Source organism: Pseudophryne corroboree, chromosome 2 (genome assembly GCF_028390025.1).
Source record: "Pseudophryne corroboree isolate aPseCor3 chromosome 2, aPseCor3.hap2, whole genome shotgun sequence".
Classification (NCBI taxonomy): Eukaryota; Metazoa; Chordata; class Amphibia; order Anura; family Myobatrachidae; genus Pseudophryne; species Pseudophryne corroboree.
The window spans coordinates 206,627,217-206,771,395 of NC_086445.1; the positions used below are offsets into that span (position 1 = coordinate 206,627,217).

The following is a 144,179-nucleotide window of genomic DNA, read 5'->3' on the forward strand; positions in this document are numbered from 1 at the left end:
CGCCTTTCTCCCGCATATGAAATATGCATCATCGGGGAGTACATATGGGACGGAGTATGACATTACCATGTTACAAATTTTCCATGTGAAATCTCCTAACCCTAATTCTCTCATCTGTTTAGTACACGTATCTGTTTGTACGATATGTGCACAGTATCCTGGTGATACTTCTCCAACTCGCATGGTTCTACTTCCTAAAGTGTACCTATACTGGAAATATTTTCCATTCTCGACTATCTGGCGTATAAGCTCTGTGTCTATGGGCATTCGGTCGGCTCTATGTGAAAATGTCATGGTTTGATTACTCCATGACACTTCCCAATTTCCCGGCTTTCGGGGATTGGAAATGTTAAAGCATACTAAGGACCTATCCACATGATATTGGTGGAGCTTCAAACTAGGAGGACTAGAGATATTAAACCTCTTGTCCACCGGCCTCCCACCACTTAGCTCAAGTACCTCTCCTACAGTTAAAGGGAATGGTACTAGCCCTGATTTGCTATGACCTTGAGGTACTTGAGAGCATGCCCAACAGTCTGTCTGGTTTAACACTTTACCCACTAAGGAGTGATAGTCACTCAATGGATGCCGGTCCATGTGGATATTAAAACTGGACTGACATTTCTTGATGCACCCATCCTCAACTATATTGTCACAATGCCTACAGATGCAGTTCTCCTCAGCTAACAATCCTTCACAATTCCTTCTATTGTCAATGCTACCAGATTGTTTTCTGATACTCGCCTTTACTCGGTGATTATGTTGCTCTTGGAAAACTACGCCTCCATCCTGGTCATCAGAACCCATTCCCGATCCTTTCTCGACCTCCATGGTACTCTCACCGAAACAGACTGCTCTGGTCAACATCATGGTCAACAGGAAAACACGGACTGCAGTCTCTTGGGGCGAGTCCATCTTACAGGAGGAGAAAGAGAAATTTGTAATGGGGGTACAAAAAAAAAAAAAAATACTTTGAGGGGAAAGAAAAATGTTACGATGTCTTATGTCCTCTAGTCTTGTTGTTCTTCCTGCTCTGCTGTTATCTCAAAGGTGCTGTCTCTCAGTCTTCCAAACGAGCATTCTGGTGATACAATATTCCTTCCAAATCTGCGATCTTTCTGTAAGGAGCAAAAATCTTGCATTACCATTTGTCTAACTGATGTGTGACATACCATCTTTAAAACATGAGAACATGGGAGAGAAGAGGAAAAAAAAAAAACACGAGAGAGAGAACAATTCATACATATGTTACATTAAACAACAAACAAACAAAAAACATTGTCAGATCTTCTGTTCACCATCAGGCTGTCACACCAACACATCCATTGGTATCTTTGCGCAGTCCCCTCCCCACCAGTATTTCCACACTCCACCCTTTTATGCCTGGCCAGGACACACCGATGTCGGTAGGTCACACTGGGGTTAGGTAGACTTCTGCAAAGACCAAGTAGCTATGTGATGTTTGAGTTCTGCCGATGAACGTCAGAGATGGGGAAAAGAAACATTTACAGATAAATTACAACGTTTACCCGGCCGTTCCTGTGTCTACAAGGAACTGACCTCCCAATATCCTTACCTGTAACCTCAGGTTTACTACCAGGCCTAATGATCAACTTTCCTGACTGCATATTACAGGTGTAGCTCAACTTCTTCCTATATGATCCCGGATTACAATTTTGTGTATCACAACTTTGCTCTTGTTCTTGTCTAGGGGGTTGATATACCTTCTGTGGTTCTTTAAACCTACAATCTCATGCATAATGACCTTCCTTCTGGCAATTATAACACCTTATCACCTTTGACTTACCCACAGGGATCTGAGGCTTCTTACCTCCCTGTGCTTCCCTGTGCTTGCTGTCACACCAACACATCCATTGGTATCTTTGCGCAGTCCCCTCCCCACCAGGGATTCCCACACACTGATGCTTCAGTGGAAAACTTACCTCTCCAGGTTGAACAGAGAGCCAGTCCCAATACAGCACAAGGGCAGGAAGAAATTGTTTGGGAGAAGTGTCTAGGTGTATTTTCCCCAGTATGTGTTAATGAGGAAATTTCTCCCCATTGTGGTACCACTAGACCCACCGAGTTACAGACACCTGGGAATGATGTGGGCACACTGTATAAAGATGTGCTTGATGTGAGGTGTGACCTAGCTATAGGTACCAAGCAGAGGGCAATGCAGAAGGGCTGCACATTAACCCTTGGAAAGGAATCAGAAAGTATTTATGCTGATAAGAGGCTGTCTACTTTACACTTAGCAATGAAAGTAGAAAACTTATCAGTGTCAGGAATGGCTGTGCCTGACATAGGCACTGATGTATGTAAAAAGTGTGAAATTGTGTTCAACCAGAATGAGAATCCCCATTTACAAGTGCCAGGGGGTAAGATGAACAAAAGGTTTGGACAGGAGTGTGATGCAAGTCCTGCCATGCAAACCCCCCTCTGTCCTGACAGCGAGCAGCCAGGGAGGGGTGGGCCACAGTCAGAAGCTGCAGAACCTCTGAGGGCTGATAGAGTCAGATATCTACCTTTTAACATTAGCTATATACTAATACCGTGTAGCCGTAATGGCTGCTAAACCACGTGCACATGCTACGCACTCCGTACGCTATTTGCGTATGAAGACCTCGCACGTGGTACGCAAATTAAGTACACACGCTGTGCTGGGTGTACGGAATACCCACAGCGAGCGTACACACAGACAGTAACCTTTATAAACTTTAAACACAGAATATGCTTACACTGTAAGCCTTAATACCGTGGTACTATAATGGTATAACACTGAACCTTTGTGAGTATGCAAGCTGTTTGAGCAATTGAGATACTCAGAAACCCTTTGTACTAGCTAGAGAGACACAGACACCCTGCTGAGGCTCCAAAACCTTTACTAACGAGCTTTTAGATATATCAAAAGGGGTACACAGTTACAGCTTATACTCTACATGCTAACATCAAATCTAACAGAATAACTACACATAAATACACAATAGCGGCACAATCACAAATAATAACATACAATGAGAGAGAGAGAGAGAGAGAGAGAGAGAGAGAGAGAGAGAACGTAGCATAAATACAGTCAGAGATTAAGAATGGTCACAGAGAGTACTTACACACATAGGAATGAATCGCTGCGCTAGTCCTGGTTACCAGCTCTGGGTTAGTCAATGATGAAAACCGTTGTGGAGAGAAGACTGAGCTGCTTCAGGCTGGCTTGTTCTTATATACACTACATACAGTACACTACAAAGGGACCTATAATCTCATTGTTCATTGGACACAGGAATGTCTCCTCGCATCATAACAAAAGGTCATAGGTTAGTTTGAACAGGTGGGCTGTGACTATATCAAACTGCTCAGGTGGGAGGGAATCTCAGAATTCCCGCCGCATGGATAATGAACTGCAAACATAGGAAATGTCCAGAAACTACTAATGGGCATAACTATATGCAGGAGCGATTAATCTTTACCTAACAAACACCGGATTGTTGCTATTAAAATACTCTTCGGTTAGGTACCAGACACCACTGTTCAACCTTAGTCAGACCCTTTGTATCACGTAAAGAGGGATTCCTCTGTCCAGGGATCAGTTACATTAAACAAACTTACAGTTATTATTAAGGGGAACATTATCTATAAAACACACTATTTGGATTTATTATGTAATGATTGAGTCGCCCGCTAGACGCACACAAACTCTACCGTAAGTGCGCATACCACGCGCCAATGCGCACGGCCGTGGAGGCGCCGTCACGCAGCTGCGAATATGCGCACGCACGGGAGAGAACGTGCACGTGCAGCGGGCAAGCGCATGGGGTGAATATATGGCAACGAGTAGCATGATATTTTTCCGACTTTGACAGTCCACCCTTTGGCAGTCATCAATAACTGCCACTTCCTAAAACAATTCAAAAAATAAAAATATATGTCATCATGCAAATACCATTTTATGATTGGGAAAAGGGAGGAGAGGAGAAGGTGGGAAAAAGGTATGACCTAGTGAAATAGTAGAAGCATGTGTGTATGGATCCATGTTTGAGGGGTCATGTATCATCGTGCCGTACGTGTTTTAAATCAAGCTTCGAGGTATTGCGAAGTATACATTTAAATTCCTTCTTATCCCGTATCAAGGGTCTGTGGATGGGCTGTCAAACTGTACCGAGCTCTTTTCGGCTTTTGGTTGCAACAAATGGGGAGCACATTTAGTTGATGATACATGAATGGGGGGGTATGTGAGTGCTGATATATGTGTCTATATTCCCTATCGACTATGTGTGCTATTACCTGAAGGTTGTAGTGGTGAAGGTAAGAAGTAATCGTTATAAATGCAGTCGTAAACTATGTGAGTTTAAATAAACAGTCGCCGATTGAGGTCTTGTCTGATGTCTTGTCTTGATGTACATGTTGTCTGATGTATCTCGGTGCTTTTGCTATAAATAGCGAGCAAAAGTTGTTCCATTGTCCATAAAGTTACAGTCTCTAAAGTATTGGGCTATCGTAAAAGTTAAAGTCACTAGGGATATTGGGGGTCTGTGGCATAGTCCATCAATGGTCTGTATAAAAGAGGTTGTCAATTCTTCTTCCAAGCGGATGTCTTTGTACCTTGGAGGAAAACAAAGGAGAAACGGGTGAAAGAAACGGACCGTGGAATCACATTTTTATCACAACATTGTCTCTATTGTTGGGTCATAAATCAAATTAGTTGTCATTATTACAGTGTCCTCGCTCCTCAGGCTCATCACTCTAGTACTACCTTTACACTTCGTTAAAGCCCGAACGCATCTAAATATCAGTCCGACCAATATGACGACTCCCAGAATACACAAAAGAAATTTTCCTACATTCATTATAATACCTTGGGCCCATTCTCCTAAGCCAGAGAACCAATTTCGTGGGTTCAACCATGACACCCAACCGGTCAGCTCATTACCCACAGCGGCGAGAGTGAGATTATGTCTCCTTCGGAACTCCCATTTTAATTGCAAAATGTCATCCATCTTTTGGTCTATGACCCCGGCTGGGTCCTCAGTGCTGTTTGTAATATACGTGCAGCATTTTATTCCATATTGAGTTGCTAGGGTAACACAATACCCGCCTGTCACAGCTGTGAGGTAATTGAGAATCATCCTATGCTGAACCAGTTCTGTTTTGTAGGCTTGTAACTCTTTCCCAGTGTACCTGAACGTGTCGTCGTACATTTCGGTGATATTGTCTAATAAATTTGCAAGCGCAGATATATATCTATAATTTATCACTCCTCTGGCGGTACGAGTGATATCTAACGCGAGTAGGAATTGAATCCCGGTGGATTCATGGATCAGATCAGAGGCCGAATGCTCTGTCCTCTCTATCAGGTGCCGTTTAACGATGTGCTTGTAATGAGTGTGAGTATAAGGAGCTTGGGCACCACGGTGAATATCTTTCATTTTACTATGGGATACAGTCATTACTTCAGGCAGTACTTTTCCAATGTAACACAATCCCTCTGAGTTTGGGGCAAGCCACTTATACGCCTTTCTCCCGCATATGAAATATGCATCATCGGGGAGTACATATGGGACGGAGTATGACATTACCATGTTACAAATTTTCCATGTGAAATCTCCTAACCCTAATTCTCTCATCTGTTTAGTACACGTATCTGTTTGTACGATATGTGCACAGTATCCTGGTGATACTTCTCCAACTCGCATGGTTCTACTTCCTAAAGTGTACCTATACTGGAAATATTTTCCATTCTCGACTATCTGGCGTATAAGCTCTGTGTCTATGGGCATTCGGTCGGCTCTATGTGAAAATGTCATGGTTTGATTACTCCATGACACTTCCCAATTTCCCGGCTTTCGGGGATTGGAAATGTTAAAGCATACTAAGGACCTATCCACATGATATTGGTGGAGCTTCAAACTAGGAGGACTAGAGATATTAAACCTCTTGTCCACCGGCCTCCCACCACTTAGCTCAAGTACCTCTCCTACAGTTAAAGGGAATGGTACTAGCCCTGATTTGCTATGACCTTGAGGTACTTGAGAGCATACCCAACAGTCTGTCTGGTTTAACACTTTACCCACTAAGGAGTGATAGTCACTCAATGGATGCCGGTCCATGTGGATATTAAAACTGGACTGACATTTCTTGATGCACCCATCCTCAACTATATTGTCACAATGCCTACAGATGCAGTTCTCCTCAGCTAACAATCCTTCACAATTCCTTCTATTGTCAATGCTACCAGATTGTTTTCTGATACTCGCCTTTACTCGGTGATTATGTTGCTCTTGGAAAACTACGCCTCCATCCTGGTCATCAGAACCCATTCCCGATCCTTTCTCGACCTCCATGGTACTCTCACCGAAACAGACTGCTCTGGTCAACATCATGGTCAACAGGAAAACACGGACTGCAGTCTCTTGGGGCGAGTCCATCTTACAGGAGGAGAAAGAGAAATTTGTAATGGGGGTACAAAAAAAAAAAATACTTTGAGGGGAAAGAAAAATGTTACGATGTCTTATGTCCTCTAGTCTTGTTGTTCTTCCTGCTCTGCTGTTATCTCAAAGGTGCTGTCTCTCAGTCTTCCAAACGAGCATTCTGGTGATACAATATTCCTTCCAAATCTGCGATCTTTCTGTAAGGAGCAAAAATCTTGCATTACCATTTGTCTAACTGATGTGTGACATACCATCTTTAAAACATGAGAACATGGGAGAGAAGAGGAAAAAAAAAAAAAACACGAGAGAGAGAACAATTCATACATATGTTACATTAAACAACAAACAAACAAAAAACATTGTCAGATCTTCTGTTCACCATCAGGCTGTCACACCAACACATCCATTGGTATCTTTGCGCAGTCCCCTCCCCACCAGTATTTCCACACTCCACCCTTTTATGCCTGGCCAGGACACACCGATGTCGGTAGGTCACACTGGGGTTAGGTAGACTTCTGCAAAGACCAAGTAGCTATGTGATGTTTGAGTTCTGCCGATGAACGTCAGAGATGGGGAAAAGAAACATTTACAGATAAATTACAACGTTTACCCGGCCGTTCCTGTGTCTACAAGGAACTGACCTCCCAATATCCTTACCTGTAACCTCAGGTTTACTACCAGGCCTAATGATCAACTTTCCTGACTGCATATTACAGGTGTAGCTCAACTTCTTCCTATATGATCCCGGATTACAATTTTGTGTATCACAACTTTGCTCTTGTTCTTGTCTAGGGGGTTGATATACCTTCTGTGGTTCTTTAAACCTACAATCTCATGCATAATGACCTTCCTTCTGGCAATTATAACACCTTATCACCTTTGACTTACCCACAGGGATCTGAGGCTTCTTACCTCCCTGTGCTTCCCTGTGCTTGCTGTCACACCAACACATCCATTGGTATCTTTGCGCAGTCCCCTCCCCACCAGGGATTCCCACACACTGATGCTTCAGTGGAAAACTTACCTCTCCAGGTTGAACAGAGAGCCAGTCCCAATACAGCACAAGGGCAGGAAGAAATTGTTTGGGAGAAGTGTCTAGGTGTATTTTCCCCAGTATGTGTTAATGAGGAAATTTCTCCCCATTGTGGTACCACTAGACCCACCGAGTTACAGACACCTGGGAATGATGTGGGCACACTGTATAAAGATGTGCTTGATGTGAGGTGTGACCTAGCTATAGGTACCAAGCAGAGGGCAATGCAGAAGGGCTGCACATTAACCCTTGGAAAGGAATCAGAAAGTATTTATGCTGATAAGAGGCTGTCTACTTTACACTTAGCAATGAAAGTAGAAAACTTATCAGTGTCAGGAATGGCTGTGCCTGACATAGGCACTGATGTATGTAAAAAGTGTGAAATTGTGTTCAACCAGAATGAGGATCCCCATTTACAAGTGCCAGGGGGTAAGATGAACAAAAGGTTTGGACAGGAGTGTGATGCATGTCCTGCCATGCAAACCCCCCTCTGTCCTGACAGCGAGCAGCCAGGGAGGGGTGGGCCACAGTCAGAAGCTGCAGAACCTCTGAGGGCTGATAGAGTCAGATATCTACCTTTTAACATTAGCTATATACTAATACCGTGTAGCTGTAATGGCTGCTAAACCACGTGCACATGCTACGCACTCCGTACGCTATTTGCGTATGAAGACCTCGCACGTGGTACGCAAATTAAGTACACACGCTGTGCTGGGTGTACGGAATACCCACAGCGAGCGTACACACAGACAGTAACCTTTATAAACTTTAAACACAGAATATGCTTACACTGTAAACCTTAATACCGTGGTACTATAATGGTATAACACTTAACCTTTGTGAGTATGCAAGCTGTTTGAGCAATTGAGATACTCAGAAACCCTTTGTACTAGCTAGAGAGACACAGACACCCTGCTGAGGCTCCAAAACCTTTACTAACGAGCTTTTAGATATATCAAAAGGGGTACACAGTTACAGCTTATACTCTACATGCTAACATCAAATCTAACAGAATAACTACACATAAATACACAATAGCGGCACAATCACAAATAATAACATACAATGAGAGAGAGAGAGAGAGAGAGAACGTAGCATAAATACAGTCAGAGATTAAGAATGGTCACAGAGAGTACTTACACACATAGGAATGAATCGCTGCGCTAGTCCTGGTTACCAGCTCTGGGTTAGTCAATGATGAAAACCGTTGTGGAGAGAAGACTGAGCTGCTTCAGGCTGGCTTGTTCTTATATACACTACATACAGTACAGTACAAAGGGACCTATAATCTCATTGTTCATTGGACACAGGAATGTCTCCTCGCATCATAACAAAAGGTCATAGGTTAGTTTGAACAGGTGGGCTGTGACTATATCAAACTGCTCAGGTGGGAGGGAATCTCAGAATTCCCGCCGCATGGATAATGAACTGCAAACATAGGAAATGTCCAGAAACTACTAATGGGCATAACTATATGCAGGAGCGATTAATCTTTACCTAACAAACACCGGATTGTTGCTATTAAAATACTCTTCGGTTAGGTACCAGACACCACTGTTCAACCTTAGTCAGACCCTTTGTATCACGTAAAGAGGGATTCCTCTGTCCAGGGATCAGTTACATTAAACAAACTTACAGTTATTATTAAGGGGAACATTATCTATAAAACACACTATTTGGATTTATTATGTAATGATTGAGTCGCCCGCTAGACGCACACAAACTCTACCGTAAGTGCGCATACCACGCGCCAATGCGCACGGCCGTGGAGGTGCCGTCACGCAGCTGCGAATATGCGCACGCACGGGAGAGAACGTGCACGTGCAGCGGGCAAGCGCATGGGGTGAATATATGGCAACGAGTAGCATGATATTTTTCCGACTGACAGTCCACCCTTTGGCAGTCATCAATAACTGCCACTTCCTAAAACAATTCAAAAAAGAAAAATATATGTCATCATGTAAATACCATTTTATGATTGGGAAAAGGGAGGAGAGGAGAAGGTGGGAAAAAGGTATGACCTAGTGAAATAGTAGAAGCATGTGTGTATGGATCCATGTTTGAGGGGTCATGTATCATCGTGCCGTACGTGTTTTAAATCAAGCTTCGAGGTATTGCGAAGTATACATTTAAATTCCTTCTTATCCCGTATCAAGGGTCTGTGGATGGGCTGTCAAACTTTACCGAGCTCTTTTCGGCTTTTGGTTGCAACAAATGGGGAGCACATTTAGTTGATGATACATGAATGGGGGGGTATGTGAGTGCTGATATATGTGTCTATATTCCCTATCGACTATGTGTGCTATTACCTGAAGGTTGTAGTGGTGAAGGTAAGAAGTAATCGTTATAAATGCAGTCGTAAACTATGTGAGTTTAAATAAACAGTCGCCGATTGAGGTCTTGTCTGATGTCTTGTCTTGATGTACATGTTGTCTAATGTATCTCGGTGCTTTTGCTATAAATAGCGAGCAAAAGTTGTTCCATTGTCCATAAAGTTACAGTCTCTAAAGTATTGGGCTGTATAAAAGAGGTTGTCAATTCTTCTTCCAAGCGGATGTCTTTGTACCTTGGAGGAAAACAAAGGAGAAACGGGTGAAAGAAACGGACCGTGGAATCACATTTTTATCACAACATTGTCTCTATCGTTGGGTCATAAATCAAATTAGTTGTCATTATTACAGTGTCCTCGCTCCTCAGGCTCATCACTCTAGTACTACCTTTACACTCCGTTAAAGCCCGAACGCATCTAAATATCAGTCCGACCAATATGACGACTCCCAGAATACACAAAAGAAATTTTCCTACATTCATTATAATACCTTGGGCCCATTCTCCTAAGCCAGAGAACCAATTTCGTGGGTTCAACCATGACACCCAACCGGTCAGCTCATTACCCACAGCGGCGAGAGTGAGATTATGTCTCCTTCGGAACTCCCATTTTTATTGCAAAATGTCATCCATCTTTTAGTCTATGACCCCGGCTGGGTCCTCAGTGCTGTTTGTAATATACGTGCAGCATTTTATTCCATATTGAGTTGCTAGGGTAACACAATACCCGCCTGTCACAGCTGTGAGGTAATTGAGAATCATCCTATGCTGAACCAGTTCTGTTTTGTAGGCTTATAACTCTTTCCCAGTGTACCTGAACGTGTCGTCGTACATTTCGGTGATATTGTCTAATAAATTTGCAAGCGCAGATATATATCTATAATTTATCACTCCTCTGGCGGTACGAGTGATATCTAACGCGAGTAGGAATTGAATCCCGGTGGATTCATGGATCAGATCAGAGGCCGAATGCTCTGTCCTCTCTATCAGGTGCCGTTTAACGATGTGCTCGTAATGAGTGTGAGTATAAGGAGCTTGGGCACCACGGTGAATATCTTTCATTTTACTATGGGATACAGTCATTACTTCAGGCAGTACTTTTCCAATGTAACACAATCCCTCTGAGTTTGGGGCAAGCCACTTATACGCCTTTCTCCCGCATATGAAATATGCATCATCGGGGAGTACATATGGGACGGAGTATGACATTACCATGTTACAAATTTTCCATGTGAAATCTCCTAACCCTAATTCTCTCATCTGTTTAGTACACGTATCTGTTTGTACGATATGTGCACAGTATCCTGGTGATACTTCTCCAACTCGCATGGTTCTACTTCCTAAAGTGTACCTATACTGGAAATATTTTCCATTCTCGACTATCTGGCGTATAAGCTCTGTGTCTATGGGCATTCGGTCGGCTCTATGTGAAAATGTCATGGTTTGATTACTCCATGACACTTCCCAATTTCCCGGCTTTCGGGGATTGGAAATGTTAAAGCATACTAAGGACCTATCCACATGATATTGGTGGAGCTTCAAACTAGGAGGACTAGAGATATTAAACCTTTTGTCCACCGGCCTCCCACCACTTAGCTCAAGTACCTCTCCTACAGTTAAAGGGAATGGTACTAGCCCTGATTTGCTATGACCTTGAGGTACTTGAGAGCATACCCAACAGTCTGTCTGGTTTAACACTTTACCCACTAAGGAGTGATAGTCACTCAATGGATGCCGGTCCATGTGGATATTAAAACTGGACTGACATTTCTTGATGCACCCATCCTCAACTATATTGTCACAATGCCTACAGATGCAGTTCTCCTCAGCTAACAATCCTTCACAATTCCTTCTATTGTCAATGCTACCAGATTGTTTTCTGATACTCGCCTTTACTCAGTGATTATGTTGCTCTTGGAAAACTACGCCTCCATCCTGGTCATCAGAACCCATTCCCGATCCTTTCTCGACCTCCATGGTACTCTCACCGAAACAGACTGCTCTGGTCAACATCATGGTCAACAGGAAAACACGGACTGCAGTCTCTTGGGGCGAGTCCATCTTACAGGAGGAGAAAGAGAAATTTGTAATGGGGGTACAAAAAAAAAAAAAATACTTTGAGGGGAAAGAAAAATGTTACGATGTCTTATGTCCTCTAGTCTTGTTGTTCTTCCTGCTCTGCTGTTATCTCAAAGGTGCTGTCTCTCAGTCTTCCAAACAAGCATTCTGGTGATACAATATTCCTTCCAAATCTGCGATCTTTCTGTAAGGAGCAAAAATCTTGCATTACCATTTGTCTAACTGATGTGTGACATACCATCTTTAAAACATGAGAACATGGGAGAGAAGAGGAAAAAAAAAAAAAACGAGAGAGAGAACAATTCATACATATGTTACATTAAACAACAAACAAACAAAAAACATTGTCAGATCTTCTGTTCACCATCAGGCTGTCACACCAACACATCCATTGGTATCTTTGCGCAGTCCCCTCCCCACCAGTATTTCCACACTCCACCCTTTTATGCCTGGCCAGGACACACCGATGTCGGTAGGTCACACTGGGGTTAGGTAGACTTCTGCAAAGACCAAGTAGCTATGTGATGTTTGAGTTCTGCCGATGTACGTCAGAGATGGGGAAAAGAAACATTTACAGATAAATTACAACGTTTACCCGGCCGTTCCTGTGTCTACAAGGAACTGACCTCCCAATATCCTTACCTGTAACCTCAGGTTTACTACCAGGCCTAATGATCAACTTTCCTGACTGCATATTACAGGTGTAGCTCAACTTCTTCCTATATGATCCCGGATTACAATTTTGTGTATCACAACTTTGCTCTTGTTCTTGTCTAGGGGGTTGATATACCTTCTGTGGTTCTTTAAACCTACAATCTCATGCATAATGACCTTCCTTCTGGCAATTATAATAAGAATTTACTTACCGATAATTCTATTTCTCGGAGTCCGTAGTGGATGCTGGGGTTCCTGAAAGGACCATGGGGGATAGCGGCTCCGCAGGAGACAGGGCACAAAAGTAAAGCTTTTACAGGTCAGGTGGTGTGTACTGGCTCCTCCCCCTATGACCCTCCTCCAGACTCCAGTTAGGTACTGTGCCCGGACGAGCGTACACAATAAGGGAGGATTTTGAATCCCGGGTAAGACTCATACCAGCCACACCAATCACACCGTACAACTTGTGATCTAAACCCAGTTAACAGTATGATAACAGAGGAGCCTCTGAAAGATGGCTTCCTAAACAATAACCCGAATTAGTTAACAATAACTATGTACAAGTATTGCAGATAATCCGCACTTGGGATGGGCGCCCAGCATCCACTACGGACTCCGAGAAATAGAATTATCGGTAAGTAAATTCTTATTTTCTCTATCGTCCTAAGTGGATGCTGGGGTTCCTGAAAGGACCATGGGGATTATACCAAAGCTCCCAAACGGGCGGGAGAGTGCGGATGACTCTGCAGCACCGAATGAGAGAACTCCAGGTCCTCCTTTGCCAGGGTATCAAATTTGTAAAAATTTACAAACGTGTTCTCCCCTGACCACGTAGCTGCTCGGCAGAGTTGTAATGCCGAGACCCCTCGGGCAGCCGCCCAAGATGAGCCCACCTTCCTTGCGGAATGGGCCTTAACAGATTTAGGCTGTGGCAGGCCTGCCACAGAATGTACAAGTTGAATTTTGTTACAAAACCAACGAGCAATCGACTGCTTAGAAGCAGGTGCACCCAACTTGTTGGGTGCATACAGTATAAACAGCGAGTCAGATTTTCTGACTCCAGCCGTCCTTTAAATGTATATTTTTAAGGCTCTGACAACGTCCAACAACTTGGAGTCCTTCAAGTCGTCTGTAGCCGCAGGCACTACAATAGGCTGGTTCAGGTGAAACGCTGATACCACCTTAGGGAGAAAATGCGGACGCGTCCGCAGCTCTGCCCTATGTCGAATGGAAAATTAAATAAGGGCTTTTATAAGACAAAGCCGCCAGTTCAGATACTCTCCCGGCCGAAGCCAGGGCCAGTAACATAGTCACTTTCCATGTGAGATATTTCAAATCCACATTCTTTAGTGGTTCAAACCAATTGGATTTGAGGAAATCTAAAACTACATTTAGATCCCACGGTGCCACCTTAGGCACCACAGGAGGCTGTATATGCAGTACTCCTTTGATAAAAATCTGGACCTCAGGGACTGAGGCCAATTCTTTGTGGAAGAATATTGATAGGGCCGAAATTTGAACCTTAATAGATCCCAATTTGAGACCCATAGACAATCCTGATTGCAGGAAATGTAGGAAAACGACCCAGTTGAAATTCCTCCATCGGAGCACTCCGCTGCTCGCACCACGCAACATATTTTCGCCAAATACGGCGATAATGCTTCGCGGTGACTTCCTTCCTTGCCTTTATCAAGGTAGGAATGACTTCTTCTGGAATGCCTTTTCCTTTTAGGATCTGGCATTCAACGCCATGCCGTCAAACGCAGCCGCGGTAAGTCTTGAAAAAGACAAGGACCCTGCTGAAACAGGTCCCTTCTCAGAAGTAGAGGCCACGGATCGTCCGTGACCATCTCTTGAAGTTCCGGGTACCAAGTCCTTCTTGGCCAATCCGGAGCCACTAGTCTTACTCCTCTTTGCCGTATAATCCTCAATACCTTTGGTATGAGAGGCAGAGGAGGAAACACATATACCGACTGGTACACCCAAGGTGTTACCAGCGCGTCCACAGCTATTGCCTGCGGATCTCTTGACCTGGCGCAATACCTGTCCAGTGTTTTGTTGAGGCGAGATGCCATCATGTCCACCATTGGTTTTACCCAACGGTTTAATAGCATGTGGAAAACTTCTGGATGAAGTCCCCACTCTCCCGGGTGAAGGTCGTGTCTGCTGAGGAAGTCTGCTTCCCAGTTGTCCACGCCCGGGATGAATACTGCTGACAGTGCTATCACGTGATTCTCCGCCCAGCGAAGGATCCTGGCAGCTTCTGCCATTGCCCTCCTGCTTCTTGTGCCGCCCTGTCTATTTACATGGGCGACTGCCGTGATGTTGTCCGACTGGATCAACACCGGTCTTCCTTGAAGCAGAGGTTCCGCCTGGCTTAGAGCATTGTAGATTGCTCTTAGTTCCAGAATGCTTATGTGAAGAGACTTTTTCAGGCTCGACCACACTCCCTGGAAATTTCTTCCCTGTGTGACTGCTCCCCAGCCTCTCAGGCTGGCATCCGTGGTCACCAGGATCCAATCCTGCCTGCCGAATCTGCGGCCCTCCAATAGATGAGCCTCCTGCAACCACCACAGAAGGGATACCCTTGTCCTCGGCGACAGGGTTATCCGCAGGTGCATCTGAAGATGCGACCCTGACCATTTGTCCAACAGATCCCTTTGCATGGAATCTGCCGAAAGGGATTGCTTCGTAAGAAGCTACCATTTTTTCCCAGGACTCTTGTGCATTGATGTACAGACACCTTTCCTGGTTTTAGGAGGTTCCTGACCAGGTCAGATAACTCCTTGGCTTTTTCTTCGGGAAGAAAAACCTTTTTCTGAACTGTGTCCAGAATCATCCCCAGGAACAGCAGACGAGTTGTCGGCATTAATTGGGATTTTGGAATATTCAGAATCCATCCGTGCTGCTTTAGCACCTCTTGAGATAGTGCTAAACCCATCTCCAGCTGTTCTCTGGACCTTGCCCTTATTAGGAGATCGTCCAAGTATGGGATAATTAATACGCCTTTTCTTCGAAGAAGAAATATTATCTCGGCCATTACCTTTGTAAAGACCCGAGGTGCCGTGGACAAACCAAACGGCAGCGTCTGAAACTGATAGTGACAGTTTTGTACAACGAACCTGAGGTACCCCTGGTGTGAGGGGTAATTGGAACGTGGAGATACGCATCCTTGATGTCCAAGGATACCATAAAGTCCCCTTCTTCCAGGTTCGCTATCACTGCTCTGAGTGACTCCATCTTGAACTTGAACTTCTTTATGTATAGGTTCAAGGACTTCAGATTTAGAATAGGCCTTACCGAGCCATCCGGCTTCGGTACCACAAATAGAGTGGAATAATACCCCTTCCCTTGTTGTAGAAGAGGTACCTTGACTATCACCTGCTGAGAATACAGCTTGTGAATGGCTTCCAAAACCGTCTCCCTTTCTGAGGGGGACGTTGGTAAAGCAGACTTCAGGAAACGGCGAGGTGGCTCTGTCTCTAATTTCAACCTGTACCCCTGAGATATTATCTGCAGGATCCAGGGATTTACCTGCGAGTGAGCCCACTGCGCGCTGTAATTTTTGAGACGACCGCCTACCGCCCCCGAGTCCGCTTGCGAAGCCCCAGCGTCATGCTGAGGCTTTTGTAGAAGCCGGGGAGGGCTTCTGTTCCTGGGAAGGAGCTGCCTGTTGCTGTCTCTTCCCTCGTCCTCTGCCTCGTGGCAGATATGAATAGCCCTTTGCTCTCTTATTTTTAAAGGAACGAAAGGGCTGCGGTTGAAAGGTCGGTGCCTTTTTCTGTTGGGGAGTGACTTGAGGTAGAAAGGTGGATTTCCCGGCCGTAGCCGTGGCCACCAAATCCGATAGACCGACCTCAAATAACTCCTCTACGCATCGCCTGTCCACTGTCGTGTCCATAAAGCTCTTCTGGCCGAAATGGACATAGCACTTACCCGTGATGCCAGTGTGCAGATATCTCTCTGTGCATCACGCATATAAAGAAATGCATCCTTTATTTGTTCTAACGACAGTAAAATATTGTCCCTGTCCAGGGTATCAATATTTTCGATCAGGGACTCTGACCAAACTACCCCAGCACTGCACATCCAGGCAGTCGCAATAGCTGGTCGTAGTATAACACCTGCATGTGTGTATATACCTTTTTGGATATTTTCCATCCTCCTATCTGATGGATCTTTAAGTGCGTCCGTCTCAGGAGAGGGTAACGCCACTTGTTTTGATAAGCGTGTTAGCGCTTTGTCCACCCTAGGAGGTGTTTCCCAGCGCTCCCTAACCTCTGGCGGGAAAGGGTATAAAGCCAATAACTTCTTTGAAATTAGCAGTTTTTTATCGGGGCACCCCACGCTTCATCACACACGTCATTTAATTCTTCTGATTCGGTAAAAACTACTGGTAGTTTTTTCACACCCCACATAATACCCTGTTTAGTGGTACCTGTAGTATCAGCTAAATGTAACATCTCCTTTATTGCCAAAATCATATAACGTGTGGCCCTACTGGAAAATACGGTTGATTCGTCACCTTCACCACCGGAATCAGTGCCTGTGTCTGGGTCTGTGTCGACCGACTGAGGCAAGGGACGTTTTACAGCCCCTGACGGTGTTTGAGGCGCCTGGACAGACACTAATTGAGTGTCCGGCCGCCTCATGTCGGCAAACGACTGCTTAAGCGAGTTGACGCTATCCCGTAATTCCACAAATAAAGGCATCCATTCTGGTGTCGACCCCCTAGGAGGTGACATCCTCATATTTGGCAATTGCTCCGCCTCCACACCAATAACGTCCTCATACATGTCGACACACACGTACCGACACACAGCAGACACACAGGGAATGCTCTATACGAAGACAGGACCCACCAGCCCTTTGGGGAGACAGAGGGAGAGTCTGCCAGCACACACCAAAAAACGCTATATATGACAGGGATAGCCTTATGATTAAGTGCTCCCTTATAGCTGCTTTTATATTAATATATTGCCATTTATTCTGCCCCCCCTCTCTGTTATACCCTGTTTCTGTAGTGCAGTGCAGGGGAGAGACCTGGGAGCCTTCCTGACCAGCGGAGCGGTGACAGAAAATGGCGCCGTGTGCTGAGGAGATAGGCCCCGCCCCTTTTTCGGCGGGCTCGTCTCCCGCTATTTAGTACATTTAGGCAGGGGTAAATATCTCCATATAGCCTCTGGGGCTATATGTGAGGTATTTTTAGCCTTTTTAAAGGTTTTCATTTGCCTCCCAGGGCGCCCCCCCCCAGCGCCCTGCACCCTCAGTGACTGCCGTGTGAAGTGTGCTGAGAGGAAAATGGCGCACAGCTGCAGTGCTGTGCGCTACCTTAAGAAGACTGCAGGAGTCTTCAGCCGCCGATTCTGGACCTCTTCTTGCTTCAGCATCTGTGAGGGGGCCGGCGGCGTGGCTCCGGTGACCATCCAGGCTGTACCTGTGATCGTCCCTCTGGAGCTTCATGTCCAGTAGCCAAGAAGCCAATCCATCCTGCACGCAGGTGAGTTCACTTCTTCTCCCCTCTGTCCCTCGTTGCAGTGATCCTGTTGCCAGCAGGAATCACTGTAAAATAAAAAACCTAAGCTAAACTCTCTAAGCAGCTCTTTATGAGAGCCACCTAGAATTGCACCCTTCTCGGCCGGGCACAAAAATCTAACTGGAGTCTGGAGGAGGGTCATAGGGGGAGGAGCCAGTACACACCACCTGACCTGTAAAAGCTTTACTTTTGTGCCCTGTCTCCTGCGGAGCCGCTATCCCCCATGGTCCTTTCAGGAACCCCAGCATCCACTTAGGACGATAGAGAAAACACCTTATCACCTTTGACTTACCCACAGGGATCTGAGGCTTCTTACCTCCCTGTGCTTCCCTGTGCTTGCTGTCACACCAACACATCCATTGGTATCTTTGCACAGTCCCCTCCCCACCAGGGATTCCCACACACTGATGCTTCAGTGGAAAACTTACCTCTCCAGGTTGAACAGAGAGCCAGTCCCAATACAGCACAAGGGCAGGAAGAAATTGTTTGGGAGAAGTGTCTAGGTGTATTTTCCCCAGTATGTGTTAATGAGGAAATTTCTCCCCATTGTGGTACCACTAGACCCACCGAGTTACAGACACCTGGGAATGATGTGGGCACACTGTATAAAGATGTGCTTGATGTGAGGTGTGACCTAGCTATAGGTACCAAGCAGAGGGCAATGCAGAAGGGCTGCACATTAACCCTTGGAAAGGAATCAGAAAGTATTTATGCTGATAAGAGGCTGTCTACTTTACACTTAGCAATGAAAGTAGAAAACTTATCAGTGTCAGGAATGGCTGTGCCTGACATAGGCACTGATGTATGTAAAAAGTGTGAAATTGTGTTCAACCAGAATGAGAATCCCCATTTACAAGTGCCAGGGGGTAAGATGAACAAAAGGTTTGGACAGGAGTGTGATGCAAGTCCTGCCATGCAAACCCCCCTCTGTCCTGACAGCGAGCAGCCAGGGAGGGGTGGGCCACAGTCAGAAGCTGCAGAACCTCTGAGGGCTGATAGAGTCAGATATCTACCTTTTAACATTAGCTATATACTAATACCGTGTAGCCGTAATGGCTGCTAAACCACGTGCACATGCTACGCACTCCGTACGCTATTTGCGTATGAAGACCTCGCACGTGGTACGCAAATTAAGTACACACGCTGTGCTGGGTGTACGGAATACCCACAGCGAGCGTACACACAGACAGTAACCTTTATAAACTTTAAACACAGAATATGCTTACACTGTAAACCTTAATACCGTGGTACTATAATGGTATAACACTGAACCTTTGTGAGTATGCAAGCTGTTTGAGCAATTGAGATACTCAGAAACCCTTTGTACTAGCTAGAGAGACACAGACACCCTGCTGAGGCTCCAAAACCTTTACTAACGAGCTTTTAGATATATCAAAAGGGGTACACAGTTACAGCTTATACTCTACATGCTAACATCAAATCTAACAGAATAACTACACATAAATACACAATAGCGGCACAATCACAAATAATAACATACAATGAGAGAGAGAGAGAGAGAGAGAACGTAGCATAAATACAGTCAGAGATTAAGAATGGTCACAGAGAGTACTTACACACATAGGAATGAATCGCTGCGCTAGTCCTGGTTACCAGCTCTGGGTTAGTCAATGATGAAAACCGTTGTGGAGAGAAGACTGAGCTGCTTCAGGCTGGCTTGTTCTTATATACACTACATACAGTACACTACAAAGTGACCTATAATCTCATTGTTCATTGGACACAGGAATGTCTCCTCGCATCATAACAAAAGGTCATAGGTTAGTTTGAACAGGTGGGCTGTGACTATATCAAACTGCTCAGGTGGGAGGGAATCTCAGAATTCCCGCCGCATGGATAATGAACTGCAAACATAGGAAATGTCCAGAAACTACTAATGGGCATAACTATATGCAGGAGCGATTAATCTTTACCTAACAAACACCGGATTGTTGCTATTAAAATACTCTTCGGTTAGGTACCAGACACCACTGTTCAACCTTAGTCAGACCCTTTGTATCACGTAAAGAGGGATTCCTCTGTCCAGGGATCAGTTACATTAAACAAACTTACAGTTATTATTAAGGGGAACATTATCTATAAAACACACTATTTGGATTTATTATGTAATGATTGAGTCGCCCGCTAGACGCACACAAACTCTACCGTAAGTGCGCATACCACGCGCCAATGCGCACGGCCGTGGAGGCGCCGTCACGCAGCTGCGAATATACGCACGCACGGGAGAGAACGTGCACGTGCAGCGGGCAAGCGCATGGGGTGAATATATGGCAACGAGTAGCATAATATTTTTCCGACTTTGACAGTCCACCCTTTGGCAGTCATCAATAACTGCCACTTCCTAAAACAATTCAAAAAAGAAAAATATATGTCATCATGTAAATACCATTTTATGATTGGGAAAAGGGAGGAGAGGAGAAGGTGGGAAAAAGGTATGACCTAGTGAAATAGTAGAAGCATGTGTGTATGGATCCATGTTTGAGGGGTCATGTATCATCGTGCCGTACGTGTTTTAAATCAAGCTTCGAGGTATTGCGAAGTATACATTTAAATTCCTTCTTATCCCGTATCAAGGGTCTGTGGATGGGCTGTCAAACTTTACCGAGCTCTTTTCGGCTTTTGGTTGCAACAAATGGGGAGCACATTTAGTTGATGATACATGAATGGGGGGGTATGTGAGTGCTGATATATGTGTCTATATTCCCTATCGACTATGTGTGCTATTACCTGAAGGTTGTAGTGGTGAAGGTAAGAAGTAATCGTTATAAATGCAGTCGTAAACTATGTGAGTTTAAATAAACAGTCGCCGATTGAGGTCTTGTCTGATGTCTTGTCTTGATGTACATGTTGTCTGATGTATCTCGGTGCTTTTGCTATAAATAGCGAGCAAAAGTTGTTCCATTGTCCATAAAGTTACAGTCTCTAAAGTATTGGGCTATCGTAAAAGTTAAAGTCACTAGGGATATTGGGGGTCTGTGGCATAGTCCATCAATGGTCTGTATAAAAGAGGTTGTCAATTCTTCTTCCAAGTGGATGTCTTTGTACCTTGGAGGAAAACAAAGGAGAAACGGGTGAAAGAAACGGACCGTGGAATCACATTTTTATCACAACATTGTCTCTATCGTTGGGTCATAAATCAAATTAGTTGTCATTATTACAGTGTCCTCGCTCCTCAGGCTCATCACTCTAGTACTACCTTTACACTTCGTTAAAGCCCGAACGCATCTAAATATCAGTCCGACCAATATGACGACTCCCAGAATACACAAAAGAAATTTTCCTACATTCATTATAACACCTTGGGCCCATTCTCCTAAGCCAGAGAACCAATTTCGTGGGTTCAACCATGACACCCAACCGGTCAGCTCATTACCCACAGCGGCGAGAGTGAGATTATGTCTCCTTCGGAACTCCCATTTTAATTGCAAAATGTCATCCATCTTTTGGTCTATGACCCCGGCTGGGTCCTCAGTGCTGTTTGTAATATACGTGCAGCATTTTATTCCATATTGAGTTGCTAGGGTAACACAATACCCGCCTGTCACAGCTGTGAGGTAATTGAGAATCATCCTATGCTGAACCAGTTCTGTTTTGTAGGCTTGTAACTCTTTCCCAGTGTACCTGAACGTGTCGTCGTACATTTCGGTGATATTGTCTAATAAATTTGCAAGCGCAGATATATATCTATAATTTATCACTCCTCTGGCGGTACGAGTGATATCTAACGCGAGTAGGAATTGAATCCCGGTGGATTCATGGATCAGATCAGAGGCCGAATGCTCTGTCCTCTCTATCAGGTGCCGTTTAACGATGTGCTCGTAATGAGTGTGAGTATAAGGAGCTTGGGCACCACGGTGAATATCTTTCATTTTACTATGGGATACAGTCATTACTTCAGGCAGTACTTTTCCAATGTAACACAATCCCTCTGAGTTTGGGGCAAGCCACTTATACGCCTTTCTCCCGCATATGAAATATGCATCATCGGGGAGTACATATGGGACGGAGTATGACATTACCATGTTACAAATTTTCCATGTGAAATCTCCTAACCCTAATTCTCTCATCTGTTTAGTACACGTATCTGTTTGTACGATATGTGCACAGTATCCTGGTGATACTTCTCCAACTCGCATGGTTCTACTTCCTAAAGTGTACCTATACTGGAAATATTTTCCATTCTCGACTATCTGGCGTATAAGCTCTGTGTCTATGGGCATTCGGTCGGCTCTATGTGAAAATGTCATGGTTTGATTACTCCATGACACTTCCCAATTTCCCGGCTTTCGGGGATTGGAAATGTTAAAGCATACTAAGGACCTATCCACATGATATTGGTGGAGCTTCAAACTAGGAGGACTAGAGATATTAAACCTCTTGTCCACCGGCCTCCCACCACTTAGCTCAAGTACCTCTCCTACAGTTAAAGGGAATGGTACTAGCCCTGATTTGCTATGACCTTGAGGTACTTGAGAGCATACCCAACAGTCTGTCTGGTTTAACACTTTACCCACTAAGGAGTGATAGTCACTCAATGGATGCCGGTCCATGTGGATATTAAAACTGGACTGACATTTCTTGATGCACCCATCCTCAACTATATTGTCACAATGCCTACAGATGCAGTTCTCCTCAGCTAACAATCCTTCACAATTCCTTCTATTGTCAAAGCTACCAGATTGTTTTCTGATACTCGCCTTTACTCTGTGATTATGTTGCTCTTGGAAAACTACGCCTCCATCCTGGTCATCAGAACCCATTCCCGATCCTTTCTCGACCTCCATGGGACTCTCACCGAAACAGACTGCTCTGGTCAACATCATGGTCAACAGGAAAACACGGACTGCAGTCTCTTGGGGCGAGTCCATCTTACAGGAGGAGAAAGAGAAATTTGTAATGGGGGTACAAAAAAAAAAAAAATACTTTGAGGGGAAAGAAAAATGTTACGATGTCTTATGTCCTCTAGTCTTGTTGTTCTTCCTGCTCTGCTGTTATCTCAAAGGTGCTGTCTCTCAGTCTTCCAAACGAGCATTCTGGTGATACAATATTCCTTCCAAATCTGCGATCTTTCTGTAAGGAGCAAAAATCTTGCATTACCATTTGTCTAACTGATGTGTGACATACCATCTTTAAAACATGAGAACATGGGAGAGAAGAGGAAAAAACAAAACAAACGAGAGAGAGAACAATTCATACATATGTTACATTAAACAACAAACAAACAAAAAACATTGTTAGATCTTCTGTTCACCATCAGGCTGTCACACCAACACATCCATTGGTATCTTTGCACAGTCCCCTCCCCACCAGTATTTCCACACTCCACCCTTTTATGCCTGGCCAGGACACACCGATGTCGGTAGGTCACACTGGGGTTAGGTAGACTTCTGCAAAGACCAAGTAGCTATGTGATGTTTGAGTTCTGCCGATGAACGTCAGAGATGGGGAAAAGAAACATTTACAGATAAATTACAACGTTTACCCGGCCGTTCCTGTGTCTACAAGGAACTGACCTCCCAATATCCTTACCTGTAACCTCAGGTTTACTACCAGGCCTAATGATCAACTTTCCTGACTGCATATTACAGGTGTAGCTCAACTTCTTCCTATATGATCCCGGATTACAATTTTGTGTATCACAACTTTGCTCTTGTTCTTGTCTAGGGGGTTGATATACCTTCTGTGGTTCTTTAAACCTACAATCTCATGCATAATGACCTTCCTTCTGGCAATTATAACACCTTATCACCTTTGACTTACCCACAGGGATCTGAGGCTTCTTACCTCCCTGTGCTTCCCTGTGCTTGCTGTTGTTTTGCTCATGCCCAACAGCGGACTTTCTTAAGGCTGCCACCGAGATATTTCTCCAGTTTGGGTTGGTGGTCTGTACCCTTGTTCTCAACACTTCCTTTAAACCATTCATTAATACCTTAACCGCTACTTCTCTATGCTTCACATTTGTTTTGATGTTTTCTATCCCTGTATACTTAGCCATGTCCTGCAATGCCCGATGGAAATAATTAGAAGTACTTTCCCCTTCGTTTTGTCTCATGGAGAAGATTTTGTTCCACTCGACAACGGCTGGGAAATATACTCCTAACTGTCGGTTGATCTGCTTAATACATTCCTGATTGTGTTCCTCCGTTTGAGGTACTTCTGTGTCTAATTTACAATCAGTAATGAATTTCACAGGGTCAACACTGGAGGGCAAACATGCCCTCAGCACTGTCCGCCAACCTTTGTTGGTGGGTTCTGTGGAGTTTCCTAGTTCTTTAATAAACCTCTGACATGCAACTAGATCTTTCCTAGGATCAGGGAAGTCAGACATAATTGCTCTCAATTCCATCCGGGACCAGGGACGGCGCATTGCACTGTCCCTGACGGGAATGATTCCCTGAGCGTCAGTCTTCCCATTGGGGACTGTGAACATCCTGACAGGATTAAATTCAACTACATCATCTTGTGTTGGTTCTACAATATGAGGTACATTTGTTTGTGCGTGATATATAACACCGTACGTACCTGTGGACACGACCTCACCTGACCCTCCGTTAGGGGGTTTGATTACTGCCTTTACCAATTTGGTCGCGTCCACCTGGATGTCTTGTATGATGACTGCTGGAGAAGGTGCCGACATCGTGCTGGGCTCGCTTTCTTGCTGGTAATCCTGAGGGAAGTTTAACATGGGGTGCGACTTGCACAGGTTAACAGTTGTACATTTAACAGTTTTACTTTTATCATTGTTACATTTACTACTATCATAATTATTAATACAGTTGCTAAGTGCATTTTTATCATACACCAGTGTGCCACTCTCTGTAACCACCTTCTCTCTTGTTGCCATATTTTTCTTACCACAGTGAGAGTCAGCTGTGTAAGCTAATTCTCCTTGTCTCTCACCTTCCCGTTGCCATAACTGTAAATAATCATAATGTTTGATCCGTCTCTTTGCAGATTTAATGAGACATATCCTTCTCCTTAGATTTTGTAACACCTCGGGACTAAAACTGCCTACCCGTGGGAACTTTTCCCCGTCATGCAAAGTCATACTTTCCTATTCATTGACCTTTGTGTGTGATCCATTTCGGACTTCCCGGTCTGTATCACACGTTATCCTTGCCGACTCTATTGGCCGGTTTACTAAGTCAACCCGAACCGAGGTTGATCGCCCCCTACCTGAACAACTGGCCCCCATCTTTGCAGGTGTTGCACTACCTCTGACCTTAATCAGGGTTTTCAGTGAACACTTACAAAAACCAAGATGTCCGGGGTAGGCCGGCGGCGGAAGTTTACCGAGTACTCCACTCACTCGCCCACGTCGACCAATACGCCCACACACTGCCCTAGCGCTGGCGTACTCAACCTAGGGCCCCTGCGACCTGAACCTCTATTTACTGGAACATGTAGGTGTGATCCGAAGAGCACTTAAACCTTTCCAGTAACTATTGGTTGTTGGATAGTTCCCAAGTGACCAGCGAACCTCCCTTAAAATAAAAAAAATTACACAAATCACGTTAGAATGTACAAATAGCGTTTATGACCCCTCTAGCGTACGCAAACGGTACTGGGTCAAGTTACAAACTAATGCACACAATTACGTGCGGTACAATCATTCTGCACATAAGCAACTAATCTTATGTGCGGAACAACCAGTGGAATCGAAAATTGTGGCTGCGAATTCCTTCAGCCAGAGCTTAATGGCCTATATGGGTACCGCACCAACCCTTCCTGGTGTTGTGCTTCTTGACTCTTATCTATAGCGGACTTCCTAGTCTGCTGTACCTGGACCTCCTGGTCCGTGACCTCCTGGTCTGTGCTACAGTAGACCTCCTGGTCTGCTATACTCTAATGCTCTTATTTTAATATGTTTAACAAGGGATGCCTCCCAAGCCACCGTGCCGTCACTGACACGTATGTTCCTCATGAGAACTCGATGATTTCCTGTGGTTCCACCCAAAAATTAGAAACTTATATATGTATACACATTCTTTCACCTCATATACTCTTTACTTTCGTTTCTGCGCAGAAATCCCTTTCATTCAGTATCGCAGGCTAATCCCGAGGAGTTGCAACTAGAGAAGGATCTATTAGCTTAAAATTTTGGACCCAGATTGATTTGCGCTATTATCGCGTTGCCTCCATATCGCCTACTTAAAACAATACTATCGTGTGATTTGTATTATGTGGGCGTACCCAGACGCTCCGTTGCGTAATTACGCTCCGTGCGTCGGCCCTTGCGTCGCGTACACTCGTTCTGCCCCTTGTTAGAGACACGTGTACATAAGCCAGGTATGTCCACAGTAACACAACTAACACGTTTATCAATGTAAATTACCTTTAACTGTAATCATCTATTGAACACCACACAGAACTTCCTTGTATCTTAGGCAAGCCGTGTGCGTGTTTTACAAATTACTTCCTTACGTATTATTTTTACTTTTTAACTATCAATAGCAACAAATCTTTCTTAGCACGTTATCAATTATGAAATGGCAAACAGGAAAGTGAGATGTGAAACTTACACAAATGAACATGCAATTCTAAATTAATCTAATAACATACATTGATGTAAGCACGCGCATATAGATATTACATATATGTACTAATCCAGGGGTGGCCAACCAGTCAGAGACAAAGAGCCAAAAAATCTTGTTAGGTACGTCAGAGAGCCGACATCAAGCAGAGGGCGCGTGTGCAAAAATGGGGTGTGACCTTGTGCCTGCTAGGTCACACCCCAGGTATAAAGGACAATAAAAATGCCAGATCCGCATAAAATACATTTTAAAGCCAGAGTCAACATAAAATACATTGAAAAAGACACTTCCACATAAAATAATAAAATCCAGATCCACATAAAATATATAGAAAAAGCCATATTCACATAATACACTTCAGCTCCTCCATGTGTCACTCCAGCCTGCTCCCCCATGTGTCAATGTGTCACTCCAGCCAGCACCCTCCTGTGTCACTCCAGCCAGCTCCCCAATGTGTCACTCCAGCCAGCTCCCCATGTGTCAATGTGTCACTCCAGCCAGCTCCCCCATGTGTCAATGTGTCACTCCAGCCAGAACCTTCCTGTGTCACTCCAGCCAGCTCCCCAATGTGTCACTCCAGCCAGCTCCCCCATGTGTCACTCCAGTCTGCTCCCTATTGTGTCTCTCCTGCCAGGATTCTCCTTTGTCACTCCAGCCAGCTCCCCATTGTGTCACTCCTGCCAGCACCCTCATATGTCACTACAGCCCAGTATCTGGCTCCCTCAGTTTCAGTCGCCGTAGTGCTACTGTATGTCTGGTTGGAGTGCACCAGTTTCCAGTATCTGTTGTGGTCAGGTGACTGAGTGTCCGGAGCCACATTTGAATAAAGAAAGAGCCACATGTGGCTCCAGAGCCACAGGTTGGCCACGGCTGTACTAATCACTATTACTTATGTGAGACCTTATTCAGTGCTTCTAATTTGCATATGAATGTGCTTGTGGCCGGAGAGACCAACCAGCCACACGTGTAATGGCGGCTGCGGCACTGAAGGTGTTAACCCTCATGCCCGGCGCCATATTAAGGGACAATGGGCGCTGGGCGTCACTGTTAAACATACTTACGGCGCTGGGCGCGGACTGTTTAAAAGTTTGTTTAATGATGTGTTTTAACATGTCATATGTAGTGCTCTATGCACAATTGCAGGAATGCATGTTTAACTGTATTTATTTTATATTCAAGATGTGGTCATCTGTATATTTAAAGAGGAAAATGCACTTACTCTTATAGATGTCTGAATAATCATGTCTTATCCTCTGGAAATGGGACAGGGCCATTAGCATGCCACTTCCTATCAGAGAGGTGTGAAGGACAATACCTTTTGATGTGTAAGTTCCTTAGAGAGAGATGCTAATCACTGGGTCTATGGACTTGGAACTTGTTTCATGTACCTGATTTAATTGACATACAAACGACCGATGCAGGAAGGAAGACTGTTTGTTTGTATTGTAGCCTTCCTGTTGTAATCTCAAACACTGGGTTTGCCTGGAGATGTGAATGAGACAGAAACATTGTATTTTGAAGCTATGTGATAAATTTATCAATAGTGAATGTTAATCTGATACCAAACGTCTGTGTCACAGGAAGGAGGATATTGTTTTATTGCACTTATATCCTTGTAAAATGTGATTTATTGGTATTTTGTAAAATAACCTGATTGGTTGGAGAAGACAGGGAGGGCTTACCCCCCTGTGATACTGTGTGGAAAATTGACATAAAAAGGAGACCTGCGTGCCTCCAGAGTATTTATACCATCTTATTCTGCTGAAAACATCTGATTGTATGCTGTTGCCCCTAGCAATAGGGAGGAGCCTTTTTAAAGGTTATTGAGCAATAAACATCATTGCCTCAAGAAGACTGCTTCATCTTGTGACCAACAGGGTTAGGCCAAACCTATCTCCGTTCTCCGGCTGTCCAGGGAAGCACCTAACGTCTCCAAGTTCCGCCCTCCGCCAGCTACCGGTAGAGGCCTAGCAAGTGGCTAGTGGGGATTCGTCAACACCACACAGGTGTGGTAAGGCAGTGCGTCGGCACATACAGAGCAGAACCATGGTTCCAAACGCCACGGCAGGTTAGGAGTTTGGTGGTGGCAGCAAAAACCCACCCACAACGCAGTGGGTGGAGTCAGTAACAGGCGGTTAATGACGGTAAGCGGGAATCCCCTATGTGGTCAGGCCTCGTGTGACTTGACCTTCCAGTCTGTGCGCAGTCAACGGGACGCGAAAGCGGCAAGTGCTTTCGTACGGTACCGTCCTGTCACAGTGCTTTTTAACTAACTCTGTAAAGGCGATTTCTTTCACTGCTGGGAGAGAAAAAAAACCCAAAACCCAGTTATACAGGTTAATTTGCACTTCAATGGCCCATCTTACAAGTAGCAGAGTTAAATAGGCTCTTGAATGGAGACAGTGACAAAACAAAACAAAACAAAAAAAACCACTACGTTTTATTTGTGTATTTCCTAAATCAAATATTTATTTTATTATTAACTTTTATCAAACTCTATCTGAACCACTCATGATTGACCATGACATGGACTAAACAAATGCATTAAAAAAAAACTAATTAAATGATGATTTCTTTTTTGACAATGGATGGCTGATTATTTCCTGAGTCAACTGAAAATCAGCCGCTTAGGGGAAATTTTTTTTTTTTACCTTCCCAAAATGGCCGCTGCTCCTCCCCCTTCCACCTCCATGAGGGTTACACAAAATGGTGGACAGACCATGCGGTTCCTTTTGTCACAAAGAAAATCATCATGCCAGCCCCTGTAGTTATTTTTAAGCCTGGGTAAAAACTATCACGCTATGCAGAGCGATTAAAAATACTTTTAAACCTATTTAAACAGACAAGCCATCCAATCTGCGTGTGCAGTTGGCACCAAATAGAAATAAAAAACAGATTTACAAAGACAATAGCTTAATGTTCCTACCTTCTTCGGATTCCACCAGCATCCCTACAGACCAAAAGAATCAGACGCAGACTCTCATCTGATCAGCACTACAAGATACTACCTTTCCTCCCTTTGCTGATCGATATAGTCTGCGCATTTTCGCCTGACTGAGGATATGAGATGGACCGGACTTGCCCCCAATTGATAGAGTCAGATATCTACCTTTTAACATTAGCTATATACTCACACCGTGTAGCCGTAATGGCTGCTAAACCACGTGCACATGCTACGCACTCCGTACGCTATTTGCGTATGAAGACCTCGCACATGGTACGCAAATTAAGTACACACGCTGTGCTGGGTGTACGGAATACCCACAGCGAGTGTACACACAGACAGTAACCTTTATAAACTTTAAACACAGAATATGCTTACACTGTAAACCTTAATACCGTGGTACTATAATGGTATAACACTGAACCTTTGTGAGTATGCAAGCTGTTTGAGCAATTGAGATACTCAGAAACCCTTTGTACTAGCTAGAGAGACACAGACACCCTGCTGAGGCTCCAAAACCTTTACTAACGAGCTTTTAGATATATCAAAAGGGGTACACAGTTACAACTTATACTCTACATGCTAACATCAAATCTAACAGAATAACTACACATAAATACACAATAGCGGCACAATCACAAATAATAACATACAATGAGAGAGAGAGAGAGAGAGAGAGAGAGAGAGAGAGAGAACGTGGCATAAATACAGTCAGAGATTAAGAATGGTCACAGAGAGTACTTACACACATAGGAATGAATCGCTGCGCTAGTCCTGGTTACCAGCTCTGGGTTAGTCAATGATGAAAACCGTTGTGGAGAGAAGACTGAGCTGCTTCAGGCTGGCTTGTTCTTATATACACTACATACAGTACACTACAAAGGGACCTATAATCTCATTGTTCATTGGACACAGGAATGTCTCCTCGCATCATAACAAAAGGTCATAGGTTAGTTTGAACAGGTGGGCTGTGACTATATCAAACTGCTCAGGTGGGAGGGAATCTCAGAATTCCCGCCGCATGGATAATGAACTGCAAACATAGGAAATGTCCAGAAACTACTAATGGGCATAACTATATGCAGGAGCGATTAATCTTTACCTAACAAACACCGGATTGTTGCTATTAAAATACTCTTCGGTTAGGTACCAGACACCACTGTTCAACCTTAGTCAGACCCTTTGTATCACGTAAAGAGGGATTCCTCTGTCCAGGGATCAGTTACATTAAACAAACTTATAGTTATTATTAAGGGGAACATTATCTATAAAACACACTATTTGGATTTATTATGTAACGATTGAGTCGCCCGCTAGACGCACACAAACTCTACCGTAAGTGCGCATACCACGCACCAATGCGCACGGCCGTGGAGGCGCCGTCACGCAGCTGCGAATATGCGCACGCACGGGAGAGAACGTGCACGTGCAGCGGGCAAGCGCATGGGGTGAATATATGGCAACGTGTAGCATGATATTTTTCCGACTTTGACAGGGCGAGGGCCTATCAACCTTCTCCTGAGGCTGAGCCAGGAAAGGAACATGTTATTCTCTCTCCAGGTGTAAGTAACAGGAGTGTAGAAGTATACAGTGGTTATTCACAGAGGTTGTGTATGGAGGTGGGCGACCCCAGTCTTGTGGAGGTAGGCCGTAGCTGTGACGTCACTGATACAATAACAGCAGAGATAGCAACACAGGGAGCACCGTGTACGAAAGAGTGTGTTCCCATCATAAACTCCAACGCCTGTGTGGCTCACGCCTATCTATTTTTTTAAGTATTGCAGTGTGTGTGTGACAGGTAAAGCTAAAGACGCCTGTAACGTCCGTAATACGTTGAAAAGTCTTTGCTGGTGGCAGCTGAAAGTATTTAAATAATACCGTGTGTCAAAAGTGACCCCGTGCGTCGCATGTGGCAGTTCTCAAATTGGCATATTTGTGGAATTGGCCGGCAGCGTCGTCACACCCATGGTAATCCAAAATTGGGCACAAGGTACTGTACGGGAGGCTATTTACCTCAAACCCAATTGAATTCCCCCCACTGTATTCAATGCATCTCAATGTGCATTTATATTTGTGTCTCCATTTGGACGCAACGTGATCTATTTAATTGCATTCAAAACATATTAACATAGTTGAGGGTGGCAGCGTCGCTGTCTAATGGCACCTGCATGTGGCTTACAGGGTGCCTGGAACAGAGCCACTTGAAGCATACAAGGAAAGCCCTATTCAGGCACCATGTAGTGTGTGGAGCTGCCCGGAGAATCCTTAGGACGTGTCAGGCAGAGCTCTAGCTCCCAGAACAGATCACCCCGCCCCCAAGGTGTGGTATCATGACATCACGGGTTTGGGGGGGGGGGGAGCTGGTACAGGGCACACTGCCTCCCTGTTACAGCGCTGGGCATACACAAGTGGTGTAACCAGCATTTTGATGTGTTCTTTTCCACAGTGATTTCTAGAACTCCAATCACTTCTATAGCGTATTCATAGAAACTGAATTTTTACATGTTCTAGAAATGCAGCTGAAATCAGTGGAGGCTATGGATCCATGAGCCACAGACATCAATGGCACAGCTTTGGAAAGTTAGAAACTTGCACTCACATGAAGGAATATAAAGCTGGGAATACACTAGACGATGTTTTAAAAGATATAGCTAATTTTTATCCTTTTGAGTGATATCGTTTGTACAGATGTGCCCTCTTACATATTGCTGCAATCACGCTAAACAGCCCTTCATGTCGCGCCATGCTGCTGTGGGACTCTTTAGCACCAAGCGTCTTTTTTTGTGTTTTTTTTTCCTCAAAAATGCGTCTTAGATGCAAACTAATGTAATAGTACGCAGAAGCAGCTTCTGCTGATTAAAAGTATATGCGGCATGCCTATAATCATCGTCCAAAGCTGCATGCTCCAGCCCACCGCGGTATGATGTCACTGTGTGATATCGCTAGTGATATCGCACAGTGTGTATACACACTGTCGAGGAGAAACACTAGGTGATGTCGCTCAACGAGCACCCACCTTCAGAGTATAAACTCTTTTGGTCTGGGCCATCTTTACTATCTCTTTCATGTCTATTGTGTCATGATCACCTCCATGTACAGGGCTGCACAATGACAGCTATTTATAAATAAAGCATAACAATTCATTAAGCAATGGCTAAATTCAAAAATAAATACATTAGTACCCAATTCTGATAGGATCTGATGGAATAAAATCCAGAGTAGTTGCTAGGTGTGGCACTGGTTTCAGCAGGCTTTTGGATCCGCATGATCTCTATAACTAGGTGCCCTCCTTGCTTGGGGGAGAGGGGCCGGCAGCCCATGAGCCATACACACAAGTAAGAGAAAAGGCTTGCTGTAGGTAAAAAGTTTATTTACCATAGTAATAAAACATTCACACTTACAAACTGAATCCAAACTCTTAGCGATCCAGTTATAATTTTTCTTATTTTTATGCTCCCAAACTAATTCCATCGTCTGCTGTATTTTTGTAAGTGCTGGGAAGTTTGTGGCATATTATTTTCCATAGTGTTTCATCTTCTTGTTGTTTACCAAGTATTACTGTCGATTCATAAAAACAAAAAGAACAAATTGTAAGAAAAAAGAAACCCTCCCACACACACTCATAACAGGAAAATAACCTTATGAATTGGATCTTAATATTTCATGCATCCAGAATGATTGACAAATTATGTTTTGGTTCAACAGAGCAGACAGCAGATTCCTTTTGTGACATTATATATCTATACAGCGGAATAGTATGTGGTTTGCGGATTAAATAAAGCTTCAGTATTATATACTGAGAGACTTGTTAAACTCATGGCAAATACCAATATTTCTGTCTGCACCTGATAATTTGATTAAACCTTCTGCCTGTCTTTCTACAAATGCTAGAATAACCTTTAGACTGTTCGCTCTCATTAGCAGGGACCTCTTCTCTTATATGCTTTTTCCCCCTCGCTTATACCATCATCTCCTTTGTATGACCAACAACAGCACCAAACCTTTGGGTTTGGCCACCCCGCTGCTCATATGGATATTACGATTACTACTGTAGCAATGTTTATACACTTACCCATGCTCTGCAATGTTTTATACTGTAAGTGACTTTCTTGGTTTTTGTTCATATTGTTTGTTTATTTACTCTTTAAGTTGCTAAGGACCCCTTTTGGTGAGGATGATGATAATAATAATAATAATAATAATCCTAGTAAGGCTGCTTTCTGCATTCACAAATCAGCATCTGTAGAAATCTATCACCCTTGCAAAGTACTGTTGTGTTTATGGCTTGATCCCAACCGTTCATTTGGTCTGCAATAAACATACAGACATCAACAACGTACTGCTCAGTGCACTGCAACAAAATCATTAAGGGGTATATTCAATTGAAGTCCAAACTGCCGTCTTGTCGGAAAAACTGCAGTTTTCGACTTTTTCAGGTCGGAAGGGGTTCCGACCTATTCAATCCCCAGCTTTTTTTTTATCTGACAAGTCGGGGAATTCGACTTGTCGGAAAGCACATGGATCGGCAGAATAGCTGTCGATCCGTGTGCTTGTGTCGGAAACGGGTTTTGGCCCTGTTTCCGACATCTCAATCAGACTCTAAAAAAAGTTGGTTGAGATGAGAGGGGGGAGAGAGGGAGACGGGGGAGAGCCGCGGGGAACGGGGGAGAGCAGTGGCTACAGCACAGCATATGCAGGATGTGGCAGAGCCGCCGCTCACTGGCTCCAGCAAGCAAGGTCTCACTTGCTGGAGCCGGGTGGATGCTGCCGTGAGGTCTGGCGGCGGTGCCACATCCTCGTAAAACGCTGCTGTAGCGCTGCTCTCCCCCGTCTTCCCGCTGGTCTTCCCCTCTCCTCCTCTCATGTCCCTCATCTCAATACGACTTTTTTTTAAAGTAAGATTGAGATGGTCATTGAATAGCCCTTGTCGGATTCATTTCGACAAATGCATGTCGGAATGGATCCGACTTCAATTGAATATACCCCTCAGTCTACTCTAGCATCAGTCACAGGTTGTATAGAGAGCCTGCTGTGCCTTCAGAAGCATATTAAGGTGGCTAATGTATAATTGCTGTGGGATACAAGATACAATTGTTCGTCAGTAGGTGTAAACTTAACTCCTGTCACAGGATGGAACCCTTGACATACAGATGTGTAAATATTTTACTTTTTAAGTCAGATATTTATATTATAGACTTGTATTATTATTTACTAGTTGTAATGTATTGTATGGTTTGTATTTATTTTTTTCTCTGTCTACCCCCCTCCCATCACTCTGTCCCGTCCCCTTGTTCTTCCTTTCCAGGCCCGACACTTTCTCCCCACCTCTACCATCTCACTCTCCTCATTGGTAAGATGGGTCAGAATTCATACAAACTGTCACCATTTGCAAGAGTGATGACATCATTGTTATCAGCAGTCATTATATAAATGAAGTTTCTATAATATCAAGCAAGTCCAATCTGTTATTGTTAATTATGATTTATTAACTTGTACCAGTACTTTTTTACTTTTGTTTCTTCCTAGCCTTTTTTTCTTTTTTTTTGTGTGGTCCTTTTCAGACTGAAAGATCACTAGCCATTTCATCTTGTTAATGTCTGCATGCAACAGTGTAAGGTTAGTTTACTAAAGCAAGAATCAGAAAAATGCTCATAAATCACCATTTCCCTCTGCTGGTGATTATATCCCACTTGTAGGTTTGCTAAAAGTACTATTACCCATCTTTAGTAGCTGATGGATGAAGCTGAGAGTCCACAAAGTAGGCCCAACCTATAAAGCAGGCTGCATCATATTGTCCTCACTTCTTACTAACTTGTAAATATTAAATTTCTGACCAAATGTAATCAGGGGTCTCGCTCGGTAGCCGAAGGTGTCACCAGGGGAAGAACTGGCAGCAGATGGCAGCTAAAGTGAAGTAAGTCCATTTTATTACATTTTTAAATAAACTGGATTTTTTTTTTTGTAATAAACAGATACTAACTGAAGCATAGTCATTCATTGTGGATCACATACTGAAATAAATCTTGAATTTCTGAACCAATATGTAAAAATAACCATTGTTTAGGTGCTAGACAGACATTTCTTTCATCCCATGAATAATGGCTAAACAAGATTTACGTACCACTTATTTTACAGCATACCCAACAATGTGGGGTTTGATTGGGCTCCATTTAAATGGAGCCGTGATGTGTCTAAGTTTCACTTGTGAAAAATTGGCTTTTTCCAGGTATTTCCATGTTTCCTTTGTAAGTTTACATCCATCCCCTATATATTTCCAGGTCGGATCCAAAATTATCTGGAAAAAATAGTTCCATGAGGAAGGATCTGCAGTAACGTGCTCCAAGAAATAATACGCTCCTCCCTGAAATGAAACATGTGAGAGGTCATAAAACAGGAGCACTATATAGCCAAATTATTGCTCTCTAGTAAAACAAACAAGTAAGTAATGGAGAACAATATAAGAGTTGAAAAACAAGCTGTCTGAGCACACTTTGACCATCCCTACACATTCTGCTTTTTGTATTGCCCACCCTTCCAAGTAGGGAGGCCAATTCCAGGCATCGGGATTGAAAATTGGTAAATCCCGGGGATCCCGGGATACCTAGGATTGGATTATTCCCTGTGTGGCTGTCCCCCCACCCTGCTCCCATAATTTACCATCCAACACCGGCTGGGGGGAGGGTGGGACACTTCCTGCGGGTGACGGCTGGCTGCGCAGCGTGACCTATGAATTCAGGCATTACAAAATCAAATGGCCACCTGATCCAGAAATCCCTGGGATAGGATATTCCAATCCCGGGATTGAATCCCGGCAGTGGCGCACACAGGGAAGGGGGGTTTCTGAGTACCTGGAAACCCCCCCTGAAGAGTTGAATTTTCTATTTTGAGACGGAGACAGCTGTGTCTCGGTCTCAACAAAAGCTGCAACCGCCTCGGTGGAGCTGCAGCAGCAGAGAGTTAAGTAGCTCTCTGCTTGCAGAATGTCCCTGGGCTCGGGGGGGGGGGGGGGGGCTGCTGGCTGCGCATGCTCAGCCACAGCAGCTCCCTCCGTCCTATCACACTGCTCTCAGCGCCTGGTGGATTACATATAATGCTCTATATGTAAGTGTGGAGTCTATGTTCATGTGTGACTGTATTTGTATGTTTGTATGTATGTGTTTGTGCTTGTGTATGTACAGTATGTATCATGTGTGTTTGTGTATGTGTGTGTGCTATATATGTATGTGCATGTGTGTAAATACACATACACAGATGGAGCCACGCTAATTGTGGCTCCATCTGCGATTGAGTGCGCCCAGTGAATGGGAGAGTCTTTGTGCGCTCGCCAGCGTGCTTGGGCGGAGGCACGCCGGGCACCCCTCTCCTGCGATGTAGCCACGCTCAATGAGCATGGCTCCATCTGTATAAATATATGTATATATATATGTATATATATATATATATACCCATACAATAGGCACGGCACTCCAGGGACTCGTTGCAGAAAAACTTTAATTAAGGTGCTGTGATCAACATGTTTCGGGGCATGCGCCCCTTCGTCAGGACCCACCAAAACAAACAGGACATACACACAAAGAACATTTATATACCTGATGCCAGAACTCACCTGTTGCCGGCGTCCGCGTCCGCAGCCGCTGCTGCTGATTCACACCCGGGGTCTCACTTCCGGGTTACGCAAGCCGTGGTTGCTAGGCAACCCTTGGCTTGCGCTCCTGTTGTGTGAGTCCGGCTTCCGTGTTGTCAAGCAGTGCGGCATGTGAGCGGACCTGGCAAAACAAGCAAGCATAATAAGTTTAAAAACAATAATAACAATAATATTAAAAACGTTTGCCTGACAATACAAAAGCCTGGATATTCACATATACATACAATAAACGGTTAACCATATAGATCATATCTCATTCGCAAAAGCTCGAGGTTATCAATTAGGGGATAAACTACACGTACACCACGCCATTATAAAGCACCTCATCTCAGGCTATTCCAGTTAATTTTGTCGTTTAATCCGTCTGGTGCTATAGTGCCTAATCTAACAATCCATCTGGATTCCAGGATGCACAGAGCTTTGATGCGATCTCCTCCCCGTGGGGATTCCACTACATGATCTATTATAAAGTGCTTCAGATCAGACAAGGAATGGCCCATCATTCTAAAATGACGGGCCACAGGTTGGTCCATAGATTTACCTTCAGCTGATAAATGGATGGCAGACCTGTGCAGAGCCATCCGCTCCCGGAATTTGCGGGAGGTCTGCCCCACATAATATAAACCACAGGGACATGTAATCACGTACACCACAAAATATGAAGTGCACGTGAGCACATGCCGGATGTCATACTTTTTCTGTGAGTGTGGATGTTTAAACGATTTACAGGTCACCATATATCTGCATGTAGTGCAGTTATGGCAACCGTAACAACCTGCTGGTTTCACATACACATTAGGTAATTTGGGGATCCCTCTCCCTGTAATGTCAGTGATCATGAGCCTATCTCTAAGGTTACGGCCCCTTTTAAATGCTGCTATAGGCCGTACATCTTTAAAACAAGATAGATCCTTGTCTGAGGCTACAATTGGCCACAGGGCCTTAGTGGCTCGATTAATTACAGGACTGGCTGTTGTGAAACTGCTAACCCAAGGGGGGACTTTAGCAGATGGTTTGGTACGTGACTGTAGTAATTGAATTCTAGGTATTTTTAACACCTGTTGTTTGTTATCCTGAAGCATTTTAGGATCATAGCCCCGAGCTGTAAATTTGGCTATTAATCTATCAATGGATATTGCTGCTTTTAGCGGATCACTTGAAATCCTAGCCACCCTCATCATTTGAGAGCGGGGTAAACCCCGCTTCAACGATGATGGGTGATGGCTTGAAGCGAGCAAAAAGGTATTTCTATCCACGTCTTTATGAAATACCTCTGTTGCTATCCTCCCTTCAATAATATTTACTTGTACATCTAGAAAATGTGCCTGAACTTCACTATACTGCATGGTGAATTTCACTGCCGATGTCCCACCATTGATCTCGTCTAATGCATTCTTTAATGAATCTATGTTGCCGGTCCACAGTACAAAAATATCATCGATATAACGAGTATATACTTTGATATTACCAGCTATCTCTGCCTGATTCAAAAACAATTGCTCTTCTTGCTCAAACATATAAACGTTGGCGTACGACGGGGCCACCGGGGACCCCATCGCACACCCCCGTTGCTGTAAATAATATTGACCGTCATAGAAAAAATAATTTCTATAGAGGGTCAACTCCAACAGTTTCAAAAAGAGATCATGATTAAATAATGCAGGATCAAGGAATTGTTGTAAGAAATTTTTCATAGCTCGCAATCCACCCTCATGGGGGATTGACGTATAAAGACTACATACGTCTAGGCAGCATAACCATGTTCCCTTAGGTACTTGGGAAACATCACCTAACAGTTTCAGAAATTCTGTGGTATCTTTCAAGAAAGTCTCCTTCTTACTCAACAATGGTTGAAGCAGATAGTCCAATAATTGAGCCACAGAATAATATAAGGAACCCCGCGCCGATATAATCGGTCGACCGGGCGGATTCCTACTATCTTTGTGTAGTTTCGGCAATGTGTATAGTGCCGGCACCTTCGGATGATCCACTAATAAGGCATTGCAGATCTTGGGGGTGATGTGTTGTTGTTGGACAGCTACTCCCAACATCTCACGTAGTTCCTTTTGAAATTTGCTTGTAGGATTCCCAGGTAAACGACTGTATACTCCTTTTTCGGAGAGCTGTTGCTCAATTTCATGGCGGTAGTCAGTGATGTCTTGTACCACAATGGCCCCGCCCTTGTCGGCTGGCCTGATAATTATATCCTCATAGGTACTCAAACTTTTTACCGCAGAGGCTTCCTCTCTGGAAAGATTTTTGTGTACTTTACCAGGTGCCATTCTAAATCTCGTCACTGAATCATGTAGTAAACGGTCAAACGTTTTTAGTGATGGATTGACCGACACTGGATCAAATTTCGATCTAGTCTTGCCCATTAAGAACAATTCAAGCCGCGAGCTCTCTGATGTCAGCTTTTGATGTTGAAAATGTTCCTTTAAACGCAAATTTCTGGAGAACTTGTGATGGTCAAGTCTCCATGTAAATTCATCGTGCATGTTGGTAGGCACGAAGGCCAAGCCTTTCTGTAATACTTGAATTTCTGATGGCTGCAATGTCCTTTTTGATAGATTAAAGATCAGGCTGTCTTTTTTGCGGGGGGGATTGCGCCTGACTTCTCTTGTTTCTTTTATTCTGCCCGCCCCTGCGGGTGGTCTTTCTCCACCCCTCTGGGTGGCCCCACCTTTGCCTAAAGGGATCCTCTCTGATGTAGTTGCTTCGTCTGATTCAGAGCTCTGTGCATCCTGGAATCCAGATGGATTGTTAGATTAGGCACTATAGCACCAGACGGATTAAACGACAAAATTAACTGGAATAGCCTGAGATGAGGTGCTTTATAATGGCGTGGTGTACGTGTAGTTTATCCCCTAATTGATAACCTCGAGCTTTTGCGAATGAGATATGATCTATATGGTTAACCGTTTATTGTATGTATATGTGAATATCCAGGCTTTTGTATTGTCAGGCAAACGTTTTTAATATTATTGTTATTATTGTTTTTAAACTTATTATGCTTGCTTGTTTTGCCAGGTCCGCTCACATGCCGCACTGCTTGACAACACGGAAGCCGGACTCACACAACAGGGGCGCAAGCCAAGGGTTGCCTAGCAACCACGGCTTGCGTAACCCGGAAGTGAGACCCCGGGTGTGAATCAGCAGCAGCGGCTGCGGACGCGGACGCCGGCAACAGGTGAGTTCTGGCATCAGGTATATAAATGTTCTTTGTGTGTATGTCCTGTTTGTTTTGGTGGGTCCTGACGAAGGGGCGCATGCCCCGAAACATGTTGATCACAGCACCTTAATTAAAGTTTTTCTGCAACGAGTCCCTGGAGTGCCGTGCCTATTGTATGGGTATGTTTCAGAATATTGCACAGGACACCGGGACCAGTAATTTAGAAGCAAGGAGTGCCGACTGAATTGTATTGGTACATGTGTTGTGGAAGACATTGGATTTTTTCCACATCGGTTGTATGGCACCACAGCTATGAATAGCTAAAAGAGACATTTATATCTTTGATTCCACTGGGATTACACTGATTAATCATTTGCCGTTTGCCTGCAACAGCAACTGGATAAGGCATCAGCAACAATTTAGTGCTGATACGAGTATATAACCATTATGGAACCAACTATGGAGGTATTGGAGACACATGAGGCTAGTGGATGCAGGGATTTCAAAGTCCCCCCCTGTGAGACTTTCAGCTTCACTGCAGATCAGGTGCAGCAAATCCTGTTCAAAGAGCCAGTGACAACAACTGACCCAGTTCACAACTTAGAGGAGATGCATTTCCAATTATTCAAATTGAAAAGACGTGAAATAGACTATCTCATGCACGGAACATCCCTATCCGATTATGTACGCGAACGGAAAATCCCGCGGGGTTTTAGAGTGGCAAATGTGCCAACGATTGGCAGACAAAACCCTGAGTTTGTACGAAAGTGGATAGGGATCCTCAACAAGTGTGCGCTAGACCTAATGGTACTGGTCATAGAAGAAGCTGGCCGTGAACTACAGGTGACACGCACGAAGATCTCAGCATTTGAGAACACCCACCGGGATATATTGGAAGATGTAGCCAATTCAAGTTGGCTTAACAAACTACAACAACAATGCGACCAATATAAGAAGAACCTAATTAAATTCAAAAAGAACAAAAAACATACAGTTGACGCTGACTATGAGGAGAACAAAATCTACAGGTGGCTGTCTGGGAGCGCATCGGCAACACGTAACAATGCCGTAGAACGACGCCGCAGACCGTGGCAACCTCGGCGTCCACAATATCATACTCCAACGCCTCAAAACAACAGCGATAGTGAATTCGCAATCTCTGAATCAGACGAAGCAACTACATCAGAGAGGATCCCTTTAGGCAAAGGTGGGGCCACCCAGAGGGGTGGAGAAAGACCACCCGCAGGGGCGGGCAGAATAAAAGAAACAAGAGAAGTCAGGCGCAATCCCCCCCGCAAAAAAGACAGCCTGATCTTTAATCTATCAAAAAGGACATTGCAGCCATCAGAAATTCAAGTATTACAGAAAGGCTTGGCCTTCGTGCCTACCAACATGCACGATGAATTTACATGGAGACTTGACCATCACAAGTTCTCCAGAAATTTGCGTTTAAAGGAACATTTTCAACATCAAAAGCTGACATCAGAGAGCTCGCCGCTTGAATTGTTCTTAATGGGCAAGACTAGATCGAAATTTGATCCAGTGTCGGTCAATCCATCACTAAAAACGTTTGACCGTTTACTACATGATTCAGTGACGAGATTTAGAATGGCACCTGGTAAAGTACACAAAAATCTTTCCAGAGAGGAAGCCTCTGCGGTAAAAAGTTTGAGTACCTATGAGGATATAATTATCAGGCCAGCCGACAAGGGCGGGGCCATTGTGGTACAAGACATCACTGACTACCGCCATGAAATTGAGCAACAGCTCTCCGAAAAAGGAGTATACAGTCGTTTACCTGGGAATCCTACAAGCAAATTTCAAAAGGAACTACGTGAGATGTTGGGAGTAGCTGTCCAACAACAACACATCACCCCCAAGATCTGCAATGCCTTATTAGTGGATCATCCGAAGGTGCCGGCACTATACACATTGCCGAAACTACACAAAGATAGTAGGAATCCGCCCGGTCGACCGATTATATCGGCGCGGGGTTCCTTATATTATTCTGTGGCTCAATTATTGGACTATCTGCTTCAACCATTGTTGAGTAAGAAGGAGACTTTCTTGAAAGATACCACAGAATTTCTGAAACTGTTAGGTGATGTTTCCCAAGTACCTAAGGGAACATGGTTATGCTGCCTAGACGTATGTAGTCTTTATACGTCAATCCCCCATGAGGGTGGATTGCGAGCTATGAAAAATTTCTTACAACAATTCCTTGATCCTGCATTATTTAATCATGATCTCTTTTTGAAACTGTTGGAGTTGACCCTCTATAGAAATTATTTTTTCTATGACGGTCAATATTATTTACAGCAACGGGGGTGTGCGATGGGGTCCCCGGTGGCCCCGTCGTACGCCAACGTTTATATGTTTGAGCAAGAAGAGCAATTGTTTTTGAATCAGGCAGAGATAGCTGGTAATATCAAAGTATATACTCGTTATATCGATGATATTTTTGTACTGTGGACCGGCAACATAGATTCATTAAAGAATGCATTAGACGAGATCAATGGTGGGACATCGGCAGTGAAATTCACCATGCAGTATAGTGAAGTTCAGGCACATTTTCTAGATGTACAAGTAAATATTATTGAAGGGAGGATAGCAACAGAGGTATTTCATAAAGACGTGGATAGAAATACCTTTTTGCTCGCTTCAAGCCATCACCCATCATCGTTGAAGCGGGGTTTACCCCGCTCTCAAATGATGAGGGTGGCTAGGATTTCAAGTGATCCGCTAAAAGCAGCAATATCCATTGATAGATTAATAGCCAAATTTACAGCTCGGGGCTATGATCCTAAAATGCTTCAGGATAACAAACAACAGGTGTTAAAAATACCTAGAATTCAATTACTACAGTCACGTACCAAACCATCTGCTAAAGTCCTCCCTTGGGTTAGCAGTTTCACAACAGCCAGTCCTGTAATTAATCGAGCCACTAAGGCCCTGTGGCCAATTGTAGCCTCAGACAAGGATCTATCTTGTTTTAAAGATGTACGGCCTATAGCAGCATTTAAAAGGGGCCGTAACCTTAGAGATAGGCTCATGATCACTGACATTACAGGGAGAGGGATCCCCAAATTACCTAATGTGTATGTGAAACCAGCAGGTTGTTACGGTTGCCATAACTGCACTACATGCAGATATATGGTGACCTGTAAATCGTTTAAACATCCACACTCACAGAAAAAGTATGACATCCGGCATGTGCTCACGTGCACTTCATCTTTTGTGGTGTACGTGATTACATGTCCCTGTGGTTTATATTATGTGGGGCAGACCTCCCGCAAATTCCGGGAGCGGATGGCTCTGCACAGGTCTGCCATCCATTTATCAGCTGAAGGTAAATCTATGGACCAACCTGTGGCCCGTCATTTTAGAATGATGGGCCATTCCTTGTCTGATCTGAAGCACTTTATAATAGATCATGTAGTGGAATCCCCACGGGGAGGAGATCGCATCAAAGCTCTGTGCATCCTGGAATCCAGATGGATTGTTAGATTAGGCACTATAGCACCAGACGGATTAAACGACAAAATTAACTGGAATAGCCTGAGATGAGGTGCTTTATAATGGCGTGGTGTACGTGTAGTTTATCCCCTAATTGATAACCTCGAGCTTTTGCGAATGAGATATGATCTATATGGTTAACCGTTTATTGTATGTATATGTGAATATCCAGGCTTTTGTATTGTCAGGCAAACGTTTTTAATATTATTGTTATTATTGTTTTTAAACTTATTATGCTTGCTTGTTTTGCCAGGTCCGCTCACATGCCGCACTGCTTGACAACACGGAAGCCGGACTCACACAACAGGAGCGCAAGCCAAGGGTTGCCTAGCAACCACGGCTTGCGTAACCCGGAAGTGAGACCCCGGGTGTGAATCAGCAGCAGCGGCTGCGGACGCCGGCAACAGGTGAGTTCTGGCATCAGGTATATAAATGTTCTTTGTGTGTATGTCCTGTTTGTTTTGGTGGGTCCTGACGAAGGGGCGCATGCCCCGAAACATGTTGATCACAGCACCTTAATTAAAGTTTTTCTGCAACGAGTCCCTGGAGTGCCGTGCCTATTGTATGGGTATGTTTCAGAATATTGCACAGGACACCGGGACCAGTAATTTAGAAGCAAGGAGTGCCGACTGAATTGTATTGGTATATATATATATATATATATATATATATATATATATATATATTACAATTACATGGATATATGCATACACACCCACCCACGGATAACCTTCTCGCTAAATCCTGCGTTTGCCCCTGCCCGGCCGTTTTTGGGCCAATATCCCGGGATCCCGTCGATCCCAATCCCGGTATTGGCTTTCTTACTTCCAATGTAAGCCAAACATCGGTGGTATGTGGCTGCAGGTTCCCCTAGTCTGACAGCTGGAGGAGGAATGAGATCGGCCCCCCTTAGTTTACAATCTACATACTGAAGGGAGTTCATAGTGGGGTGCACAGTGTGAATTGATAGATTTAGGTATATATAGTGCATAATCTGGAAGTGCCTCACTGGGGATCAATGCTCAGAACCATAACAGTGAAAACTCGTACAATCCACCCAAAGTGCCCAAAAAGGCACAAAACAATCCAACACCTAGAGACCAAAGAAGAACATCACCGAAACCCCACAACACCCACGCAACCCGAGCAAAACCACAGCGCATCGCCCCTCCGGGAACGCCATGCGTTCCACCCGACCGGAAATAGAAGGGACCATGCGTGCCACCAGACTGGAAACCGGAAGGGCTATACGTTGCACTCAGTTCGTAAAGCAAATTAAATATGCGTTCCACACTCTATTTACAAAATACTATATGCCATAGTGAGGTGCATAATACGGCTCAGTATATCAAAATATGACACATTACTGCTGACATCTTGGGGCAAGGTATAGTATATGCACTAATTGTCATGCGCATTACTTTATACCAAATGAGCGATTAATCATTGCCATCAGGAACCTGGCAGGATAGTGAGCAGCCCAAAATACACACATTTTTTAACAACAAAACTTAAAATATACACACACCCACACAGAACAATATATACATACATACATACATACATACAACACATTTACACGAAACACACATATTGCACAAATGTTATACAAATATACTGTTTTATACTGTTATACCACATAATGAGGGGTTAGAGACCCTGAGAGCTGCTTTAACGCAATGTCCTGTTCCTAGTGTACCCACTGAGTATATCCTGGAACTAACTGAGTTGGTTCTCAAATGTAACCACTTCATGTATAAATACATGTTCTTTCTGCAATTGTCAGGCACAGCGATGAGGTCTAATTTGGCCCCGTCGTATGCCAACTTGTATATGACCTGGTATGAGTCTACCCATATTTTCCCACGGTATGGACATCAAATCTTTTTTTTATCGACGCTTCATTGATGATGTCTTTTTACTGTGGCAAGACACAGAGGAAGAATTTTTTCGATGGTTGCCGATCTGAATCGGTTTGAGTGTCCTATTAGATTTACGTCTGTAATTTCCTCTACGGACATTCGTTTTTTAGATGTTTCCATCAGCAAAGTTGGGGACTCTGGTCACCACTCTTTTTCGAAAATCCACCGATCTCAATCTTACCCTTCATGCTACCTGTCATCATCCTCCAGTGTTGAAGGATAATTTGCCAGTTTTGCAATATCTACGGGTTAGGAGGATAAATTCCAAGAGCAGTAATAATAAGATTTTACTTACCGGTAAATTTTATTTCTCGTAGTCCGTAGAGGATGCTGGGGACTCCGTAAGGACCATGGGGAATAGATGGGCTCCGCAGGAGATAGAGCACTTTAAGAAAGCTTTGGATTCTGGGTGTGCACTGGCTCCTCCCTCTATGTCCCTCCTCCAGACCTCAGTTAGAGAAACTGTGCCCAGAGGAGATGAACAGTACGAGGAAAGGATTTTTGTAAATCTAAGGGCAAGATTCATACCAGCCATACCAATCACACCGTATAACTTGTGATAAACTACCCAGTTAACAGTATGAACAATAACATAGCCTCGGTTCAAACCCGATCAACTATAACATAACCCTTATGTCAGCAATAACTATATACAAGTCTTGCAGAAGAAGTCCGCACTTGGGACGGGCGCCCAGCATCCTCTACGGGACTACGAGAAATAGATTTACCGGTAAGTAAAATCTTATTTTCTCTAACGTCCTAGAGGATGCTGGGGTCTCCGTAAGGACCATGGGGATTATACCAAAGCTCCCAAACGGGCGGGAGAGTGCGGATGACTCTGCAGCACCGATTGAGCAAACAGGAGGTCCTCCTCAGCCAGGGTATCAAACTTATAGAACTTTGCAAAGGTGTTTGACCCCGACCAAGTAGCAGCTCGGCACAGTTGTAGTGCCGAGACCCCTCGGGCAGCCGCCCAAGAGCCCACCTTCCTAGTGGAATGGGCCTTAACCGATTTAGGCAATGGCAATCCTGCCGAAAAATGTGCCTGCTGAATCGTGTTACAGATCCAGCGAGCAATAGTCTGCTTTGAAGCAGGAGCACCAACCTTGTTGGCCGCATACAGAACAAACAGAGCTTCGGTCTTCCTGATCCTAGCCGTTCTGGTCACATAAATCTTCAAAGCCCTGACCACATCCAGGGACTCGGAATCCTCCAAGTCCCGTGTAGCCACAGGTACGACAATAGGTTGGTTCATATGAAAAGATGAGACCACCTTGGGCAGAAATTGAGGACGAGTCCTCAACTCTGCCCTATCCACGTGAAAAATCAGGTATGGGCTTTTATATGATAAAGCCACCAATTTCGAAACCCGCCTTGCAGAAGCTAAGGCCAACAACATGACCACTTTCCAAGTGAAGTATTTCAACTCTACTGTTTTGAGTGGTTCAAACCAAGGTGACTTGAGGAAACTTAATACCACGTTAAGGTCCCAAGGCGCCACCGGAGGCACAAAGGGAGGCTGAATATGCAGCACGCCCTTCACAAAAGTCTGTACTTCAGGAAGAGAAGCCAATTCTCTTTGAAAGAAAATGGATAAGGCCGAAATTTGAACCTTTATGGCCCAAATTCACTCCCGTTTGAAGGAAGTGAAGCAGACGGCCCAACTGGAACTCCTCCGTAGCAGCAGTTCTGGCCTCACACCAAGAAACATATTTTCGCCATATACGGTGATAATGTTTCGACGTACGTCCTTCCTAGCCTTGATCAGGGTAGGAATGACCTCCTCCGGAATCCCTTTTTCCGCTAGGATCCGGCGTTCAACCGCCATGCCGTCAAACGCAGCCGCGGTAAGTCTTGGAACAGACAGGGCCCCTGCTGCAGCAGGTCCTGCCTTAGAGGAAGAGGCCACGGATCTTCTGTGAGCAACTCTTGCAGATCCGGATACCAACCAAGTCCTCCTTGGCCAATCTGGAACAGTGAGGATTGTACTGACCCTTCTTATTCTTATTATCCTCAACACCTTGGGTATGAGAGGTGAGGAGGAAACACATAGACCAATCTGAACACCCAAGGTGTCACCAGAGCGTCTACCACAACCGCCTGAGGGTCTCTTGACCTGGCGCAATACCTCTTTAGCTTTTTGTTGAGGCGGGACGCCATCATGTCTATCTGAGGCAGTCCCCACCGATCCGTGATCTGTGTGAAGACTTCTTGATGAAGTCCCCACTCTCCCGGATGCAGGTCATGCCTGCTGAGAAAGTCCGCCTCCCAGTTGTCCACCCCCGGGATGAACACTGCTGATAGTGCGCTTACATGGCCTTCCGCCCAGCGTAGAATCCTGGTCGCCTCTGCCATGGCCACTCTGCTCCTTGTGCCGCCTTGACGGTTTACATGAGCCACTGCCGTGACATTGTCTGACTGAATCAGAACCGGTTTGTTCCGAAGCCATTCCTCCGCTTGGCGTAGGGCGTTGTATATGGCCCTCAACTCCAGGACATTGATATGGAGACCAGTCTCTAGGCTTGACCAGAGACCCTGGAAATTTCTTCCTAGTGCGACAGCTCCCCGACCTCGGAGGCTCGTGTCCGTGGTCACCAGGACCCAGTCCCGAATGCCGAACCTGCGACACTCCAGGAGGTGAGCACTGCGCAGCCACCATAGGAGAGACACCCTGGCCCTGGGAGACAGGGTGATCCGTTTTTGCATGTGTAGATGGGACCCGGACCATTTGTCCAATAGGTCCCATTGAAAGGTCCTTGCATGGAACCTGCCGAAGGGGATGGCCTCGTATGCAGCCACCATCTTCCCCAGAACCCTCGTGCAATGATGCACTGAAACCTTTTTTGGCTTCAATAGGTTCCTGACCAGAGCTATGAGCTCCTGACCCTTCTCCACTGGAAGAAAAACTCTTTTTTGGTCTGTGTCTAGAATCAGGCCCAAAAAGGGCAGACGCGTTGTAGGGACTAGCTGGGATTTCGGTAAATTGAGAATCCAGCCGTGCCTCTGCAACGTCTTCACGGACAGAGACACGCTGTCCAGCAACTTCTCCCGAGATCTCGCCTTTATGAGGAGATCGTCCAAGTACGGAATAATTGTGACGCCCTGTCTGCGCAGGAGCACCATCATTTCCGCCACTACCTTGGTGAAAATTCTCGGGGCCGTGGAAAGACCAAACGGCAACGTCTGAAATTGGTAGTGATAGTCCTGTACTGCAAATCTCAGGAACGCCTGGTGAGGAGGGAAAATCGGAACATGAAGGTACGCATCCTTTATGTCCAGGGACACCATCCAATCCCCTCCCTCCAGGCTGGCGATGACCGCTCTGAGCGACTCCATTTTGAACTTGAACCTCTTCAAGTACAGGTTCAGGGATTTCAGATTTAAAATGGGTCTGACCGAACCGTCCGGTTTCGGTACCACAAACAGGGATAAATAATAACCCTCTCCTTGCTGGAGATGAGGAACTTTGACTATCACCTGTTGAATGTACAATTTGTGAATTGCAGCTAACACCAGCTCCCTCTCCGACGGGGAAGCCGGCAGAGCCGATTTGAAAAACCGGCAAGGAGGCATGTCTTCGAATTCCAGTCTGTATCCCTGGGAAACAATCTCTATTGCCCAGGGATCCACCTGTGAGAGAACCCAGACGTGGCTGAACAGACAAAGACGTGCCCCCACTTGATCTGACCCCCCACCCCTTTGGAAAGCCCCAGCGTCATGCGGTGGACTTTGCGGAAGTAGGGGAGGACTTCTGCTCTTGGGAACTAGCCGAGTGCAGCTTTTTTCCCTTGCCTTTACCTCTGGCAACAAAGGACGATCCTCGTACCTTCTTGCTTTTATTGGAACGAAAGGACTGCATTTGATAATGCGGTACCTTCTTAGCATGCTGCAGGGGAACATAAGGTAAAAAATTCGATTTACCGGCCGTAGCAGTAGAGACAAGGTCCGAGAGGCCTTCTCCAAACAACTCCTCCCCCTTGTAAGGCAATGACTCCATATGCCGCTTTGAGTCGGCGTCTCCCGTCCACTGTCGGGTCCACAAGAGTCGCCTAGCAGAAATAGACATAGCGTTTATTCTGGAGCTTAGTAAACAAATGTCTCTATGAGCATCCCTCATATACAAGGCAGCATCTCTGATATGCTCAATGGTCATTAGAATGGTATCCCTATCTAAGGTGTCAATCTCCGTAGATAAGGAGTCTGCCCATGCCACGACAGCACTACAAACCCAGGCCGACGCCATGGCCGGTCTAACGATAGTTACTGAATGTGTGTAAATGTGCTTCATGGTAATTTCCTGCTTGCGATCAGCAGGATCCTTGAGGGAAGCAGTATTCGGATAAGCGTGTCAGTGCCTTGTCTACTGTAGGCGAAGATTCCCATCGTATCCTATCCTTCTGTGGAAAAGGATACGCCATAAGAATCCTTTTGGGAACATGTAGTCTCCTATCCGGAGACTCCCAAGCCTTTTCGCACAATTCGCTTAGCTCAAATGAGGACGGAAACGTGACCTCAGGCTTTTTCCCTTTATACATGTGAACCCTCGTGTCAGGGACAGGGGGTTCCTCAGTGATATGCAAAACCTCTTTTATGGCAATAATCATGTATCTAATACCCTTTGCCACCTTCGGCTGTAATTTTGCATCCTCATAGTCGACACTAGAGTCAGTATCTGTGTCGATATCTGTGTCAGCGACCTGGGATATGGGGCGCTTTTGAGACCCTGAAGGACCTGGCGCCACAGGGACAGGCACGGTCTGGCTACCTGACTGATCCCTAGTCTCAGCCTTGTCTAACCTTTTATGCAGGAGATTCACATTTGCATTTAAGACATTCAGCATATCCACCCAGTCCGGTGTCGGCCTGACATTCAAACCCTTCCCCCCTCCACATTAAGCGAGCCTTCCTCGTCAAACATGTCGACACACACGTACCGACACACTTCATACACCCAGGGAAACTCTTTTCTGAAGACAGTATCCCCTTTAAGGCCCTTTGGAGAGACAGAGAGAGAGTATGCCAGCACACACCCCAGCGCAATGACCAATGTTTTTCCCCAGCAGCGCTGTATAATATCTTATCCGCCAATTATGTGCCCCCCCCCCCCCCCTCTCTCTTTTAAACACCCCTTCACCGTGTGTAAGCAGGGGAGAGTCCGGGGAGCTTCCTCTCAGCGTTCTGTGGAGAGAAAAATGGCGCTGGTGAGTGCTGAGGAAGAAGCCCCGCCCCCTCGGCGGCGGGCTTCGGTCCCGCTCAAATTTGTGTAAAAATGGCGGAGGCTCTTTTATATACATGTACAGTGCCCAGCTGTACATGTATATACCTTTTTGCCATGTTTTGAGGTGTTATTATTGCTGCCCAGGGCGCCCCCCCTGCGCCCTGCACCCATACAGTGACCGGAGTGTGTGAGGTGTGTGGAGCAATGACGCACAGCTGCGGTGCTGTGTGTTACCTCAGTGAAGCCGCTGAAGGCTTCTGCCGCCTGAGACGTCTTCTTGCTTCTGTTCTTCTGGCTCTGTGAGGAGAACGGCGGCGTGGCTCCGGGGGTGGACGCCCAGGACGAACCTGTGTTCACCCCCTCTGGAGCTAATGGTGTCCAGTAGCCGAGGAAGCAGATCCTATCATTTAAGTAGGTCTGCTCCTCTCTCCCCAGTCCCTCGATGCAGGGAGCCTGTTGCCAGCAGTGCTCCCTGTAAAAATAGAAAAATCCAACAAAAATGCTTTCTAATGCAAAGAACTCAGGAGAGCTCCCTGCAGTGCGCCCATCTTCCTCTGGGCACAGTGTAAAACTGAGGTCTGAAGGAGGGACATAGAGGGAGGAGCCAGTGCACACCCAGAATCCAAAGCTTTCTTAAAGTGCCCTATCTCCTGCAGAGCCCGTCTATTCCCCATGGTCCTTACGGAGTCCCCAGCATCCTCTAGGACGTTAGAGAAATGGAAGTTATTGGGCATCTTTTGGAACGAGGTTACAAAACTAGAGTTTTATCATGTTGCTTAGATAAGGCCCGGCAAATATTTATAGGTGGAAATAGGAGTAAAAAAATTAGAACTGATGACGAATGGTATTCACCATCCGTTATGATAATTGTTCTGGACAAGTTAATAAAATATTGAACAAACATTAGTCCATTATTAATTCAGACCTGTCTCTGCCCTTTACTCGTATGAGGCCCCCTATGTTGGCATATCGGAGAGGCCCAAATCTTAAACAAATGCTAATGAGGCCTACCCTCTATCCTGAAGCTAAATTATCTACTGCACAATTATTACAACAAAAGCTGGGTAGTTATTCATGTGGTAATTGTACCACTTGTCGATCTATGATGACATGGTCCACTTTCACTCATCCGCATACTGGACACAATATTAAGATCAAGTATCATCTACACTATAGATTGGATCACGTGACTTATATTTTGAAATGTCCCTGTGAATTAGATTATGTAGGTTTAACGTCACAAAATTTTAGGGACCGAATGGCTAATCACCGGTCCTCTATTCATTCAGCTTTGAATGCAGGTGTAACAGATAAACCTGTTGCCCGTCATTTTTTAGAGGCCAAACATCAGGTAGCCAGTTTAAAATGCAAGCTAATTGATTGGGTACCACCCTTGATGACAGGGGGTGACCGTACACTTAAGCTCAAGCAATCAATTATGTTTCTCATACGTCCTAGAGGATGCTGGGGACGACATCAAGACCATGGGGTATAGACAGGATCCACAGGAGACATGGGCACTCTAAAGACTTTTCATTGGGTGTGAACTAGCTCCTCCCTCTATGCCCCTCCTCCAGACCTCAGTTTTAGAAATGTGCCCAGATCGACTGAGTTTCTCTGAAAAGACTTATGTTAGGTTTGTTATTTTCAGGGAGAACTGCTGGCAACAGACTGCCTGCTTCGTGGGACTGAGGGGGCAGAAGTAGGAACCAAATTCCTGAAGAGTTTCATGGCTCTGCTTCTGGCTGACAGGACACCATTAGCTCCTGAAGGGTACTGAACGCTAGCCGTGCCTAGATGCTCACTCCCACAGCACGCCGTCATCCCCCTCACAGAGCCAGAAGTCAGAAGACAGGTAAGTAGAAGACAGATCTTCTATCAAGTAAAGTGACGGCTGAGGTACAGCGTGGCTGGCGGGAGCGCAGCGCGCCATTGCTGCCCACACACGCAGGCACTGCAGAGTGCAGGGCGCGGGGAGGGGGCGCCCTGGGCAGCAAAAACACCTCTATAAACCAGCAAAAAGGGGGCATAAGATGCCCAGGCACAGCCTTACCCCCGCCAGTATAAATATTATGAAAAGTTTCTGAGGTAAAAAGGGTGGAGCTTCTTCCTCATGCAGCCAGCACACTGCTCAGTGCCATGTTCTCTCTCCTCAGGCTGCAGAGAAATCGCTGGTCCTCTTTCACTTCTGACTACAAGTATCCAGGGTGCAAAACAGGGGGGGGGCACAAGCGAATTTGGTGCTTTACAAGTGTGTTTTACTGTGTAAAAAGTGCTGCATGTCAGTGGGCATTCTATGTTCACAAGCATTAGATACTGGCACTGGGGTTGTGAACTGGCTGCTCCTAAACTGTGTCCCTCTGACAGATTTTACTGTGGGTCTGTCCCCTAATAAGTCCCAGTGTGTCTGTGTGTGTGTTGTACACGTGTGTAAGACATGTCAGGGGCAGGGAGTTCCTCCCCGGAGGAAACCATTTTAGGGACACAGAAGTGTAATGTGGTGACGCTGCCGGCACACCAAGAGCCTGCATGGGTGAAAGAAATACGTGATAGTATGCATCACATCAATAGGAGATTAGACAAGTCTGAATCTCATGCTGAGTGCTTGAGAAAATCTGTGGAGGGTGTGATTTTTCAGGGCTCTGTTCTTCCATCTGCAGGTGACCCCTCTGGGTCACATAAGAGACCATTTGCAAATATTGTGAATACTGATACCGACACGGACACTGATTCTTGTGTCGACGATAGTGACTCCAGGGAAATAGATCATAAATTGGCAAAAAATATACAATATATGATTGTGGCTATAAGGGAAGTTCTGGAAGTCACGGAAGCCACTCCTGTACCTCAGGAGAAGGCTTATTTCTATAAAGAAAATAAATCTAAGGTCACTTTCCCTCCTTCCCACAAGCTTAATACCCTCTTTGAAGGGATGTGGGTGAATCCCGAAAATAAATTTCGGATTCCCAAGAGAATTCAGATAGCTTATCCTTTCCCGGTGGAGGACAGGAAAAAATGGGAGTCACCCCCTGTGTTAGACAGTGCACTGTCCAGGTTGACAAAGAAGGTAATTCTCCCTGTACCTGGCACGGCTTCACTAAAAAGAGCCGGCAGACCGAAAGATGGAAACTACATTGAAATCCATTTATGTTGCCAATGGTACGCTGCTCAGGCCCACAGTTGCTTGCGCGTGGGTGAGTCGCGCTATTGAAAAATGGTCAGAAAGCGTGTCATCAGAAATTGACACAATTGATAAAGATGAGATACTCCTTAAGTTAGGGAATATCAAAGACGCTGTCGCATACATGCTAGAAGCAATGAAAGATATTGGACTCTTGAGTTCACAAGCCGCTACCATGGCAGTATCGGCTCGGCGAGCATTGTGTATTCGCCAGTGGAACGCGGATGCAGATTCCAAAAGAAATATGGAGGCTCTCCCATATAAAGGTGAGGCCTTATTTGGCGATGGACTGGATGCATTAGTCTCGGCGGCTACCGCAGACAAGTCAACATTTTTGCCCTCTGCGCCTGCACCGGCAAAATAAACATATCACCCGCACATGCAGTCCTTTCGGCCCAATAAAAACAAAAAAGCGAGAGGTTCCCCCTTCTTTGCAGGCAGGGGAAGGGGAAAGGGAAAGAAGTCCACAGCAGCTTCAGGTTCCCAGGAGCAGAAGTCTACAACTACAGACAGTGAAACCATTGAGTGTGTCGATCCATCAGTGCATTCGGTTGTTGGGGAAGATGGTGGCGGCCTACGAGGCCATACAGTTTGGCAGGTTCCATGCCAGGGTATTCCAGTGGGACCTGTTGAACAAGTGGTCGGGATCCCACCTACACAGGCCCCGGAAGATAATCCTGTCGTCAAAAGCCAGGATTTCGCTCCTGTGGTGGCTACACAGTTCTCACCTACTAGAGGGACGCAGGTTCAGGATTCATGACTGGCTCTTGGTAACCACGGATGCAAGTCTCCGAGGCTGGGGAGTTGTCACTCAGGGAGAAAGCTTCCAGGTAAAATGGTCAAGTCAGGAAGCCTGCCTTCACATAAACGTGCTGGAATTGAGAGCCATTTACAACGTCTTCAACAAGCGGTACATCTTCTTCAAGATCATCCCGTGCAGATCCAGTCGGACAATGTAACAGAAGTCGCGTACATAAACAGGCAGGGCGGAACGAAAAGCAGAGCGGCAATGGTGACGAAGATCCTCCTCTGCGCAGAAAGACATGTAAAGGCTCTGTCGGCAATTTTCATTCCGGGAGTAGACAACTGGGAAGCAGACTTCCTCAGCAGACACGATCTCCATCCAGGAGAGTGGGGCCTACACCAAGAAGTCTTCACAGAGGTGACAAGTCTTTGGGGAGTTCCTCAAGTAGACATGATGGCATCTCATCTCAACAAGAAGCTTCAGAAATATTGTTCCAGGTCGAGAGACCCTCAAGCAATAGCAGTGGATGCACTGGTGGCCCAGTGGGTGTTCCGGTCGGTGTATGTCTTCCCTCCACTTCCGCTGATACCAAAGTGCTCAGGATCATAAGAAGAACAAGAGTTCGAGCAATCTTCATTGCCCCAGACTGGCCAAGGAGGGCTTGGTACCCAGATCTTCAGGAGTTGCTCATAGAAGATCCTCGGCCTCTTTCTCTTCGCGAGGACCTGCTGCAGCAGGGGGGCGTGAGTGTATCAAGACTTACTGCGGCTACGTTTGACGGCATGGCTGCTGAGCGGCGGATCCTAGCCCGAAAGGGTATTCCCAAGGAAGTCATCCCCACCCTTATTCAGGCCAGGAAAGGAATAACGTTGAAACATTGGGACGTTTTCTCCATTTTCTGCAGGCTGGTGTGGAGGCGGGCCTACGATTGGGATCAATCAAGGTCCAGATTTCGGCCTTGTCAGTGTACTTCCAAAAACAATTGGCCTCTCTTCCAGAGGTTCAGACCTTCGTGAAAGGGGTTCTGCACATCCAGCCTCCATTTGTACCTCCAGTGGCACCATGGGACCTTAACGTGGTGTTGTAGTTCCTTCAATCAGATTGGTTTGAGCCTCTACAAGAGAGAGAGTTGAAGTTTCTCACTTGGAAAGTGGTGATGCTTTTGGCATTGGCATCCGCGCGGCGGGTGTCTGAATTAGGGGGCCTTGTCTCACAAGAGCCCTTACCTGATCTTCCATGAAGATAGGGCAGAGTTGAGGACTCGTCAACATTTTCTTCCGAAGGTGGTTTCATCTTTCCACATAAACCAACCTATTGTGGTGCCAGTATTTACTGACACGTTCACTGAGTCAAAGTCTCTAGATGTGGTTAGGGCTTTGAAGATTTATGTCGCTAGAACAGCTTGAATACGGAAACAGAGTCTTTGTTTGTCCTGTATGCTCCCAACAAGATTGGGTGTCCTGCTTCCAAGCAGACTATTGCGCGTTGGATCAGAAGTACGATTCAGCACGCTCATACTACGGCTGGATTGCCGTTACCGACGTCGGTGAAGGCCCATTCCACTAGGAAGGTGGGCTCATCCTGGGCGGCTGCCCGGGGGGGTCTCGGCATTGCAACTTTGCCGAGCACTTACTTGGTCAGGGTCAAACATATTTGCAAAATTCTACAAGTTTGACACCTTGGCCGATGAAGACCTCAAGTTCGGTCAATCGGTGCTGCAGGGTCATCCGCACTCTCCCGCCCGTACTGGAGCTTTGGTATAGACCCCATGGTCTTGATGCCATCCCCAGCATCCTCTAGGACGTATGAGAAAATAGGATTTTGATACCTACCGGTAAATCCTTTTCTCCTAGTCCGTAGAGGATGCTGGGCGCCCGTCCCAGTGCGTACTTTACCTGCAGTTTAGTTATTAGAATTACACAAGTTGTGTTATCTTAGTTTTCAGCATGTTGCTGCAATTGGTTCATGCCTGTTGGCGTGTGTTATGTTGAATGCCATGTGTGCGGCATGGTTGAGGGTGTGAGTTGGTAGATATCTCACCACTAGTTTAAGTAGTTCTTTCCCTCGAAATGTCAGTCTCCCTGGGCACAGTTCCTACAACTGAGGTCTGGAGGAGGGGTATAGAGGGAGGAGCCAGTTCACACCCAATGAAAAGTCTTTAGAGTGCCCATGTCTCCTGCGGATCCCGTCTATACCCCATGGTCTTGATGTCATCCCCAGCATCCTCTTCGGACTAGGAGAAAAGGATTTACTGGTAGGTATCAAAATCCTATTTTTTTGTTCATGTGCATATGTTAGTGTATGCTGACACATTGAGGCACCTGCATATTTGGGGATATTCGTTTGTATCAAATCCGGTGTAGAGATATTGATGTGTGTATAACATGTTTATACATGCGGGGGTGAGATGGGTGGACAGCATTGGGTATGGTTAGGTACACATGACTAACTGACCTGTGGCGAGGTTTAGGTATTAGTTCTTACATTTGAATATATATATATATATATATATATATATATATATATATATATATATATATATATATATATATATATATATATATATATATATACATATATATATATATACATATATATATATATATATATATATATATATATACACACACACACACACACACACACACACATATATATATACATATATATTGATGCTTGCCCCGGTGCCCTCAGTGGAAGTAGTTATACTGAAAAAACGGCTGCGGCACTCAGGGTCTTGTGAAGAAGTCAAACTGTATTGTTACATCACAAAGTAGAACACCAACGTTTCGGGGTGTCTAGCCCCGTTGTCAAGATATACTCTCACATCTTGACAACGGGGCTAGACACCCCGAAACGTTGGTGTTCTACTTTGTGATGTAACAATACAGTTTGACTTCTTCACAAGACCCTGAGTGCCGCAGCCGTTTTTTCAGTATATATATATATATATATATATCCAACTCCAATTCAGTCGGCACTCAGAGAAGGGAAACAATTGCCCCGGTGTCCAGCTCACAGAAAATCCATAGTTATCCAAGAAAAACGGCACTCAGGGACGATCATATATGCAAGAAGTATATTGTAGTCAGATCAAACGTAAACGTTTTCGGGGACACAGCCCCTTCGTCAGGATCACAAGACAATCATTGTCTTGTGATCCTGACGAAGGGGCTGTGTCCCCGAAAACGTTTACGTTTGATCTGACTACAATATACTTCTTGCATATATGATAGTCCCTGAGTGCCGTTTTTCTTGGATAACTATATATATATATATATATATATATATATATATATACATTGAAAACTGTATATATACATAGGAGACATTGCCACAGTATGGGGCTTGGGTGGCTTAATCCTTTTTCAATTTTTTTGTTTTCACCAGATGTATTCAATATATATACGCTAACTATGAAAACTGTGAGCACAGTACAGCCTTTCTTGAAAAAGATTCCGGATTGGGATCGAAACGTCGATGCATATGAGGCTACAATAAATTATGAAAAAAAGTTTGAAGACTTCTTTATTTGTGAGAGTGCACCCTCCACTGTGTGGTACTTTCTTTCTCTCTCTCTCTCTCTCTCTCTCTCTCTCTCTCAGAGGCGTAACTAGGATTTTTGGAGCCCAGGGTAAAATGGCGCCCCCCCCCCCCCCAAAAAAAAAAAAAACATAGCAAAAGAAGAATGTGTGTGCGACGAAAAAATAGGCGTGGCCACGCTCCAGAAGGAGTGTGGCCATGCTCCAGAAGGGGTGTGGCCACTGAAAATGGCCCACAGTGCCAGTTACATTGCCCCTCAGTGCCAGATACAATGCCCCACAGTGCCGGATACATGCCCCACAGTTCCAGATACAATGCCCCACTGTGCCAGTTACATACCTCATTGTGCCAGATACATGCCCCTCACTGTGCCTGATACATGCCCCACTGTGCCAGTTACATTGCCCCACTGTGCCAGTTACATTGCCCCACTGTGCCAGTTACATTGCCCCACTGTGCCAGTTACATTGCCCCACTGTGCCAGTTACATTGCCCCACTGTGCCAGTTACATTGCCCCACTGTGCCAATTGCATTGCCCCCCAGTGCCAAATACAATGCCCCACAGTGCCGGATACATGCCCCACAGTGCCAGTTACATTGCCCCACTGTGCCAGTTACATACCTCACTGTGCCAGATGCATGCCCCACTGTGCCAGTTACATACCTCACTGTGCCAGATACATGCCCCACACTGTGCCAGTTACATGCCCCACTGTGCCAGTTACATGCCCCACTGTGCCAGTTACATGCCCCACTGTGCCAGTTACATGCCCCACTGTGCCAGTTACATGCCCCACTGTGCTCCCCCCCCACTCCTCCCCCCCGGTCACTTACCGAGTCACCGGCGCGGCGCCGCCGCTTGTTCTATGTGAGGGGAGGAAAGCGCCTCTTTTTCCCCTCACCACTCCAGGACAGGTCTCCGGCGGCTGTGTGGCGCCGGTTTGCTAGCCAATCAGAGCTCGCGGACCGGCAGCCAATCAGGAGCCGGTCCGCAAGCTCTGATTGGCTAACGCCGCCGGAGGCCGGACACAGCAGCGCTGCTAGGGCTTTCAGCGGCGGTGAGGGGAGGGAGAGACGGTGCGCTCTCCTCCCCTCACATTTCGGCTTTCGGCGTGACGGGGGCGAGTGGGGCATGATGCCCTGGCCGCCGGCGGCGCCCCCCTCTCCTGGGCCTGCCAAGGCACCCAGGGCACGTGCCCCACTCGCCCTACCCTAGATACGCCTCTGCTCTCTCTCTATATTATATATATATATATATATATATATATATATATATCCACGTTGATCCTGCACTCTCATCTCATCGGTTCCAACGTTGCGGGTGCTCCTAATGAACCTGGTCAGGTCCACTCAAACAGCAAAAATTTCCACTAATGGAAGGTGCACTCTCGCTGCAATGAATGAAGTCCGTTCATAAAAAAGACTTTTATTGGAAAGATCAAAAGCCTTATGTGTCGACGTTTCGGTCCGTGTACCGGACCTTTCTCAAGACTAATTGCTCTTTAGGTTTAACCACGTTCATCTTATACATGTGTCTAAGATCAGATCAGAAAAATCCAGTTAGATAACTAACATACAGGTAGCGTCCCGGACACAGCCATAAGTATCAGAGATATGCGTCTGATCTCACAGATCATGCTACCATGTTGCAGCGACAGGGTCAAACACGTTGAGGTGTGATGTGTGGAGGGTAAATCCAAGCGTCCCTGTGCTGCACAGGGACGCTTGGATTTACCCTCCACACATCACACCTCAACGTGTTTGACCCTGTCGCTGCAACATGGTAGCATGATCTGTGAGATCAGACGCATATCTCTGATACTTATGGCTGTGTCCGGGACGCTACCTGTATGTTAGTTATCTAACTGGATTTTTCTGATCTGATCTTAGACACATGTATAAGATGAACGTGGTTAAACCTAAAGAGCAATTAGTCTTGAGAAAGGTCCGGTACACGGACCGAAACGTCGACACATAAGGCTTTTGATCTTTCCAATAAAAGTCTTTTTTATGAACGGACTTCATTCATTGCAGCGAGAGTGCACCTTCCATTAGTGGAAATTTTTGCTATATATATATATATATATATATATATATAAAACAGGAAAAGAATCGGTACTCAGATTCTCCAATAATCGTGCAAAAATAGCTGTGACGCTTTTAATAAACGTTTCGGGGTTTCCCCCTTCATAAGGTTAAAATACATAACAATAATAAACATATTTAGACATACCAACACCTATCCGATCCTAAGGCAGCTCCCGCCTGTCCGTCCCGGGCCCGGCCGCCACACCCCCGGTCATGGAACCGGAAGTGACGCACCCGCCCCCTGCAGGCAGCGGGCCATTGCCTAGGAACCAGCACACCACTGTGTTGTCCAGCAACGTATAAACAGTTACCTGCCGTGTGACTTACTAGCTGAAATCTGTGTCAACAGACACTACTGTGTCACATAACAATGTGAACTCACCAATCCAAACGTATGACACTGTGTGAAGTGCTGGTTCCAACTAATGTATACAATAAAAACACGTGCAATTTAGACCATATATATAACAATACATATGAACTGCACAGCAATGTAAAAGACATCCCGGGATTGCTGTATTAATATGCATATAGTTTATGGGCTATACATGTTTATTTATAAATTATGCACCAAATACAATGAAAATTAATCCTTCCCATCAGGGATAAATATCTAATCCCTGCTGTAAATATATACCCAAATGTACTTGTTGTAAAACCAATGTTGAGTCTGCAATGTACTATAACAACCAACTTTAAATTTATTTTAGATGATCAGAAACGATAAGAATAAAGATAATATTAGGACTAATGAGAATCATAAGAGTACTCTGCTACAAAAACAGCTTAACCCCATATATTCATTTAAACCCTTAGGCATGAGGGGAACCAATTTGAATATCCAGCGGGCCTCTAGTGGAAGCAATCTTTTGTGCCCGTTACCCCTACATAATGTAAGGGGTACATGATCTATAATCTTATTCCGAATTGTGGCTAACCCATGTCCTTTGGCTGCAAAATGTCGGGCCACAGGTTGTTCACTGTAACGTGTGGAGATGGCTGATCTAATAGCAGTTCTATGTTGCGCCATCCTCTCTTTAAATTGACAAGTGGTTTTGTCAACATATTGCATCCCGCAGGGACAAAACAATACATACACCACAAACCTAGAGGTGCAAGTCAGGGGCCAGTTGATTTTAAATCTTTTCCCCTATTGGGCATGCACCACTGTGTCCCCTGTTTGGAGATAGCCACACGTGGTGCACCTCAAACAGCGAAAGCACCATTCTTTCGGCTTAGAAAATGTTGTTTATTTGGTTTTCCAAAACCGGAGATGTCTGTTTTCACAACAACATCCCTGATATTATGACTTCTGGTGTGCCCTGCTAATAATCGTGTCCCATGTAATACAGTTAGGTCAGGGTCAGTGGCTACTACTGGCCACAGAGCTCTGACCTTTTTTATAGTATTCTTACTTTGCGTACACTGATCCATGGTATAAGATTGGCCTGCTGTTTATTCTTTTTATCTAAAAGAAGGTTCTCTCATTTGTGTTTAAGCGCTTTTTGTTTAGCTTTCTCTAACTCATCTATCGGATACCGTATCGGAATCCATCTGGCCAAATTTTGCTTATTCGCAGGCCAGCCATGTTTGTGGTAACCAAACAGGACAAAAAGGACATCTGACCTCCTGTCCAGTCCTCTCCACATCTATACAGAGAGCCCTAACCATATCCAAAGAACGCTCTTTGGAAGACAAGTCCGAAGAGATAAAGGCGGGAACCACAACCTCTTGGTATTGTGAAAAGATGACACCACCTTAGGCAAATAACCTCGTTGAGTTTGTAGAACTGCTCGGTCACGGTGAAATATCAGAAAGGGTGGATGACAGGACAAAGGGCCTAGGTCCGACACCAGTCTTGCAGAGGCAATAGCCAGCAAGATCAGGACCTTGACCGTGAGCCATTTAAAGTTCACTGATTCAAGAGGTTCAAATGGAGACTCTTGCATGGCATGTAGTACAACAGACAGATCCCATAGAGCCACAAGAACATAGGGAGGCTGAATCCGTAGGACACCCTGAGTGAAAGTATGAACGTCAGGTATAGACGCAATTTTTCACTGAAACCACTCAGACAAAGCAGATATGTGAACCTTAAGGGAGGCCAGAGGAAGGCCCAAGTCCAGACCTATTTGCATAAAAGCCAGAATTCTGGAAGTTCTGAATCTATAGGCATATTTCTTATATGCACATCAGGTGAAGTAAGAATTTCAGACCCTGTAAAAAATCCGGTCCGCGGGCCTTCAACATAGTTTGAATAACTGCCTCAGAAAAACCTTTGGCCCTCAGGGGTGATGCTTCAAGAGCCACGCCGTAAAAGGTAAAAGCCAGTCTGGCAAGGTCTGGATAGAGACAAGGGCCCTGTACGAGGATGTCTGGTCGCTGAGAAAGTAGAAGGGGATGCCTTGTCGGTCGACTTACCATGTAGGTCTGGGAACTACTGCCGTCTGGGCCACGCTGGAGCTACTTGAAGTAGCATTCCTCCATCTTGTACTTCCATAGGACCCTGAGCAGGAATGACACTGGAGGGAACACGTAAGGCAGCCGAAAATTCCATGGAACCACCAGTACATCCACGAACGCTGCTTGAGGATCCCTGGTCTGAGATCCAAAGACCGGAACTTTGTGATAGAGTTGAGATGTCATGAGGTCTACGACCGGTAGGCCCCACCTGTCCACTAGGAGTTGAAAGACTTCTGGATGAAGACTCCACTCTTCGGCGTGCACGTTCTGGCGACTGAGAAAGTCTGCTTCCCAGTTTAGGACGCCTGAAATGAACACTGCCGATATTGCTGGCAGATGGCGTTCCGCCCAACAAAGGATTTTTGACACTTCCATACTTGCCATGCGGCTTCGATTGCTGCCTTGATGGTTTATGTATGCCACCATGGTGGAGTTGTCTGATCGTACTTGAACAGGTCTGTTTCGTCCCAAAGGCAGGGCAAGAGATAGTGCATTGAATACTGCCCTCAGCTCCAGAATATTTAATTAGGAGGAGTGATTCCTCCATGGTCCAACGACCTTGAAAAGAGTGTTGCTCCAACACCGCTCCCCGTCCCCTCAGACTGGCATCCGTTGTCATCAGGTCCCAGTCAGGGATACAGAAGGGACGGCCCCTGCTCAACTGCTGGTCCTGGAGCCACCAGGTCAGCGACAAACAAACATCCGGAGTCAAAGAGATCATGTGAGATCTGATCCACTGAGGCAGGCCGTCCAACTTGAAAATGATTAGCCTTTGTAGTGGGCGTGAATGAAATTGAGTGTACTCTACCATGTAAAATGCCGACACCATCAGACCAAGTACTTGCATCACCGAGTGTATCGACACTCTGGAGTGATGAAGGGAAGCATCTTATCCTGTCCTGAAGTATCAGGACTTTGTCTGGAGACAGAAACAGTCTTTGACTGTGCATGTCCAGGAGTGCCCCTAGGTGCACCATGCTCTGAGCTGGGATCAGCGAGGACTACTTCCAATTGATTAGCCACCCATGGGCTTGCAGGAAGGTTACCGCCACTTGCAGATGACTGAGGAGGACTTTGTGCGAATTCGCCAGAATTAGCAGGTCGTCAAGTACGGCTGGTGGCGGAGATGTGCAGTCATAATGGCCATGACCTTTGGTGAAGATCAGAGGAGCCAAAGCCAGTCCAAATGGCAGAGCCTGGAATTGGTAGTGGAGGTTCCGATAGAAAACCACAGGAACTGCTGATGCGACATGGCAATAGGAATATGCAGATATGCATCCTGTATATCCAGGGATACCATATAGTCTCTGGGTTCCATAGACAGCACAATTGAGCAGCATTTCCATACGAAACCTGGACACGGTCACAAACTTGTTCAGAGATTTGAGGTTGAGTATAGGCCGGAAAGACCCATTGGGTTTCAGGACCAGAAACAGGGTCGATTAGTAACCTCTGCCTCTCAGACTGAGGTACCGGCACAACCACTCCTGTACTTCGGACGGAACTCAATTGTTTGTAGAGCTTGCGCCTTTAAAGGATACAAAGGGAGAGCTATGGGGCAGAACTGGCGAGGGGGACGTCTCTTGAAGGAGACAGCGGACCTGTGAGAGACAACTTCCAATACCCATGCGTCTGAAGTAGTCTTTCACCAGACGTGGGCAAACTGAAGAAGTCAGCCTCCCACCCTGGGATCTCACAGGGGGAGGCCCGCCCCATCATGCAGCAGGCTTGTCATGTATTGAAGCAGGCTGGTGGGCAGCCCAGGACTGTTTTGCCTTGGGCTTAATGGTTTTGGCAACACGACATTGTCTTGGGTATGCCTGACCCTTTGCTTTCCTTGAGGTCGAAAGTAACGAAAAGTGGTACCTTCTACCTTCTGTGCAGAAGGATTTGTATTTGGGAGAAAAGCAGTCTTAGTGACTGCTAATTCAGACACAATTTTATTTAGGTCTTCCCCATACAAAGTGTCCCAAGTGAAGGGAAGCACCTCCAAGGTCTTATTGGAGTCTAGGTCCACTTTCGACGACCTCAACCACAATATGTGGCGAGCCAGGACAGACGTGTTCGACGCCTTGGCTGCCAATACTCCTGCCTCAGGGGACGCCTCATGAATGTAATAGGTGGCTGTGGTAATGTGAGACAGGTATTGTCTGGCATTGTCAGATATATCCTCGGAAGCTCTTCCTCTAATGCCTGAACCCACGCCACAATACCTTTTGCAGCCCAGGAGGCAGTTATAGTGGGTCTATGAACAGTCCCTGTAAGGGAGTATATAGATTTCAGGCATCCCTCCACACGTTTATCTGTCGGTTCCTTCAGTGAGGTACAATACCACAAACATGAGCAAATCCGCACAGGGCCCCTCCTTGAATAGAAAGGTTACCCCAGAGGGCATAAACTCCTCCACTCAATCAAGGAGGTTACAATTAGTAAATGGCCAAATACCTCAGTAAATAATTATATGAAAGCTCTTTTCAACATTTAAAGAGGGTTGGTGTTGCTCGCCAGAGTCAGAGGAATTAACATAAAGAAACACAAGAAAAAATAAGATTTTACTTACCGGTAAATCTATTTCTCGTAGTCCGTAGTGGATGCTGGGGACTCCGTAAGGACCATGGGGAATAGACGGGCTCCGCAGGAGACAGGGCACTTTAAGAAAGAATTTGGATACTGGTGTGCTCTGGCTCCTCCCTCTATGTCCCTCCTCCAGACCTCAGTTAAAGAAACTGTGCCCGGAAGAGCTGACAGTACAAGGAAAGGATTTTGGAATCCAGGGCAAGACTCATACCAGTCACACCAATCACACCGTATAACTTGTGATAAACTTACCCAGTTAACAGTATGAACAACAACGGAGCATCAGATCAACACTGATGCAACCAAACATAACCCTTATTTAAGCAATAACTATATACAAGTATTGCAGAAGAAGTCCGCACTTGGGACGGGCGCCCAGCATCCACTACGGACTACGAGAAATAGATTTACCGGTAAGTAAAATCTTATTTTCTCTAACATCCTAGTGGATGCTGGGGACTCCGTGAGGACCATGGGGATTATACCAAAGCTCCCAAACGGGCGGGAGAGTGCGGATGACTCTGCAGCACCGAATGAGCAAACACAAGGTCCTCCTCAGCCAGGGTATCAAACTTGTAGAATTTTGCAAACGTGTTTGAACCCGACCAAGTAGCTGCTCGGCAAAGCTGTAATGCCGAGACCCCTCGGGCAGCCGCCCAAGAAGAGCCCACCTTCCTTGTGGAGTGGGCTTTTACTGATTTTGAAAGCAGCAATCCAGCCGCAGAATGAGCCTGCTGAATCGTGTTACAGATCCAGCGAGCAATAGTTTGCTTTGAAGCAGGAGCACCCAGCTTGTTGGGTGCATACAGGATAAACAGCGACTCAGTTTTCCTGACTCTAGCCGTTCTGGCTACATAAACCTTCAAAGCCCTGACCACATCTAGTAACTCGGAATCCTCCAAGTCACGAGTAGCCACAGGCACCACAATAGGTTGGTTCATATGAAAGGATGACACCACTTTTGGCAGAAATTGTGGACGGGTCCGCAATTCTGCCCTGTCCATATGAAAAACCAGATAGGGGCTTTTATGTGACAAAGCCGCTAATTCTGACACACGTCTAGCTGAAGCCAAGGCTAATAGCATGACCACCTTCCACGTGAGAAATTTTAACTCCACGGTTTTGAGTGGCTCAAACCAGTGTGACTTCAGGAAACTCAACACCACGTTAAGATCCCAAGGTGCCACTGGAGGCACAAAAGGAGGCTGAATATGCAGCACTCCTTTTACAAACGTCTGGACTTCAGGAAGAGAAGCCAGTTCTTTTTGAAAGAAAATGGATAGGGCCGAAATCTGGACCTTAATGGAACCCAATTTTAGGCCCAAAGTCACTCCCGACTGTAGGAAGTGAAGGAACCGGCCCAGCTGGAATTCCTCTGTAGGGGCATTCCTGGCCTCACACCAAGCAACATATTTTCGCCATATACGGTGATAATGTTTAGTCGTCACATCCTTCCTAGCCTTTATCAGCGTAGGAATAACCTCATCCGGAATGCCTTTTTCTGCTAGGATCCGGCGTTCAACCGCCATGCCGTCAAACGCAGCCGCGGTAAGTCTTGGAACAGACAGGGCCCCTGTTGCAACAGGTCCTGTTTTAGAGGCAGAGGCCATGGGTCCTCTGTGAGCATTTCTTGCAGCTCTGGATACCAAGTCCTTCTTGGCCAATCCGGAACAATGAGTATTGTTCTCACTCCTCTTTTTCTTATGATTCTCAGCACCTTGGGTATGAGAGGAAGAGGAGGAAATACATAAACCGACTGGAACACCCACGGTGTCGCTAGTGCGTCTACAGCTATCGCCTGAGGGTCTCTTGACCTGGCGCAATACCTCTGTAGCTTTTTTGTTGAGGCGGGATGCCATCATGTCCACCTGTGGCAGTTCCCACCGACTTGCAATCTGCGCGAATACTTCTTGAAGAAGTCCCCACTCTCCCGGGTGGAGGTCGTGCCTGCTGAGGAAGTCTGCTTCCCACTTGTCCACTCCCGGAATGAACACTGCTGACAGTGCTCTTACGTGATTCTCCCCCCAGCTAAGAATTCTGGTGGCTTCCGCCATTGCCACCCTGCTCCTTGTGCCGCCTTGGCGGTTTACATGAGCCACTGCGGTGATGTTGTCTGACTGAATCAGCACCGATTGGTCGCGAAGCAGGGCCTCCGCTTGACTTAGGGCGTTGTATATGGCCCTTAGTTCCAGGATATTGATGTGAAGGCAAGTCTCCTGACTTGACCACAGACCTTGGAAATTTCTTCCCTGTGTGACTGCCCCCCACCTTCGGAGGCTTGCATCCGTGGTCACTAGGACCCAGTCCTGAACGCCGAATCTGCGGCCCTCGAGAAGGTGAGCACTCTGCAGCCACCACAGAAGAGACACCCTGGCCCTGGGTATAGGGTGATCAGCCGATGCATCTGTAGATGTGATCCGGACCACTTGTCCAACAGATCCTATTGAAAGGTCCTCACATGGAACCTGCCAAAGGGAATGGCCTCGTATAATGCCACCATCTTTCCCAGGACTCGCGTGCAGTGATGCACCAACACCGTTTTGGTTTTAAGAGGTCTCTGACCAGTGTCACGAGTTCCTGAGCCTTCTCCGTCGGGAGAAAAACCTTCTTCTGGTCTGTGTCCAGAATCATGCCCAGGAAGGGCAGACGCGTCGTAGGAATCAGCTGCGACTTTGGAATATTTAGAATCCAGCCGTGCTGTTGTAATACTTCCCGAGAGCGTGCTACGCTGATCAGCAACTGCTCTCTGGACCTCGCCTTTATGAGGAGATCGTCCAAGTATGGGATAATTGTGACCCCTTGCTTTCGCAGGAGCACCATCATTTCCGCCATTACCTTGGTAAAAATTCTCGGTGCCGTGGAGAGACCAAACGGCAACGTCTGGAATTGGTAATGACAATCCTGTACCACAAATCTTAGGTACGCCTGATGAGGTGGATAAATGGGGACATGAAGGTATGCATCCTTTATGTCCAGAGACACCATAAAATCCCCCCCTTCCAGGCTTGCGATAACCGCTCTGAGCGATTCCATCTTGAACTTGAACCTTTTCAGGTATATGTTCAGGGATTTTAAATTCAATATGGGTCTGACCGAACCGTCCGGTTTCGGAACCACAAACATGGTCGAATAATAACCCTTTCCTTGGTCAAGGAGGGGAACCTTGACCACCACCTGCTGAAGATACAATTTGTGAATTGCAGCTAACACAATTTCCCTCTCTAAGGGGGAAGCTGGCAGGGCCGATTTGAGGTATCGGTGAGGGGGCATCTCTTCGAATTCCAGCTTGTATCCCTGAGACACAATCTCTATTACCCAGGGATCCACCTGGGAGTGAACCCACTTGTGGTTGAAATTTCGGAGACGCGCCCCCACCGGGCCTAGCTCTGCCTGTGGAGCCCCAGCGTCATGCGGTGGATTTAGTAGAAGCCGGGGAGGACTTCTGTTCCTGGGAACTAGCTGTGTTGTGCAGCTTCTTTCCTCTACCCTTGCCTCTGGCAAGAAAGGACGCACCTCGGACTTTCTTGCCTTTTTGTGAACGAAAGGACTGCATTTGGTAATACGGTGCTTTCTTAGGTTGTGAGGGAACATATGACAAAAAATTTGACTTTCCAGCAGTAGCTGTGGAGACCAGGTCCGAGAGACCCTCCCCAAACAATTCCTCACCATTGTAAGGTAAAACCTCCATGTGCCTTTTTGAGTCGGCATCGCCTGTCCATTGCCGAGTCCACAGGACCCTTCTGGCAGAAATCGACATTGCATTTATTCTAGAGCCCAGTAGGCTAATGTCTCTCTGAGCATCTCTCATATACAGGACAGCGTCTTTTATATGCCCCAGGGTCATTAATATAGTATCCTTGTCTAAGGTATCCAGATCCTCAGATAAGCTATCCGTCCATGCTGCTACAGCACTACACACCCAGGCCGACGCAATTGCCGGCCTTAGTAAGGTACCTGAATGTGTGTAAATGGACTTCAGGGTACCCTCTTGCTTTCTATCCGCAGCATCTTTTGGGGTGGCCGTATCCTGTGACGGCAGGGCTACCCTCTTGGATAAGCGTGTTAGAGCTTTGTCCACCCTAGGGGAGGATTCCCAGCGTAACCTGTCCGTTGGCGGGAAAGGATACGCCATAAGCATCCGTTTGGAAATCTGCAGTTTTTTATCTGGAGATTCCCAAGCCTTTTCACATAACTCATTTAGCTCATGTGAAGGGGGAAAGGTCACCTCCTGCCTTTTTTCCCCATACATATGAACCCTATTGTCAGGGACTGGGGTTTCCTCTGTGATGTGCAACACCTCCTTCATTGCTATAATCATATAACGTATAGCTTTAGCCAATTTAGGCTGTAACTTTGCATCATCATAGCCGACACTGGAGTCAGACTCAGTGTCGGTGTCTGTGTCAACAATTTGGGATAGTGGGCGCTTCTGAGACCCTGACGGCCTCTGCGACATAGGATCAGGCATGGGCTGCGACCCCGACTGTCCTAAGGTTTCAACTTTATCCAACCTTTTATGCAAGGAATTAACATTATCATTTAAAACCTTCCACATATCCATCCAATCAGGTGTCGGCGCCGTCGGCGGCGACCCCACATTCATTTGCTCCCGCTCTGCTCCTACATAGCCTTCCTCGTCAAACATGTCGACACAAGCGTACCGACACACCACACACATACAGGGGATGCTCTTTTTGAAGACAGTTCCCCCACAAGGCCCTTTGGAGAGACAGAGAGAGAGTATGCTAGCACACACCCCAGCGCTATATGTCCCAGGAATCGCACAGTAACTTAGTGTTAACCCAGTAGCTGCTGTATATAAAGCTTTTGCGCCTAATTTATGTGCCCCCCCCTCTCTTTTTACCCTCTTCTACCGTGTTTCTGCAGGGGAGAGCCTGGGGAGCTTCCTCTCAGCGGAGCTGTGGAGAGAAAATGGTGCTGGTGAGTGCTGAGGAAGAAGCCCCGCCCCCTCAGCGGCGGGCTTCTGTCCCGCGTTTCTGTGTAAAATAATGGCGGGGGCTCATGCATATATACAGTGCCCAACTGTATATATGCTCACTTTTTGCCAAGAGGTTCCTAATTGCTGTCCAGGGCACCCCCCCCTGCGCCCTGCACCCTACAGTGACCGGAGTATGTGGGTTTAATGTGGGAGCAATGGCGCACAGCTGCAGTGCTGTGCGCTACCTCAGTTTGAAGACTGGAGTCTTCTGCCGCCGATTTTGAAGTCTTCTTGCTTCTGTCACCGGCTTCTGTCTTCCGGCTCTGCGAGGGGGATGGCGGCGCGGCTCCGGGATCGGACGACAAAGGGTGAGATCCTGTGTACGATCCCTCTGGAGCTAATGGTGTCCAGTAGCCTAAGAAGCAGGACCTATCTTCAGTGAGTAGGGCTGCTTCTCTCCCCTCAGTCCCACGCTGCAGAGAGTCTGTTGCCAGCAGATCTCTCTGAAAATAAAAAAACCTAAGAAAATACTTTCTTATAGCAAGCTCAAAAGAGCTCACTAAGTAGCACCCAGCTCGTCCGGGCACAGATTCAAACTGAGGTCTGGAGGAGGGACATAGAGGGAGGAGCCAGAGCACACCAGTATCCAAATTCTTTCTTAAAGTGCCCTGTCTCCTGCGGAGCCCGTCTATTCCCCATGGTCCTTACGGAGTCCCCAGCATCCACTAGGACGTTAGAGAGAGAAAAAAGACTCTATTTTGGGGGCACTCTTATATCGTTCCTCCAGAGCCAAATTATGCCAGACAGCCTAGGAAATAAGTGACTTATAATTTAACTTTTATTCGTACCATTAAAATTAGCATAAGGTTTTTAGTTGGACAAACATAACATACACACACTTATATGTACCTCTCGTGAACCTAAGTATAGGTCAGGTATGATGATCAGACAAACATTACATACACACACACTTATATAATTCATGTGAATCCGAGTAGAGATCAGGTAAAATAATTAGATACCTAAATATCGAATTTTGTCAACATTTTGAAATTAAATAAAATGTACAAATCTCTAATCCTAATTGATTTGAAGGAGATATCACGAACCAGTCATATCTGACCGGAAAATATCCGTAATGGTTTCTGCTTAAATTGTACCAGGTGATAGTAAATACATATTAAAGGGTCACATTGCCCATCCTCTATCCCTGATCAATATTAAACAACTTACTTATTGTCAGTGATACTGGAGCCTGAACAAAACCTGCATGGTTTTGGAGTGATTTACTGACATAGGTATAGTATCCTCCTATAGTAATATATAATAATTTGTAAATCAGCAAGAGATATAAATTAACTGATTGAGTTAAATGTACTCGTTATCCACAGCACTGTAAATCACCACAACACTTGAAATACATGATAGATTGGAAACAAACCAAATACTCCTGTGTTAACATGTAATTAGTCATGAGTCAGCAAGAGATATTGAAAAAACCTGTTGCAATTAAATATCATCATTGTTTACAGCACTGTAAATTAATGCCACATTTAAAATCCACGGTACATTAGAACCATAATCACTAATAATGCCTTTCTTGTAAATTAGATGTACAATCTGTAAGAGGCACTATAGGATTATCAAACACATAATGAGTGTTACAATTTTAACAGGTTCAACCCTCATTAATTGAAAATATAAAACCTCTCTGTGACAGAACCAGGCTAAAGTATTCACCAATACCGTAATTTCATATAAACAGTTTTAAATGCGTGTGTGATAATACTTAGCGAGGTAAAGTTGGGACAGTTAACAGGGTACCCATCGATCCTAACAGTATCTCGCTTCTGCTGTCACACCGTCTTGGCATCCAGTCACCTATACTGGGCCAGCGGCCGGTGGATGAGAGAGCGACAACCGGGGATCAGTCGGGTAAGAAGGAAGAAAGTAGAGCCATACTACTTTCCCTGTTAGAGCGGAAGCGAGTCCTTGTTATCAGAGGACATTGCAAGGAGCCACTCCGCAATCACGGGATGAGAGCTGGCTGGAGGAGGATATAATACCTATTCCGGTAACAGCCTGTAGGAGACCCAGAGCATAGGGAGACCACTGGTCCGTGATGCCCACGTAACTGGGACACAATTGAGTGCGGATAACGCGTTTTACCCATCGGCTTGTTCACATCACTGCACTTGTTTAGCATGTATGTTTTAGCCCTGCAGCCAATCCTTTATTGCAAGGGTGGCCTATCATCATGATATCATGTTTTGACTGACAGCTCCTGCAACCAATAACGATCACATATACTGATTTCAGTACTTCAACGCAATCAGTGATTTGTATGTGGGTAACTTCATTATTATACACCTGCTTCAACTCAAATTCACCCAGCATATAGACTTGTTGAGACAGGGTCTGTTCTCACATAGAGGATAAAGTACCTTACGGTCCGTTTTTGGAACCAGATACTATGTTAAACATTAAGCATAAACAGAAATAAAACAAAACAGAAACAAAAACCGTTCTTTGAGTGGTAAGAGTATAAACATAATATATATACACGAGGTGTTAATCACAAAACATTGAATAAAAAAAAAATTCATATTGGACCAATTGGCACCAGAAGAGACCATGAGTGGCATATCAGAATAACTCCACTGTTTTTGAGGGGAATATTATCAAAGGCATCTTCCATTAATTACCTCAAAAAGGTAGCAACCACCTAGCCTTACAAGGTATTCAGTACTACATAGGACACAGCTTTAGAAAAACTAAAAAGGCTTCTATGTACATATAAGGTCATCTCCTGGATATTGTTTGATAACGATACCGAGTATAATTATACTCATCTCCTGGATATTATTTGATAACTATACAGAGTATAATTAAGATATAATCAAAACCAAGATTGAATAATTAGTACAGTCAGAGTTAGCAATCTGATGTTATATAGATATGCATACGTACACATACACACATGTACATATACATATACATATGTCCTGCTCTCACTCGTACATATTTACGATGATGAATATACCCTTGTCATATCAGACAAGAAGAGCACACAAGGATGAGAAAAAGATACAGGAATAAATCTATAATATTCATGAGAACAAACAGAGGGGGTTAAGAAGACCTGCCAGGGACATAGATAGGGAAAGCAGAAGTATGCAAGTTACAGAGTTATTTTAATTTATGCTACCAGTAACAAATTGTCGATCAGAGGCACTAAACTATTGCATAGTGACCATATATTATATAACAGATAATAAAGTTGTATTCCTGAGTCCAATAACAACACTATAATTCATGTTATTTAGTGTGTTCATTTAGATACCACTGCCTCTAAGCATATGGTGCAAAGTTTACCAAAGGTATATAGTTAAATTACTGCAAAAGTATATAGTTAAATTACTGCCCCCAACTTCCTATCTGCCACACTGATTATAGACAACAGGAGTCAAAAAGGAGGCGCATCCCGTGGATTTTAAATGTGGCATTGATTTACAGTGCTGTAAACAATAATGATATTTAATTGCAACAGGTTTTTTCAACATCTCTTGCTGACTCATGACTAATTACATGTTAACACAGGAGTATTTGGTTTGGTTCCAATCTATCATGTATTTCAAGTGTTGTGGTGATTTACAGTGCTGTGGATAACGAGTACATTTAACTAAATCAGTTAATTTATATCTCTTGCTGATTTACAAATTACATATATTACTATAGGAGGATACTACACATACCAGCAAGTTGTACTGCATCTGCTGATTATCTCAAATGAATACCATGATTGCATAGTTTAGGTACATTGAAAAAATAAGATTTTAAACCTACCGGTAAATCTTTTTCTCCTAGTCCGTAGAGGATGCTGGGGACTCCGTAAGGACCATGGGGATTATACCAAAGCTCCAGACCGGGCGGGAGAGTGCGGATGACTCTGCAGCACCGATTGGGCAAACATGAGGTCCTCCTCAGCCAGGGTATCAAACTTGCAGAATTTTGCAAAAGTGTTTGAACCCGACCAAGTAGCTGCTCGGCAAAGCTGTAAGGCCGAGACGCCTCGGGCAGCCGCCCAAGAAGAACCCACCTTCCTAGTGGAATGGGCCTTACAGAATTTGGTAATGGCAATCCAGCCGTAGAATGAGCCTGCTGAATCGTGTTACAGATCCAGCGAGCAATAGTCTGTTTAGAAGCAGGAGCGCCAACCTTGTTGGCTGCATACAGGACAAACAGTGCCTCTGTTTTCTTAACCCGAGCCGTCCTGGCTACGTAAATTTTTAAGGCCCTGACCACATCAAGGGATTTGGAATCCTCCAAGTCTCCCGTAGCCACAGCCACCACAGTAGGTTGGTTCATATGAAACGATGACACCACCTTAGGCAAAAATTGAGGCCGAGTCCTCAACTCTGCTCTATCCTCATGGAAAATGAGATAGGGGCTCTTATGAGATAAGGCCGCCAATTCGGACACCCGCCTTGCCGATGCCAAGGTCAACAATATGACCACTTTCCAAGTGAGAAACTTTAATTCAACTGTTTGAAGAGGTTCAAACCAGTGAGATTTTAGGAACTGTAACACTACGTTAAGGTCCCATGGTGCCACTGGGGGCACAAAAGGAGGTTGGATGTGTAGCACTCCCTTTACAAAAGTTTGGACTTCTGGGAGAGAAGCCAATTCCTTCTGGAAGAATATAGATAGGGCCGAAATCTGTACCTTAATGGAGCCTAGCTTTAGGCCCATATCCACTCCCGTCTGTAGAAAGTGGAGTAAACGGCCCAAGTGGAAACCTTCCGTAGGAGCATTCTCGGCTTCACACCAAGATATATATTTCCTCCAGATACGGTGATAATGTTTCGCCGTCACTTCCTTCCTAGCCTTCATCAGAGTAGGTATGACTTCTTCCGGAATACCCTTCCCCGCTAGGATTCGGTGTTCAACCGCCATGCCGTCAAACGTAACCGTGGTAAGTCTTGGAACACGCAGGGTCCCTGCTGCAACAGGACCTCCCTGAGAGGAAGAGGCCACGGATCTTCTGTGAGCATCTCCTGAAGATCTGAATACCAGGCCCTTCGAGGCCAATCTGGAACAATGAGTATTGTCTGTACTCTTTTTCGTCTTATGATTCTCAATATTTTTGAGATGAGAGAAAGAGGAGGGAACTCATAGACCGACTGAAACACCCATGGTGTCACCAGGGCGTCCACTGCTACTACCTGAGGGTCCCTTGACCTGGCACAATACCTCCGAAGCTTCTTGTTGAGGCGTGATGCCATCATGTCTATTTGAGGAAGTCCCCAAAGACTTGTTATCTCTGCAAAGACTTCTTGATGAAGTCCCCACTCTCCTGGATGGAGATCGTGTCTGCTGAGGAAGTCTGCTTCCCAGTTGTCCACTCCCTGAATGAATACCGCTGACAGAGTGCTTACGTGATTTTCTGCCCAGCGCAGAATCCTGGTGGCTTCTGCCATTGCCACTCTGCTCCTTGTCCCGCCTTGGCGGTTTACATGAGCCAACGGTTGTGACGTTGTCTGATTGAATCAGAACCGGTAAGTTGCGAAGAAGATTCTCCGCTTGTCGTAGGCCGTTGTATATGGCCCTTAATTCCAGTATGTTGATGTGTAGACAAGCCTCCTGACTTGACCACAGTCCCTGAAAATTCCTTCCTTGCGTGACTGCTCCCCATCCTCGGAGGCTCGCGTCCGTGGTTATTAGAACCCAGTCTTGAATGCCGAATCTGCGACCCTCTAGAAGGTGAGCACTCTGCAGCCGCCACAGGAGCGACACCCTGGCCCTGGGGGACAGGCTTATCTTCTGATGCATTTGTAGATGGGACCCTGACCCCTTGTCCAGAAGGTCCCACTGAAATGTCCTCGCATGAAACCTGCCGAAGGGGATGGCCTCGTAGGCTGCCACCATTTTTCCCAGAACTCGAGTGCATTGATGAACAGACACTCTTTTTGGTTTTAGCAGGTCTCTGACCATGTTCTGGAGGTCCTGGGCTTTTTCCATTGGGAGAAAAACCCTCTTCTGTTCCGTGTCCAAAATCATGCCTAGGAATGATAGTCGAGTCGTTGGAATCAATTGCGACTTTGGCAGATTTAGAATCCAACCGTGCTGTTGTAGCACTCTCAGGGAGCGTGACACGCTTTTCAGCAATTGATCTCTCGATCTCGCTTTTATCAGGAGATCGTCCAAGTACGGGATAATTGTGACTCTCTGCCTGCGCAGGAGCACCATCATCTCCGCCATCACCTTGGTAAAAATCCTCGGGGCCGTGGAAAGCCTAAACGGCAACGTCTGAAACTGGTAATGACAGTCCTGTACAGCGAATCTCAGGTACTCCTGATGAGGAGGATATATGGGGACATGAAGGTATGCATCCTTTACGTCCAGTGACACCATAAAATCCCCCCCTTCCAGACTGGAGATCACTGCCCAGAGCGATTCCATCTTGAATTTGAACCTTTTCAAGTACAGGTTTAGGGATTTCAGATTTAAAATGGGTCTGACCGAGCCATCCGGCTTCGGGACCACGGACAGGGTTGAATAGTACCCTTTTCCCTGTTGGGCTAGGGGAACCGTGACAATCACTTCCTGTTGACACAGCTTTTGAATTGCAGCTAACACTACTGCCCTCTCTGGGGGAGCTTAATAAAAAATGATTGAGCGCTTGTGTTTTTTTCAAAATAAACTGATATCAAAAAAATGGAAGATGAAAAATTAAAAAGTAAAAAGGTAATAAAATAAAAATAAAACATAAAATTAAATGTACATGGCACCTGTGGAGAAAATTTTTGGTTAAAACTCAATGTTTACAGCTCCTTTTGGAGTGGGTTTGAAATTGGACAGTCAGGGAATGGCTCAGATGTAACTCGCCCTATCTTACCCCATTCGTACGGAGATGGTGTTGTTCCGTCCCTCCTGTGGCTCCACATGTGTGTTTCCGTCACACTAACGCTGCGCGGAGCGGGGAACACTGGCTGGTGTGGAGTCTCTGATGTTTTGGCGCCGTTGTGCCGCTGCATCCAGCAAAAGTTGTTAGTGGCGCGATCGAGCCGGAAGTGAGGGTCTCCTGGATGGAGACGTGACTTGGACAGGACAGGAGAAACATCCTCCATCCAGGAGACCCGCACTTCCGGCTCGATCGCGCCACTAACAACTTCCGCTGGACGCAGCGGCACAACGGCGCCAAAACATCAGAGACTCCACACCAGCCAGTGTTCCCCGCTCCCCGCAGCGGAAGCGTGACGGAAACACACAAGTGGAGCCACAGGAGGGACGGAACAACACCATCTCCGTACGAATAGGGTAAGATAGGGCGAGTTACATCTGAGCCATTCCCTGACTGTCCAATTTCAAACCCACTCCAAAAGGAGCTGTAAACATTGAGTTTTAACCAAAACATTTTCTCCACAGGTGCCATGTACATTTAATTTTATGTTTTATTTTATTTTATTACCTTTTACTTTTTAATTTTTCATCTTCCATTTTTTTGATATCAGTTTATTTTGAAAAAAACACAAGCGCTCAATCATTTTTTATTAAGCTTTTTCCAAATTTTGAGCTGCTAAAACAATACAGCGCGGACCATCAATCGTTTTCCTCTCTGGGGGAGAAGCTGGCAAGGCCGATTTGAAAAATCGGCGAGGGGGCACCTCTTCGAATTCTAGTTTGTAGCCCTGGGATAGAATTTCCATCGCCCAAGGATCCACGTCTGACAGAACCCAGACCTGGCTAATGAGTCGAAGACGTGCCCCCACCGGTGCGGACTCCCTCAGTGGAGCCCCAGCATCATGCTGTGGATTTAGTAGAAGCCGGGGAGGACTTCTGTTCCTGGGAGCTAGCCGTAGCAGGCCTTCTTTTCCCTCTACCCTTACCTCTGGCGAGGAAGGATGAGCCCCGACCTCTTCTGGACTTATGCGACCGAAAGGACTGCATCTGATATTGTGGAGTTTTCTTTTGCTGTAGGGGGAACAAAAAGCAAAAAAATAGATTTACTCGCGGTAGCTGTGGAAACCAGGTCCGCGAGACCTTCCCCAAATAAAACTTCACCTTTGTAAGGTAAAACCTCCATATGCTTCTTTGAGTCAGCATCCCCCGTCCATTGGCGGGTCCACAGGGCTCTCCTAGCAGAAATCGCCATGGCGTTGGCTCTTGAACCTAGCAGCCCCATGTCTCTCTGAGCATCTCTCATATATAAGACTGCGTCTTTAATGTGACCTAAGGTCAATAAAATGGTATCCCTATCTAGGGTCTCAATGTCAGCGGACAAGGTATCTGTCCAAGCTGCAACCGCGCTACATACCCATGCCGATGCCATCGCCGGTCTGAGTAAAGCCCCCGTATGTGTATAAATAGATTTTAAGGTAGTTTCCTGTCTGCGATCTGTCAGGGACAGAGGGTTCATCTATGATATGCAAAACACCTTTTATTGCAATAATCATATAATGAATACTTTTGGCCACCCTTGGGTGTAACCTCGCATCATCGTAGTCGACACTGGAGTCAGAATCCGTGTCGGTATCAGTGTCTGCTATTTGGGATATAGAACGTTTTTGAGACCCTGAAGGGCCCTGTGACACATTTAAAGCCATGGATTGACTCCGTTTTTTCCCTGGACTCTGCTTTGTCCAACCTCTTATGCAATAAGGTCACATTTGCATTTAAAACATTCCACATCTCCAACCAATCAGGTGTCGGCGTTGCCGACGGAGACACCACAATCATCTGCTTCACCTCCTCCTTAGATGAGCCTTCCGCTTCAGACATGCCGACACACTCGTACCGACACCCCCATACACACAGGGATATTTATCTGGAGATAGTCCCCCAATAAGGCCCTTAGGAGAGACAGAGAGAGAGTATGCCAGCACACACCCAGCGCCAACTGACACTGGAAAACAAATTCCCAGAATATATAGTGCTTTTTTATATAATTATGTATAATACACTCACTGCGCCTCACAAGTGCCCCCCCCCTCTTTTTTGCCCTGTGTCACCGTGTTCAGCAGGGGAGAGTCCGGGGAGCCAGCGTCTCTGCAGTGCTCAGTGGAGAAAATGGCGCTGGTTAGTGCTGTGGGACCAAGCTCCGCCCGCTCCAGCGGCGGGTTTCAGTCCTGTTCAATTTTATAATACTGGCGGGGGATTTCTATAACTACTGCCTCCGCAGCCTATAATACTCCTATGCCAGCCTTAGAGGTTTATATTGCTGCCCAGGGCGCCCCCCCTGCGCCCTGCACCCATCCGTGCCTGCTAGTGTGTGTTGTGTGGGAGCAATGGCGCGCAGCGTTACCGCTGCGCGCTTACCTCAGGGAAGATCCGAAGTCTTCTGCCGTCTTGAAGTCTTTTCTTCTTATACTCACCCGGCTTCTATCTTCCGGCTCTGCGAGGAGGACGGCGGTGCGGCTCTGGGACGAACAGCGAGGGGAGACCTGCGTTCCAACTCCCTCTGGAGCTAATGGTGTCCAGTAGCCTAAGAAGCAGAGCCTATCACTTAAGTAGGTCTGCTTCTCTCTCCTCAGTCCCACGATGCAGGGAGCCTGTTGCCAGCAGTGCTCCCTGAAAATAAAAAACCTAACAAAATTATTTTTTCAGAGAAACTCAGGAGAGCTCCCTGTCATGCACCCAGTCTCCTCTGGGCACAGGATCTAACGGAGGTCTGGAGGAGGGGCATAGAGAGAGGAGCCAGTGCACACCCATTCAAAAGTTCTTTATAGTGCCCATGTCTCCTGCGGAGCCCGTCTATACCCCAGCATCCTCTAGGACGTAAGAGAAAGAAAGTGTTTTTTGTTTTTTTCCCTTTGTAAAGATTTAGTTGACTGTCTTATTGGTATGTAATGCCTGCTTGTGTAAGCTAATTTATTGCCTTAGTTTGTAGTGGGATTGTATAGGGAGGAGCAGAGTCGGTCTTAGGCATAGGCAAACTAGGTAAATGCCTAGGGCATTTGGTATGCTTAGGGGCACCAGCAGCTCCTGCTGATTAAAATGATATGCGGCATGCCTATATTCTGTGTGTGACTGCGGCTGTATCTGCATACGAAATGCTAAGTTGCGTGTATTCCTGGAAATCACTGTAATGTAGCATTTCGTATGCAGATACAGCTGCAGTTGCACAGGCATGCTGGATATCATTTTAATCAGCAGAAGCTGCTTGTGCATTCTAGCCACATAGTAATGCAAATAAGATGCATTTTCATAAACAAAAGGTGCCCGACGTTAGCAGAGCTTCCAGCTGACTCATGCCAGGCATATCTTGAAGAACTAGCGGCGGTGCTAGGGGGCACCAGCCAAAATCTTGCCTAGGGCATCATATTGGTTAGGGACGGCTCTGGGGAGGAGTTTGCAATCATTGCATTCACATGGCAATTGTTCCTTTTTAATGTCTAGTCTAAGGCTGGAAGACGTCGGCTGGGAGTGCTTACATAGAAGTGCTGACATAAAAGTGTTATTATAAATTAGTGTTATACCTGCGTTAAACCGAAGGAAAACAGAAGGGACACATCAACACACTAATATTACCACAAATGGACTGCCTTAATGCCTCAAAAGTATGTAATTCATCTTATGCATATTATCTGTTTTTTTAAACCTATGAAAAGGCATCCCCCAATCTGCTCACTACAGTTCTCTGGGATGTTTCCCTTATCAGGCTCGGATTTACTGGCTACTGAGAAAGTCGCTTCATTCTTGTCTGGGTGTTTGTAACCCCTGACCTTAACCAACTCTGGACTGGGGAAGGTTTTTAAGTTCACTGTGGGCTTAGTAGTCACCACGGCCCTCACTGGTCTTGGCCTATATGGACAATTCCACCTTTTATGGCCAAGCTCTTGGCACCGGTAACACCTAGTCTCTGCCCTAATTTTAATTGTTCTGAGGTCATGGTCCAACTTTGCCCCCACCCTTTCCCTCAGAGTGAGGCATTGGTCCAGAGTCTCAGAAAGTCCCTTCATTTGTTGAACTGTTAGTGCTTCCTTCAGTATTTCCAGCTTTGGTAACATTTTCTTCATTAATGTGACTGTTTCGTCCTCCGATCTCCCATCTTTGACCCTAGTCATTGTCTCCTGCTGTTCTATGACCGGCGCATAACCCATTTTGAGTCTCTTGTCCAGGTCTCTTATTCGACTCCATAGTTTAGGGATCTCCTTCACGGTTTCTTTTAGCTGGCTGTTACTTAGGGCCAGCTTTTGGATCTCTCCCCTCAATTTTTCCAGCTCTCTTGTCTCATATAGAGAACTCTCCCTGGGTAGAGCAACCTCAGAAATGGGACTCTGCACCCATTCCTCTGAGACAGGCTCTTGCTCCTTACTTAGTTTGTCCTTTATGAACTGTCCCAGTTCAGCAACTGGATCTTGAGCCTCCCGTGGTGGATCATGCCGGGGTGCAACAACCCCAAGATCGAAATCTTGCACTTTATCCTCCTCATACACGAGTGGAACTCCTTCAGAAGCAGGTTCCTGGATGACTTCGGAAGTAGACTCCTGTATTGCCACTAGCTCAGCCATGACTAGCTCACTTGGGCGAGACACCTCCAAAGGTACGGTCTTTGTCTGTGATTCGTCTGAGAAAGCCTCACATGTGTACTGGATATCTAGAACTAGGGGCTTCTGAACCTGTGATGTCCCTTCTGGGATTGACTTCTGAACGTACATCGCGTCAACAGGAGAAGAAACCTGGGTTTCCAAGACCTCAACAGAAGCTATCTCCAGCTCAGATAAGACTTTCTGTTCTAGGATGGACTCTTGAGTAGTCCTCAATTTGCTATCTATCCAGGTAGATTCCTGGGATTCATCATTCTTCCACAGATCCAGCAGATTAGAGGATTCTTGTTTTGGAGGTGGATGGCACTTGACATCAAGTCAACCTCTCCCAGCTCCATTACCGCTTCCTCCTCACTCCCTATCAATGGAGGAGCAGCCGGGAATCCCACATCCTCATCTCGTGTCTCCATAAATACATCTTCTGTGAGCCCCTGTGGTTGCCATGCTCCATCTTGAACAGGTTCCACTGAACTCAGGGCTTTGTTCCAGTCTTTACCCAAGCTACAACATTCTTTTTCTGGAGAATGAGGTGGTCCTCCTTCGGAGAAACTTCTTACTGCCGTCCTAGGGGTTAACAACAAAACACTGCCATTTGATGTGGCTCTCTTGCTGCTTGAAAAATCCCTGTGGATTTTCTGTGCGCTGCGCAATAATGGCTGCAGCTTCATCCATACTCTGGAATGGCAATACCAACTGAATGGACATTAGTGCCTGTAAATGTTCTACCTCTGAGGAAGGGCCCTCATTTCCACTTTCCAGGCAGATGGCCTTACTAGTGGCATAGCAGGGAGCCTTCCGGGCCTTAGGCACTGGCAGCTCTGGCTCAACTTTCCTGTTCCTTCTGGCTGGAACACGGAATCCAGTATAGCCGGTTCCACTACAGTATGGTATCATTCTTCCGCAGCCTGCACCACCCCTGGCGTCATTTCCACCGAATATGGCATCTCCATTTCGGCTGATAATGTCTCTGACCCAACATTCAGGAAAATGTCTTCAGCAACTGGTGTAGCTATGCCCGTCTCTGAACTGAAACTAGGCATAGCCAATAGTTTTAGCTGAGAAACCTCCTCCTGAAGCTCCGCCCAGTCTTGCGACAGAGCCTTATTGGCCAGAACTAGACTTCCATCTCGTATCTGGTTACAGGAGATTTTCTCTAATAGTCCATGGCTATGTACTACAAAGTTTTCAGGTCTGGGTTTAACCTTTGCCATGTTTTCTGCAATTCTGACACCTGGCCTGAGAACTTGGCAAGCTCTTCTCCCTTCAGGCTCTTAAAACTAGAACTCAGGGATTGCTGGGACACATAGTGCCACAAAATTTCTCTATTTAAATAGAACTACATTTATAAAAAGGTTTCAACTTTGCTTGATTGGTCTTAATGAGCTAAATAACAGGGACACCAGACTCCCATTACCAGATTTTGCAGGCACAGGTAAAAATAAGCTTGGAAAAGAAATTCAGTCATAAATTATCAGCTGCTTGCAACCCCTTAGAGCAAATCAGCACAGCTACTTTTAATGAATGGTGCAAAGCATATAAGACAGAACAGGCCATGCACCCTGTTTAACCTCTTTGCTGCCAATGCAAAGCTTTGCACCAAAATCAAACACATTCAAGTTAAACAAAACATATCATTATTTTTAGCCCGTGGGGTTGGGTTTAACCACTACTCACAACACCCTTGGTCTGGTACTGATGCCCACGAGTTCAGCTTGGTCTGGAGTTCGCTTGTATGTGTGCCGCTACCTTGCGCCCGTTGGGTCCTCTGCCACGTGTGACACGACTAGCAGAAGGGTCCCTGTTCAGGTGCCATTTGTAACAGGAGTCTTGCTAGAATGCACTCTGCTACAAAAATTCCACCAATGACAGACTCCAGGCTTGTGCAAAAACAACAAATACCTTTTATTCAGGTAGCTCAAAAACAAAGATATACATAAAACAAAGATCACTGTCTTTAGTATAAACTACCAGGGAGGTTAGGCCCCGCCTCACTCCCTCTTACTTAACAAGGAATCGTTCAGGTCCTGGCATCCTGACACTAGTGGCCCAGCCCTCCAGATCCCACTGTCCCTAGCAGGCCTATCACCTGGACACTAACTGCCTTCAGGATCCCTGACTCATGGGAGAAACTGCTTTAAACCCATTACCCAGGTGCTGGCTGATGAAGCAGCTTCTTGGGCTAAGAAGCCTATAAGACCTGGTCTGGGCCAAATGGATGGGAACCTGGTGACTTCCCATCTACCCGCAGGACCCTGTGTGTAGCTTACAGGTGGCAAAGTACCTCTCCTGCCACTAATTTATATTATATATATATATATATATATATATATATATATATATATATATATATATATATATATATATATATATATATATAAAATACAGGATTATCCACCTAGTGGAACAGATAGCACTCACCGGACTTTACTTCAATGAATCAGCAAAGAAAGAATTTAATGTAAAGGTAATCTCACAGTTCCAATGTAATATCCATTTCCGACGTTTCGGTCCACACCAGGACCTTTGTCAAGGAGTTACAGCGTGGTCACAGCAGTCAGCATTACAGAATGGTCAGCATATTAGGTAACTGTTATTACAGAGATGTTGCCTCACCAGCCTCCATTAAATAACCAGCATTAGAGTGCCAGTCCCGCCACCACACTTACAGGAAGTGGGGTGGAACGCTTGGCTGAGACGCAAGCATCACTTCCCGATTCACAGGAAGCGTGCTGCGTCCGTGTGGTAGGTCAATAAATCAGGCGCTGTGACCACGCTGTAACTCCTTGACAAAGGTCCTGGTGTGGACCGAAACGTCGGAAATGGTTATTACATTGGAACTGTGAAATTACCTTTACATTAAATTCTTTCTTTGCTGATTCATTGAAGTCTGGTGAGTGCTATCTGTTCCACTAGGTGGATAATCCTGTATTGTACTATGGGTCCCACCTCTATGTGGGTCGGACTCTGATTGGCACCCCAGCTGTTGGCAGAGTTGCGTGAGAGTGCAGGGATTTGTATATATATATATAAAACAGATCTAAGTGCGCTTAACAATAGTACTGTGTATCACATCAATTCGGTATATACACAACAAATTAAAAGTTCAACTTCAGTGTTTAATACATAAAAATGTCACAATCACATAAAATGTCAGTGAGCATAAAAGCATATTATTACAGAATGCGTGATCAGTGTATACAGACAGTTTGTATCAGATGAAAAGTCCAGATGTGACTTATAATTCGTGACAATTCTTCCTTAGCAGCATTAGGCACTGATGGATAACAGTACTTGAACACAACACAACGCGTTTCATCCCTTTCTGGGACTTCCTCAGGGGTAATTTCTAAATGATAGAATATAGTCACTCAATCGCATTTAATGAGGTTAATTATAAAGTCAGTCTTTAACATGACTATACATACCGAGTGCCAGATGTTTAAAGATAATTCAAGACTATATCAAGCTCACTGAGTATATCAATAAAAGCAGGTGTAAAACCTGTTAAATGAAAAAAGGGATAATGTATAGAAGACTTAATATTTTGGTCTCAAAAAACACACAGGAACATGGGACGGAGTGAGGGAGGATGAGAATGATACATACCAATATGACTTGGGTATAACATTCAATAATAAAAACCCACAGTCACATGGAATCCGAAAAGCAAAGTGTGGTCAACCAGGTGACCTATATTGGAAAGAACAAGTCCAGGGCTTAGTTGGTCAGGGCCATATGGGGTGAAACATCATTTAATATATTAACACACCAGGACTAAATCATTATACATACCAAACAAGGGTGTAGATTAAAGTCTATCCCTGACTCTATAAACCAATCCGCAAAAACAGACCGCTCAGCAGTGTGTCAACCTAAAATAATTTATGGATAATTTTTAATGACTCAGAAATCATTTCTAATTGTTAATCTCAAAATTCATTCAATAATTTTATAAGTGTTATAAACTACACCCTTGTTTGGTATGTATAATGATTTGGTCCTGGTGTGTTAATATATTAATATAATATAATAATAATATATTAATAGGTAAAATAGTTACAGACCGCGCTGTACCCAAATGAGTAAGTTTACCGATACATTAGTTTTAAATTAGGTTTACCGCCGGGTACAGCGTAAGTAGGTCTTATTGCAAGTTATAAGTCAACCATATTGGCTCCATATTTCATTAACATCGGCTATTTTTTTATATTTTTATTGGTATAGTTCATTCGTACACTGGTAGGAGTTTTTTTCACTTGATTTAGTAATAGCTTTATTCAGCATAGATACATATGTTTTAATATAAGCTTAAGCACTTTACACTTTGTCAATGCATCAAATAATGTACTTGATGTCCGTTATTTGTCCTATGTGCACAGTTTTTATCATGTCATGTTTGTTTTGTTGATAGCGCTCTCCATAGCAACGCTTCCTCCCGCCCCTGTCTGACGGCTCTGGGAGCTCGCGTCGGGTCAGGTGACCGGATCCTGGGACAGGAAGCGCTGAGTCCGGAAGTCGGCAGCAGCGTGGAGTGGGCGGCTGGACGCGCGCTTGGTAAGTCATTTAAAGCCTGTTTTTTTGCACTGTGTCACTTTGTGAGTGTATCCTGAAGACGGGGGCCAGTACCCCCGAAACGTTGATTAAACTGCACTGATTTTTTTCACCTCTTTGAACAAAGTCTCCAGAGTGCCGCCATTGTTCTTCCATTATACTTATGCTGACTGCTGTGTCTGCAAGGAGGGCACCGGCAAGGAGCCTTGCTCAGCCAGTCCAGAGGGGAGTGCGAGACTTGATTGTTCTATCTATCTATCTATCTATCTATATATATATATATATATCCAAGATTTGCCCCGGCACTCCTCTTAGTAACTGGCTGAGGTGCCCTTCCTTGTGGACATGCTAGTCCACCAACATGCAGCAAACGGAAACAGGTGGCACTCACAGACTTTAAAATAATGTTGAACAAACTTCACTCCGTGAAGAATTTAATGGAAACAACAGGTGACGTTTCGGGGACACATCCCCTTCCTCAGACTATATATATATATATATATATATGTCTCGTGCTCTACCTGGCGCAAAGTGTATAGCGTGCTCTACCTGGTGCAATGTCTATAACGTGCTCTGCCTAGCGCAAAGTGTATAACGTGCTCTGCCTAGTGCAAAGTGTATAACGTGCTTAACCAGCTGCAATGTGTATAACGTGCTCTACCTGGTGCAATGTGTATAATGTGCTTTACCTGGTGCACTGTGTATAATGTGCTCTGCCTGGCGCAAAGTGTATAACGCACTCTTCCTGGTGCAATATGTATAATGTGCTTTACCTGGTACAATGTGTATAATGTGCTCTGCCTGGCACAAAGTGTATCATGTGCTTTACCTGGTGCAATGTGTATAATGTGCTCTGCCTGGCGCAAAGTATATACCATGCACTACCTGGGGCAAAGTGTAGAACGTGCTCTATCTGGCGGAATATGTATAAAGTGCTCTACCTGGCGCAGTGTGTATAGGAGGGCTCTACCTGGTGCAATGTGTATAAGTGGCACTACTGTGTGGTATAATGTGAATTGGCACTATTATGTGGCCACACCCCTTCCCCACTAAGCCACACCCCTAAAATTTTGCATGCATATCAGCAGGCCTTCTGAGCAGTAATTCCTCCCACTTAACAGACTCCACCCCCTCAACAGACACACACCCCCTATTAGGGCTGCTTCCATAAATTTCCAGGGCAGGTTTCGATCCCAATCCGCCCCTGCATAGGGGGCACTAGACGTTCCACCACAGTACCCTGTAGGTTGGTGAACGCAGCTCAGGGTGGCTTCTGTGTAGATGCAGGAGCTGCAGACTGACAGGGAGGTGCATGACAATTAGTATACAGACCATTATACAACACTTCCACCTATGGTAAATCTTTGGAGCATGTTCTGCATGATGCAGGAGCTTCCACAGATTTACTGCCCTTTCTGTTAGACATTATGAGATAAATGCAACAACAGGGCTATTTAGTACGATAAAGCCAGAAAATACAATGCGGATAAAAACCTGTGACTGTAACATGGTAGAATATACGTATTTGATAAATACTGTGTATTATAATATTATAAGACCCAAATGCACCTAGCACAGGGTACAGAATATAGTGACAGTTATATCTGGGAAACACTGAGAGTGAAACCACACAGCAGATACAGGCACACAGTTGCAGGCAATGCAGAAGTTATCACAATAAAGCTGCACTGTATTATTACACAGTATATGTATATATCACAGCGCGGTCAGTGACCGGATGATATATCAGAATACTCGTACAATATATTCTGTAAAGGTACACTTTTTCTCAACTAACGCTGTCTGTATAAAGACATGTAGGATACTCAAGTGAAAGTCACAGCTCTGTATACAGGTGGCTTTACATGGGAGACCTTGCCCTGCAATTCCAGAGATCAGCTGCTGTTGCTATGCTGTAAGATTGCACCCAGTGTCTCTGAGAGAGTGAGGCAGCTCCACGGCGAGAAATCTGCAAGGAGATGGCGCCCCGGGCCGTAGGAGGGGCTAGAGGTCAAGCGCCGCCCCCTTATGCTGGACTTCCAACCCAAGTACTGAGAGTCTTATTAAATGGGGTGAAATACACCTGACATGTACTCAGTCGCCCCGGTGGTCTAGTGAGGTCCCTGCCCAGTGACAGTGTCCACATCAGCGCCGTGACCCATCTCCCTAGGTCGCGGACGGGACGCAATTTAATGACGGGTCACTCTTACCCAGGAACCAGGCTGCGGGAGTATGCAACGCCGCTTCGGAGGTGATGGAGCTGCAGCGATGAATGTCATATAGACATACAGCGCTAACAGCCGAGGAAGAAATAGGAAATCTTCTTTTCTCTGACGTCCTTAGTGGATGCTGGGAACTCCGTAAGGACCATGGGGAATAGCGGCTCCGCAGGAGACTGGGCACAACTAAAAGAAAGCTTTTAGACTACCTGGTGTGCACTGGCTCCTCCCACTATGACCCTCCTCCAAGCCCCAGTTAGATTTCTGTGCCCGGCCGAGCTGGATGCACACTAGGGGCTCTCCTGAGCTCCTAGAAAGAAAGTTTATTTTAGGTTTTTTTATTTTACAGTGAGACCTGCTGGCAACAGGCTCACTGCATCGAGGGACTAAGGGGAGAAGAAGCGAACCTACCTGCTTGCAGCTAGCTTGGGCTTCTTAGGCTACTGGACACCATTAGCTCCAGAGGGATCGACCGCATGGAACTGGCCTTGGTGTTCGTTCCCGGAGCCGCGCCGCCGCCCCCCTTACAGAGCCAGAAGCAAGAAGAGGTCCGGAAAATCGGCGGCAGAAGACATCAGTCTTCACCAAGGTAGCGCACAGCACTGCAGCTGTGCGCCATTGCTCCTCATGCACACTTCACACTCCGGTCACTGTGGGTGCAGGGCGCTGGGGGGGGGGGGGGGGGGGGCGCCCTGAGCAGAAATAAAAACACCTTGGCTGGCAAATATATCACAATATATAGCCCCAGAGGCTATATATGTGATAAATACCCCTGCCAGAATCCATAAAAAAGCGGGAGAAAAGTCCGCGAAAAAGGGGCGGAGCTATCTCCCTCAGCACACTGGCGCCATTTTCTCTTCACAGTGCAGCTGGAAGACAGCTCCCCAGGCTCTCCCCTGTAGTTTGCAGGCTCAAAGGGTTAAAAAGAGAGGGGGGGCACTAAATTTAGGCGCAATATTGTATATACAAGCAGCTATTGGGAAAAATTCACTCAATATAGTGTTAATCCCTAAATTATATAGCGCTCTGGTGTGTGCTGGCATACTCTCTCTCTGTCTCCCCAAAGGGCTGTGTGGGGTCCTGTCCTCAGTCAGAGCATTCCCTGTGTGTGTGCGGTGTGTCGGTACGGGTGTGTCGACACGTTTGATGAGGAGGCTTACGTGATGGCAGAGCAGATGCCAATAAATGTGATGTCGCCCCCTGTGGGGCCGACACCAGAGTGGATGGATAGGTGGAAGGTATAAACCGACAGTGTCAACTCCTTACATAAAAGGCTGGATGACGTAACAGCTATGGGACAGCTGGCTTCTCAGCCCGCGCCTGCCCAGGCGTCTCAAAGGCCATCAGGGGCTCAAAAACGCCCGCTCCCTCAGATGGCAGACACAGATGTCGACACGGAGTCTGACTCCAGTGTCGACGAGGTTGAGACATATACACAATCCACTAGGAACATCCGTTACATGATCCCGGCAATAAAAAATGTGTTACACATGTCTGACATTAACCCAAGTACCACTAAAAAAGGGTTTTATGTTTGGGGAGAAAAAGCAGGCAGTGTTTTGTTCCCCCATCAAATGAGTGAATGAAGTGTGAAAAAGCGTGGGTTCCCCCGATAAGAAACTGGTAATTTCTAAAAAGTTACTGATGGCGTACCCTTTCCCGCCAGAGGATAAGTTACGCTGGGAGATATCCCCTAGGGTGGATAAGGCGCTCACACGTTTGTCAAAAAAGGTGGCACTGCCGTCTTAGGACACGGCCACTTTGAAGGTACCTGCTGATAAAAAGCAGGAGGCTATCCTGAAGTCTGTATTTACACACTCAGGTACTAGACTGAGACCTGCAGATAGTGCTGCTGCAGCGTGGTCTGTAACCCTGTCAAACAGGGATACTATTTTGCGAACATAAGACGTCGTCTTATATATGAGGGATGCACAGAGGGATATTTTGCCGGCTGGCATCCAGAATTAATGCAATGTCCATTCTGTCAGGAGGGTATTAGAGACCTGACACTGGACAGGTGATGCTGACTTTAAAAAGGCACATAGAGCCTTATAAGGGTGAGGAATTGTTTGGGGATGGTCTCTGGGACCTCGTATCCACAGCAACAGCTGGGAAGAAAATTTTTTACCTCAGGTTTCCTCACAGCCTAAGAAAGCACTGTATTATCAGGTACAGTCCTTTCGGCTTCAGAAAAGCAAGCGGGTCAAAGGCGCTTCCTTTCTGCACAGAGACGAGGGAAGAGGGAAAAAGCTGCACCAGTCAGCCAGTTCCCAGAATCAAAATTCTTCCCCCGCTTCCTCTGAGTCCACCGCATGACGCGGGGGCTCCACAGGCGTAGCCAGGTACGGTGGGGGGCCGCCTCAAAAATTTCAGCGATCAGTGGGCTCGCTCACAGGTGGATCCCTGGATCCTTCAAGTAGTATCTCAGGGGTACAAGCTGGAATTCGAGGCGTCTCCCCCCCGCCGTTTCCTCAAATCTGCCTTGCCGACAACTCCCTCAGGCAGGGAGGCTGTGCTAGAGGCAATTCACAAGCTGTATTCCCAGCAGGTGATAGTCAAGGTGCCCCTACTTCAACAAGGACGGGGTTACTATTCCACACTGTTTGTGGTACCGAAACCGGACGGTTCGGTGAGACCCATTTTAAATTTGAAATCCTTGAACACATACATAAAAAAATTCAAGTTCAAGATGGAATCGCTCAGGGCGGTTATTGCAAGCCTGGAGGAGGGGGATTACATGGTATCCCTGGACATCAAGGATGCTTACCTACATGTCCCTATTTACCTTCCTCACCAGGAGTACCTCAGATTGTGGTACAGGATTGCCATTACCAATTCCAAACACTGCCGTTTGGACTGTCCACGGCACCGAGGGTCTTTACCAAGGTAATGGCAGAAATGATGATACTCCTTCGAAAAAAGGGAGTTTTAATTATCCTGTACTTGGACGATCTCCTTATAAAGGCGAGGTCCAAGGAGCAGTTGTTGGTCGAAGTAGCACTATATCGGGAAGTGCTACAACAGCACGGATGAATTCTATACATTCCAAAGTCACAGCTGGTTCCTACCATATGCCTACTGTTCCTGGGGATGGTTCTGGACACAGAACAGGAAAAAGTGTTTCTCCCGCAGGAGAAAGCCAAGGAGCTGTCATCTCTAGTCAGAGACCTCCTGAAACCAAAACAGGTATCGGTGCATCACTGCACACGAGTCCTGGGAAAAATGGTAGCTTCTTACTAAGCAAAATTCCATTCGGCAGGTTCCATGCAAGAACCTTTCAGTGGGACCTCTTGGACAAGTGGTCGGGATCGCATCTTCAGATGCATCGGCTGATAACCCTGTCTCCAAGGACCAGGGTATCTCTACTGTGGTGGCTGCAGAGTGCTCATCTTCAAGAGGGCCGCAGATTCGGCATACAGGACTGGGTCCTGGTAACCACGGATGCCAGCCTTCGAGGCTGGGGGGCAGTCACACAGGGAAGAAATTTCCAAGGACTTTGGTCAAGTCAGGAGTCGTCCCTACACATAAATATTCTGGAACTGAGGGCCATTTACAATGCCCTAAGTCTGGCAAGGCATCTGCTTCAAAACCAGCCGGTACTGATCCAATCGGACAACATCACGGCAGTCGCCCTTGTAAACCGACAGGGCGGCACAAGAAGCAGGATGGCGATGGCAGAAGCCACAAGGATTCTCCGATGGGCGGAGAATCACGTCTTAGCACTGTCAGCAGTGTTCATTCCGGGAGTGGACAACTGGGAAGCAGACTTCCTCAGCAGACACGACCTACACCCGGGAGAGTGGGGACTTCATCCAGAAGTCTTCCAACTGTTGGTAAACCGTTGGGAAAGGCCACAGGTGGACATGATGGCGTCCCGCCTAAACAAAAAACTAGATATTGCGCCAGGTCAAGGGACCCTCAGGCAATAGCTGTGGACGCTCTAGTGACACCGTGGGTGTACCAGTCGGTTTATGTATTCCCTCCTCTGCCTCTCATACCAAAGGTACTGAGAATAATAAGAAAACGAGGAGTAAGAACGATACTCGTGGTTCCGGATGGGCCAAGAAGAGCTTGGTACCAAGAACTTCAAGAAATGATATCAGAGGACCCATGGCCTCTACCGCTCAGACAGGATCTGCTACAGCAGGGGCCCTGTCTGTTCCAAGACTTACCGCGGCTGCGTTTGACGGCATGGCGGTTGAATTCCGGATCCTAAAGGAAAAAGGCATTCCGGAGGAAGTCATTCCTACGCTGATAAAAGCCAGGAAAGAAGTAACCGCAAACCATTATCACCGTATTTGGCGAAAATATGTTGCGTAGTGTGAGGCCAGGAAGGCCCCAACAGAGGAATTTCAGCTGGGTCGTTTTCTGCACTTCCTACAGTCAGGAGTGACTATGGGCCTAAACTTGGGTTCCATTAAGGTCCAGATTTCGGCTCTGTCGATTTTCTTCCAGAAAGAACTGGCTTCACTGCCTGGAGTTCAGACATTTGTAAAGGGAGTGCTACATATTCAGCCCCCTTTTGTGCCTCCTGTGGCACCTTGGGATCTCAACGTGGTGTTGAGTTTCCTAAAATCACATTGGTTTGAGCCACTTAAAACTGTGGATTTGAAATATCTCACGTGGAAAGTGGTCATGTTATTGGCCTTGGCTTCGGCCAGGCGTGTGTCAGAATTGGCGGCTTTGTCATGTAAAAGCCCTTATCTGATTTTCCATATGGATGGGGCAGAATTGAGGACTCGTCCCCAGTTTCTCCCTAAGGTGGTATCAGCTTTTCACTTAAACCAACCTATTGTAGTGCCTGCGGCTACTAGGGACTTGGAAGATTCCAAGTTACTGGACGTAGTCAGGGCCTTAAAAATGTATATTTCCAGGACGGCTGGAGTCAGGAAAACTGACTCGCTTTTTATCCTGTAGGCACCCAACAAAATAGGTGCTCCTGCTTCTAAGCAGACTATTGCTCGCTGAATTTGTAGCACAATTCAGCTGGAGCATTCTGCGGCTGGATTGCCGCATCCTAAATCAGTAAAAGCCCATTCCACGAGGAAAGTGGGCTCATCTTGGGCGGCTGTCCGAGGGGTCTCGGCTTTACAACTTTGCCGAGCTGCAACTTGGTCAGGGGCAAACACGTTTGCTAAATTCTACAAATTTGATACCCTGGCTGAGGAGGACCTTGAGTTCTCTCATTCGGTGCTGCAGAGTCATCCGCACTCTCCCGCCCGTTTGGGAGCTTTGGTATAATCCCCATGGTCCTTATGGAGTTCCCAGCATCCACTAGGACGTCAGAGAAAATAAGATTTTACTCACCGGTAAATCTATTTCTCGTAGTCCGTAGTGGATGCTGGGCGCCCATCCCAAGTGCGGATTGTCTGCAATACTTGTATGTAGTTATTGCCTAACTAAGGGTTATTGTTGAGCCATCTGTTGAGAGGCTCAGTTATATTTCATACTGTTAACTGGGTATAGTATCACAAGTTATACGGTGTGATTGGTGTGGCTGGTATGAGTCTTACCCGGGATTCAAAATCCTTCCTTATTGTGTCAGCTCTTCCGGGCACAGTACCCTAACTGAGGCTTGGAGGAGGGTCATAGTGGGAGGAGCCAGTGCACACCAGGTAGTCTAAAAGCTTTCTTTTAGTTGTGCCCAGTCTCCTGCGGAGCCGCTATTCCCCATGGTCCTTACGGAGTTCCCAGCATCCACTACGGACTACGAGAAATAGATTTACCGGTGAGTAAAATCTTATTTTCAGAGGGCTTTTCAGGGCTGCCCAGTGCAGCCCTCCTGTTAGGTGACAGCTCGAAACTGAGCTCTCAGTGCCTGGAAGCGGTGTTATAGAGGAGGCCCCACTGCATCCTGGGACAGCTAAAGCTTTAGCCTGTTGGTGCCTCTGGATCAAGATCCACTCTACACCCAGATGTTTTCCCTGTGGAAACCAATGTAGAAACCTGCTGCAGAAAAAATAATAATATCGCTCACATCACTATCCTCTACAGCAAACGAAAAGCTCTGATGGAATACCTCTTATATCTGCATATCGCAAGTCTAGGCTTAATAGAGTACTTTGAAAATAATGCTGGTTGTGCGTGTTTGACAGTTTTTTTAAAAACGTTACATAGCCATAATTTGGAAACGGCATAAGATATTTAAATAAAATTTTGTATTTTTCTTAGACTACATATATAACTTTCCATAAACCAAAATTTGAACAAAATCTGAGCTGGTGAGGATTTTTTTATAACAAAAACTGTTTATTTGACACGGAATGACGCCTGTAAGGGCTGGATTTCTCTTTTGAAATCCATACCTGGGCAGTACGGATGGTGTAATGGTTAGCATACCTGCCTCACAACACTGTGGTCATGGGTTCGATTCTCACCATGGCCCAGTGTGGAGTTTGTATATTCTCCCCGTAGTTGCGTGGGTTTCCTCCGGGTACTCCAGTTTCCTCCCACAATCCAAAAATATACTGGTAAGTTAATTGGATCCCCGCAAAACTAACCCTAGCGTGTACATGTGGTAGGGAATATAGACTGTAAGCTCCACTCGGGCAGGGACTGATGTGAATGGCCATATATTCTCTGTAAAAGCGCTGCGGAATATGTGTGCACTATATAAATAACTGGTAATATTATTATTATTATTATTATTATTATTATTAATACCTGCAGTGGGCTAAAGAAAGCTTTAGTTGCCACGGTCAATTGTTTTTTCCATGGCCGCCACTAGATGGCGCCCGACAGCAGCAATTCAATTGTTCTGCCGTTTGGGCACCCAGAAGCTGCGGAGGACACATTTTTCTTGCAGCCTCCTGAGGTGTGAGAAAAAATGCGTGCAAACTCGGCACTTTGAGCATTCAAACGGGACTTTGGACACCCAAAGCAGGAGTTTTAAACTGATTTAGCAGTTTTATGTTGCTAAACCCGATCTGTTTGGGCACGACACGCGTAATGTGCATGGGTGCTCAAACAAATTATTTGGGCATCTAAAAAGTCCCATTTACATGGGATTTTTAGACCCCCAACACTATTTAATCGGCCCATAGACGTCCATTTACTCTAACTCCCAGCTTCAGCCGTAGTTTAGCGTAAATGGACATATTTTATTATACTGCTAGTAGACTGGAGTTAAGGAGTGGCTAACCTTGTTAAAATACCAGAGAATAAGATAAGCAAGTCTATATTTATTCATGCCTTCAACATTAAGATTTGCAAGACTCATTCGGGTTAATGCAGAATTGCCATCACACCTGCAGTGCATGAATAGAAATACATTTGCATATTCGCCCTTATGCAAAGCATGTACATATATGCGGTCACACCTCCCCTATATATCTGCTTGTGGAAGTAGCCATCATCATTTACACTATCCCCTTAACTGGTGCACGATATCCAGCCAAAATCAAATAGCTCTCTGTATATGCACAATTTTGCATAGCCCAGAATTCCGCCTACATGCCAATGATGCGCCTTCACCAGGGCCGGCCCGACCATTATGCCGAGTATGCGGACACTGAGGAGCACCGCTGTGCTGCAGTCCGACATGAAACATTGTGGAGCTTTAGTCAGTGAAGGGATGCAGTGTGCAGTGTTATTGGCGACTTGTGCATACATTATTGTACAATGCAGCACTCCTCTAGGAGGAGAGATAGTGGGTGGACGTAGCTGGAGCTCCTGGACCAATGGGAACGGGAGGATCTTTACTTGTCGGGCACCTGTAAATGGGACATAGTTGTCAACACTCGCTCATTTTGCGGGAGCCTCCACACTGCCCCATGAAGATAACCAACCCCCATCATTCCCTAATGCCTAATGCCCCATCAGGGGGTGGGGGGTGGGGCGGCAGGGGCGTAAATAGAAGCCGGGAGGGAAAGGAAGCGGGAGAGGGTGTTCAAGACTGCAGGAAGTTGTTACACTTTTCAACTATATGTACCAGCGGCCTGACATTCCCAAGGGGGTCCTCACCAGTGACAGCCTCTACCCAGGGTCGGACTGGCCCACAGGGGAACTGTGGGAAACCACCTGTGGGCCTTCCTACTCCTCTAGGGCTCAAGTTTCAGACTATCCTAGTGCACTGGATTTAAGCATTATACATATGTTACATTATACTTCACAATAATTTGGTTTATTATATATTTTTCAAGGGGCACGGAACATGTAATGGTTAGCCAAACTTCTTTGGTGGCTGGCCACGCCCCCACTGGAACCTGGCTACACCTTTAAGCATGGGCCCCTACAACAGCATCCCCTGTTGGGCCCTTCATGCCCCAGTCCGACACTGCCTCTACCCCCGGGTGCCAGAGCATCTTGCAGCCTCGCTCCCTTCCAGCACACAAGCACCTTCAGAACTGGACCCAGACAGACCCCACCGCTGCTACTGAAACAGAGAGGAAAAAGTGACAGGGGTTGGGCTGGGGTATAAGCAGGGCCGGACTTCCCATCTGGCAACTGGCAGAAGGGCCGATGGGCTGGTCCTGTCACACAGAGAGCTGGGAAGGCCGTGTGCAGTGCAGCCTCCGGCTCTCTGGTCTGGCCGCTCACCTGCCTCCCCTCCCGTCTCCATAGAAATGGAGGCATGCTGCGAGTCCACGCCCCCCTGACTGGCGGCACCGCCCATCTCCATGGAAATGGGGGCGCACATTGGGTCCACGCTCCCTGACTCGCGGCACCCCCCCCCCCCCCCCCCCATCTTTAGTGCCCACATGCAGCGTCCTTGGCATGTGAGCACACTGCACGCACAAGCCAGGGCCAATTTAGGCCCCCTGTCCATCCCTTGGTATAGGTGTGTGGCAGGGCTGGGGTACAGATGACTGTGGGAGGTTGCTAGGTGCAGAGTTGGGGTATGGGTGTGTGACCGAGGGCGGTGGCTGGATGCAGGGCTGCGGTATATTGTGTGAGGGAGGTTGCTGGGTGCAGGCAGGGCCGGATTAAGCCTTGGGAGCCCAGGGCACTTAAGACAGGGGGCCCCAGTGGAAGGTGGGGGATGTATATTAGATTGTGCATACCACCCAACATGTCCCATTTCAGGAGGGACTTAATATATGATTGATGTCACCTGTGTTGAACTATTTAATTGATAAGAAAGCTGTTTCAACACGTGTTTGCAATCATAGCATTTTATCCCTCCTGGAATGGGTCATGGTGAGAGGTATAGATTGTGTATATTAAATTTAAACCAATGGTGTATATTAGTTTTAAAACTAATAGTTTAATAATGCTTGTATACTGTTTATACAGTAGATACAATTTTCTTATAGTGGAATAAAGACAACTTAAACAACCTTAAAATACACATAAAAAAATAAAATAATTTATCTTGTCACATGCAAGAATAGCAGCAGCCTCTGTACTACTTACACACTGGGACATGACTCAGGAGGAATCCCTGTATGTGTCTATCTCTAGACCCAAATGGTTTAGTTGCATAAAAGTTTACACAGGACTCAGACACCCAGGCAGGGAGAAGGAGAAGCTGGGAACCCTGGGTCACTTACAGTTCTCTCCACCCTCCTATCTCTCCTCTGGTCAGAAAACTCGGGAGCTCATGAAACATGAAATTCCTGTGTCTCTACCTGCACTGCATACTGTCCTGCTCACATTCTGGCTCTAACATTAAGAGGGAAAGCAAGTGATATCAGTGTGCTTTGGCCGGAAGGCCCCTGACACAGGGGGGCCCAGGGTACAGTATGCCCTGCATTCCCCCGTCAATCTGGCTATGGGTGCATGGCTGGGATTTGGGTGTGTGAGGGAGGTTGCTGGGTGCAGGGCTGGGGTATGGGTATGTAAGAGAAGTTACTGGGTGCAGGGCTGTGTAGGTGTGGATCAATGGCAGGCACAGAGGGTAAGGGGGAAAGCTGGTTAGGTCACCCCCACCCCCTTATTCCCAAGCCCGGCGCTACCCGATCAGCAAACTGATGCGGAGCCGGCAGGCACCGGGCTGGAGAGGCGCTCACCCTGCTCTGCATCCCTGCTGCTACTGCAGCGCCTGTCTGTCACACTGTGCGACAGGCACCAGTGCCCACAGCTTCAATCCTCCAGACCTCCTCCCCGACTTGACAGCAGCAGTGTTTGTCGGAGAAGGGGGTGGAGCTTTATGGATATGAGGGGGCGGAGCTACACAGAACAGGCTGCCTGAGAGGGACAGGACAGAATGAAGTACTTTCTCTGCTGCTAGTGAGGTACTTTAAGCGGGAAAGGTGGAAAACAGGGTGTGTGTGTGTGTGTGTGTGTGACTGTGTTTGTGCAGTATGTGTGTGTATGTTTGTGTTTGGGGGGGTGAGGGGGAGAAAGTAGTGTTAGAAAAACAAAGCAGCCAGCAGAGGAGAGGGAGGTGTTAAGGTGCATACACACTGGGGGGGGGGGGGGGGGGGGGTGAACCACTTTCCACAGTAGGAGACTGTGGAAAGTGCTTCACTCGGCTGTACAAACAGTCAGACGGACGGCGGCGGCTAGCGATTATGCGAGAGCTCAAAATCGCCCAGTGTGTATGAGCCTTTAAACAGAGCCTTCCCACTCTATCTCTCTGGTGCCCTCTTTGGAGGGGGGGTCCTGGAGCTTATTAACATCCCTGTCTGGGGTCTGAGGACAAAATCCATGGCTGCCAGTCCTCATTTCCCTGCTCCGGGCAGAGAATGCAGCACTTGCTGCTGCTGGATGCAGGGGGGGTTTACACTTGTACTGTATGTAGCCTCCTTCATATTTGATACCATCCTGCTATAGACAATGCGGAATATTTACTAATTACTGGCGGGCAGGATGCCAGCTGTCAAGATCCCAGCAGTGACATTCCGCCCGCCAGAATGCCGGCAACGGGGCGGGGGTGAGCGTTACAAGTCCCTTTGCAGACTTGCTGCGCTCGCCACACTATGGGCTCAGTGACTCATGGCACTCGCCACAGATTCTCACTCTATGGGTGTCATGGATAACCCCTGTGCGCCGGTATTCCAGCAGTCTGCATTGTCAGCTTTTGGGATTCCGACATCGGTATCCTGACCGCCAGGATCACGACAGCCGGCAAATTGATTGCATCCCAACAATGACTGTGCCCACTCACTGGGGTCAATGGGGCTGAGAGAGGCCCCAGTAGGTCACCTAATTAATGAGATCCAAGCTAGTAATACAGTACAATTAGTGGGATGGGTATGTGTGACCGACGGTCAGGAGACCGCCGGTCACAATACCGACGCTGGGATCCCCGGCTGTTAAATGGCTGGCGTGGGGGGGTGGGGGTGGGAAGAGGCAAGTGCAACGAAGCCCCTCGCCACAGGTTCTATTCCCACTCTATGGGTGTCGTGTGGGTGTCCCACTCTATGGGTGACCCACGAGTTGGAATTGTCCCTGTCGGTCGGCATGCCGACCAGCGGGATATTCAAGGTTCGGGATCCCGGAGTCGGTATTGTGAGGTGACAGCCGGTCACATAACCCCTTCCCCTGTTAGTTTCATTGGGGGATTTGTTGTGAATCAAGGAGGGAACCCTGGGTCAGACAGCCCTGCCCTACCTGTACATCTGGGGGTACAAAGAGAAGGCACCATCCTGCTCTAAAGTCTGCTCCATGTAGTCAGAGGGTGATAAAAGAACTGGCCACACCCAGGCTATGCCTGTTCTTTACCACCCTGGTTACCTCTGTAGTTATACTACCTGGCCCTCCTCAGCCTGCCCAGCCACAGCGCTTCCTAGTAACCCTGTCCCTGGTCACCCCATTCAGTGGGATGTGGTTAAGATGCCCCCTGTAGGGATCCCAGCTATGACTGCCAGGATCCCTACAGGGGACAGGGGACACCCTTCAGAATCCCAACACTGGAACTTCGAAAGGGACAGAAGACCCATGCCTGAATCTCGACAGGCGGCATCCAAGCCGTAAGTATACATGCCAGGTTAAGTTTAGGGTCAGAGGAGGGGTTTAGGTACCAGACAGGGGGGTTAGGGTTAGGCTGCAGGGGGGGAGAGGGATAGGTTAGGCACCCCCGGGGAGGGAGATTTAGGTTTAGGCAGCAAGGATGAAGAGTTAGGGTTAGGCACTAAGGGGAGACGTTTCCTATATCCAAAAAAAGTCTTTAATACAATGGATGTCACAACACGATTAAAAAACTTGATTAAAAGGTTGGTTATTTTTATGGATTTTTCACCACTTGGTGGATACGTTTTTTTTATTGTGTTTTGACATCCATTATATTAAAGACTTTTTTTGGATATGTGAAAATCGTTTTATTATGAGATTGTATACCTTTGCCTATACCACGAAACAGTAACATCCTAGTCTCTGGAGGATATTGAAAGAAACCGAGATAGGAGTGAACATCCATTACTTTTTGTGAGTTGGGGTACGCATTCTGATGGTTGATTATATTTAAAGATACCTTGATGGGAATTGAGCCCTCCACTATTGTGTGAGTGTTTGGTACGCAAATTCAATCCCATCAATTAAGATTTCATTAAGATTGGAAAATCCTGTGGGATATGAGGAGTTCTCTGATCCATTAAAAGATACCTTTATGAGATTATACTTACCTGATTTATTGTGAGTGGGGTACACACCCTTATTTGAGCCTAGATCTGGAGACGTACTCACCTGTAGTAATTGTTATACACACACCGATGTGAAAGTTTTCTCGTCCTTTAAAGATACCTTTATATGATTATACTTACCTGATACAGTGTGAGTGGGGTACGCTCCGCTTTTATGTGCTCAGTGTTGAAAGAATTTTTGTTATAACTGGACTACACATTGTGTTATGTTTTCTGTTCCCCTTCTATGAGCTTCGGTTAACTTTCTCCATCAAGATCATTAAGATCCCAAGCCTACTGAATCTCCCATTGAAACTATTGTGGAAGAGAATTGCTCGGTGTTGCCACTGAGTCTGCCTTTTGTGAAACAGTATGTGTGCAGGGAACTTCTTTAACTGGGTGTACTACGGTATGCCAGTGCTTGGGAACCCGGAGCCCAGCATACCGGCGCTGGGATCCTGACCGCCGGTATACCGGCAGCGGGGCGAGCACAAAAGAACCCCTTGCGGGCACGGTGGCGTGCGTAATTCTCCCTCCAGGGGTGTCGTGGTCACCCCAAGAGGGAAAATAGTTGTCGGTATGCCGGCTGTCGGAATGCTGAGCACTGGGATACAGACAGCCGGCATATCAAATGCCACACCTTTAACTAACAGAGTGTGAGGTATAGCAATACAGGTACTGGATGTTTCCCAGTGAGCCCTGTAACACATACACAACTACTCACACTGAGGCCCACACACACACAGTGACACTCACACACTGACACTCATACTCAGGCAGAGGCGCGCGCACACACACACACACACACTCATACTGAGACAACCACACACACACTGACATTCTTAACCGAGGTAAAGGCACACGTACACTCATACAGAGACACTCACACTCATACTGAGTCAGAGGCACACACACACTCATACTGAAACACACAGACACTGACACTCATACTGAGTCAGAGGCACACACTGATACTGAGACACGCACTCTCATACTGAGACAAACACTGATACTGAGACACACACACACTGACTCTCATACTGAGGCAGAGGCATACACTTATACTGAGACACAGACACACTGACTCTCATACTGAGGCAGAGGCACACGCACACTCATACTGAGACACACACTGATACTGAGAAACACGCACACACTGACTCTCATACTGAGGCAGAGGCACACGCACACTCATACTGAGACACAGACATACTGACGCTCATACTCATACTGAGACACACACACTCATACTGAGACACACACACTGATACTGAGACACAGACACACTGACTCTCATACTGAGGTAGAGGCACACACACACTCATACTGAGACACACGCAGTGATACTGAGACACACACTCATACTGAGACACAGACACACTGACGCTCATACTGAGGCAGAGGCACACACACACACACACACACACACACACTGATACTGAGACACACTGATACTGACATACACACACTCATACTGAGACACAGACACACTGACTCTCATACTGAGTCAGAGGCACACGCACACTCATACTGAGACACACACACACTCATACTGAGACACATGCACACACACACACACACATACTGAGACACACACACTGATGCTCATACTGAGGAGGCACACACACACACTTATACGAGACACACTGATAATTAGACACACGCACACACTTATACTGAGACACACACACTGATACTGAGACACAGACACACTGACACACATACTGAGAAACACACTGATATTTAGACACACACACACTCATACTGAGACACACACCTACACACACTGACGCTCATACTGAGGCAGAGGCACAAACACACTCATACTGAGACACACACTGATACTGACACATACACACTCATACTGAGAAACACAATGATATTAAGACACACATTCATACTGAGACACAGACACACTGACAAACATACTGAGGCAGAGGCACATGCACACTCATACTGAGACACACACTGATATTTAGACATGCACACACTCATACTGAGACACACGCGCACACTGATATTGAGACACAAACACACTGACACTCATATTGAGGCAGAGGCACACACATTCATACTGAGACATACATTGATACTGAGACAGACACACTGACACTCATATTGAGGCAGGTACACAAACATACTGAGACACACACACACATACTGAGACACACACACACACACACTGATGCTCATACTGAGGCAGAGGCACACACACACTCATACTGACACACACTGATACTGACATACACACGCATACTGAGACCCAGACACACTGATGCTCATACTGAGGCAGAGACACACACACAGTCATACTGAGACACACACTGATACTGAGACACAGACACACTGATGCTCATACTGAGGCAGAGGCACACGCACACTCATACTGAGACACACACGGATACTGAGATACACACACACACACTGATGCTCATACTGAGGCAGAGGCACACTCATACTGAGAGACACACACTCCTAATGAGAAACACACTCATACTGAGACACACTGATAATTAGACACACGCACACACTCATACTGAGACACACACACACACACACACACACACACACACACTGAGAAACACACTGATATTTAGACACACACACACACACACACACACACACTGACGCTCATACTGAGGCAGAGGCACAAACACACTGATAATTAGACACACGCAAACACTGATACTGAGACACAGAAACACTGACTCTCATACTGAGGCAGAGGCACAAACACACTCATACTGAGACACACACATTCTGAGAAACACACTGATATTTAGACACACACACTCATACTGAGACATACACACACACACACACACACACACTCATACTGAGGCACACACACTCATACTGAGACACCCACTGATATTTAGACATGCACACACTCATACTGAGACACACGCGCACACACTGATACTGAGACACAGACACACTGACACTCATATTGAGGCAGAGGCACACACAGTCATACTGAGACACTGACACTCATATTGAGGCAGAGGCACACACACACATACCGAGAAACACACTGATATTTAGACACATTCATACTGAGACACACACACACACTGAAACACAGACACACTGACACTCATACTGAGGCAGAGGCACATGCACACTCATACTGAGACACACACACACTGACGCTCATACTGAGGCAGAGGCACAAACACTCATACTGAGACACACACTGATACTGACACACACACATACTGAGAAACACACTGATATTTAGACACACATTCATACTGAGACAGACACACTGACACTCATGCAATAAAAAAAGATACGTGGAATACCGCTTAACCAGCGCCTTACTACAATATGACAGTATGTTTTTTCAATATGTAGAATCCATACACCTCCTTCCGGTTTTCCTGTGTATGAAGAGGCTCTCAGACCTCAGACACGTTATTGGTGCCGGAAAGAGAAATAGTGGGCAAAATAGTATAATACTGTTTAAAAATTTATTGACATACAAAACATGTATTAAAACAGATTTCCAACACAGTATCACACAATTAAGGTGGAGACTTAAATAGATTGAAACTTTGAGATGACCTTGAGAAAGACCCGGGGAGGGTCGCAACGCGTGGGTGCTCTTTTTTCTGAACTGACCCCAGACGTGGACGATGAGGAGGACAGACTGACCCGACCTTTGAAAGAATCCTGTGATTGAGGAATCCCGGAGCTGCAGCCTGGCGATTTACTCTGCTCAGACTCACGTCTATCACGATCTTATGAGCCCGTTTTCTTCAAAGATCCGGTAATTAGCCAATACTTCCACCGACACTGAGGGTGTCAGTTGCAGCATTTTAAGTCTCCACCTTAATTGTGTGATACTGTGTTGGAAATCTGTTTTAATACATGTTTTGTATGTCATTACATTTTTAAACAGTATTATACTTTTTTGCCCACTATTTCTCTTTCCGGTACTAATAACGTGTCTGAGGTCTGAGAGCCTCTTCATACACAGGAAAACCGGAAGGAGGTGTATGGATTCTACAGATTGAAAAAACATACTGTCATATTGTAGTAAGGCGCTGGTTAAGCGGTATTCCACATATCTTTTTTATTGCATGCTTCACGTGGGAGGTGGGAAAAGCCTCTTGTTGGTATACTGCACTACTAGCTGCCTTGTGCGCACTGTTGGGTACTTCATTTTTCTTGCTAACACTGACACTCATACTGAGGCAGAGGCACATGCACACTCATACTGAGACACACACTATTTAGACATGCACACACTCATACTGAGACACGCACACATTCTGAGAAACACACTGATATTTAGACACACACACACACACACACACACTGAGGCAGAGGCACATGCGCACATACTGAGACACAATGATATTTAAACATGCACACACTCATACTGAGACACACGCGCACACAATCATACTGAGACACACGCACTCATACTGAGACAGACACACTGACACTCATATTGAGGCAGAGGCACACACACATACTGACACACACACTCATACTGAGACACACACACACACATACTGAGACCCAGACACACTGATACTCATACTGAGGCAGAGGCACACACACTTATACTGAGACACACACAAACTGATACTGAGACACAGACACAGTGATGCTCATACTGAGGCACACGCACACTCATACTGAGACACACACACTCATACTGAGACACACACTGATATTTAGACATGCACACACTCATACTGAGACACAAACACTCATATTGAGGCAGAGGCACACACAGACACACTGCCACTCATATTGAGGCAGAGGCACACACACATACTGAGACACACACACTCATACTGACACACTCTGATACTGACACACACACACACACTCATACTGAGACACACACACTGATACTGAGACACAGACACACTGATGCTCATACTGAGGCAGAGGCACACTCACAGTCATACTGAGACACAAACACTCATAATGAGAGACACGCACACACATACTGAGACACACACACACTGATACACAGACACACTGACTCTCATACTGAGGCAGAGGCACACGCACTGATACACAGACACACTGACTCTCATACGGAGGCAGAGGCACACACACACTCATACTGAGACACACACTGATACTGACGCTCATACTGAGGCAGAGGCACAAACACACTTGTACTGAGACACAAAGTCATACTGAGAAACACACGGATATTTAGGCACACACACATTCATACTGAGATACACACACTCATACTGAGAGACACACACACTCATACTGAGACACACACACACACACTCATACGGAGACACACATATTGAGGCAGAGGCACACACACACTCATACTGAGACCCAGACACACTGATGCTCATACTGAGGCAGAGGCACACACACATACTGAGACACACACTGATACTGAGACACACACACTACCACAGTAGTTATCTCCAGCTTAAAATCACAGGAGCCAGTCTGTGAAAGAGCAGACAGCAGAGATCGGGGGCGTGGCCTAATCACGGAGGTGTGACCACACCCCTTTAAAAAAAGCCCTATCAAGCAGCAGGCTATGGAGCCGGCCCGGCAGAGCGGGGACACAGGACTGGCCGAGGGGGAAACCAACTCTCTGCTCCCACTTTATGACAATTGTCAGATGTCAATATATGTGATGTATTGTTCATTCTAGCACTCTGCACCTTTCACAACCATGCAGTTCCTCTTTCCTGCACTGAGATACAGACCAGAGTGTGCTAGAAGTACCAAACAGTGGTTGCAGTGTTATCAGAGCCGACAACCCTGTAATTTTTTTTGAAAAAAAAAATCATACTCACCTCTCCGATGCCCTCCGGTGGTCTCCTGGGCTCCCCTCCATCTTCCCACTGGGGAGGTGGCTTCTGGGAGTCCTGGGGGCTGCTGGGAGGCTCCAGGGCAGCAGTGAGGCGCAAGGGTTGCTGGAAGATGTAGTTCTCCCATCAGCCGGCTGCGAGGCGGGATTACACAGCAGGGGATGTTCACACACTTCCACACACTTGCAAACTCTCACACAGACACTTCTCACATACATACTCACAGCTGCTGCAGAGGATCGGCTCCCGACTCTGGATGAAGAAGACACCGCTTCGGAAGGTGAGTAATTACTGACTAAATAAGCTAATTTGAAACTTCCAATTAGCTTGATTAGGGTGCCGCCAGGGTCCCAGAACAAGTCCCACTGATTTTTCCTAAAATTAACGATTTTAGGAAAAATCTGACCTGCTCTGGAGATGCGAGAAAAAGGACGCAGTGATTTCTATAGAAATCAATTTTCTGAGTTTCAATTTAATACCAAAATGCTGCAGGGTTTTGCGGGAAAAACCCAGCAGCGCAGGGTTCCCCCCCCCCCCGAATCCCACCAGCAATTAAATTCCTCTATAATGTTCAACACATCTTCTTATTAATCCTTTTTTTTTTGGATCATTGGCACAAAAAAAGTTTTCATTAAATGAGCTATTTGAATTGCAAACTGATTAAACGTTACAAACTAAAGCTAACTATGAATCATATTTCAACATTGGATAGGATGCATAAATAAAATAAAAGCAAAATGTGCATATTAATACTACAGGCGCAGATTGATATTTTCTGCTCTGTGGACACTTTTTCTGTGCCAACCCACCTGCTGCCATTGACCTTCATGCCATCTATCAGCAGAATTAAATAATTCTGACCAATGATACGAATAGATCGGCTCAAGTTCAGAACATGATGCCCCCTTCCCCCAGGTTAGTATTACTAAACTGTTTGAGGTCAGTGAACTTGTTTAGAATATTGAAGTAAACTAATTTAACAAAAACTTCTACAAATTGCTAATGTAACACTTAATATTCAGGACCGGTTTACTGATGATCTAAAGCAGTTAACTAACCTCAGGGGGGTTAGGATTGAATTGCCGGCGGTCGAAACTAACCCTCACTTGCAGCAGCCTGACCCTAACCCCACCCCTCACCTCACCTGTCAGACGGGCCGGTACACGGGATCCCGGTGGTCGGGATTCCGGCCCTGGCCTTGTGACCCTATTTGGGATGCTGGTATCCGCATTCCAGCATCGGTATTTCAACTGCCGGGATCCCGACCGGATCCGCCTCAGGGGGCCCCATGTTATGAACTTGAATAGAATAGATCACAGTTATTAGCATGCAACACAAAGAAAAAAAAGTTATGCACAAAGTGAGCAAAGACTTGTCCATGCCACCTTAGGTCTGGGCCCAAATTGTATAAGGTGACTAATGTCCTGGATGTAACACTAAAACACCTGTCCTCCGCTGCATCAAGCACGGGCCCTTTATACATTATATATGTTGTTACACAGCACTTTTTATATAGTTATTTGGACTCACAGGCTTCAGAACCCGACGTATTTCTGCCAGGATCCCTTCAATATTGTCCACAGAGCACAGGACCAAGGTGCAGATTACCACATCCATGGAACCACTTGCGACTTGGGGCATGCTCTCCCCTGGAGCGATCAGAAAATCCTGGAAATGCACATGATCATTCTCAGCCAGGCTCTTACTCAAATACTTCTTGAAGTTAGGGTTGGGATCTACACAGGTGACCGTGCATCCTGAAGGATAAAACTGGAAATTTGCACCGGTGCCGCAGCCAAGCTCCAGGACCTTCAGTTCCCCAGAAGGGCCTTTAAAATCACTCATGTTGCTGAATAGTTGCTTCTTGTGTTCTCTCATGTACTTGTTGTAGGTATTTGTAATCCTGTCCATGAGGAAAGGCATCCACTTCTTAGCCATCGGTTCCCACAGACCCAGCAAGGCCAGGATGTGTATTGGAAAAGCAATAACACAAACACATAGCTGAAAGAATAGTATGTGCAGAGCCATCATCCTCACTTGCAGTTGCAGTAAGCAGCACCTCTGCTCTGCCTGATGGGTCACTCACAGGAGCAGATCTGTCAGCAGAGGGGTGTTCCTGGAGTGTGGGCTGTCCTTCTATTACAGCTCAGCCAGAGAACAAACCCTGTATCCAAGAGACGGACAACTTGTGACAGCGACCTTTATGCTAATTACACACAATATGCTTACAGCAGTCATTTGCAATATAGCATGTAATTAAGAATACTGTGACACAATTTCTGATTAAGCAAATTCAATACAAAGATGCAAACAGCATGCTGCTTTCCTGTACCAGATAAGAACTTTCCTTCTTTCAAATGATTGCCTTCTAGTATTACAGGCTTGATGTTATGATACAAGTGAGCTGAAGGGTGATGCACATGGCAGGGAAATGTAATAGGGAAGCATTACCAGTAACCTACTAGTCTATATTGCTACTGAGAGAACACAGATCCCATCGCCATACCCCTCCCCCTCATTCTAGCAACAGCAACTCCTCATCTTAAAGGGACAATGCAAACATTTATTTTCTATAGCTCACTTTATTTTTTTCAACTAGGATTTTCTGTTAAGATTCTCACAGAGGAAATTTAAAAGGATAAAAAAAATGAAAATACTCATATTTATTTTAACCACATAACTGCTGATTATATATTTTTTCAAAATTACATACAAAAATTTTAATATTTTTATTTAAGTCAAAAACATTTTTAAAAATGCATTCAAATATTTTGGGAGATATCCTATTAGTCCCGGTAAAACATTGGGTGCGAAAAAATAGGATTTTGATAACCTACCGGTAAATCCTTTTCTCCTAGTCCGTAGAGGATGCTGGGGACGACATCAAGACCATGGGGTATAGACGGGATCCGCAGGAGACATGGGCACTCTAAAGACTTTTCATTGGGTGTGAACTGGCTCCTCACTCTATGCCCCTCCTCCAGACCTCAGTTGTAGGAACTGTGCCCAGGGAGACTGACATTTCGAGGAAAGGAATTACTTAACTAGTGGTGAGATATCTACCAACTCACACCCTCAACCATGCCGCACACATGGCATTCAACATAACACACGCCAACAGGCATGAACTAATTGCAGCAACATGCTGAAACCAAGATAACACAACTTGTGTAACTGTAATAACTAAAGTGCAGGTAAAGTACGCACCGGGAAGGGCCCCCAGCATCCTCTACGGACTAGGAGAAAAGGATTTACCGGTAGGATATCAAAATTCTATTTTCTCATACGTCCTAGAGGATGCTGGGGACGACATCAAGACCATGGGGTACACTTGCCTACTTTTGAAAAAGCATTTCAGGGAGATTATGAAAGTTACACCAACAGTATAAACATTGACATGTACTGCTACATTGGAGGGGCGTGTCATAAAAATGACTGACATCCAAATGTACTGTAAATGTGCCCCAAAGTTAGTAAGATCTACTTGTTGAAGAAAAGACACTGTTATTTTGCAGGATTTGTTTGTGTATTGTGTTTTACAAGAGGTTCCATATACTGTAAGTGGCCACGAGAAACCTTATTTAACATGCATGTAGCCATAGGGATCATTGGGGGTAATTCAGACCTGATCGCAGCAGCAAATTTGTGAGCAGTTGGGCAAAACCATGTGCACTGCAGGGGGGGGCAGATATAACATGTGCACAGAGAGTTAGATTTGGGTGGGGTGTGTTCAAACTGAAATCTAAATTGCAGTGTAAAAATAAAGCAGCCAGTATTTACCCTGCACAGAAACAAAATAACCCACCCAAATTTAACGCTCTCTGCAAATGTTATATCTGCCCCACCTGCAGTGCACATGGTTTTACCCAACTGCTAACAAATTTGCTGCTGCGATCAACTCTGGATTGCCCCCATTGTACCTTATAACCAATGCAAGGAAATGGCACCGATGAGCCCATTTGAATGTACAGTATGTATCTCTGATTACTTTTTTCCCCAAAGAATGTAACAGCTGCATAATGGGGATAAGGTGGAATCAGGGAGATTGATGGACTATTCAGGGAGTGAGGGAGATTGCTACTATTTCAGGGAGTCTCCTGCAGAATGAGGGAGGGTAGGCAGCTATGCCATGGGGTCTATACCAAAGCTCTAGTACGGGCAAGAGAGTGCGGATGACCCTGCAGCACCGATTGACCAAACTTTAGGTCCTCATCGGCCAAGGTGTCAAACTTGTAGAATTTTGCAAATGTGTTTGACCCTGACCAAGTAGATGCTCGGCAAAGTTGTAATGCCGAGACCCCCCGGGCAGCCGCCCAGGAGGAGCCCACCTTCCTAGTAGAATGGGCCTTCACCGACATCGGTAACGGCAATCCAGCCATAGAATAAGCTTGCTGAATCGTACCTCTGATCCAGCGCGCAATAGTCTGCTTGGAAGCAGGACACCCAATCTTGTTGGGAGCATACAGGACAAACAAAACCTCTGTTTTCCGTATTCGAGCTGTTCTAGCGACAAAAATATTCAAAGCTCTAACCACATCTAGCGAACGTGTCAGCAGGACCTGGCACCACAATAGGTTGGTTTATGTGGAAAGAGGAAACCACCTTTGGAAGAAAATGTTGACGAGTTCTCAACTCTGCCCTAACTTCATGGAAGATCAGGTATTGGTTTGAGCCTCTATTTCTTGTAGAGGCTCAAACCAACCCGATTAAAGGAACTGGAACACCACATTAAGGTCCCATTGTGCCACTGGAGGCACAAATGGAGGCTGGATGTGCAGAACCCCTTTCACGAACGCCTGAACTTCTGGAAAGGAGGCCAATTGTTTTTGAAAGAAAACTTAGAAGGCCGAAATCTGGATCTTGATTGACCCCAATCTAAGGCCCGCATCCACACCAGCCTGAAGAAAATGGAGAAAACGTCCCAACTCAAACTCTTCCGTAGGAGCCTTCTTGGATTCACACCAAGACACATATTTTCTCCAAATACGGTGGTAATGTTTAGACGTTACTCCTTTCCTGACCTGAATAAGAGTGGGGATGACTTCCTTGGGAATACCCTTTCGGGCTAGGATCCGACACTCAACAGCCATGACGTCAAATGTAGCCGCGGTTTCTTGATACACACACGGCCCCTGCTGTAGTAGGTCCTCTCGAGGAGGAAGAGGCCGAGGATCTTCTACCAAGCCCTCCTTGGCCAGTCTGGGGCAGTGAAGATTGCTCAAACTCTTGTTCTTATTATTATTTTGAGAACTTTTGGAATCAGTGGAAGTGGAGGGAAAACATATACCGACCGAAACACCCACTGGGTCACCAGTGTATCCACTGCCATTGCTTGAGGGTCTCTCGACCTGGAACAATATCTCTGAAGCTTCTTGTTTAGACGAGATGCCATCATGTCTACTTGAGGAACTCCCCAAAGACTCGTCACCTCTGCGAAGACTTATTGGTGGAGGCCCCACTCTCCTGGATGGAGATCGTGTCTGCTGAGGAAGTCTTCTTCCCATTTACAAACAATACAATGGTGCGCCTTCTACTGCGCTATCCGCCAGTCTAAGATTTTAAATTAATGGTCACTTTTCACAACTAAAATAAAGTCCCAAACACGAGGAGAGATAGCAGGCCCGGCGCTACCCGCTCAGCGAAGGGATGCAGTGCAGGGAGGCGCTGGGACTGAGAGGCGCTCCCCCTGCTCTGCATTCCTTCCCTGCTGCGCCGTCCTGGCCCCCCTGCTGCTGCTGTGTCTGTCACTGTATGACTGTGACAGTCACTGGCAGCGGAGCCTGCAGCGTGAAAAGCCTCCTCCCTCCCCTCCCCTGTGTGGCAGCGGCTGTGTACGGAACGGAAGGGGGCGGAGCTAAATGGGACAGAAGGGGGCGGAGCTAAACGGTCCAGAAGGGGGCGGGGCTACACGGACCAGGCTGCTGTACCGAGGGAGACTGGCTTAGGTAAGTAGAGGGTGAGAGAGAAGTGTGTGTTTGTATATATGGTGTGTGTGTGTGTATATGGTGTGTGTGTGTGTGCATACGGTGTGTGTGTGTGTGTGTATATGGTGGGTGTGTATGTGTGTGTATATATCCAACTCTCTCCAACTATCGACCCATCTCTCTCCTCCCCTTTGCCTCCAAACTTCTTGAGCGTATTGTCTATAACCGCCTCACTGCCTTTCTTTCCTCTCACTCACTGCTTGACCCATTCCAGTCTGGTTTCCGTTCTCTCCACTCCACTGAAACTGCCCTCACAAAAGTCTGCAATGACCTCCATGCAGCCAAATCTAAGGGCCACTACTCTCTGCTTATTCTTCTTGACCTCTCTGCTGCTTTTGACACTGTGGACCATCCTCTCCTTCTGCAAATCCTTCACTCTCTTGGTCTGCGTGATACTGCCCTCTCCTGGCTGTCCTCCTACCTCTCTGATCGTTCCTTCTCTGTCTCCTCTCATGATGCTACCTCCCCCCCACTTCCACTAACTGTTGGTGTCCCCCAAGGCTCTGTTCTTGGTCCTCTCCTTTTCTCTCTCTATACGTCCTCTTTAGGTGAACTCATTAGTTCTTTCAACTTCCAATATCACCTCTATGCTGATGACACTCAAATCTACCTCTCCTCCCCTGATCTCTCCACGGCTCTCCTCACTCGTACCTCAAACTGTCTTTCTGCTATCTCTTCCTGGATGTCTCAGCGCTTTCTTAAACTCAACATGTCTAAGACTGAGCTGATCATCTTCCCACCCTCCCGCACAGCCTCACCTCCCACAATCTCATTATCCATTGATGGCACAACTATCTCCCCTAGCCCCCAAGTACGCTGTCTTGGCGTAATCCTTGACTCCTCCCTCTCCTTCAAACCACACATTCAGCACCTCTCACAAACCTGTCATTTTCATCTCAAAAACATTTCTAGAATCAGACCTTTTCTCACACAGGATGCCACTAAGATCATTATTCACTCACTGATTATTTCCAGACTGGACTACTGTAATCTCCTCTTAACTGGTCTCCCTGACAATCACCTCTCTCCACTCCAATCTATCCTCAATGCTGCTGCCCGGCTCATCTTCCTCACCAAACGCACTACGTCTACCTCCCCCCTCCTACAGCCCCTCCACTGGCTTCCCTTCCCTTTCAGAATCCAATTCAAACTTCTCACACTCACTTACAAAGCACTCACCCACTCCTCTCTCATCTACATCTCTGACCTTATCTCCCTTTACTCTCCCACCCGTCCTCTTCGCTCTGCTAATGCACGCCGTCTCTCCTGTCTTCTGATTACTTCCTCCCACTCCTATCTCCAAGATTTTTCACGTGCTGCTCCATTTCTCTGGAATTCTTTACCTCTCCCCCTCAGACTCTCCACCTCTCTACAAAACTTCAAACGGGCTCTTAAGACCCATTTCTTTACCAAACCTAGCCAAATCTCAACATAACCCTCTGTTCCACGCTCTCTATGTACCCCATCTGTGTCATCCCTGTCTGTCTACCCCTCCCCTTAGAATGTAAGCTCTCACGAGTAGGGCCCTCTTCCCTCATGTGCTTATACTTTTCTTACTTTAATAATCCTCAACTGCCCAGATCCCACAGTTTTTTGACCACCTGGAACTTATCTCTATGTATACTGGTGTAGTTATGCTTAGTTGCCCTGTACTTGTCCTATATTGTATTCAACTGTAAGTCACTGTTTTCCTATTTTTTATGTGCATTTGTACTCTGTAATCGGGCGCTGCGGAACCCTTGTGGCGCCATATAAATAAAGGATGATAATAATAATAATAATAATAATATGTGTGAATTGTGTGTGTGTGTGAGGTATGTCTGTGTACGCGCACTTTATGGATGGTAGTACTGGGGGGGCATTACGTATAATGACGCTATTACTGGGGGGGGGGCATTACATGTAAGGACGCTACTACTACTGGGGGGGCATTTTGTGAAACAACGCTACTACTGGGGGGGCCATTACGTATAAGGACGATACTACTACTAGGGGGGAATTACGTAAAAGGACGCTTCTACTACTGGGGGTGCACTACGTGTAAGGATGCTACTACTACAGGGGGGCATTACGCGTAATGACGCTACTACTACTGGGGGGGGCATTACGTATAAGGACGATACTACTACTAGGGTGGAATTACGTATAAGGACGCTTCTACTACTGGGGGTGCACTACGTATAAGGACGCGTCTACTACTGGGGGCGCACTACATATAAGGATGCTACTACTACTGGGGGGGGCATTATGTATAAGGATACTACTACTACTGGGGGGGGCATTATGTATAAGGATGCTACTACTACTGGTGTGCATTACATATGACGCTACTACTACGGGTGGGGCATTATGTATAAGAGGAATAAGATTGTGCTACATTGTGGCGTAATTTTAAATGGGGGTACTATTGTGTGGCCATGCCCCTTACTTGTGAGCCCACACCCCTTTTCCCGGCGCGAATATGGGAGGGCGCAAATTTATAGTTTGCAGGGGGGCGCCGAACACCCTAGCACCGGCCCTGAGAGATAGCTTCCAACAGTTCAAATAGTTCGGGCAGAGTGGTATATTAGAGTCTATATGGATGGTAATTGATAGATGTAGGTCGTATGCAGGTACGCACCGTACTTACATGTGCGGTGTGCACGAACTGTTCATAAAGGTATCTTTCTCCTCCTTACGTGTCGTGGGTTCCCTTGCTCTTCTTTCCTTTTTTCAATCGCCGCTCATAAAACAGAGAAGGGCAGAAGGGGGGGTGCAAAAAACCCCGATGGTGTAATACGTTCAATGTACAATTGTCAGGATGATGTATGTGCAACTAAGAAATCGATATTATATCAGGAACATACCCAACTTACATCAAAATAAGCGGGTTGCTCATATAAAGGTATCTTTTCAAAAGTACTGATGAGAAAAGAGGGTCATGCGTACCCCAGACTCACGTTCTGCATATATCGCACAGGCACATAAAGGTTTCTTTAGTGGATTATTCCCTGTTCACCCCCTTCCATGCTGTTATCGAGGCCACAAGATGCTCGAACCCTCACAAAAGAGAACAGTAATGGGGTACATAGACCCCAATAGTGTAATACGTTCGATATATGGCTACCAGAAAGGTGTGCAGGAAATGAGGAGGTGATACAAGATCTGGGACGTACCAAACTTACATAGACATAAGACAAGATAATCTTATAAAGGTATCTTTCAAAAGTATTGGTAGTGTGGGGGTGATGCGTACCCCAAACTCACGTTCTACAGATGTTGTGCAGGCACGTCACAGTTTCTTTAATGGATCCCTTCCTTTTTCCTCTTCTATACTGTCGCTGAGGCCACAGGATACACAAACCCTCACAAAGGAGAAGGTTTCATGATAATGTGTCCATTTATTGTAAATAGTTAAAAAAAATTCTAAAAAGTCCTCATAAAATTATCAAGATATCAGATGTATAATATGAGTCACCATGTACATAACAGAGGATAACAACCCAATATTTGGAGGTAGTTATAGAGAAAAAAACACAGACCTGGGGTGTGGTAACTCCGGACTCCCACACTCCAAACGGCTGTTCTCCTGGATATTGGGGTGTCCCTCCTTTGTCCACTCCCGGAATGAAAATTGCTGACAGAGCTCGAACATGTCTTTCTGCCCAGAGGAGAATCCTTGTCACCTCTGCCATTGCCGCTCTGCTTTTCGTTCCGCCTTGCCTGTTTATGTACGCGACTGCTGTTACATTGTCCGACTGGATCTGCACGGGTTCTTGAAGATGTACCCAGTGGCGTAAATTCGCCCCAGTCGCCCGGAGGCATGATAAATGTTGGTGCCCCCCCCTACATACTGTATACATACACACCCTTCATATGTAGCTATCCGGCACTCATGTTGAACAGTAGTAGCGTGCTCAGGTGCCTTTCCAAATAGTAATATAGATACACATACAAAGTGGACGGCACTCCAAGTCAGTCATCACAATAAAATAGACACCAGCATACCTTTATAGCACACCTACAGTACTCCCTCACCCAACAGTGTGTCACAATGTAGATGCTTTGGCGCAGTGGTGTGCCGATATACAGTATGTATATATATATATATATAAACAACACACAAACACCTCTTTCACTTAAACACACACACCTCTCACTTACACTCACACCTCTTACTTACACACGCCTCCTTAGCTTAAACACACACATGCCTCCTTCGCTTAAACACACACAATCCTCACTTACACACACGCCTCTCACTTACACACACACCTCTCACATACACGCCTCTCACTTACACAAACGCCTCTCACTTACACATGCTTCCTTCACTTAAAATCACACACACACACACGCCTCCTTCATTTAAACTCACACACACACACACACACACACACACACACACACACACATACACTTCCTTCACTTAAACACACAAACATGCCTCTTTCACTTACACACATACACACACGCGCCTCTCTCACACATACACACACGTCTCCCTTACACATACACATGCCTCTTTCACTTAAAAACACACACACACACAAAAACAAACACATGCTTCCTTCACTTACACACACACACACACACACACACACACACCTCGCTTAAACATGCACACATAAAACACAGTGCTGCCAACATTCATTAAAAAAAACCCAGCACCCCTCCCCTTTCCAACTACACCCCCCCCCCCCCACAGTGCAGCTTGAGGCAAGTGCTGCCAGTGCCTACCTGCTGCTATCAGCCCAACGGAAGAACAGAGAGCATCACTTGGCCAGCTCATCTGGAATGGCCTGGCAGGAGCTGCGTTCTGGAGCTCCCCCTAGCTGTAGCCACAGCCAGCTCTCTGTATATACTAGGACAGGGGTGGCCAACCAGTCAGATGCAAAGAGCCAGAAAAGATCCGTAGTCAAGGGCAAGAGCCAGTATCATGCGCGCGCCGAAGGCGCGTGTGCAAAAATGGGGGCATGGTCTAGTTTTCACAAAGCCACACCCCATTTTGTGCGCACACCTTTCGTTATGACGTTTGTAGGAGTATGACCTTGTGTCATAACTCCATTTTTAGTCATGTTGTACAGTGCCAAATACATATAATGCCCAGGTGAGGTATGGTATGCCGGCGGCCGAGCTCCAGGCGACCAACATACCGGCGCCGGAAGCCCGACCGCCGGCATACCGACAGCGTGGCGAGCGCAAATGAGCCCCTTGCGGGGTCGCTACGCGCGCCACGCTATTTATTCTCCCCCCAGGGGGGTCGTGGACCCCCACGAGGGAGAAAAACTGACGGTATGCCGGCTGTCGGGATTCCGGCGCCGGGATCCCGACAGTTGGCAACCTGAAGACCACCCATAATGCCCCTGTACAGTGCCACATACATATAAAAATGTCAAAAAATGGGTGCCTCCACACTGCCAGAAACATATGTTCCCACAGTGCCAGATACATATATGCTCCAAAGTGCCAGATACATATATGCCCCACAGTGCCAGATACATATATGCCTCACAGTGCCAGATACATATATGCCTCACAGTGCCAGATACACATGACCCCCCAGTGCCAGATATACATGTCCCCCCAGTGCCAGATATGCCCCCAGTGCCAGATATATATGTCCCCACAGTTCCAGCTATGCTCCTAGTGCCAGATATATATGTCCCCAAAGTGCCAGCTTTGCCCCCAATGCAGTGTCCCCACAGTGCCAGATATGCCCCAGTGCCAGATATACATGTCCCCACACAGTGCCAGCTCTGCCCCCAGTGCCAGATATACGTGTCCCCCCAGTGCCAGCTATGCCCCTGTGCCAGATATGCCTCCAGTGCCAGATATATATGCCCCCACAGTGCCAGCTATGCCCCTAGTGCCAGATATATATGTCCCCAAAGTGCCAGCTATGCCCCCAGTGCCAGATATGCCCCCAGTGCCAGATATATATGTCCCCACAGTGCCAGCTATGCCCCCAATGCCAGTGTTCCCAGTGCCAGATATATGTCCCCACAGTGCAAGCTATGCCCCCAATGCCAGTGTCCCCACAGTGTCAGATATGCCCCCCAGTGCCAGATATATATGTCCCCACAGTGCCAGCTATGCCCCCAATGCCAGTGTCCCCACAGTGCCAGATATGCCCCCCAGTGCCAGATATATATGTCCCCACAGTGCCAGCTATGCCCCCAATGCCAGTGTCCCCACAGTGCCAGATATGACCCCCAGTGCCAGGTATACATGTCCCCACAGTGCCAGCAATGCCCCCAGTGCCAGATATACATGATCCCCCCCCCATCCCTTGTGCTGCTCACCGCGCTGCTGCTGCTGTCTGTGAGGGGAGGAGAGCGCAGCGTGCGCCTCTCCTGCCCCTCACTCTCCGGCGGCTGTGTCCCTCTTCAATTATGCACCGGTCCATGAGCCAATCAAAGCTCGCGGACCGGCAGCCAAAGCTGCCGGTCCGCGAGCTCTGATTGGCTCACGGACCGGCGCTGAATTGAAGCGCGCCGCCGCCGGAGAGTGAGGGGGAGGCGCACGCTGCGCTCTCCTCCCCTCACAGACAGCAGCAGCGCGGTGAGCGGCAGTGGGAGACAGTGGAGGAGATGTGCCCCCTTGAGGCCAGGAGCCCGGCGGCAGCCGACTCCACTGCCTCCCAGAGTTCCGCTCCTGGATGTACCGCTTGTAGAAGGGCGTTGTAAATGGCTCTCAATTCCAGAACGTTTATGTGAAGGCGGGCTTCCTGACTTGACCATTTTCTTTGGAAGCTTTCCCCCTGTGTGACAGCTCTCCAGCCTCGGAGACTTGCATCTGTGCTTATTAGGACCCAGTCGTGAATCCCAAACCGGGGTCCCTCTAGTAGGTGAGAACTGTGTAGCCACCACAGGAGTGAATTCCTGGCTTTGGGGGACAGGATTATTTTCCGGTGTATGTGTAGGTGGCATCCGGACCACTTGTCCAACAGGTCCCACTGGAATACTCTGGTATGAAATCGGCCTAACTGTATGGCCTTGTAGGCCGCTACCATTTTCCCCAACAACCAAATGCATTGATGGATCAACACGCTTGTTGCTTTCAATATTTGTTTGACCATTTTCTGGATTTCCAGAGCCTTTTCCACTGGAAGAAATACTCTCCGTACTTCTGTGTCCAGTATCATCCCTAAAAAGGACAATCTTGTCGTCGGTTCCAACTGCGACTTTGGAAAATTCATGATCCAACCGTGTTGTTGGAGTATTGAAAGGGAGAGTGCGATGTTCTGCACCAACTGTTCCCTGGATCTCGCTTTTATCAGGAGATCGTCCAGATAAGGAATTATATTGACTCCTTTTTAACGAAGGAGGACCATCATCTCCGCCATCACCTTGGTGAATACCCTCGGTGCCGTGGAGAGTCCGAACGGCAACGTCTGAAACTGGTAATGGCAATCCTGTACTGCGAATCTCAGATAAGCTTGGTGAGGAGGATAAATGGGAACATGCAAGTAAGCATCTTTTAGGTCTACTGACACCATGAAGTCCCCCTCTTCCAGACTGGAAATCACTACCCTCAGGGATTCCATCTTGAACTTGAACCTTTTCAGGTAGGTAAGCCCCAGCGTTATGCTGCAGATTTGGCAGAAGTAGGGGTGAACTTCTGCTCCTGCGATCCGGGAGACGCTGCAGATTTCTTTCCTTTTCCCCTTCTCCTACCTGCAAAAAAAAAAGGGGAGACCTTTGGCCTTTTTGTATTTGTTGGGCCGAAAGGACTGTATGTGAGAGTGATGTGTCTTTTTCGCCGGTGTAGGAGCATAAGGCAAGAATGACGACTTACCTGCGGTAGCCGCCGAGACTAACGCATCCAGCCCATCACCAAACAAGGCCTCACCTTTATACGGGAGAGCCTCCATATTTTATTTTGGAATCTACATCAGCACTCCACTGGCGAATCCACAACGCCCTCCGAGCCGATACTGCCATGGTAGCGGTTCTTGATCCCAAGAAACCAATATATTTCATGGATTCTAGTACGTACGCAGCAGCGTCTTTGATATGACCTAACGTTAGGAGTATCTCGTCTCCATCTATTGTGTCAATGTCTAATGACAAGTTTTCTGACCACTTTTCAATAGCACTACTCACCCACTCACAGACAATGGTAGGCCTAAGTAGTGTCCCATTTGCCACATCAATAAATCACCTCACTCACTTGCGGTCTGTCGGCTCCTTAAGTGAAGCCATTCCAGGCGCAGGGAGAAACACCTTTTCTCTTTTATGACAGGGCCCTGTCTAAAATGCGGGTTGACTCCCACCTTTTTGGGAAAAAGGTAAGCTGCCTGAATTCCTTTTGGGAATCTGACATTTCTTTTCAGGTTAAATCAGACCTGAGGTGGAGGGAAAATTACATTACTTCTTTACTAAAGTAAACCCTCTCCTTGTGGTAAAAGAGGGGGCTTCGTAACTTCTAACACCTCCTTTATAGCTAAAACATGTTTTGAATGCTTTTTTGCTAACTTAGGACCTATTCCCCTGGAATCACTAGTGTCGACACAGGAATCAGAGTTTGTGTTGGTATCAGTTTGAACTACTTGTGCAAATTTGTATGTGACCCAGAAAGGTCCCTATGGATGAAAGGCAGAACTATTAAAAATCACATCTTCAACAAATTATTTTCATTTTCTGTATGAGATTCAGTCCAACCTCTTACTGATATGATTCACACTATCATATAACCTTTCACTCAGTCAGGCTCTTGGTGTCATATTACACCTCTGTGTCCCTAACATGTCTACACAGAGTTCCCTGCCACAGACATGTCACACACGTCCAGAACCACACCACAGACACTCCGGGACTTATAGGGGGACAGACCCACAGTAAAATCTGTCAGAGGGACACAGATGGGATTTGCCAGTTCACAACCCAGTGCCAGTAACACAATGTCTGTGAACACAAAATGCCCACTGACATTCAGCGCTTTTATAATGTTAATCACACAATTATATAGCACTAAATTCACTGTGGCCCCCCCTGTTTTGCACCCTGATACTTGTTCAGTAGTGGAGGAGTACCAGCCTTGTCTCTGCAGCCTGAGTAGAGAGAGAAAATGGCGCTGAGCAGTGTGCTGGCTGACTGAGGAGGAAGCTCCACTCTTCAATGGTGTGTTTCTCCTCAGCTTTTATGAGGTAAATTTTTATACTGGTGGGGGTAGGACTGTGCCTCAGCAACTTATGCCCCTTATTTATACCAGTTTCCATAGGTTTCATGCTGCCCAGGGCACCCCCCCCACGCGCCCTGCACCCTGCAGTGCCTGTGTATGTGTGGGCAACATGGCGCGCTGTGCTCCCGCCAGCCGCGCGGTACCTTTAGCCATCACTTTCTTGATTGAAGATCTGTCTTCTAACACTCACCTGTCTTCTGACTTCTGGCTCTGTGAGGGGGGTGACGGCGTGCTGTGGGAGTGAACATCTAGGCACGGCTAGCGTTCAGTTTCCTTCAGGAGCTAATGGTGTCCTGTCAGCCAGAAGCAGAGCCATGAAACTCTTTAGGAATTTGCTTCCTACTTCTGCCCCCTCAGTCCCACGAAGCAGGGAGTCTGATGCCAGCAGATCTCCCTGAAAATAAAAAAACTAACATAAGTCTTTTCAGAGAAACTCAGTAGAGCTCCTCAGAGTGCATCCAGTCAACCTGAGCACATTTCTAAAACTGAGGTCTGGAGGAGGGGCAAAGAGGGAGGAGCCAGTTCACACCCAATGAAAAGTCTTTAGAGTGCCCATGTCTCCTGCGGATACCGTCTATACCCCATGGTCTTGATGTCGTCCCTAGCATCCTCTAGGACGTATGAGAAACATACGATTTGTTTTTACAGGCTATCCTGATTGATCGCCTGTAAAAAATGCCCGTTCTTCCAAAAACACAAACCTTCAGTTTGGTCAATCAGTTCTGCAGGAACCTCAGAACTCTCCCACCCGGTTTGAGAGCTTTGGTACTTCCCCCATGGTACTAAATGGAACCCCAGTATCCTCTAGGACGTAAGAGAAAATAGGATTTTAGGGAGACATTTACTAAGCAGTGATAAAAGTGGAGAAATGAGCCAGTGGAGAAATTTCCCATGGCAACCAATCAGCTGCTCTGTATACTTTTACAGTATGCAAATTATAAATGTTACATCAATGCTGATTGGTTGCCATGGGCAACTTTTCCACTGCCTCACTTCTCCACTTTTAGCACTGCTTAGTAAATGTCCCCCTAAATTACCTACCAGTAAATCCTTTTCTCTTAGTCCGTAGAGGATACTGGGCGCCCGTCCAGTGTTTCGTTCTTCCTGCACTGTTACTTGGTTAAGTATTGTTGTTTGGTTCAGCTGTTGCTGTTGCTGTTCCTGTTTCAAGTTTGGTTAGCTTGGCTTTCCTCTTGTTTGTGTGTGCTGGTTCGGAATCTAACCACTTTCCTTATCTTTCCTTCTCTCAAAGTATGTCCGTCTCTTCGGGCACAGTTTCCTAGACTGAGTCTGGTAGGAGGGGCATAGCGGGAGGAGCCAGCCCACACTATCAAATTCTTAAAGTGCCCATGGCTCCTAGTGGACCCGTCTATACCCCATGGTACTAAATGGAACCCCAGCATCCTCCACGGACTACGAGAAAAGGAATAGGTAATGATAATCCTATTTTTAAGAGATGCTGCAATCACAGGATCAGCAAGTGCATAATATTCATGTAAAAAGTGCTATAAGTGAAATTAAAGGTGAAGACCGTTAAACACTACACTAATATATATTATGAATTATGTTTACATACACGTTTACTTACAAATGTGCCTATATAATAGAATATTTATTATTATTTATTTTTCTCTTACGTCCTAGAGGATGCTGGGGTCCATTTTAGTACCATGGGGTATAGGTGGTTCTGCAGGAGCCTTCGGCACTTTAAGACTTTTCAACAGTGTGAACTGGCTCCTCCCTCTATGCCCCTCCTCTAGACCTCAGTCTAGAAAATGTGCCCAGGAGCAGTGGCGCACCCAGGGGGGGGGGGGGGGGGGGGGGTTCCGGGCACCCAGAAACCCCCCTCCACCAAAAAAAATTTTTTTTTTGTAGCTGCATGAGTATTATTAATGGCTGTCTAGCGTCCTCTGCAGCCTGCTGTCTTCCTGGTGGCACTTGTAAGTGCTTAATAAAAGTTTACTTTATTTTAATTATAGTACATATATATCCATGTACATACATATATACACACACATGTACATACATACAAACACACACACACATATGATATATATACATGTGTATATACGTGTACTGTATGTATATATATATATATATATATATATGCATGTTTAATATGGTATATGTGTATATATATATATATATATATATATATGTATGTGTGTGCGTGTGTGTGTGTATATACGGTATATATATATATATATATATATATATATATATAGTGTTCAAGAATCCGGCACTAGCTGCCCCTTACTGGCTGATGGTAATGGCTCCGATGCCCTCCAGGGGTTCTGTGTCCCAGTATAAACAAGCGAAGGTGGCGGCACTCAGAGACTTGAATAGAACTTTGAAATTGCTTTTTAATTCAACGTTTCGGGCTACAGCCCGTCGTCAGGAATAACAAACAGTGTGTATAGCAAATAACAGTGTTTATATACCCACACCACAATCACATAATTACCTTTTCAGCTGCATCTGGGCATCCTCCCTCCGGCGTCTACTACAGCGTGTCCGGGCCACAGAGACCCTCGGCCGTCCCCACGGTGACATCATAAGCGGGCGTCCGCCTTCAGGCGCCAATCAGAGTGCCCGGCGTCATGTTGCCACGGCAACCAGAGCGGCTACTGTTAGGCTTACGGCTTCCTGCTCCGGTCTCCGCAAGTCGCGTCACGGGTTCCCCGTCTCGTCCCTGCTGGTGACGTCATCGGGAGGGGGGGGGGGAAGGGTTTCCTTCGCAGCCAATCAAGTTACACCACATCGTAATGCACCCGTAACCTGGGAACAAGAATAACAAACGTTTAAAAAAACATTAAAAGCAAATGTACAAAACGGATCCTTGCTAAGAAGCATTACTAACCTTTCTAATTACGAAGACTAAAGCTATATGGAGAAACGGAGGCTTCATAGAACATGCTACTTTAGTGACTCCCGTCAGTGCCCTTAGCTAATAAAGTTGGTGCTAATTAGTTTAGTAACTACAAGAAGCATTGCAGGCCTAAGGAGTCATTTAAACCCCTAGGGGTTAGGGTCTCTAATACATGTATCCATTTACTTTCTAGCTGAAGTAACTTTTTCTTCCTATTTCCCCCTCTCTGGTTCACTGGTACATGATCAATCAACTTTATTCTAATGCTGGCAATTCTATGATTGGCCTCAGCACAGTGTCGTGCCACTGGCTGTTCGCTGGTCCCGGACTCTAATGCTGCTCTGATGGCTGACCGGTGTCCAGCCATTCTTTCCCTAAACTGTCTTTCCGTCTTGCCCACGTAACTAAGGCCACATGGGCAAGACAGGATATAAATTACATATTTAGTGGTACACGTGAGGGTGTGTCGTATCTTGTATTTTTTCCCTGAGTATGGATGAGCGAAGGTGTCACCAGGTATAAGGGATCTACATGTGGTGCACCTAAAGCACCGGAAGCACCCGCTTTTTGGCTGAGAAAATGTGAGACTGAAGCTTGTTTTTTGAGTTTAGTGATATATATATATATATATATATATATATATACACAGACACACTAGTTTTACGGACCCAGCATATACTGGGTCACCTCAGTCCCCACCCCCGTGCTTGGCTCCACCCAGTTCTGGAAACCCCCCCATGCAAATCCTGCGTTTGCCACTGAGGAGACTGGATGCACACTAGTGGAGTTCTACAGAGCTTTGCTGGAAAAAGACTTTCTTAGGTTTTTTATTTTACAGGGAAGCTGCTGGCAACAGCTTCTCTGCTTCGTGGGACTAAGGGGGGGAAGTAGGAACCAACTACTCAATTAGTTAATGGTTCTGACAGGACACCATTAGCTCCTGAAGGGTACTGAACACAGCCCAAGCCTGGCCAGCGTTCACTCCCACAGCACTGCCGCCACCCCCTAACAGAGCCAGAAGTCAGAAGGCTGGTGAGTATATCAAGGATCCTCCGGTCATCGTTGGCAGCATACAGGTACACGCACAAGGGTGCAGAGCGGGGGGGGGGGGGGGGGGGGGGGGGGGGCGCTCTGAGGGCATGTTTTCAAATCTTACTCTCACTGGCAAAAAGGGTACATACATGTACAGCCGCTGATGTGCCATCCCCAGCCAGTATAAATATTACATTGCTGAGGCTGAAGGGCGGGGCTTCTCCTCAGTCGTGCCAGAACACTCACTGGGTGCCATTTTCTCCTGCAGAAACTCCAGTGTGAAGCTCCTGAAAGCTGTTTCTCCTCATGACAACGCTGATACAAGTACAGGGTGTTATAGAAGGGGCAGAGAGTGTTCATTATAATTAGGTCTGTGGGCCTATTATTGGTATATGTGCTGTAAGTGGGTAATATTTTCACAATAAGGCGCAGTGTGTGGACTGGCAAATCCCTCTGTCTCTCTGACAGACTTTAGTGTGGGTCTGTCCCAAATAGCTCCCCTGTGTGATAGGTGTGTGTGTGTGTGTGTGTGTGTGTGTGTGTGTGTGTGTGTGTGTGTGTACAAATGTTTCCCCAAATTTTTATTTATTGAGACATCATGGAAATCACAACACAGGGTAAGATGTACATCATACTTGCCGACATTCTGGCTGCTCTCTGCGGGAGAGAGCAGCCAGGTCGGCTCAGCAGGGGGGCAGAGGAGGGCTGTGATGTGGGGAGGAGGTGGGACGGGGGTGGAGCAGGGGCGGGATGGGGGCGGAGTTTCGGTGGCACATCCTTTAAGCCACGCCCCCGCTCTGTAATGCCGCGATCCCCGGCATTACACTGCAGGGGCGTGGCTATGATGATGCGATTCAGCAAGAATCGCGTCATCAACTGCCCGGACCGCCCACTTTACACACTAAGTGGGCGGATGGGCAGGGGGACCCCTGATTCCGGGAGACTTGCCTGCTCTTCCGGGGGGCCGGGAGGGTCACCCGATTTTCGGGAGCCTCCCGGCCATTCCGGGAGAGTAGGCAAGTATGATGTACATAGATATTGAAGTAATAATACAAAGGGATTATAATCAGAAGTTGTACATCAATTTTCTTTTTTCTAACAATAAAGACATTAGCTTTATAGGAATTCAACATTCATTACACTGATGATACTATGCATAGTATAGGCGACCATGAGGGAAGCCGCCACAATCGTCTACTCTTAGACCAAAGATATAGGTTGGTCTTGTATAGCCAATCTAGTCAGGTACCACGTGGTGTTCTTGAGACTGTTATGAATGTGTAGACGCGTATTAAGGGGCAAAGTGGAGATATAGGATTCCCAGAGATTAAAAAACCGATCCACTTGTTTACCTCTATCTATAATAGCCTCCACCCAGTCCATCCTAAAAATATGATGTAGTTTATTTAAAAATAATGGTATCTGTGGTGGCGTACTATTTATTCATCCCTGTAGTATCGTCTTTTTTCCTGCCGCACTTAAGGCTATCAGTATTTTCTTACATTCCGATGGCATGCGGAGAGCGGGATCAGTGATACCCAAAACTGCCCATTCGGGGGTAAAGTGCACATAGGTGATTAAGTTAGCCTCCGCATATCTCCTAATTAGATGCCAAAAATATTGCACAATCGGACATGCTTAGAAACAATGAAAAGTATCAGCCTCACTCTGGTGGCATTTTGGGCAAGAATGTAATTCCGTTGCTCCCATATGGAAGCGCCGCAACGGGGATAGATAAGTGTTATGATACACATTAAGAAATAGTTCAGTGTACATGCTTGCTGGGAGGACTTTTCGGGAGTAAAGTAGTGCTTTTTCCATAGTTAATATGGTCAGGGCAGGAAAGTGAGCCAACCATGTGGACATACCACCTGTCACAGTAGCGTGATCTAATATTTTTCTCAAGAAAGTATAGTGGATGGAAATGGCCTTGTGACTCGGTACTGGATGTCTTAAGAGGCTATCTAGAGGGTTGGTCCAGTCCCTATCCGCAAAGTGTGTAAGAACATGCCTGACATAGAATTGTGTTTGTAGAAATGGCAGGGGAGATGAAGCGACCACAGCATGCCTCGTTGAAACCTCTGAAAGGGTGAGCAGACGGTGGTCTTCCACAGACACCAATAAACGAATCGACGTTAAACCATCCTCCCTCCACATTTTGAAGGGGTGGGCAGCCATGCCGTCTAAAAAGTCTGGGTTTTTAATTAGGGGTAAGTGTAAGGATTGGTATGGGTTCAATTTCGCATCATGTCGCAGTATGTGCCACATTTTCCTAGTAGACCACAGAAGAGGGTTAGACCGAACATGGTCAGGTATTTCCCAGTCGTGTTGGTGAAGAAAACACGTCAAGGCTACAGTCGGTAGGAAGCACTGTTCGAGGGATGTATTCGTATAGATAGAGCTGTTTTGCAGCCAATCTCTTAAATGTCTCAAAAGAGCAGCATGATTATAGACCACTACATCCGGAAAATTGATACCCCAATTGGATTTAGGTTGAGCAAGTTTACGCAGAGCAATACGTGCTCGGCCCCCCTTCCATATAAAGGTTCTAATAAGTGTATTAATCTGTTGTGAGTCCTGCTTAGTCAGCAGTATGGGAAGTGTTTGCAATGGGTACAGTATGCGTGGTACAGCCACCATTTTTAGGAGGTTAGCCCTGCCTAGATATGACAGTGGAAGACGTTCCCATCTCTTAACATCATCAGTTAGAGTGTGTATGGCCTTATGTATGTTGAGTTTGTATAGTTCTGAAATATAGCGTGGCACCATAATACCCAAATATACAATATATGTGGACACCCAGTGCAAGGGAAAGTGTGAGGTCCAATTCGGACACGTCACATTGCCATATAACAATAAGGCTTTAGATTTGTCCATATTAATACTAAAAACCGAAATGTGGCCAAATAATTGAATCTTGTCTAGGATCAGGGTAAGGGAATGTTCGGGGTCAGATATATAAAGAAGGATATCGTCAGCGAAAGCGGATAGTTTAATTTCCTGACCACCCACTTTTATACCCCTAAAAACAGACCAATCCTGTAATATCCTAAGCAACGGGTCGAGGGCCAAATTAAATAGCAGCGGCGATAGAGGGCATCCCTGACGGGTTCCCCTTTCTAAAAAGAATCGTTGGCCTCTGATCCCATTAATTAATAGAGAGGCAGAAGGAGTGTTGTAGATACATCGTATATAGTTAATAAAGCTTGTGTCAAACCCCCTTCTATCCAACACGGCAAACAAATGTGGCCATAATACCATATCAAAGGCCTTATTGGCATCGAGGCTAAGAAGCATGTTTGAGTCTGTGCATGGAGACTGGGACGCCGCCACCGCCGCTAGTGCCATGCTGATTGCTTTAACCGCATGTCTGCCAGTCACAAAGCCCATTTGTGTCGTGGTGAGGATATCAGGGAGAATGGATTGAAGCCGCGTCGCCATTATCTTGGCCAATAGTTTATAGTCTACATTTAAGAGACTAATTGGTCTTTATGATGAAAGGAAATTGGTGTCCCTACCAGGTTTAGGGATAAGTGTAATAAAGGCTTCATTAAAGAGCGGAGATGGAGAACTCCTCTCATGTATAGCGTGAAACAATTCCAATAAGGAGGGGATTATTTGGGCCTGCAACATGCGGTAGTAATCTCCCGACAGGCCATCTGGGCCTGGAGATTTACCATGAGGTAAATTGGAGATAGCAGTGTTAATTTCCTCCGCTGTTATGTGACACACAAGGGCTTCTCTCTGGTCTCTAGTCAGGGGGGGGCAGTACTTCATCTGTGAGCAACTGTGTTTGTATATCAGTATCTATTTGTGCCGATCCAAACAAGGACTGAAAATAGGATTTAAATTGTTCTACTATTTCTTGAGATTTAGTGATAACACGGCCGGACCTGGGGTGGTGTATAGCGGTTATAACGTGTCGTTTTTTAGGAGGTCGGAAAATGACCGCCAATAATCTACCAGCCTTATTGCCCCATCTATAAAATTTATTTTTGGTGAAGTCCAAGGAATGTTTTGCCTGGGTAGCTAAGTAAGTTTCAAGCAGGCGTCTAGCCTGCTTGTATTCATTAAGGATAGTCTCAGTTGGATTAGAAGTATATGTTCAGAAGGCCATGGACATAGTTGCTTTTAACGTAATGTATTCCAATTTGGAAATCCCTTTTTCTCTGACGTCCTAAGTGGATGCTGGGACTCCGTAAGGACCATGGGGAATAGCGGCTCCGCAGGAGACTGGGCACAACTATAAAGAAAGCTTTAGGTCTAACTGGTGTGCACTGGCTCCTCCCACTATGACCCTCCTCCAGACTTCAGTTAGAATCTTGTGCCCGGCTGAGCTGGATGCACACTAGGGGCTCTCCTGAGCTCCTAGAAAGAAAGTATATTTAGGTTTTTTATTTTACAGTGAGATCTGCTGGCAACAGACTCACTGCAGCGAGGGACTAAGGGGAGAAGAAGCGAACCTACCTAACAGGTGGTAGTTTGGGCTTCTTAGGCTACTGGACACCATTAGCTCCAGAGGGATCGACCGCAGGACCCGACCTTGGTGTTCGTTCCCGAAGCCGCGCCGCCGTCCCCCTTACAGAGCCAGAAGCAACGAAGAGGTCCGGAAAATCGGCGGCAGAAGACTTCGGTCTTCACCAAGGTAGCGCACAGCACTGCAGCTGTGCGCCATTCTCCTCATGTACACCTCACACTCCGGTCACTGATGGGTGCAGGGCGCTGGGGGGGGGGGGGGCGCCCTGAGGGCAATATATGACACCTTGGCTGGCAAATCTACATCATATATAGTCCTAGAGGCTATATAGATGTAAAATTACCCCTGCCAGTATTACAGAAAAAGCGGGAGAAAGTCAGCCGAAAAAGGGGCGGGGCCATCTCCCTCAGCACACTGGCGCCATTTTTCCCTCACAGCTCCGCTGGAAGGAAGCTCCCTGGCTCTCCCCTGCAGTCTGAACACTACAGAAGGGTAAAAAAGAGAGGGGGGGGGGCACTAAATTTAGGCTCAGTATAGATATATATATATAATATATAAAAAAGCAGCTATAAGGGAAAACACTCATTTATAGTGGGATCCCTGTGTTATATAGCGCTCTGGTGTGTGCTGGCATACTCTCTCTCTGTCTCCCCAAAGGGCTTTGTGGGGTCCTGTCCTCTGTCAGAGCATTCCCTGTGTGTTTGCGGTGTGTCGGTACGGCTGTGTCGACATGTTTGATGAGGAGGCTTATGTGGAGGCGGAGCAAATGCCTGTAAACGTGATGTCACCCCCTGCGGGGTCGACACCTGAGTGGATGGTGCTGTGGAAGGAATTACGCGACAGTGTCGACTCCTTGCATAAAAGGTTTGACGACATACCTAATGTGGGACAGCCGGCTTCTCAGCCTGTGCCTGCCCAGGCGTCTCAAAAGTCATCAGGGGCTCTAAAATGCCCGCTTCCTCAGATGACAGACACAGATGTCGACACGGATACTGACTCCAGTGTCGACGACGATGAGACTAATGTAACTTCCAGTAGGGCCACACGTTACATGATTGAGGCAATGAAAAATGTGTTGCACATTTCTGATGTTACCCCCGGTACCACAAAAAAGGGTATTATGTTTGGAGAGAAAAAACTACCAGTAGCTTTTCCTCCATCTGAAGAGTTAAATGAAGTGTGTGAAGAAGCGTGGGCTTCCCCTGATAAAAAGCTGGTAATTTCTAAGAGGTTACTAATGGCGTACCCTTTCCCGCCAGAGGATAGGTCACGCTGGGAAACATCCCCTAGGGTGGATAAAGCGCTCACACGCTTGTCAAAGAAGGTGGCACTACCGTCTCCGGATACGGCCGCCCTGACGGAATCTGCTGATAGAAAGCAGGAGGCTATCCTGAAATCTATATATACACACACAGGTGTTATACTGAGACCGGCTATTGCTTCAGCCTGGATGTGCAGTGCTGCTGCTGCGTGGTCAGATTCCCTGTCAGAAAATATAGATACCCTAGACAGGGACACTATATTGCTAAACGTAGAGCATATAAAAGACGCACTTTTATACATGAGGGATGCACAGAGGGATATTTGCCGGCTGGCATCCAAAATTAGGGCAATGTCCATTTCTGCCAGGAGAGGGTTATGGACTCGGCAGTGGACAGGAGATGCAGATTCCAAACGACACATGGAAGTTCTGCCTTATAAGGGTGAGGAGTTGTTCGGGGATGGTGTCTCGGACCTTGTTTCCACAGCAACAGCTGGGAAGTCTACATTTTTACCCCATGTTCCCTCACAACCAAAGAAAGCACCGTATTATCAGGTACAGTCCTTTCGGCCCAATAGGGGCAAGCGGGTTAAAGGCGCGTCCTCTCTGCCCAGAGGCAGAGGTAGGGGAAAGAAGCTGCAGCATACAGCCAGTTCCCAGGAGCAAAAGTCCTCCCCCGCTTCCTCTAAGTCCACAGCATGACGCTGGGGCTTCACAGGCGGAGCCAGGTACGGTGGGGGCCCGTCTCAAATATTTCAGCAATCAGTGGGCTCGCTCACGGGTGGATCCCTGGATCCTTCAAGTAGTATCTCAGGGGTACAAGCTGGAATTCGAGACGTCTCCCCCCCGCCGTTTCCTCAAATCTGCCTTGCCAACCACTCCCCCAGGCAGGGAGGCAGTGTTACAGACAATTCACAAGCTGTATTCACAAGTGATAGTAAAGGTGCCCCTACTTCAACAAGGAAGGGGTTACTATTCCACAATGTTTGTGGTACCGAAACCGGACGGTTCGGTGAGACCCATTTTAAATTTGAAATCCTTGAACACATATATAAAAAAATTCAAGTTCAAGATGGAATCGCTCAGGGCGGTTATTGCAAGCCTGGACGAGGGAGATTACATGGTATCACTGGACATCAAGGATGCTTACCTGCATGTCCCCATTTACCATCCTCACCAGGAATACCTCAGATTTGTGGTACAGGATTGTCATTACCAATTCCAGACGTTGCCGTTCGGTCTATCCACGGCTCCGAGGGTCTTTACCAAGGTAATGGCCGAAATGATGATACTCCTTCGAAAGAAGGGAGTTTTAATTATCCCGTACTTGGACGATCTCCTGATAAAGACGAGGTCCAGAGAGCAGTTGTTGGTCGGGGTAGCACTATCTCGGGAAGTGCTACAACAGCACGGCTGGATTCTAAATATTCCAAAGTCACAGCTGGTCCCTACGACACGTCTACTGTTCCTGGGGATGGTTCTGGACACAGAACAGAGAAAAGTGTTTCTCCCGGAGGAGAAGGCCAAGGAGCTGTCATCTCTAGTCAGAAGCCTCCTAAAACCAAAACAGGTGTCGGTGCATCACTGCACGCGGATCATGGGAAAAATGGTAGCTTCCTACGAAGCGATTCCATTCGGCAGGTTTCATGCAAGAACCTTTCAGTGGACCTGTTGGACAAGTGGTCCGGATCGCATCTTCAGATGCATCGTCTGATAACCCTGTCTCCAAGGACAAGGGTGTCTCTGCTGTGGTGGCTGCAGAGTGCTCATCTTCAAGAGGGCCGCAGATTCGGCATACAGGACTGGGTCCTGGTGACCACGGATGCCAGCCTTCGAGGCTGGGGAGCAGTCACACAGGGAAGAAACTTCCAAGGACTATGGTCAAGTCAGGAGACTTCCCTGCACATAAATATTCTGGAACTAAGGGCCATTTACAATGCCCTAAGTCAGGCAAAACCCCTGCTTCAAAACCAGCCGGTACTGATCCAGTCAGAAAACATCACGGCGGTCGCCCATGTAAACCGACAGGGTGGCACGAGAAGCAGGACGGCGATGGCAGAAGCCACAAGGATTCTCCGATGGGCGGAAAATCACGTGTTAGCACTGTCAGCAGTGTTCATTCCGGAAGTGGACAACTGGGAAGCAGACTTCCTCAGCAGGCACGATCTCCACCTGGGAGAGTGGGGACTTCATCCAGAAGTCTTCCAACTGATTGTAAACCGTTGGGAAAGGCCACAGGTGGACATGATGGCGTCCCGCCTAAACAAAAAGCTAGAAAAGTATTGCGCCAGGTCAAGAGACCCGCAGGCGCTAGCTGTGGACGCTCTAGTGACACCGTGGGTGTACTGGTCGGTTTATGTGTTCCCTCCTCTTCCTCTCATACCAAAGGTACTGAGGATAATAAGGAGAAGAGGAGTAAGAACTATACTCATTGTTCCGGATTGGCCAAGAAGAGCTTGGTACCCGGAACTTCAAGAAATGATCTCAGAGGACCCATGGCCTCTGCCGCTCAGACAGGACCTGCTGCAGCAGGGGCCCTGTCTGTTCCAAGACTTACCGCGGCTGCGTTTGACGGCATGGCGGTTGAACACCGGATCCTGAAGGAAAAGGGCATTCCGGAGGAAGTCATTCCTACGCTGATTAAAGCTAGGAAAGAAGTAACCGCAAACCATTATCACCGCATTTGGCGAAAATATGTTGCGTGGTGTGAGGCCAGGAAGGCCCCAACGGAAGAATTTCAGCTGGGCCGTTTCCTGCACTTTCTACAGTCAGGGGTGACTATGGGCCTAAAATTGGGTTCCATTAAGGTCCAGATTTCGGCTCTATCGATTTTCTTCCAGAGAGAACTGGCTTCACTGCCTGAAGTTCAAACTTTTGTTAAGGGAGTGCTGCATATTCAGCCCCCTCCAGTGGCACCTTGGGATCTCAACGTGGTGTTGGATTTCCTAAAGTCACATTGGTTTGAGCCACTTAAAACCGTGGATTTGAAATATCTCACGTGGAAAGTGGTCATGTTGTTGGCCTTGGCTTCGGCCAGGCGTGTATCAGAATTGGCGGCTTTGTGATGTAAAAGCCCTTATCTGATTTTCCATATGGATAGGGCAGAATTGAGGACTCGTCCCCAGTTTCTCCCTAAAGTGGTATCAGCGTTTCATCTGAACCAACCTATTGTGGTGCCTGCGGCTACAAAAGACTTGGAGGCTTCCAAGTTGTTGGACGTAGTCAGGGCCCTGAAAATATATGTTTCCAGGACAGCTGGAGTCAGAAAGACTGACTCGCTATTTATCCTGTATGCGCCCAACAAGTTGGGTGCACCTGCTTCAAAGCAGACTATTGCTCGCTGGATCTGTAGTACGATTCAGCTTGCACATTCTGCGGCTGGACTGCCGCATCCTAAATCAGTGAAAGCCCATTCCACGAGGAAGGTGGGCTCTTCTTGGGCGGCTGCCCGAGGGGTCTCGGCTCTTCAACTTTGCCGAGCAGCTACTTGGTCGGGGTCAAACACGTTTGCTAAATTCTACAAGTTTGACACCCTGGCTGAGGAGGACCTAGAGTTTGCCCATTCGGTGCTGCAGAGTCATCCGCACTCTCCCGCCCGTTTGGGAGCTTTGGTATAATCCCCATGGTCCTTACGGAGTCCCAGCATCCACTTAGGACGTCAGAGAAAATAAGAATTTACTCACCGGTAATTCTTTTTCTCGTAGTCCGTAGTGGATGCTGGGCGCCCATCCCAAGTGCGGATTGTCTGCAATACTTGTATATAGTTATTGCTTAACTAAAGGGTTATTGTTGAGCCATCTGTTGAGAGGCTCAGTTGTTATCATACTGTTAACTGGGTATTGTATCACGAGTTATACGGTGTGATTGGTGTGGCTGGTATGAGTCTTACCCGGGATTCAAAATCCTTCCTTCTTGTGTCAGCTCTTCCGGGCACAGTATCCTAACTGAAGTCTGGAGGAGGGTCATAGTGGGAGGAGCCAGTGCACACCAGTTAGACCTAAAGCTTTCTTTATAGTTGTGCCCAGTCTCCTGCGGAGCCGCTATTCCCCGTGGTCCTTACGGAGTCCCAGCATCCACTACGGACTATGAGAAATAGAATTACCGGTGAGTAAATTCTTATTTTTTCCGGGTCTTAGAGGCATTCCAAAAAATTTCAGGTTTATCCCAATAATCTATATTATCATCAACGTAATTGGTCCAATGGTATGTGAGATATAGTTTAAAGTCCTCTGAGTCTGCCAGGTATTGTGGGAATCGCCACAATACGGTCCGTCGAATGCATATGGGGATGGGTTAACGCCAGCGTGACGGGGGCATGATCAGAGATCAATATGTCAAGTATATCCACCCTAGCAGTCTGGGACATTAAGTCATCGGCAATTAAGAACCTGTCAATACGAGACAATGTTCCATGTGCCAGCGACAAATGGGTGTGCGTCCTGTCGGTTGGGTGTAGCAATCTCCATGGGTCAGAGAGGTCTAAGGAGTCTCAAAATGCCAACAAGTGTCTGCTCTGGGAGTCAGTGGTTCCCGACATAGTCGGTGATCTGTCAACTGTAGGATCGTCCACCATGCTATAGTCCCCACCCACTATTAGGGAATAGTTAGTTCTGCTTAGAAGAATGTGGGCAATGTCCTGAATAAATGTGTGTGTATTAACATTCGGGGCGTACAAGTTGACAAGGGTATATTTAGTATGAAAGAGCTCTATGTCCATTATGATATATCTACCTTCGAGATCAACGATTTCTGTCAAAACAGTAACAGGGAGGTTTTTTTTGAAAAAGTATGGCTACCCCTCTGGCTTTTGTGCGAAAAGGAGCAGCGATACAAGAACCAAGCCATGGAGCTTTCAATACATTTTCCTCACCCGCCAGCCAGTGTGTTTCCTGTAAGAAAATCACATCCGGGTGAAAGCGTTTAAGGTGCGTGACCACACGTCGTCGCTTGACTGGGGAATTAAGTCCTCCTACATTCCAAGAAATGAACTGTATCGGTTTCGGGGGTAGTACCTCAGATGAGGAGGAAGCTACAGACAGCATGGCTACCCAATCCCCTCAGGGCAGTGAGAAATTTGACAGGTAAGCAATAAATTCAAGCGAACAGTGGCGGCTCCCCTCCTAACCCAAGGCCGCCAGGATAGCAGTGTTTTCAACAGCATAAACACCAGTGTAACATGAAATGTATAGCACAGTCTTAGTATTTGAGATATCAATAGTGAACCATAATGACTCATAACTCTATTTTCTAACATTTTCCTAACAACCAAAACTATGGTGGGCACCAACTAGGTCTAGTGGTGCGCACACAGAACACTAACAAAGTAATTACAAAATGAGTAAGAATGGATACATATAGTAAATTACAGTATTAACTAGAATAAAAAACAAGCAAACAAAAGATAGGTAAACACACATCCGCCCGAGGCGGGAGTACCCGAACCGTTCAACCCATTGAACCTTACCGACAGATATCCTAAATAACAGGCGACCTTGATGGGGATTTGTGAGTCAGAAAGTGAGATCTCGCCACCTCTGGGTCTGTGTAAAACATTTGATTGCCATTCTCTGAGACCCGCAGTTTGGCTGGGTACAACAAAGCGAACCGGATATTTTTACTATGTAAATAGGAACAAACGTCAGAGAATTCCTTTCTTTTCTGAGCCACAGCAGCCGAGAAGTCTTGAAATATCAAGATCTTGTGGCCCTTGACTAACAATTCTCTAGTTTTACGATAAGCTGTCAGAACCCGTTCCTTGGCCCTATAGTCTAAGTAACGAGCGATGACCGGCCGGGAACGCTTCCGCGTCCCGTCCTGCATCGCTCCCAGCCTATGAGCTCTCTCGAGATGTGGGATTTCAATATCGTCTATAATTCCAAACGAGGTTGGGAGGTCTACAGAAAGATAGGAGGAGAGGGCTGAGCCCGTCAAGGACTCCGGAATGCCTATAAATCTAAGGTTATCCCTACGATATCTATTTTCCAGGTCCTCAACCTTATCCTGCAGTTGTATATATTTATATTGGGATGATACCCCCTCCTGACAGGATTGGACTAAGTCCTCAGTGTCACCCAGTCTCGTTTCCAACGCAGAAATACGCATCGCATGAGAATCTATGCGAGCCAAATCCGTTTCCAAGCGGGCCTGTAGGTCGTCGAATCGCTTATCAAGCAAGGGCATAAGAAAAGCCGAAATTTCCTTTGCCATCAGAGGGGGAGTTTTATCACTAGGTAAGCTAGGTGATTCCGACCCATGTCCAACTGGGGAGGGTGGACCTGATTTAGGGGAGACTTCTTTCCCCTTCCCCGCTTTGTAAGAGGTGGTGGATTGTTTCGGAGGCATGGCTTTGTCGAGGTATTTGTCCATACCCCAGGGAATGAGATGTGAAACAGTCAACGACTCTTACAGGTATTGATCCCACAGATACAGGCAGTGGCAGTAAAACAGAGGTGATTACATATGAAGCTCGGGCGGAGGTGCTAAACCAGATCTAATTATCTAGAACATACCGCAACCTGCGAAAAAGCCCACGGGACGGCCCCGACAACAAGCCACGGCAGTTCTCGGCTGGGGTGAAAACATATATCTAGAAACAATTTGAAATGTCAAGCAATACAGAATTTCTGAATGAAAATAACAAACGTCACATACAGATCTCAGCAGATGAAGAAAAGAAGAAAATGATATCATTGAAATGTCGAGCAATATAGAAAAAATGCGTTGGGTGAAAATAACAAACGTCACATACAGTACTCAGCGAGAGAAAAGTAGAAGAATATATCACATAGAATCCTTAGAGTGTGGAAAATAACAAACGTCACACGTAAGCGGGAGTTCAGCAACGTAAATCTATATGAATATAATGGGTGTAGGGTGAGTGGGCTTGGAAACGAAATCACAAATAAGAATGTACTGGTTATGCACAGAAAGCAATATACACCTAAATAATAACTTTCAAGGTATACTAATGAGGTGTGTTAAACAGTAGATAGAACCTGAACACAACAGCACATTTGCGGGTGGGCAAAATTTTCCTCCTATATGCTCAGGAGTACTGTCAGCAGATGCTATACTTCAGCTACCGAATGTTTGTATGTTCCTGAGCCAATATAGTACACAGTCAGTATTGGGAAGAACTGAGACCACAAAGTTCGCTTGTGAACATCAGAAAAGTTGGGGGAAACAGTAAGAAGGGAAGATAGGATCAGGGGTAGGAAAAAATAATTTGTCAGTTCAAGGGGGGATACGGGGAACACAAAAGGTGGGGAGGTACAAAGAGACGGGATGAATGAAACGGGGGAGATTAATCAAAAGATCAGTGGGGGAATACAGACAATGCTAGTAACCTCTGAGAAGAGAAGAGAAAACAATGTCCACAATGTCCCGGCACCACGATATCCAGCGGCAGAATGCTGAAGCCGCACCAGTAGCCAAGGAACCAGGGGATGACTCGGGGCCGGGAAACAGGTCCAGGCGGCTTCCCCACCACTCCCCTGCAAGGCACAACCAGCTCGGTCTGTCTCCCTCAGGCACAAAGACCAAACAACAATCTGTCTGGCATCCCCCCCCCCCCCCCCCCCGCCGGGCTAGGGGTCCGATCAATTGTTAGGGCTCCAGTTCCACAGCAGCTGTCCGGTGTGCAGAGCTCCCAGCACCCACAGTAACCTCCAGAAGTGTTCCCCGTAAGCGTCTCTCGTAGAAGCTGCAGACACCTGCACTAGACTGGAAATTACCTGCAGGAGCAGTGGCCAGAGTCAGGACCACAAATAACTGCAGCAGGAAGCGGCTGCAGCAAGCGTGTTCCACAAGGGCCGTAGTAGCGGCAGAGAGTTCTCCAGTCGGCACAACTAGAGGGTGGTCCCGATGGCTCCGGCAGTCAGGTAGTCACAGCAGGAACAGTCCAATGGTTGATCCTGACCAGTACAGCAGCCCAGGAGCCACATACACACCGGCCGCTGCACTAAACACTAAATTCCCGGCTCGCCTCTCCTCCCGACCGCGGCCGCAAGCCCCAGCTCTAGGAGAGCGAAGACAGCCTCCCGCGAGCACCACAGCTTGTAAGTAAGACGGGGGTGTTCAATGTAGCATTCTCCTGGTCACTCCCGCGGATCAGCCCCGTCGGCTCCGTCCTCCACCCCAGGTCTCCGATGGGTTGTAGCATCTACGGCTGTACTCAACAGGTTGCCTTCCCGCAACCACAGCAGGGAGAAGGGCGAGCCAGGGCCCGCCGGGAGCACACCTGATAACATCCAGAGGTAGCAGCCTTACCCCGCACCCAGTTTCGCGCCTCTATTAGGTGGTCATCCACGCCATCAACATATATTGCAAGACTCCGGTGTATAATAGGTCCACAGAGGCAGTGTTTATATTAAAATGATCCACGGCTTCTGGAGAAAACGTTTCCATAAAGTCTGAATCCCCAACCCTGTGAAATAAGGGGGATGATGGTGGATTTTCCAGGCCTCTGTCCGGACATGAATTAAAAAGCGGCCATGCTGGATGCCCCGCCCACCGGAAGTCCGGAAGAACCCATTTTAGAGGCACAATAGGGTAATGTGGTGGCCCTTCCCTCTCAGAAGGAGCCGGAGTCGGTGAGAATGTTGCAAAAGAATATGTCAATGCTTGCAAAGAAATTCTCTGAGTCTGAACAACAGACTAAATATTGGAGGCAGTCTGTGGAGGATGCACTGTTTACTGACCCCTCCATATCATCCACTCGAGTCCCATCCAGTTCCCAGAAAAGGTCTCTGGCCCAGATAATGCAAGGGGACACAGACACAGATTCCGACTCTGATGTCGACACTGGGGATTTGAGAGGGGTAGACCCCAAATTAACCAAAAGCATACAATGTATGATAGTTGCTATAAAGGAAGTGTTGGAGTTTCCTGAAACAACACTGGTTCCTGAGGAAAAGGATTATTTTAAATTAAATAAAAAGCAGGTTGTGACTTTTCCTCCTGCAAAGGATTTGAATGCGTTCTTTGAAGAATCCTGGGCTAACCCAGAGAAGAAATTTACCCTTCCCAGAAGGATACGTGTAGCGTACCCTTTTCCTGAGGAAGACAGGCACAAATGGGAGACTCCCCCAATGATAGACACCTCAGTTTCTCGGCTGTCTAAGAAAATTGTTTTGCCTGCCCCTGGTTCAGACTCTTTAAAAGATCCAGCTGACCGTAAATTAGAAACAACCCTGAAATCCATATATACGGCTAACATACGGTGCTCAGGCCCACCATTGCTTGTGTGTGGGTGGGTAACGCTGTGGAAAAATGGTCTGACAACTTGCTTGTTAACATAGACACAGTTTACAGGGATGAAATAGTCCTAACTCTCGGCCATATCAAAGATGCTGCAGGTTACTTAGTTGAAGCTATGAAGGATATTGGGTTGCTGAGTTCAAGATCCTCCGCTATGGCGATTTCAGCCCACAGAGAGCTGTGGATCCGCCAATGGAATGCTGATGCGGAATCAAAAAAGAACATTGAGGCGCTTCCTTACAATGGAGAAGCCCTCTTTGGAGACAAGCTGGATGCCATGATTTCAACAACTACATCAGGCAAGTCAGCATTTCTGCCTCCCGCAGCTGCTCCACCTAGGAAAGGATTTCATTCTCATACGATGCAATCATTTCGGCCCAACAAGTACAAAAAGGCAAAGGGTACCACCTTCTTCGCAGGAAGAGGGAGAGGAAGGGGTACAAAATCTACAACACCATCAGGCTCGCAGGAGCAGAAGTCAACAGCTACTTCTGCTAAAACCTCAGCATGACGCTGGGGCTCCACGATCTGGTGGGGGCACGTCTACTGTCTTTCAGCCAGGTCTGGGTTCACTCAGATCTGGATCCTTGGGTATTGCAGATAGTATCCCAAGGGTACAAATTGGAATTTCAGGACCTTCCCCATGTCGATTTTTCAAATCAGCCTTACAAGCTTCTGTTCAGGACAGAGCAAAAGTGCTGAACGCAATACAGAAATTATGTAAAGACAATGTAATTTCCTTAGTTCCTGTGTCACAACAGGAAAAAAGGGTTTTATTCAAGCCTGTTTGTAGTGCCGAAACCGAATGGCGCGGTCAGACCGATTTTAAACCTAAAGATTCTGAACCTTTATTTGAAAAGGTTCAAATTCAAGATGGAATCCCTGAGAGCGGTGATCTCCAGTTTGGAGGAAAAGGAATTTCTGGTATCGATGGACATCAAGGATGCTTATTTACATGTTCCTATCTACCCGCCACATCAGGCATACCTGAGGTTTGCGGTGCAGTACTGCCACTACCAGTTCCAAACATTGCCTATCGGGCTCTCCATGGTTCCGAGAATATTCACCAAGGTGATGGCGGAGATGATGGTTCTTCTTTGCAAGAAAGGAGTTAAAGTCATCCCATATTTGGACTATCTCCTCAGAAAAGCGAGATCCAGGGAGAAACTAGTGCAGAACCTTGCATTTTCCCTGACGGTACTTCAACAGCACGGTTGGATCATAAACCTTCCAAAATCACAATTGGAACCCACAAGGAGGTAATCATTTCTGGGAATGATATTGGACACGGAAGCACAGAAAGTATTCCTGGTGGTGGAAAAGGCTCTGGAGATCCAGAGAATGGACAAACAAGTTTTAAAACCAGCACGCATATCGATTCATCAGTGCATCCGCCTGCTGGGGAAGATGGTAGCGGCCTACGAGGCTCTACAATTTGGCTGATTCCACGCCAGGGTGTTTGAATGGGACCTACTGGACAAGTGGTCGGATCGCACCTACACATCCACCGGAGGATTATCCTGTCAACAAAAGCTAGAATTTCACTCTTTTGGTGGCTTCAAAGTTCTCGCCTCCTGGAGGGACGCAGGTTTGGGATTCAGACTTGGATCCTGGTGACCACAGATGCAAGCCTCTGAGATTAGGGAGCAGTCACGCAAGGGGAAAGCTTCCAAGGACGATGGTCAAGTCAAGAAGTACTCCTTCACATAAACATTCTGGAATTGAGAGCTGTGTACAACAACCTTCATCAAGCGGCACACCTTCTTCAAGGTCGTCCCATACAGATCCAGTCAGACAATGTAACTGCAGTAGCTTACATAAACCGCCAGAGCGGAACAAAAAGCAGAGCGGCAATGGCAGAGGTGACAAAGATACTCCTCTGGGCAGAAAGACATGCAAAAGCTCTGTCTGCAATTTTCATTCCGGGAGTGGACAACTGGGAAGCAGACTACCTCAGCAGACACGATCTCCATCCAGGAGAATGGGGCCTCCACCCAGGAGTCTTTGCAGAGGTAGCAGATCGTTGGGGCGTTCCTCAAGTAGATATGATGGCATCACGTCTCAACAAGAAGCTTCAGAAATATTGTTCCAGGTTGAGAGACGAACACGCGCTAGCAATGGATGCACTGGTGACCCAGTGGGTGTTTCAGTCGGTGTATCTGTTCCCTCCACTTCCACTAATACCAAAAGTTCTCAAGATCATCAGAAGAACAAGGGTTCGAGCAATTCTCATTGCTCCAGACTGGCCAAGGAGGGCTTGGAATCCAGATCTTCAGGCGTTATTACTGGAAGATCCTCAGCCTCTTCGCGAGGACCTGCTTCAGCAGGGGCCATTTGTTTATCAAGACTTACCGTGGCTGCGTTAGACGGCATGGCTGTTGAGCGCCAGATCCTAGCCCGTAAGGGTATTCCCAATGAAGTCATTCCCACACTTATTCTGGCCAGGAAAGGGGTAACGTCAAAACATTACCATCGTATTTGGAGAAAATATGTATCTTGGTGTGAATCCAAGAAGTTTCCTGCGGTGGAGTTTAAATTAGGACGTCTTCTCCTATTTGCTACAGGTGGGTGTGGATGCTGGCTTGAGATTAGGGTCTTCCAAATTTCGGCCTTGTCCATTTTCTTTCAGAAACAGTTGGCTTCCCTTCCTGAGGTCCAGACGTTCGTGAAGGGGGTTCTGCACATCCAACCTCCCTTTGTGCCTCCTGCGGCGCCATGGGATCTTAATGTGGTGTTGCAGTTCCTTAAATCGGACTGGTTTGAGCCTCTACAAGAAGTACAGTTGAAGTTTCTCATTTGGAAAGTGGTCATGCTGTTGACCTTGGCCTCAGGCAGACGAGTGTCTGAATTAGGGGCTCTATCACACAAGAGTCCTTATGTTAGGCGGCATGTTTTGTATGGTGTGAGCTGGTGTGAATCTCGCCACTAGTTTAA

At 46.4% G+C, this 144,179-nt stretch overlaps 1 protein-coding gene across 1 annotated transcript; it reads right to left on the reverse strand.

Annotated features, from left to right (window-relative positions):
- Positions 1 to 32,903: 32,903 nt before the first annotated feature.
- Positions 32,904 to 109,676, reverse strand: LOC135009229 (thiol S-methyltransferase TMT1A-like). Its single transcript, XM_063952257.1, has 3 exons — positions 108,730 to 109,676; positions 35,676 to 35,915; positions 32,904 to 33,112 (listed from the first exon to the last, which is right to left on the reverse strand). The coding sequence occupies exons 1-2, from the start codon at positions 109,228 to 109,230 to the stop codon at positions 35,679 to 35,681; spliced, it is 738 nt and encodes a 245-aa protein (XP_063808327.1). The 5' UTR covers positions 109,231 to 109,676; the 3' UTR covers positions 32,904 to 33,112; positions 35,676 to 35,678.
- Positions 109,677 to 144,179: the final 34,503 nt, after the last annotated feature.

What these genes read in the sequence shown, in the direction of transcription:
- LOC135009229 (XM_063952257.1), bottom strand. Translation starts at nt 109,230, where the DNA reads ATGATGGCTCTGCACATACTATTCTTTCAGCTATGTGTTTGTGTTATT. An exon ending in TACGTCGGGTTCTGAAGCCT is followed by an intron (nt 35,916 to 108,729) that starts GTGAGTCCAAAT and finishes GTTTCATTTCAG; the next exon opens with GGAGGAGCGTATTATTTCTT.